This window comes from Gopherus evgoodei, chromosome 10 (genome assembly GCF_007399415.2).
Source record: "Gopherus evgoodei ecotype Sinaloan lineage chromosome 10, rGopEvg1_v1.p, whole genome shotgun sequence".
Lineage (NCBI taxonomy): Eukaryota > Metazoa > Chordata > Testudines > Testudinidae > Gopherus > Gopherus evgoodei.
The window spans coordinates 39,325,843-39,465,856 of NC_044331.1; the positions used below are offsets into that span (position 1 = coordinate 39,325,843).

Below are 140,014 nucleotides of genomic sequence, written 5' to 3' on the forward strand. Positions count from 1 at the left end.
TTGTTGTAGAGCTCTCCCACTAGGAATGCCCGCAGCAGACAGAGGACCCCAATAGCCGTCAGTTCCACCACCTCTCTGAACCTGCTCCCAGTGGCTATTGATTCTGGCAGAAGGAGGCCCAAGCCCATCCAAGCTGAGCACTTAGACATTCTCTGGCACTGTGCAAGCTATTTGGCTTATGCTTATTCCTTGCCCTCTTAGACATGACACTTCATTTTGCCATGTGGCTTGGAGAGGCAGTGCCACTAATGCACAGTTGAGCCTCCATAAGCCTAGCCCTGCTTAAGTCTTTCCCAAACAGGGATTCTCAGCCATGCCAAATTATTTTGAAGTGTTTGGAGGAGAGGGCAGCATGGGCTATGATTAAACAGGGCCTAGATCAACCAGAATCTCAGATTTAAAAAAATATCAAGCCCTTCCTATACATCTTGCTCTACTTTCTCCAACCTCCATAGAGACTCTTCTGCCCATTTCCCCACTGGTTTTGGATAGGCTCTTGGGGCTTAATTCTGCCCTCAGGTACATGGGCACAAATACTGAAATCAATGGGACTTGTGTCCAAATATCTGATAGCAGCATTGGGCCTTTGTTTTCTCACTCTCCCTGCAGTGTCAAGACCTCTCAGATTGCCAAACCCAGATTCCAAAGATCTGCCTAGCCATCTGTCCTGCGTTCACCACCACAGATGCTGAATGCCTACGTTAAGGATCTTGTCTTATATCTGGTAAGCTCCTGGCAAGCAGGAGAACAAGAAAGAAAACATCCTCAAAGTCATTTCTCCTCAATACTTGCTTAATGTTTTAATTGATTTTTAATTAATTTTATATGCAGGCAGTTTCCAACACTGGAACCTGGGGATTTCAAATATTTCACTATATTGGCTCCGTACCAAGGACTCCCTGCATTAGGAAATTGTTTGTTTGTTTTTAGATACTATAACCAAAAATAAAAAGCAATTAAAAATAGCCTGCAGCCATCTGGCTGCACAGTAGGGTGACTAGATGTCCTGATTTTACAGGGACAGTGCCGATATTCGGGGCTTTATCTTATGCACTTTTTATCCACCCTCCCATCCCCGTCCGTATTTTTCATACTTGTTATCTGGTCACCCTATTGCACGAGGTCATGTATTATGGTCACCTTAACACTTGAAGCTACTGCTAATAATAACAGTTAGCACCTTGCTGCTGCAAACTGCTCTATGCTAGGCAGACCCCCTGTGTTTATGCAGAGCAGCGTATAGCGGCAGTTCCTTATGTAGTGTTTTCTTGGCTAGATCCTGGCCCATATAGTCCCTCTGCACCAACCTTACAGCTGTCCAAGGGAGCTAGATCTACATCAGCTCCTTTACATTGTCCCCAGTACAGGAGGCTTGTTAGCTGCAGGAAGGGGCGGGGTCAGAGCATGTTGTGCTCTGACAGTTTTAAACCAACATAACAGCTCTTGGGGCTTCATTACAGGCTGGTGTAACTTAGAGTAGCCTTGGGGCTGCAGTAAATTTCACCCAGAGTCAGACTGGCTCTCAGTCAGTCCCAGGAACCCTGGGGGGACAGAAAGGTGGCATAAAGCTCTCTCTTCCCTTACCCCACGCTCAGGTGTACTAAGTGTTGCTCCAGTGCACCTGTGTATTGAGCCCTCTATTTCCAAAGCACATAAACACCAGTCACTTGAGGTAGGCATTATCATCAATTTACCGTAGATGGGGAAACTGACACCCAGAGGCTGACCCAAAGCTCCAGTGACTCAGTAGCATGGTTAGGATGAGAACTCAAGAATTTAAATCACTTTGTCTCCTAAGGTTACACGGCCTCTCCATATTCAAAACCCATTGAATTCAGTATGAGCCTTTGCAGCCACTCCAGCTTTGGATCTGGCCCATAGTCACTACCACACCAATGTCATAAACCCATTTATTCTGATAAGTTATTTAAAAAAATGTTCATCTCAAAGTGTGTATTTACAAGTGATTTATTTGGGTGGGGTTTGAGAGGCTCAGGAGCTTTGTAATGAGATGCAGGGCCTGATTCAACTCCCAAAACTTAGGGCCCAGACCTTCAGGTAGCGTAAATCAGCACACAGTAGAAGCTCAGAGTTCTGAACACCTTGGGAATGGAGGTTGTTCGTAACTCTGAAATGTTCATAACTCTTGAACAAAACATTTTGGTTGTTCTTTCCAAAGTTTACAGCGGAACATTGACTTAATGCAGCTTTGAAATTTACTACACAGAAGAAAAATGCTGCTTTTAACCATCTTCATTTAAATTAAACAAGCACAGAAGCAGTTTCTTTAGCATGTCAAACCTTTTTTTTTAAACATTCTCCCCTTTTTTAGTAGTTTACATTTAACATAGTGCTGTGCTGTATTAGCTTCTTTTTGTCTCTGCTGCTGTCTGATTGTGTACTTCCGGTTCCAAATGAGGTGTGTGGTTGAGTGGTCAGTTTGGAACTCCTGTTTGTAACTCTGAGGTTGTAGTGTAGTTCTGTTGAGTTTAATGGAGCTACTCTGAGCCTTATACTCACACTATCCAAAGATCTTTTTTTTAACAAGCCCAACTTTATCCTTGCAAAGATAAGAATCAGAGCAGTGATTCCACCTACTCCAATATCCTGTCTCCCATAGTGGCCAATATCAGATGGGTGGTTTCTTTCTTTTTCCATACGTTTTGAGAGTCTGGGCTGAAACTGATAGGTTTGGAAATTGAAATCCTCTATCTAAAGAACAGTGGCAGAGCAACCTTTCCCCACCAACGTGCTTTAACTCAGCCCTAGAAGGGCCATACTGGGGGAGAGGATAGCTCATTTTCAATCACTGCTGAACCCTTGAGTTCTGCAGAGACTGCTGACAGAGGCCAATTATTATTCATAACAATTTTTTCTTGTGGCTTGAACACCTGCCTGCTAGGAAGTGAAGTAAAGCTGTCAAGTGGTTTCCCTGAAAGATATAAATCAAGTGGTAACTGTTTTCTGTCACAACATGCAAGGTGGCTTCAAAATGGTGACCTAGAGGTGAAAAGCTCCATCTTCGTTTAGCAATTCCATCGGCCATCCTGTCTCCCAGTGTATGTTAGCACTTTTGCTGTACTTGAGGTTACAATTCTACTTCCATTTTAACCCTATTTTCAAACCCAATCTATTTTCAAAAGAAACAGTTTCAAAATTAATACTGTTCATACAAACATGTGGGAACCAAATCCTCTTTATTACTCCAGCAAGTATGTAGTACATCACCTCTGCAAGGGAATCAGACACCAGGATGATGAGTGCAGTATGCAAACCTGAATAGTTTGGTATTACCAAAAAAACATCATACAAAAATCATGAAATTAGCATGATGTGCACTTAACGTCTCTATTCAATCTAATTGCTTGTTCCCATTTTGCTTTCTGCAGGATGTCTGTTTAGGCCCCAATCCTGCAAAGACTTACACATACACAAAGCACATGAGCAGTGCCACCAAGATCTCACAATCTTAAAGTTACGCATATGCATAAATCTTTACAGTATCGGAGACTTCAATTATCAGTGGTTTGAGGTGTAGGCCTTGGCATAATTAAGATATATTTTATGCAAGATGGCTGATGTCAGATAGTATTGGAAATGTTATAATTTACTGAATATGATTATCCAATCTGTATACATGTATCATTTCTGTATCTAAAGTTAGGAATATTGACTATGTAACAATTACAACTGTGTGTGTATTTGGGAGACACCTACCAGACAACAGGTCATCAGCTTTGATGGGCCATTAGGAAGAAACGATAACACTTCCAAGATACTAATCTCTCCCCTTCCTGAGAGGTGTCCTGGGACTTAAGAGTGACACTACTAGGTCAGGTGGTCCTGTCACCTGGTACTAAACACTATCCTGGACGTCTAGTCATTTTCCACTAAAAGGAAGGGGAGGTCAAGACTAGGGAACAAAAGATCCCCACCTTCTGTACATCTTATTTAAGGCTAGGGAGGAAGGCAAACAGGACTCTTCTCCATTGTCTTCCTGCCCAAGAAGAACTGCTGACAGTACCTGAAGGGACAAAGGAACTGAACTGTGGGAGAAGCAAGGGCTGAGTCCAGACTAAGGGTATGTCTTCACTAGCAACGTTAAAGTGCTGTGGTTGTGTAGTCGCGGCACGAGCATGCTGTAAAAAACGCACCCCCATGAGGGGAGTAGCTCCCAGTGCTGATGTGCAGTGTCTACGCTGCCACTTTACAGCTCTGAAACTTGCAGTGCTCAGGGGTGTGTTTTTCACAGTAAGAAAGTTGTAGCGCTGTAAAGTGGCAGTGTAGACAAGGCAGGAGTCTAGTCTGTAAAAAGAAATACCTAGAACTCTAAGATGCAGAAACTTTTACAACTTGCCTAAAACAACATTTAGGGTGATAAATTATTTCTTGAAACCAGTCTCTTTAAGATCTTAAGTTTAGTATGTGTGTTTTGTTTTATTTGCTTGGTAATCTGCTTTGTTCTGGGTGCTATCCTTATAATCACTTAAAATCTACCATTTATAGTTAATAAACTTGTTTTTATTATTAAACCGTTTGTGCAATTTATAACGGGGGGGGGGGAAAAGAAGGTGTGCACATCTCTCTCCACATTGAGGGAGAAGGTGAATTTTTATGAGCTTGCACTGGGCAGAACGTTCTATACAGCACAAGATGATGTTCTTGAGTGCTGGGCGATTTCCTAGCTGAGTCTTCTCATAGAGAGCTGTTTGCAGACTTCCTGTGATTCTACAGCTGGTGTGACCCTACCTGTCTGTGCTGCCAAAGGCCAGAGAGCCTAATTCAGCAAAACATGGAGAGCGAGCCCAGGCTATCAGAGCAAGGCAGGTTCCCTTTAATCCCAATACATCATGTGCACCCCAGAAGTGGGGTTTGACCCATCACACCTACCTCCCACAACTCAATGGGAGTTAGGCGCCTAATTGCCTTTGTAGCCTTAGTTACCACCTACTAGTCCCCACGTGGCAGGGACAGACCTTCTTTCTGGGGTGGACGCACCCCAAAGGAGAAGCCCAGTTCCCCCCTTTCCTTGGGTTGGGGGGGCAGCGCCTCCTGCCTAGCCTAGGGGAGCAACTTCAAGTCCCGCTCCCGTTCCGATCTGCCCCCATTTGAGGCCGGAGGCGGCGGGCAGCCTGTCCTACTCACCCCCCATCCCCTCCTCTCTGCTATCAGCAGCGACCGCTCCCGGCCGGCCTCCTTTCAAAATGGCCGCCCGCGCCCCTCCTCCCCTCCGCTCCGCAAGGCCCCGCCCCCTTGCGGCTCCCCCCGTCACGTGGCGCGGGCGATTTGTCCACCCGGCGACGCCGTAGCCGCTGTCCCGCCCTCGGTCCAGGCGCGTGGTGGTGGCCTCTGAGCGCGGCCGGCGAGAGGAAGCCTCGCGCCCCGGTTGTCCCGTCCCGCTCTGCTATGTTGGGAGCCGCCCTGCTCCTTCGTCGCTGCACTGCGGCCGGTCTCCGTGGGCTGGCCCGGCGGGCCCGACAGCCGCCCGCCACCGGTGAGTGAATGGGCGAGCGGCGCCTTGTTCCCGCTTCTCGGCTCTGGCCCCGGGCTGCTGGAGCCCGCCGCGCTGGCGCCCCCTCCCCGGTCCTACCCCGGTCCCGGGCGGGACTGCGGCGGGAGCGCGGGAGCGACCAGCGGCGGGGCCCCGGGGGGCTGCGCCGGCCCGGCAGCGCCGTGTCCTTGTGGTGACCTGCGGTGTCACTCGAGGACTGGCTGCACCTGCGGCCTGGTGCGCGCCGCCCTGCCGCGGCTGTGGCAGCCTCGTCTCCCCCCGCGGTTTGGCTGAAGCCCTCGCTCCGCCCCGTGGCATGAGGGGGGCGCGGGGCCCGGGCTAGGACACCGCCCTGCCCCGTCAAGGTTATCGCCTTCAGGTCGAGCTTCCGGTGCCTGCGCCGGGGTCGCCCGCGTGCTGAAGCGGGAGCCGCGCCCGCCAAGGAGCGCTGGGGATGGCTGCAGCCGTGGCCGCCACGGGAAGGTGACATTGAGCTGGCTGAAGGGGAGAGGGAGGTGAAGCCTGTACGGGCACCTGTGCTGGTCTCCCTGCAAGGGAGAGGCGGTAGTGTCGGCCCTGGTTCCGGCCCCCGCCCCCGTGATGGGGAGCAGGTCTCTCCTTAGGGAAGGGCAGCAAAGGGGGCCAGGTTAGCCGCGGCTAGCCCAGCCGGCCTATTTCGCAATGCCGCTACCTCTATCTCTGCCCGTTTCGCTTCCTCTTTCGTGCTTGTCTGTTCCCACTCGCCGTCTAGCATTTCTGCAGTGACTCTGGTTTGAAGATAGTTGGCACCACTTGCAGCCACGATATGGGCCTTTCTATAACAAAGCTAACCTGTCTGTGACATGCAAATCTTGATTTGTGTAAACCAGCCTAGTAGGCTCTCCTTGTTCTCCCAGCCTTATGAAAAATATATGTTCTGGTTAATCTCACATGTCTTACAACCAAAGAGAAAACACATCTTGAGTACAGGAACAAGTGTTGAGGTTTACTAATGCTCAGATTAGTAGAACAGTGATGGAACGTTTGTACACCAGTGGTTTTCAACGAGGGGTTCACAGAGGTCTTGCAGGGGGCACATCAACTCATCTAGATATTTGCCTATTTTACAACAGGCTATGTAGAATGCACTAGCAAAGTCAGTACAAATTAAAATTTCATACAATGACTTGTTTATATGGCTCAATATACTATACACTGAAATGTAAGTATAATTATATTGCAGTTGATTTATAATATGGTAAAAATGAAAAAGTAAGCAAATTTTCAGTAATAGTGTGCTGTGGCACTTTTGTATTTCTGTCTGATTTTGTAAGTAAATTGCTTTTTAAGTGAGGTGAAACTTGGGGGTACACAGGACAAATCAGATTCCTGAAAGGGGTACAGTAATCTGTAAAGGTTGAGAGCCACTGCTGTACAGGTACAGTGAGATCTGTTAAAGAGCATATCATACTCTTGTGTGAAATTTTACTAGGCCTCTAAGGCTATTGGTTTCAAAAATGTACCACTTGCAAACTCAAATCTGTCTCTACAGTAAACTTAAATCAGGAGTCATTCCTGGGATATATTGTATCTTTGCTTTTTCAAAAGGAAAATGAAGGTAGACTGAAGAAGTTGATATTGCTACATCCTTGTTTATATTCTGAAGTGTTCAAATGGCTTCCTGCAAGCAGCCAGGCTACCATTAAAGCATAAGTTTGAAAATAATGCTTATGTAAAATGTATTGCTGTATCATCCTCCTTTTCTTTCTGGTCTTCAATTCTGTGTCTTGATGTGCACTCTATTGAATTGCTCATCAAGGTTAAGCTTTCTCTGCTTTCAGGTGCCTATGTTTAAATCTCTGACCTAGGCCTGGTTTACACTAGAAAATTAGGCTGGCATAACTATGTAGGTCAGGGGTGTGAAAAATCCAAACCCCTCCAAGTGGTGTAGTTAAAACAACGTAAGTCCCTATGTAGAAAGCGTTAGGTCAATGACAGAATTCTTCCGTCTGTCTAGCTGCTGCCTCTTGAGGTGAATTACCTATGCAGACAGGAGAATTCCTCGCATTGGGATAGGTAGTGTCTATGCAAGTGCGGCTGAGACACAGCTGTGCCTCTGTAGTATCTTAAGTACAAACAAGCGCCTAGTCTCCCTTCTCATACATCTCTTCTGGTTCTTTCTTTTGTATTCTGTCAATGCTAACCTTCTTACACCCTTTCACAAAAGTCTGTGTGCTGCCTTCTCTGCTACCCTATGTGCTTGGAATGTCCTTTCATGTTTCCAAGGGTATGGCTACATTTGGAATTTGAAGTGTGAGTGTAGTCAGAGCGGCAGCGCTGGGAGAGAGCTCTCCCAGCGCTGCATGTAAACCACATCCCTTACGGGTGTAGCGTGCAGCGCTGGGAGCCGCGCTCCCAGCGCTGCTGCCCTGATTACACTGACGCTTTACAGCGCTGTATCTTGCAGCGCTCGGGGGGGTGTTTTTTCACACCCCAGTTGCAGCGCTGTAAAGTGTGAGTGTAGCCAAGCCCCAAGTCTCCATCCTTACCTCATTCAAATCGCTCCTAAGACCCACTTTTGCAGCATCACCTCAACAAAAATGTTTCATGCTTCTTAAAAAAATTATGCCCCCAAGATGCATTTGTCTAAACTGAGTAACAGTATAAGACAGGGATTCTTAAACTGGGGGTCGGGACCCCTCGGGGTCACAAGATTATTACGTGAGGGGGTCACATGCTGTCAGCTCCCACCCCAAACCCTGCTTTGCCTCCAGCATTTATAATGGTGTTAAATTAAAAACACTTTTTAATATATTTATAAGGGGAAGTCACACGCAGAGGCTTGCTGTTTGAAAAGAGTCACCAGTACAAAAGTTTGAGAACTAGTGGTATATGAGTATCTGTAAACTTGTATTTCCCTTCTCCCACTTTCTGATGTGTGCTTCATTCCTGTATAACTTTGTCAAGTGCATCACTAGATTGTAAGTTCTCTGGCCCAGAGACCTGTCTCTCTCTCTTGTGTGAAATGCCTAGCACACTTGAGCGTGGTAAACAATGGCTTGTCTTCTGTCACTGGGCGTGTCTTCACTCAAACTTATCTTTTTAAATTAATCTCCTTAAATGGTCCTTTTTTATATAGCTACACACCTCTACTTCCTCTCCCCCTCCCCCAGCACTCTTCTGACCTTGTCTTTCTTCTACCAGTCTGTTTTACTTTTGCTTTTGTTGTGTCCCCATCTTCCTCTGGAGGCAGCTGAGTGCAAGTCTGGTTTGACCATCAAATAGAGATGAGTATGTTGGATAGTGAGAAGTAACAGTGAATTTGAGGCTGTCCCCTTCTAAATGTGGGTATGTTGACAGCTCTTCATCACAGTATTATTTTAGTATTTATATCACATTCCAGCTGGATCTAAATATTTTATAAATGTCAATTTTGCAGCTGGTAAGTATAGTCCACTTTTACCTATGAGTAGACAAGGTTTGGAAGCTGTAACTTGCCCAAGGCCATGAAGCAAGTCAGTGGTAAAGTTAGGAATATATCCTGGAAGCTTTGAGTTCTAGCTCCTGGCTCTTAATATTCAAGTGCACAAGTATCTATTTCTAAAAAGGTTATTAATTTAGTTGGCCCGTAACATATAATTTGGTAAACATGCAGTTTTAAAAACTAAAACCAGTGGACATATTTTCATGACACTTCTTTAAAAACTTAGTTTAATCTTCAGTAATTGCAACTCAAAACACAGACAGTAAGAATCTGAAAGTGAAAATGACTTAATTGACTTTTATGTAGGTTGTAATACCATGCTCATCACTATAATACTTGAGCAACTTCTAATAATGCATTAAGCTATATGGCTATCTGTTGTATTTGTACTGTCATATTTTCCCTTGGAGAAGTGTGTTTAGTAGACTATCATATGTTGGAATTTTTTATAATACATATGTTGCTATGTATGTCAGAAAAAGCGAAGTCAAAAAAATGTGCCTTTTGTTTATAGTGGAAGGTGGTGAAGGTTATGATGGTGTCCCTAGCCTCTCTTTGCCAGAAGCTGGGAATGGACAACAGGGCATAGATCACTTGATGATTTCATGTTCTGTTCATTCCCCCTGGGGCACCTGGCATTGGCCACTGTCGGAAGATACTGGGCTAAATGGACCTTTAGTCTGACCCAATATGGCCACTCTTGTGATGGTCCTTAGTTCCTCTGAGAGCTCATTCTACAGTCTTGTGTTGATGCCTGAGAAAACTCTCTAATACTTCCATTTTCCAACTTGAGATTTTGGGGGAGAGAAAGCAAATTGGTTTTTTAAAATTTACACTTTAAATCTTAAATTTAGTACACCCACACACAAGGAACATTGTGTGAAATATGATTAAGTTGACAGCATCCTTTTAACTTAAGTAGCTATCATTATAGAAGTGTACTACATTTAAAGCATTAAAAATCAAGAATATGTCAAGTGAAGGTCTGATTATTGCGAAGTAGTTCAGAATACTCTTAATTTCTCTTTTCTCCCAGATCCCTGGAATACTTGGATACCTGGAAGGTGAAGGGTTGTCAGTCATTCCAGTCAAATTTAATGAGTTTCAATTGACTTCCAGTTAGCTACAATTGAGTGGGATACCTAAAGGATGGACAATGAACACCCTTTAGGAAGGCATTGTAATACTGTGGAGAGCTGAATGTTTTTAAGAGAACTCTTTTTTTGATTTCTAAATCAGTAATTCGTAATCTCCATTTTGAATGATGCAATAATCTGTTACATTTTGGGGAACATTGAATACATTGTGAAAGCTTTGTTCAAATGATGTACTGAATCAATGTCTGGCAAGAAACTGCACTCAGGTCATTCTGTTAAACATAACTTTAGTCTGACTCAGTGTATATATGTATTGGAGAGAGTGATGTTTAGGAGAACATGCCTTTGTATTTTGCAATCTTTTTGTAATTAGGATCCATTGTCTTAAGTCACATTGTGGTTTTTTTTAGGAAAATTATATTTGCTTCATGCTTAATGGTAAATTAAATTTCCTAGTGTCACTTCAAGCTAGAAAAAAAAGGCTAGTCAGCATGAACACACCGAAGTATAGCACAGTAGTCATAATACACATTAAACATTTATATAGTGCTGTAGATGCAGATAGCACTTCACAAAACATAGAATAAGACATGCCCCACCCCAGAGATCTTAATAAAACTTTGATCAATATGAAGAAAATAATTGTTGCATCTAAGTTAGAAAGGAACGAGGCTTAACTTCTTTCCCCTTTCTCCTAGACTTTAGCCTACCCTAAAGACAAAGTTGGCAATTAATGCCATGCTCCTGAGTGCAATTACTCTTTCAACAGTACCAATCATAAGAGTGAAATTGAGGGGTCCTAGTCATCTTTATCTTCTGTGGGTGGAGCAGTTGGGGAAGCACTTACTCTTGAGAGTATGAATGTAACTGCCTGTTTGTGCAGCAGCTAGTCCCGTTGCTGCTAGCAAAGGCTACCTGTTCATCTCTTGTTTAGTATTCAGAAAGCCCCTTGTGAAAAAGAACAGTATTAGGAGAGGAAACTAGATTACAACCATGTTAATTGAATGCATCTTAAAATCCAGCCCACTTTTATTTTATTAAATGTAAATGAATGTTTTAAAGAAACTGTCAGATACTCAAGTTTCAATGGAAACTTAGTGCTGAATGACAACCCCGAAGACTGAAGTTCTGTGCGGACTCATTGAGTAGCTCTAGTAGTAGTAATGTAAGTCTCCTCCCCCCCCCCCCCCCAGGCTTCACTATTCTATTCTGGAGGTAAGAGCAGTTCTGCCTCCAGGATGCCCCTGGAGACAGCAAAGGTATCTTTTGGGGACTGGACTTTTGTGCAGAAAGGCACTATACAAATGCCACCAAGTCACTTTACACAGGCCACTGAACAGCGGTTAATTGAAAGTTTGCTTTCATCCACTATTGAACCTGGTTACCCAGACTTGTGTGTATCCTGCTACTTCTCACTCTGAGTCATCCAACTGTCCTACCCTCTCGGTGTTTCTTACCGTTAGAAATGGGATTTAGAAACTAGAAAACATTTCTTCCCTTAGATTACAAAACCAACTATTTAGCAACTGTAGGGCTTACATGGGGAAATCATTCTAGAATAAAGTAGGGTGTAAACGTTAAACACAATAGCTATTCTGCAGCTACTCCCTGGGTGGATGCTCTTATTCTGAAGTAAGTGTCTATATAAGGAGTTATTGTGGAATAGCTATTCTGGTCAATTTCCACATGTAGACAAGCAGCAGGAACAGTGGAGTTCTCTTTCTACTTTCCCACCATTTAATTTGGAGCAAAAATTTACATGTTAGCTGGCAGATATCCTTGTGAAGTCATAAATGATGACAGTGTTGCCAACAAGATACTGGAAGTCAGCATTAAGGAAGCTCTATATATGTTTTTGGCTGGTTTGCCCTGCAGCAAAGGAGTAAGTACTGCAGTGGTCTTTTTCTATCTGGGAACCTGGAAGCCTCTTTCTTTTTTTTTTTTAAATTGTTCAACAGAGTCTAACAATTTCAAGGTGATCACTTTTATTAAGCATAAACTAGTCCTCTTCTGAGAGCTGGTTAACTACATTTTTTGACTCCAGTTTGTAAACATTCTGTAGATGTGCTCTTTCAAAGGGGGAGCAAACACTTGCTTGAAAGGCCTTTACTTGGACCATCTTACCACAGAGCACATCCCGGGGACTTTAAATGTACTGAATTAGTGATTCAGAACTATTACGTACTTGCTGCATCCTGATTAAAGTTATGTCTACACAGCAAAGAAAAACCCATGGCTGACCCATGCCAGTTGACTCAGTCTGCGGGGCTATTCCGTTATTGTGTAGACTGGAGCCTGAGCTCTGAGATCCTCCCCCCACCCTGCAGAGTCTTAGAGCCCAAGCCCAGAAGTCTACACAGCCCTGTGAGCTCAAGTCAGCTTGCATGGGCTAACTGTGAGTATCTAGTTGCTGTGTAGACATTATCACATCATAGCTGCAGTCTCTTGGCCTAAGTTTATGAACTAAATTTCCTCTGTTTTCACTTCAACCCTTTCCTATTCCTTCCTCACACAGCTGTGTTGCCTGCTCGTTGCTACTCTCATGGGACAGAAGAGTCAGATGAAGAATTTGATGCTCGCTGGGTGACATACTTCAACAAACCAGATATCGATGCCTGGGAGCTAAGGAAAGGTGTGTTTAAAAGGGAAGGAAGGAATGTCTGATATTGAAATACTCATGGCTATGGTAACATGGGGAAACCTAAACTGCTTTGAAATATGACCACTGAACGTTACAGCTATGTCAAAGTAAAAACTTATGCTATAGCGGGGCAGATATGCTGTGCTATAGGCAGGGAGCTCAAAAATTCTCTTAAAATTTGCTTCCATAATACTGAACTGTATGGTCTGTGTACGTTTTCTAAAGTACCTTGAATGACATAAACAACTACACTTACTCTGTAATGTTAGACATTTGTGAAGGAGTTAAAAGAACCCAGGAACCTCCAGTGTAGTCTTCTTCCTAACTTACTCAGGGCTAACCAAGGGCATAGGGTGATGGGGTCTTGCCTTTTCTAGAAGGTAGACACCTGAGATTAGAAAGTGGGGTTCCTTGTGTAGTCCAAGTGCAATCCGTGTGACTTGCCGCTGCTTTGTGATTGCTTTGTATCAGCACTGTTAAGATGGTCAGTGATGTAGTACAGTGGCTTTCAAACTTTTTTCCCCCTAGGGACTTAGTTGAAGAAAACTGTTGATGCCCATGACCCAGTGGAGCTGGAGATGAAGGGTTTGGGGGGTGGGAGGGGCTCAGGGTTGGGGAGAGGGCTGTGGAGTGGAGCTGGGAATGAGGGGTTCAGGGTATGGGAGGGGGTCAGGGGTCTGGGCTGGGGGTGCAGCTTCTGGGATGGGGCTGGGGATGAGAGGATTGGGGTGCAGGAAGGGGTTGGGGCACAGACTTACCTCTGGCAGCTCTCAATCAGCGGCACAGCTGGGGGGCAGAGACAGGCTTCCTGCCTGTCCTGGCATCGCATATCATGCTGCACCCGAAAGTGGCCAGCAGCAGGTCAGGCTCCTAGGCAGAGGCATGCAAGCAACTCCATGCAGCTCTCGCCCGCAGGCACCGCCCTGCAGTTCCCGGCCAGTGAGAGTGCAGAGCTGGTGCATGAGGCAGGGGCAGCGCATGGAGCCCTGTGGCCCCACTGCCTAAAAGCTGGACCCGCTGCTGGCTGCTTCTGGGGCGCAGTGTTGTGTCGGAATAGGTAGGCACTAGCCCGCCTTAGCTGGGCAGCCCTGCCGCCGGGACTTTTAACATCCCACTCGGCAGTGTTCACCAGAGCCGCTAGGGTCCCTGGGTGCTGAGCAAGGCGACTTAGTGCCTTATGTGCCGCAACCTGACACTGGGTCACGACCCAAATTTGAAAAACACTGATGTAGTAGACCTGGAGTTCACTTCTTATAGCTGAGGCTACGTTTTAGTCACAGATATTTTTAGTAAAAGTCACGGGCCTGTGACTTGTCCATAACTTTTACTAAAAATACCTGCCCTGACTAAAACTTGGGCGGGGACTGTGGGTGCTGGGAGGGGAAGTGGGGGTGGGGGATTGTGGCTGGCAGGGCCTTCCTACTGTCTCTGCGTCCCTGCAGCTCCTAGGCGGCAGAGGCAGGGGTCAAGGCAGGGGCTCCACTGCTCCTGCAACAAGCACTGGCTGCCGCAGCTCCCATTGGCTGGGAACCACGGGGATTTCCCACCCCTCTACTGCCTAGGAGCTGCAGGGAGGCCATGCCAGTAGGAGCAGGGGATCCCACTACCCTAAGGTAAGCACCTCTGCTCTCCCCAGCACTCTCCCCAACTCCTGCTTCTGCTGGCCCAGGGGCTGCCCAGTCTTTTGTTAAAGCTTTTGTAGATAATGAGATGACATGACTAGCATTGTACTGCAATGTCAAGAGAAGAGTGAAAGGAACAGATGGGGGAAATAGTTCTGGAATATGGGAGAGATAAGACTGATATTGATTTTGATGGTACTTGTTATCACCTTGATAATCATGTTAGAAATATCATGGAGATGGAAGGAAAGTGGATGATGAGAAAGACCCCTAGGCTGAACTTTGAAAAACTCTCAACAGGTTCTAACCCTCCTTTTACTTATTAAATAATGGGGATTTCTCAGGCTGTCATTATCTTCTTCTGACAGGCATGAACACATTGGTGGGCTACGATCTGGTGCCAGAACCAAAAATCATTGATGCTGCTTTGAGAGCATGCAGACGGTTAAATGACTTTGCTACTGCGGTCCGCATCCTAGAAGCTGTAAAGGTCCGTATAGTCGTGACTTGGGGTATGTTGGAAATGCTGCTGCTTGTGCTTTCGTGCTGCTGAAAGGGTTTTAAATTGGAGATGAGTCTCCTAGCTTCTCATGTTGTTGTATTTTCACCCACCTAAGCAGGGGAAACTCAGTTTCCTGATGGTACTGGAACTAGTAGTTTGACTAAATTGCATGGTCAAAATCAGTATTAATTTGTTGCTGTTTAAGTACCAACAGAAAATCCCTCCTGTACAGGATCACAGGTGTCAATGCATTGGATACAGCTGTACTTCTTCCTTCCTCTCTATTGATCCTCCTCTTTAGAGGAGAACAGAATAAAGAGGTGAGCTTCTGCTGCCCACACTGTAGAATATTGTTCACCAGGCAAACTTATAGGAGAATCATGTGCTAACGGGGCCTGACTTTCAGAAGTGTCTATACTGGACATATCTTGTAAGGGAGACCAAACTGAGACCTTGGCTATCACCAAATCATCTGAAACATACATATGACTATAAATAGCATGGCTGTGAAAGTCAAACAGCTTTGTACAACTGTAGCATTTTTTCAGGGAATTTAACAAAGATGACCACATGCTAAACTTATAGTGTCTTTTCTCTGCACCTGGTCTATTTTGCTCTCCTCATCTTCCCTCTATGCCAGAATGACTGGCCACTGTGGCGATTCTTGAAACATTTCCCCCACAGGAAATATTAAGGGATCAGACTGGTTTATAACCCACCTCCCAAACTTTTCTTCTCCCTTAAAACCGTTTGAAAGGCTTTTATGGGGATGACTTCTTCTTAACTCCGGAAAGAGACATGAAACTAAAGTTTTTGTTTTATAAACTGATCTTTTCTTTGGACTTGTTTAGATATTAGTGTATCTCTTGCTCTTTGGCCAAAACAATCAACAGGCAGCCCTCAAACAGGTCTGCAGAGCATCTGGAGAGCCAGCTGTTCACCTAGTGCTGTTTTCCTTGTTTTCAGTTTGTATGTTTCATTGCAGATAGACTGGGAGGGGGGTTTCTGAAACACTCAGGTTTGGCCTAACTCTGCTTGCATTGAAGCTAGTGGGAGTTCTGTGCTGCACAAAATCTCACCCCACCCATTTATTTTCCATGTAAGCAACTGCTGTGGTTTGTTAATAGGCAATGAGGTGGTCTGCATGATAGTGAATGGGGGAGGGTAGTCCACATAACTGTGGTTAGGTTGGAAGAAGTCCACATTATGAACACTTGAAAAACACTGCAGTAAATGAATGAATTTAGCTACTACCTGTTTTTGTACTTGATTCAAGCCAAATAAATACAGGCTGTGATTAGCAGACTTCAGTGTAGATATTCTATGGAAGGTTCATCTGATTTACTGTTCTTAAGCAGTGCTACAATGTTACCTTTCCATCTTATTGGGGATAAAGTATTTTATCACTAGCAATAAGTGGATCAAGCTGTAGATCCTGTTGTGAGTACATGATTCGCAGACATAGTCTGGCATACAGTGCAGTGTTGATTTTTCTTGCCCATCTCTTTGCTATTGAATTAATTTTTTCCTCTTCTTCTGATTAGGACAAAGCAGGTCCTCACAAGGAAGTCTACCCTTATGTTATCCAGGAACTTAGACCAACTTTGAATGAATTGGGAATCTCCACTCCAGAGGAACTGGGCCTGGACAAAGCATAAACATAATTGGTAAGGGGGACTGTATCTTTCTAGAATCCTGAGATGGGACTACGCAGCCTAAAACTCCTTTTAAGAGTATATAGTAGTATTCCTTGGCTATAAGGAACCCCTAAAGAGAAGCGGGGTGGAATGCATGTTTCATGAGTAAGACTTTTGGGACTTTCACTACGTGGCAATGGAAAACAATTCAGTAGTGTCTACAGAAAGGTTATGCTTACTGAAGAGTTGAGAGTTCTTTCATTAGTTATATATACAGAATGAGCGTGTCTAAAGTCCAATTCCTAATTGTAATGTCTTATGTGAAAAGAAACCAAAGGGGCTGTGGGTGAGAGACTCGTGTGGCAGACTAATCTGAGCATGGTTAAGTAGGTGGGGAGAGGCTTTTGTAACAGAAATCATTTCAGTAACTGAATGTTACAATATTTGCCCGAGTCTCTAATGCATCCTAAAAATGAAAGGAGGTTAACATTGAGACAGATGTTGTGTTGTGTTGTTTTAAATCCAAGGATCCTAGACTCCATTCCTAAATGGAAAACTTTAGATGGTGCTTTTATTAAGAGGGTCTATCAAATGCATTTGTCCAAATACAGCAAGAAGACAGAAGATATGTGGAGAGAAACATTTTCGTGTTGATCATTTTGATCACCTAGCTGTAGTACTACTAAAATCTAACAATGTGTTTCTGCTGCTTGTGGGGCAGGCAGTGAGGGGAAGAGGCAATATTCAGTGTTCTAGATGTTTGCTTGATTGACACAATTACTGGTCTTTTAAATAATCCTCATTTCTTTTCTGTGTTGCCTTGACAATAAGCTGTTACCGTACTTGCAAAGAAGTATATAAGACTTTTTTGCTTCCCAACAGTCTTTGCAAGAAGCTCTTTCCCTCCCTATGGAAGGATCATCCCATATAAAACTATGTTAATCTTTACTTTAACATCTCAGTCTATCTAACCCTTTTAAACAGAAGATAGAACAGGACACTAGTGCTTCCCTATGTTGGGAAGTGGTCCCATTGCTGGCAACAACTGTCCGTCATATTGAAGCTGCTAATGTAGAAGGGATAAATCTTCTGCACCATTCACAAAGTGTGATCTGGCTCCACCCAGTGCTGAAAATAGCACTGTCCCCTTCAGCTGTTTAAAAAGCACAGCACTGGCACAGGGGACCCTTTGCTTACAACATAGTGGACAGGTCAATTTCATAGTGTATCTAGGGCTTAAGTGCTCTGAGGAAAAACTCCTGTTGGCTTCAATAGTTTCAAGTGCAGTGCTTGCAGGATCAGGTCCTACTTATTAAGGCTTGAAATTCTTGGTGGGGTGGCGGGGCAGGTATTTTCAGTGCTTAAAGGTGATGGATCTGTTTTTAGGGTTAAGCTTGAAAGCTGGTATCTGTCCTCAAATAAAACTTGAATGGTCTCTAAATTCTGTTTTTAAAGTAATAAGTTTACCCTTGTCTAACATTAGCTAATGCTTATGTTGCTGCATCACTGGCTGACAGCTTGGTGTCAAAAGGCTGTCAGGTGGCCAGTGAGTATCTATCACATTAGCAAATAAGCACCAGCCACTGAATGTAAATGTTGATTATTATGTAGGCCAGAGTGAAACACAACACAACTTTGTGATGATGCAACTGATGCATATCAGTTAGAAATGGGCTTCACTCTCAGAAAATAGTGGGTTATACAGAAGATGGCTGAGTTTTTAAGATTAAAAATATATAACCTACAAGCATCTCAAACTTTGCATTTTCACCCATTTTAACAACAAATTGGCCTGTTTAAAGGGGTAAAAACTGAGTTTCTAACATTCTTTCCCCTCCCCGGGTGGTAATGCTGGGTCACTGGTGCTGGTACTGCTCTTCTGGGCCTGAAGAATTAGACTGTTTGTTATACCTGGCAATGTGTTGATTTGAGTGATGGGAAGAACACCATATGATCTGAAACTCCCCGAGACTGCCTAAAATGGTGTGGAACTATCGGCCTGCTTAAAGTAATTTTTTTTTTTAAACTAATCCCTTATCTGTTCTCTTCCAGATGGGCTGCACTTGCATTTTATTAATGCTCCCTGATTGTACACAGTCGCCTGGAGACACAGATGTTAAGATATTACCTTTATTTGAAATAACTTCTTTCTTTATTGAGCCCCAATGTATGTAATATGAAGTTGGAACTAATAAAGGAGAAATGGGTTTGAACTGAGCTTCGTCCTTGTTGCCTCTGTGATGATATTGGAGAGGAAAACCAAAAAATGAAATTTCCCAAGAGCAAAGTGAGTAGTGAAAATACACTTTGGATAGAGCCAGCTTGCTATTAACTGTATAACCCACTCTGAATCCATCCAGCAACAGTGCTGGTTTCCAAGGCCAGCTGCAGAGCTCCTAGATGGGACGTTATATTCACAACATGTGAAATTTACTAGAATTCTAAAGATAAAAGTATTGTCAATTGGCCTCTCTGCACTACCTAGCAATGTAGATTAAGGCATTGAGTCATGGGAGGCTTTTGCTTGGTTTTGTTGTACCCCAGAATGGGATATAATTTAAGCAATCAGTTGTGTGCTGTCTTGACCACTGGCTGACTCAAGTCTGTTTTGTGTGACTTATGCTTACACACTAATGCTTGAACTTCAGTAAATCAGGGCCTCCTTTCTCCCATAGAGGACATACATGGCATTAAGTATTTTTAGGGACATCAATTTTTACTTGCTGAGTTTTATTTTTAACATAAAATGCTAATTGTAGCTCTTCAGGGCAGGAATCCCATCTTTCCGTTTGCTAAGTGTTCTACAAAGTAGAGGTCCCGATCCTGACCAGGACTTTGAGGTGATATGGCAATACAGATAGTGCCACTTACTTGTTTTTCCTCTCTCTTTAGAATCTTTATTTCCCTTTCCCTCTCCATCTCCCAAAAACCAATAAATACAAAACTGTTCCCTGATGACTTCACCTGCTGCTCTGCCAAGCATGGAATCTTTCAGAGGGTCTGAAGCAATGACTTGTGCATCTTGAATCTGACTTGGAATACAGTCCAAACAGCAAAAGATGTCTAATGAAAAAGGAGTGTGCATACATTCTAGAACTGTTCACTGGGGAGTTGGGATATCTTCCTCTGTATAATACAATCACTTCCTCAATCATACTCTCTCTGCCCCTGCACAGGGGTGCTAGCCCCTTCCACATGAAGGAATGAGTAACTGTAGCCAACAGGCTGCTTACAGGCAATCCTAGCCTGATGAGAGTTGGGTAGCAAAAATAGACTGATACGGGAAACTAAACAGCAAGAATATTTAATACCACAACTTATATTTATTGCTGGTCTCTTGGAATGAGCCACGCCAGTTCTAACTGTTTTTTTTTTTTTTTCTTTTCAAACAGTGCTGAGATAACACTGACTTCAGGAGTATAGGCGAGAAGAACAGTTGTTACAGCTGAGAAGGTATTTCCTCTGTATTTTGGAGGTCCACAAATCTATAGCAAAGAGCTGAAAAAGTAACCTGAAGATATTAATAGAATTTATCCTTTCATGAATCAACTACCTGAAAGGGGGTTCTGAAGAGGATGGATCTACAAAGTTCAGTGGTGGCAGATGACAGAACAAGGAGTAATGGTCTCAAGTTGCAGTGGGGGAGGTTTAGGTTGGATATTAGGAAAAACCTTTTCACTAGGAGGGTGGTGAAGCACTGGAATGGGTTACCTAGGGAGGTGGTGGAATCTCCTTCCTTAAGAGGTTTTTGAGGTCAGGCTTGACAAAGCCTTGGCTGGGTGATTTAGTTGGGAATTGGTCCTGCTTTGAGCAGAGGGTTGGACTAGATGACCTCCTGAGGTCCCTTCCAACCCTGATATTCTATGATCTTTGAGCCCCAGGCTTTTACAGCTTAAAAAAAAACAACAAATGAACAAGACTAGGCTAACCAACGTGTAGGCTTGTTCAAAGCATTTCACGCATGCTTGGGAACTACTTGACCAAATCAGTGTAGTCTTTGCCAGATGACTTGTGTCCAGAGGGAAATCTTCATGAGGGAATGAACCAAATGTTAAAATACTACAGATTTAATCAGATGAGTTTATTTTGGACTTTCTGTTGACCCTCTCACTAGAAAAATGGTCTAGTAGTCACTGTCTTGGTCACCATTTAAAAATAAGACTCAGAAGGTCACTGTTCACTCTTCACCTGGAAGTCCATCCTCTGCTGAATTGCTGTCTGGCAAGAGGGCAGCAGAAGCTTCCTGAAGAGAGCCAACAGCAATAGTAGTGGTCTAAAGATGTATAGCAGTAGGTGAGGTGCACCCAGGTGTTTCACAACCTGCCCCCATGCTCAGATACTATTGGATGTGTAGATGGAGAAATAGCCCTTCTTCCAAACTCAAACACAAAGGGAGAACGCTGCACCACTCTAGCGCTTCAGTGACAATAAGCCCCTAGACCTTTGCAAAGAAGTTTAGTTTAGTTTATCAAACCAAACCCATGCCAGCCACTAATGGAGTGCTAATTAATCAATGTTAGTGCCATAATCTGCTCAGATTTTTCTAACAAAACACCTAGATTTTTCAGGTTGGGTGCCTTGCTTTTCATTATATCCAAGTCTTTGTACACTGTTTGGAGTGTAAGGCCTTCAGGTAAGGGACCTTTGGGGTAATTTTCACAGGCACAACTGACAAGTGCTTAACTGTTTGTGCCTTTGAAAGTCTGCCCCCTTGTTTCCAAAGGCTTGTATCGGGGTGGGCAAACATTTTGGGCCGAGGGCCACATCTGGGTGGAGAAATTGTATGCAAGGCAGGGGGTTGGGGTGTGGGAGGGAGGTGCAGTGTGCAGGAAGGGGCTCAGGGTAAGGGATTGGGGCAGAGGAGGGGTGTGGGATGTATGAGGGGGCTTAGGGAAGGGGGTTGGGGTGCAGGAGGGGCTTAGGGCAGGCGTGTGGTGGGGGCTTGGGTGTACGGGAGGGCTTAGGGCAGGGAGTTGAGGTGCAGGAGGGGTGTGAGGTGCAGGCAGGAGGCTTAGGGCAGGGAATTGGGAGTGCAGGGGGTGGGTGGGGTTTGGGCTCTGGCCTGGTGCCGCTTACCTTAAGCGGCTCCCTGCATGCCTGCCCTGGCCCCATGCTGTGCTGCTTCAGGAAGTGCTGTGGCTCCTGGGGGAGAGGGCAGAGGGCTCTGCATCCAGAGCCCTTGCCATGCCTCCAGGTACCTCCCCTGAAGCTCCTATTGTCCACGGTTCCCTGTTCCTGGCCAATGGAAGCTGTGGGGGGTGGTGCCTGGAGGCAAGGGCAATGCATGGCGTCCTCTTCCCCTGCCCCCCCCGGGGCTGCAGGGAAGTGCTGCCAGCCACTTCTGAGGGCAGAAAGGGGCCTGTGGTGCCATGAGGGGCAATCCCACAGACCATAGTTTGCGCACTCCTGCTCTGTAAGCATAAGCTTTGCCCAATGAATTCAGTGCTCAGTGAATTTGGGAGAATAGGGGTGGCTGCTTTCTGGGAATGGCAAACCTAACCCCCCATTAAGGCTCTTAACTGTAAAAGGGAATGGGACTCAAAGGAAGACAGTGAAAATTAATCCTCCCTTTGACATTCCTGGGGTCTCAAGTTTCTTACTAGTACCTATTTCTAGTCTCACTATTAACCTCCAACTCCACCTTTTTGGAAATATTAGTATGGGGGGCAGGGGAGGGGAAATAGATTAATACACAAGTTTCCACTGTTAGAAGCAGTTCAGGTGATGTCATGATGAAAAATCATTTTTTATAATTTCAGAGAGCTCTCTAATGAAAGTTAGTTCACAATAAAACTTACCACTATTAGCTGTAGCCTCATTTAGGAAGAGCCTAAAACTGTCATCCTGTCTGTGGCTAGATGATACTACATCTCAGTTCTTATGAGCATTAAATTCAGGTGTCTCTTTCTTAAAGCACTGAACTACACTTCTGTTCTGTGAGTTCTGAAGAATGAATAAGCAGAGATGTGTGTGGCCAGCTTTATTGCTAACAGCTTGAATGGTTATAAGCTAGTTTTACTGAGACTGAATTCCTGGATTGGCAGAGTTCATGTGGCTGGCCACTTGACGTCCCCTTGGAGGGCCAGTTCTATCTGAGTCAATCACATCAAAAGCACTTCAAGACAAACAATCTTTCAGAGTGGGGATACTACCTTATTAATGACAAGACAATCTCATTGGGTTAAGAAAAAGCTAGGACTACATCCATCCCCTGTCTTAGCTCTCTCAAATTGCACTGTCCAAGCAAATGATCTCCACTGTCTTCTATGCCAGTAACCAATCATGATTACTTATCTATACCTTTTACTACATCTATAGAGTCCTAAAGAGAGGTCACATTATGTATGTTCCTGCAACTGACTGGGAGGAAAACCAGAGATTTTTCTTCTCTCTGTAAAAAATAGTATGAACTGTAGAAGGCTTGTAATGGGACTAGCTTGAAGTAACATACCTGAAATGCAAGTCAGAGTTCAATCATTTCTGGTTTTGAGAAAATAATGAAAAGCTCTGTATTGTTGGGAAATGTGAACATACCAGTAACCAACCAGCCAGAGTACCCATCATAGAAATGATCATGATACTCCAGGAAATATTCCATCAGACTTCACCTGTGACCCTTTCAGCTCTGGCTCAGGGTGGTCTATTTTCCAGTGAGACATCAAATGGGAAGGTTTCAGCACCACATTAAGTCATTGCAGAACTGGTGTGGTCAGATCCTACAAGTGCATGGAAAGGGGTACCCTTTTAGTCCTCTCCCCAAAAGAGCCACTGATCATGGATACCTCAGGGACAAGTTGGGGAGCTTATTTGGGCCACCTGCAAATTCAAGGAAGTTGTTCCCTTGATGACATGGGGTTACACATGAACATTCTAGAGCTCAGAGCCATCTGACTGTCTTGTATGATGATCCTGCTTGTTCTCCAGAGCTGAGTAGTGCAAATCTTCACAGACAACATGACAGCTATACTTTGCCTGAACAAATGGGGGTGAAGGAGAGGAGTGCCCACTTCTTGCCCTTCTGCCTGGAGATCATTACATTCTAGACTTGGCCCCATCAGAATGGGGCAACTCTGATGACCTTTCATCTCCTGAGAGTCAGCAACAGCTTAGCAGACTTCCTGAGTAGGTGATCTCTGACCAATCACAAATGATCCTTGCATAGATTCATCACAGGACTGATATTCCATTGTTGCTGGTTCCCTGTAATAGACTTCTTTGCACAAAGACGCTGCCGAGTGTCACAACTTTCGCTCCAGAGGAGGTCTTGGTTGAGGGTTGCTACTAGATGCCTTCCCCCTGCAGTGGAACAGAAACCTGTTTATGCCTTTCCATTGGTTTCCAAGGTACTCTCCAAGATCAAGAGGGAAAGCCACAATCATTCTTATAGGTCCATACTGGCTGAAACAGTTTTGGCTGACAGATGTGCAATATATGTCCATTCAACCTCTAATGCAGCTCCCAGACCACCGAGACCTGATCTCTCAGAACCATGGCTACATGCTATATCCAGACCAAAGTTACAGCACCTCATGGCATGGCTGCAGGATGGTTAAGTACTATGGACAGGAACTGCTCCCTACAGATTGAGGAAATCCTGACACAGAGCAGGAAAATGTCTACTAGCAGAATGTATTCATCTAAATAGAAGAGCTTCTTGATATTGGCAGCCCAGTGTGGTTTGGACCCAGCCCAGGTCTTGATACTAAAGATCTTCAACTACATACTACACTTAAAACAGGCCAGCCTTTCATTCAGCACTATTAATGTCCACTCCGCAGCAGTCTTAGCTTGCCATCTGCCTGTACAGTTGTTCGGTCATCCCTTACCCCATAGTATTGAGGTTTTTCAGAGGGCTATTACACATGCACCTGGGACCTCCTGAGGCTCATGGATCTTCTGTTTAAACTTCTGTCAGAATGTCCCTTACCCCATTTCACTCTACAATCTGTTTTGGCAGCTGTCACTTCAGCCAGGAGGGTGAGTAAGCTGCAGGCTCTTCTGGCTAAACCCCAATGTGACATTCCATAGGGACAAGATGCTGCAAAGATATTACCCAAAGTTCATTCCTAAATTGGTCTCAGATTTTCATATACACCAGTCAACCTAATGTTTTCTTCCCAAAGCCACGCACAGTCCTGGGTGAAAAGAAATTACACATGCTAGATATAGTCAGGCTTTTGCTTTATTATATTGTCAGCACCAAGCCGTTCAGGCTATGGTCCTGTCCCTAACCACAGCTGGGTGTTCTAAAGGTCAAGCGCTCTTTTCACAAGGAAAGTCACAATGGATAACACCGTTGTGATGGGTTGGACCGCTCTGGAAGTCACCTACTGTGCTGAGATACCACTGACTCTACCTATTCTGCCAGCATGGGCCCCCTTTAACCTGTCTTGCTGAGCCAGGCTTTTAAACCTCCTCTAACACGCACACACGCACAGGCAGGGCCATACTCCCAGCTGCAGATCAGCTCTGGGAAGACTCAGCTTAAGGGACTTTCTCCCTCAGACGTCCACCTCCCTTGGAGTACAGACCCAAAGATATATTATATTTCACCTCTTCCCTCAATGTGGAAGAGGGTATGCACAATTTCTGCTCTCCAACTCCCAGTTAGAAATCAAATAAACTAGGCTATATTATAAACTAGAAATAAATTTATTAACTATACCAGATGTATTTTAAGTAGTTAAGGAGGTAGCAGACAGAACAAGGTAGATTACTAAGAAAATAAAGCAGAGCATGCAAACTAAGCTTAATACACCAAAGAAACTGGTTACATGTGCATTCTCACCCTAAATGTGGTTCTGATAATCATCTTCACAGGCGAGATGCCCTTCCAGTCAGGGTCCAGTTCTTTTCAGAAATTGTGGTGCCTGAGAGGAATGGGATACCCAGTAATAGGACTAAAAATAAGATATAATTTATGTTCCTGGAAAGCATTTGTTGCAGAGGATGTTAAAAAAATACAAAGTAATAATATACAAACAGATCCTACCCTAGCCTGTCTCAGGATCTCTCAGGTGTACAATGGTTTGTATGTTGCCCCTATTGACTTCCCTTCAATTTAGCTGCCCTCTTTCAAATCGCCTAATCCCCAGCCTTCCTCAAAGGATTAAAATCGTCTGCACTGTGGATTGTCCATCTTGGTAGGTTAATTTAAAATGTATCACAGCTGGGACAGAGGTTATAGGAGCATGTAACTTCTGTTAGCATTCACTTTGGAAATTGCACCATGGGTAAATCTGCTTGCTGCTACAAAGTTTAACCATCTGAAGCCCCTGGCTAATCCAAACATTCAGCATGACTTTTTGTGAAATAGAGCCATGCACTAGTTAAATAAAAATCCACCCTTTTACCAGCCAGATACAAATGCATTTCAGTTTGTTTATGGCAGTTTTCATAGGAAAGAAAATAGGAAAATGCTTATATTACCGTTTCCTTCCATTACTGCAGAAATCTAATGAACTACCAACATGACATGAAGGATGGGGGGAAGACCCCCTCTGGTCAAAATCAGCATTGTCAGCTAACAACTTCTCACAATCCTGTTTAACCAGAAGGTTTCCTAGAGAAGACAAATGAGGTCACATGATCCCTTGACATCTTTATCCAGCCTGTTTAGCCTATCATGTCTCTTTCTTCAAATACCGCTCAAACTTTTTATGATACATTCATGGGTTGAAGCATCTGTTGCTTCCTTAGGTAGCTGGACCTTAATTGCCCTCTGTGTAAATATTTTTTGCAGTATTGCTATCCAGTGGGGCAATAACAATCCTTTTGGGCATGATGGTTTGTTTTCTATGCCACCTGAGATTTCAGTAGGCTTTCTGCAGCTCTGCTCTTTTCTAGTCAACCAACCATCCTGTCTCCTTCCCCCATCTTTCTGGAAACTTGGGCAGCTAGCGGGAATCATAATATATTTCTATATTCCTTAAAGAAGCCCATTTCTGCAGGACAGCAGGCTGTCTAGTTCAGAATTTGTACTACGCTGAGAGCAAGGCAGAATAGATACAGTGCCTTCTACTCTATGTAAGTGTTGAGGGGTTCTGAGACAAGGCTAGAAGGGAGCGAAAAAAGGAGGATGAATTGTATCTATACCCCAGGAGAGCGTTGTCTCAGTAGAGATGGATGGAGCAGTGTAATGGGGCTCTGAAACCATGAAAAGACCCTCCCTTCTTTTTTTGGTGCTACTTTATCATCTATAGAGAAGAACCTTTTCTGCATGTTGTTTACATTAGAAATTCAAGTCCCAGCCTGCCCTCACTGGCAGCTGGATACGGAGTGAAGAGCAGCACAGGGCAGGAAAAGCTGAGAGGCGAGGAGCCTGGCAGTTCACCGGCTGCTGGTCCTTCTCTGCGGTGCCTCCACCACTTGAACCCTGACGCCCTGTTAACCCGCCCTACACAGTAAGGGGCCAGGCAGCTCCTCGCGCTGAATGACCCCCCCCCCCCCCCAACAGTCCCTGGCTGCGTTAGATGCTTCTCAAGCACCAGCCAGGAGCCAACCTACAGCGCCCCCGTTTGCGAACTACCTGGCCCCTCCTCACCTCCCCCACGTGCAGCCCCGAGGCGGGGGGAGCCAGCCACAGCCAGGGCCTACAGCGCCACCTGCTGCCTCGTAGGAGGAACGCACATGTCGCAGCCTGGGAAAGGCATGGGAGACGCACCAGGAACATAGGCTGGAAGTCTTCCCTCCCCGCTCCCGCCTTTCCAGAAGGGGTGATGAGGACGTTGCCTCTTCCGTGCGAAAGGGGTTGATCATCTGGGATTGGCTCGTTTGTCTCACAGCAGCCAATAGACATTGGTTTGAGGGGGGGGGGCGGGACTCCGCCATGCAACTCAATGGGTCGCCTCGCTTTCGGTTCCGTACGTCAAGGACGATCAGGTGGGACGGCGGCTGGTTAATTATTCATGACCGCGAGTATGCAAATAAGGGGTGGGGCTCTGCTAGCGACCGCCATGGCGACAGGGGCTGGCGGTGGTGGCGCGAGCCGGCCTCCCGGAGCCAGCGCCGGGATGGTGAGGAGCCGCGGCCCTGGGCGGGGGGGATCTGAGGGAAGTGTCCGCCCGGGGGGCTTCCCTGCCACCGCCCTTACCGACCCCACGGGGCCGCCCCTCCCCAGTGGCCGCGGCGCGGGGGCTCCGCTTTCCTCCCCCCGCTGACCAGAGGCGCCGCGGCTGCGAGCAGAGCCGGGCCCGCGCACAGGCAGCCGCGTGGGTCCCTTGTGGGCGTCACGGATTCGTGTCTCCCCTTGGGAGCGGGGTCCGTCCGGCTCGGCCAGCGCGTCTGATCCCGCTGAGTCCCCGCATCGGGGTGTCTGCCCGCCCCGGGATATTCGGCTTCTCCCGATCGAAGGTGGCTGCTAGGGCGCTAATGCAGAGACTGGCCCTTTGCAGGGCCTTATTTGTGCTGTCGCTCGTGCCATCAACTCAGCGGGCTCTGTCTCTGCGTAGGCCTAGAGAGATTAGACGTTTGTCCGTAAACGTGAAATTCCCTTACAAATACTTCACTCGACAATAGCGAAACTTACACATAGGCAAAGTAGGGAAAACACTGCTGGAGAACAGGAGCTTGGGTTAAGAATATTTACGTTGTATGTTTTTTGTTAAAAAAAATTAAAGCTTTATATCTCATTCTCTACTGTCATTAAAAGATAATTGTGTGACCTCCCCCCAGTAATTTCCAACAATGGTAAAAATTGGGGGAGGGGAATGCTTTAAAATAACTGTTAGCCATCAAAATTTATTTTAAAAAATCAGTTTATCCCAAGCCTGTTCACATGCATAAAGATATTCACGTGTGTGTTTGCAGAGCTAGCATCAAAAACCACTGTTATATCAAGAATTAGTGTTATCTCCCTGCCAAAACTCATGGTTACTGTATGTTTTTATTCATTAATTCAGCAGTTCTTAACCTTGGGTCTGTGGCTGCCTGGGGATCAGTGAGCCCTTTCGAGGGGCTGTGGGGCCCCAGGCTGAAACCCCGATTCCTGCTGCCCCTTGCAGAGCTGAAGCTGGGAGGCGCGGGGCTGAAGCCCTGATCCTGGTGCCCCCTGTGGGTCCAAACCTGGGAGGCGTGGGGCTGAAGCCCTGATTCCCAACACCCACCATGGGACTGAAGCCAGGAGGTTTGGTGCTGAATCCCCGAGCCCTGGTACTCCCTGTGGGGCAAAAGCCCTGAGCCCATGGGCAGAATTGGGGACATGGAGGGCATTTCTCCTTAAAAAGAATTGCAGTGCAAGAGCATGGCAGTCCCGCAAGCAGCTCCACACCTCCGCACCATCTTCTCTCTTGGTCAAGTCAGAGGTGGGAAGCCAGAGCCAGGCAGTGGGGAGCAGCTGCTGCTCTGGCTGATGCCATGGAGCAGGCAGTGGCAGCCTTCCCTGCTCTCCTGCTGGTTCCCTGGGTTGAAGCTGCTCTTCAGCTCCCAGCCCCCTTTGCTCCCACAGAGGCAACCAGTAAGAGTTCACTGGATGGGAAGACCCGACTCTGTGGCTGGCAGACCCCTCCGGGAACAGGGACTGCCGGGGAGTCCTCCCACTATATAGCCCCTAATACCCCTCTCTGTACACCCTGAACTACCCTCCTGCCCGCACACAGCCCCTAGCCACCCGCCTCCCTGCACCCTGAGCTACCCTCCTGCCCGCACACAGCCCCTAGCCACCTGCCTCCCTGCACCTTGAGCTACCCTGCTGCCCCCCCCCCAACCCCTAGCCACCTGCCTCCCTGCACCCACAGCCACCCTCTGTGTTCACATAGCCCCAGCTACCCCTTGTTTGTACACAGTCCCTATCTGTGGGGTAGCTTAGTGGTTTGAGCATTGGCCTGCTAAACCCACCATTGTGAGTTCAATCCTTGAGGGGGCCATGTAGGAATCTGGAGCGAAAATCTGTCTGGGGATTGGTCCTCCCTGCACCTTAAGCTATTTTCAAACTTTCTGAGCTAAGCCCTCCACTTTTGAGTTGTAATTTTTGGGTTGTATGCTCCTCCCCACCTCCCAAACCTAGACATGCTGGGTAGCCTGCTGAGGTGAGTCACGGGGTGGAGGTGGTGTTACCTCCCTGGACCCCACCATGTGGAGGTGGCTTGATCCCTTCTGGCCCCTGCTCACCCAAAACAGAAGTCAAACTACACCTATGCCCAAGGCCTCTGCCCTGAGGCCCCTTTGCCCGCACGGGGCCCTGGAGTTTCTGTCGAGGGGGGCCTCAAAGAGAAAAAGGTTGAGAACCCCTGCATTAGTCAGTTCATAAGAATGGCTCTACTGGGTACTTTAATATGCTACGATATGCATCATCTGGATTGTCTGATTTATAAGTGTCACATTTTCCAAGTATTTCTCTAGTTGCTTTTTATTAAGTTATTTTTGCAAAGTGTTCTTTTTGTTGCGAACTCTTATGATTTTTGTCACAAATCTCACAATATTTGGTGTTTTTTGTTAAGGCCCTGGTCTTGGAGTTATATGATTACATGAGAATCTCACTTTTGCTTTTTATATGATCTACGAGCTTAGCTTTCTTATCAAGGTGAGGATAACCTTGAAAAGACTAAAAAACCCCAAACCCCAAATTGGCTTTAAAAATCGAGTTTTGAATGGTTGGGTTGTCTACAGTACAATTGTGAAATCCCTTTTTCTATATTTTTTGTTGAAGACAGATTTACAAGGAAGCTTATTATCACAGCCATATGAGTTGTCTTTAATTTAACATCTCCAGTCCCCTCCCAAAAAACTCATGTATTGATGGACCATTTTTCTTTCTGTTCCCATACTTCTCAGATCTTTCCAGTTTCACAGCAGGCACAGGGCCTGAAAGAGAGTAAGGTTTCCCTCTTTCAGCTCTCTTGAATTGCTGTGGCAAGAGGTTGCTGTTGTCGTTGAGTATGTTATTATAGCGATGGGTTCCCTAGAAATACTGAAAGTAACTGCAGACACCTTGAACAGCATCTGTCTGTCCTTGTATCTTAGTAATGCTGGCTGACCTGCTCTGCCCTTGCGTGTTTTCTCTCCAGCAGGCCCAGATGGAGAACAAGAGGACCAACAGAGAGAGTGATGCAATGGAAAAAAGGGGCCCATACATCATGACCAAAGCTTCCTCCATTCATGCCAAACTGCGTAAGTAATGGCCTGGGCTGCCATAGAGTCCCCATCTCCCTAGCAAGTTCCCATCTGAGGGTCAGAGGAGGGTAATGAACCATTAACCTGGAGGTGAAATGCTTCAACTCAGCCCAGGTCAGTAGTGACTGTAAATTGTACCGTCTGTGTGAAATGAGTTGAATTGAAAATTAATCCAGGTTTAGTAAACATTTTGTGGTTTTCTATCACTGCAGTTGCTACGGTTATTAACAGTTTCAGCAGAGAGGCCAGGGACTGAATGGGTCATGAAGCCTGCCTCCCTTGGAAATGGTTGTGCTAGGGATAGGTGGCAGTCCATTGGTGGACTGCATGGCAGAAGCTAGCACTGCCTGTTCCATGCCTGTTTTGTGAATAAAGCCTTCTGTCTCCAGGCTTTTCAGTCTGGTTCTTTCCCAGTCCCAAACTCAAAATATGGCTCGCAAGAGAAGCAAATGAGTAGCCCACTGCAAAGACTGATGGGTCCCTCACATTGTAAACCTTGCACTGAGGGAGTTCAAGTTATGCATTGCACTGCTTGGTAATAATTTTTTCCATCTAAGGAATGTTCTCCTTAAATCAGAAGTTAAAGCCTAGATCTTGTCCTTTAATTAGAATAACTGGTCAGCTAGATCTTCTGTTTAGTGCCAGAAGTTTTGGTCAAATTAAACCATTTGTATTAAAACAAAGAGAACTTCTGTCTTTTATCATGATCAACTTGGATTGCTCTAGGCAGGTAGTATTGCATAATTTTGTTGTGACTGCCTATAGAATATTGCCATTGGATTACTAAGGAAGGGATCATAATTTGAATGGGACAGAATAACTCAAGACTTCCACATAAGCTAAAATCAAAGCTGACTGCCCTTAATATAGGGGAAGCATTTTGAAACTCTTATGGTGATTGCCTAGGCCCTATTACTGATAGTTTCACCCACCATTTGTCCATAAGGTTTTTAGATCTTGGGGCTTTGAACCCAATTGTTATCTAAAAATTCAGAAACATCTGTGGCCAAAAGTGCCTTTCATGTCCATCTGGCTAAGTGACTGCCACCATTTCTCTTATGTGGATCTTGCTAGGGTTGTCCTTTGTATCTTCCAAGCTCGGTAACTGCCATGTGCACCGAGGAGTTATAGATGGTGAAGAATGTAAATGCCTGATTGCTGGGCAGCTTGAGTTGCAGGGAGCTCATTGCACTAATTCTCTAGACTCTTCTCCTTGCTTGCTTTTTTGGCTGCAGTTCAAGGTATTGTCTTTGATTGCCAAAACCTTACACAGGTTGGGTCCTGACTAGCTGAGCCTGTCTACTGCCCAGGCAATAGAAGTCAGCTGAGATGCTTTTGCTGACATCCCTAGATTTGAACATGTGGGGACTGGAGATAGGGAATGCTTGGTGGAGGGCTCTTGACCCTGGAACTTGCTTCATCGCCACTCACCCACCCCGGTCTGATGTTTTCTCAGGCCTTCTATTAAGCCCTGAAGGCAAATCTGTTTCCACAGGCTTTTGTAGAGGTGGGGGATCTTTTTGAGGGCAACATGTAGATTAACGGCAGTTGATGCATCTAATGTTGGCATTAATCAGCAAGTCATGTGTTTAATATTGTTCGGCACCAAAGCATGTGTGACTGGCAGGGGAAACGGGGCTTTTAGACAAATGGAAGACACCACAGTGTGCAGCTGACCACATGGATAACAAAATAACTGCTTCTTTCAATCAAAGTGATAGGAATTGACATGTTGAAACTGAGGCTCTGTACCATATACTGCATGTGAAAGGCATTGTAAAGCAGCTGCACTCTTGTTAGCGATGACTTATGACAACTTGCCCCAGGAGTATGGGTCAGTTGGGTTCAGGGTTGTAAGTATCCTTGTTTGGGTTTCAGAGAAGCATCGAGAAATGGCGAAGGCAGTGCTCCGGAGGAAAGGCATCCTGGGGGCAACTGTTCAACAGCAATCAAAGCCAGCAGCAAAGAGGTTTGAGCCCATTTCTTTTCACTGTTGACAAGCTATATTTTCAAATATGTATATGAGAGACTGCGTAGCTCAGAGGATTAGGAGCAGGATATGGGGCCTTTGACCTCTAAGTCACTTATTCTAATTTAGCTCAGGCGTGTAGTGACTGATAGGTGAGAAGTATATGTGAAATGAGTTAGTGTCTTCGGTCAGTTCCCAGTGTGTGTGTTCACATCACAAACCAGTTATCGCCGTTCACACTAATGGTGTGCTGCCCCATCCCTTCCTCTTCCCACCCCCTTGTTGACAGCCTCAGCTAAGAGGCAAATGACTGCCTGAACTGCCTTCTTGCTCCTAGAGGTGGTCCCTTCTGGTCAGGCATGAGGCTCATTGGCAAGGGGCAGCATAAGGAAGCTTGTGATGCTGCTGCCTATGGTGTAACTGTTCTGTGGCTAAACAGAGGACATCACTCTCTAGAACAACTCAACTGGTGGGTTGCAACCCCCATGTGATCACGAAAATCAATCAATTGAAAACTTGATTACAATCTTAGGCAAAGAAAATGTCACTACCCCCACACCCTGCACACTCTTATTCTTCCTGTTAGTCTCTTAAAAAACAACACACAAATTATATAGGCTTATAATTGTTAGCATTGATACATGTATTGTAAAAGGAAGAGTGAAAAAGCAGGCCATGAAAATTATTGACTTGAATGAGGAATTGCCAACAGTTGGGAAAAGTTGCCATAGAGCTGTCAATCCAGCACATTCACAAACATAAATCCTTTTAACAAGATACGTATTTCTCCTCTCAGTCCAGGCAATAGTCTGGCTTTGAGAAATTAATCAGCTAAATTTATTGCAGCACGTGGAGTTGGAGAGGGAGTTAATTTCTAGCTGCTATGGTCCATAGTGGCTGTGAGAGTCTGTCTTCTTGAGATTAGCAATACTTAGGCCAGGGTTAGTCAATTATTTTTTGTCAAGGTCCAAATTTCTTGGTCAAGGTCCAGACTCCAGAGAAAATAATAATGATAATAAGTAAATAAAAATATTTCGGGGTCTGTTCAAAAGCATCTGGTGGTCCAGATTTGGCCTGTGATCCAACTACTGACTACCCCTGACCTAGGCAGTAAAGTGAGAGAGGACATCTCTAGTGTCCACTCTAGTGTATCTCCTGTCCTGTGTTCTTAGCCTGGCAGACAGTCAGATCTGTGATCACACTTCCCCATCTAGATGTCTGTTGCAGGCTCATTTGTGCACCTCTCTCCAGGTCAGTGAAGTTTAACAAGGGCTATGCTGCTCTCAGCCAGACAGCGGATGAGAACCTGGTGTCCCTTGATTCAGACAGGTGAGAGCTTTGTGTGTGTCAGTGGCTTGGTGCTTTGAGGTAGGTGTACTCTGGTACTGAGTGATGTCTGCTTGGTGGATCTGAGCCCCCGCATAGCAACACTTTGTTCAAGACACAAGTTACTAACTGACTAAGCTATGCCAGCTTCTATTTATATGGAGATTCCTTTTTGAAGGGAGAGATGTCCACTTACGTTAAGGGAGCTGACTTGGGGCTGTAAAGTAAAGGCAAGTGGCTGACTTCCCACCTTTGTGACTGATCTGCTTGCCCCCAGCAGTACAATCCTGAGGGAGCTGGACATGTTAACAACCTGAGTTGCAAATTATATTCCTATCTTTGTGGGACTGATGCCTTGCTGACCCCGTAGTCAAGGCTCATGTGGGCACCTGTTGGAGAGAGTGATGCAGGACCCTCTTTACGTTTGCACTGCTAATGCGTGTTTCAGCAGGACTATGCTGACACTGAGGTCCCTGCTGAAACACTCACTAGCCGTGCAAATGTAAAGAGCCATTCTCCACTTCTTCACTTCAAAGATACCCTTATCTGCTTGCTGGGCAGGGGAGGAGGTCCTATGCTCTACCAGACTCCGTGCACACCCCACTGACTGAGAGCTGATGCAGCAGTGGATGCGCTTCACACATTCTCTTGATTACCTGACGGTTGCATTCTTCTCTTAGTGATGGGGAGCTGGAGTCAAGATGTTCCTCCGGTTACTCCTCTGCAGAGGCAAGTCCAGAGTGTTTTGTTTTATTGTATCTCACACCCCCGTATGATTCACATGGATCCATTCTCATTCTGCCCCACCCCTAATGATCCCCTTTGTCCAGTTGCCATGTACTTGATGGCAAAGAGTTCAGTATGTGGAGTGTAATTTACTTTACTCCTTAAAGCTGTTTGTGGACTTCACTGAGCTTGGACAGTTAACTAGACTGGCTAGTTTCAAATTTCCCGTTCTCCTGCCATAGCATAATGCTGTTCTGGTGTCCAACGCTGCAAGGGGATGCTTAATTCTCCTTCCTCAACCCCAAAACAAATCAACCACAGTTTTATTTGATACTGCTAAAAATTCCTATCCCTTTCCTATTCGTGTATGTAAACCCTGTCTCTTTCCAGACCCTGAAGCAGTTTGTCCCAGGTTTAACATTGTAAAGGACTTTGAGTGGCAACTCTAACACTGATCTGTGTGGTGTTCATCAGTGTCTGCAGTCCAAGAATTAAAGCTCTTTCCTCCAGTGTGCACCTTCTCTGCTCAGCTGGTGTTGCTTCCTCTGTGGAAAGCTGCTGGCTGGGAGCTGGGGATCAGGGGCAATGCAGGACACTTGGGACTCTTTGAGTTTAAATCAGTATTTTATTTTATTTTTTGCTAAGACTTGATCTTAGTTTTAAAAGTTCCTTTCAGTTTAGATCAACCCTCTCAGCCCTCTAACCAGACCACCTTGATTGCTTGGCTCCTGAGGGGGTGTGCGTGTAATACAAATGCAAGTGAAATTAACTTGCACACTACAACCCCAACCAGGAGAGGGTATGATAGACATCACATAGTACAGGGAACATCTTTTCATTGGAGGTGCAACAGTGGAGGGCTTTAATGTTCCCAACTGACTGACATGCTTCAGGAGTTCTTATCTCTTCTGTCGCCCACTCAGCAGGTGAACCAGGATCTAAGCCGTCAGCTTCTGCAGGACGGGTACCACCTAGATGAGATCCCAGACGATGAGGACCTAGATCTCATTCCCCCAAAACCTGTTGCCTCGTCACCTTGTCCCTGTTGCTTCGGGGAATCTTTCTCCTGCACAATCCAGTAGACACTGCTCAACTGGGGCTGCACACTACAAGTCAAAGGCCAGCACTTTCTACTGTGTTTCTTAGTACATTAGTATGCCTGATAGAGGCAACTACATTCAGCATTGAACACTGGCAGAAACTGAAATGGGCTCAGTGACTGAAGAACTGGACGCTGCCACTGCTGCAGTTATTGGCACCTGCTCAAGTTGAGCAGCAACAGTTGATTATCCCAAAGCTACTTTTTGTTACATATAGTGATATAATATATAGCTATTATGTGTAGCTGTTCAGGTTGCCTGAATGTGGAAAGATGCTTCATGCTGGCTGTGGGAGGAGGGAGAAGAGAGAACATGTGCGTACTCTCACTCTTAAAGGAAACTCCAAAGCTGTTTGTAAAGAGGAACAGCAAAAGTCTCAAGTCAGTAACCTAACAAGCTGGAGAAATGCAAATGAAGGCACTTGAGTCTGCAAACAGTCATTCCTTTTCCTCATGTGCCAAGGCTGGGGTTCGGGATCTGGTGCTGCCTTGGGTGGTTGCCATGTCCTTACAGACTCTGAACTCAGGATGTAGCAGGTAAGCAGAGAAGAAAGGAACTTCTATTCCCCCAATGTTGAAACAAGCTACTTGAAAGGTTCTTCAATACTCTGATCCAGTCTGCTCACACGTTTTGTTAATCCTGTGGGATTTCAAATGATTTGCTTTCATTCTTTGGGGTTCATCTCATTAACTGGTTGTTTTTATTCAATGACTAAAGCATTGACTGTCCTTTATTTTTTAAAAAACCCACCACCACCACCACAACAAAACCTTTGTCATGGAGCTTTCAAGGTGGTTAGAGATCCTGGATGTTACCATTACTGCCGCAGCACTACAGTTTGAGTGTATCTCATAGGCAACTTCAGGCCCTGGCCTTTAATCCCCACTTCTGTAGAGGTGACCTAACAAACTATCTGCATTTATTTATTTATTTTCTTTGGTGTATTCACCAGTCCTGGCTTGAAGTCTGCAGGGCCCCTCTGGGACAGAGAGTTGAGGTAGGCCAGCTGAGATGGAATTCCTCTGGGAAACAGCAGAGGTTAATGAAGGAGGAGGGCTGCCTGATAAGTGTCTAGTTAGATTAATGGATGTAATGGCATCTATAATTGCTCTGGGTTTGCTTTGAACTAAATCTATACATAGTGATCAAAACCAAAGCTTGCTGCTCCTTTTGAGTACCAGGGCAGGCACCGTGAAGTGACTGGGTGTGATGATGAGGGTCAAGGCAGGTGTGGGCAGGGTCTTGAGCTGCTTTATTTGAGAGGCTGTCTGCTAAAGATTGCCATGTTGCCTACTGAGAGCACTCTACATTCCATGCATCTGATGTGATTAATCAGGTGACTGGCTTCTAGTTGTCTGACTGGACCAGTGGCACACATCTTATATAGAAACCCCGCTAACATCTCTTGTAGGATATGTCAATTTCTGTTTATTAGTGGGTTTTAGGGGCTTCTGACTAGGTCATAGTAGTTTTACTCTCGATTTACTCTGCCATGGAAGGTCTGAACTTAGGAGTGAGAAGTTTTAGTGTGAATTTGGCTGATAACTTTTAAGTTACAAAAATACAAAATCAGGACAGAGTCTTGTGCTGCTCTCACTCATGCTGTCGACTATGAATCTTTGCATCATGGCATACAGTCAGGATTGCTTCCTGTCATGTTTTGTGGGTTTTTTTGTTTTTTGTTGAGCCAATCCCAAATATGGTGGGCTGTGGAAACAGTCCTGAAATATATCCATTGTGCTGATGTGATCTCCTAAAGCATTATGATACAATGAACTAACTTCCTCTAAAAGGACAAAATTCATAAAGATGGATTTGGTCTTTACCCTAAAAATGAAGGAAGTTTCTTTTAAAAAAAAAAAAACAACCTGCATCAAAGTAGCTTGAGGATTCTGAGCCTCCTCCCACAATGCTCAGCGTTAGTTTAAATTCCATTGTTAATTCTTTGCCCTCCAGAACAGGAATAGCAACCAAAACTGTGACTTCCCTGCCATTGACTTACTGTGCACACGGAACAGTAATTCTTAGTAGTAGATTGTTTTATGTAGAGATGATGATGCTATGGAAGCACTTGAAGGGCTGTTTGGTTAATATTTAGATGTTACTTATTTTTTTCTGCTAGTCAGATGTTCACTGAGTGGCAGTGAGGCTTTGAGCTCTGGAGTGTAGTCTCTGTACCACGGCTGTCCTAGCCCTGTCCTTTACACTGTCTTCATTAGTATTCAGCTGTGTGCAGTGATTGGGCATTCTTGTCCAGAATGTGGTGTCATGGCCAGAGGAGGGAGCAATTTCCAAGTTACTGTTGCCTTTTGGTCATTATGTATATCTTGGGGACTAAGCATAGTCTGACACTAATGCTGCAGCCTAGAGGAATGCTGGCTTGGGTGCCACAATGACTCCTGGATGTAACAGGGGTCTCAAGGACAGGAGGTCTTGATGCTAAAATCTGGGATGGCACATCACCAACTGTTGTTGAGGCTCCTCTCTCTGCTGACTGAAGCTGATTAAATTTATATATGAAGTGTGTTGAGTTCCCTCCCCTTGTGACCTTTTTTCAGCTGGATGGTCCCAGACCAGTGCACTTGAGGCCATTCTGTTGACATCTCCTTGAAGAGAGGGTTGTTCTGTAAGTACCTGTACGGGCTGGGCCTAGAAGTTGGCTGACTCTGGCTGCTTTCAGTGGCACTTTCCTGATCCCAACAGCTGAATAAATGAGCTTGGATTTCACGGCACCTCTAAAGCTGTGGGCCACACCAAGCGTGCTGCCTTACTTAGGGCTATATGTTGCATCCAAGTCCATGTCTGGTGGACAGAAGTGAAAAGGTTATGGAGGGATTACTTCCCCACCAGCCCAGGTGCACTCACATTAGTAGTGGCCTGAAAGGTTTGGCTGCTTGGTTCTGTGCTTAACTTCCTACTTGCCTTTTACTTGTTAAAACAGGGAGTTGGAATATGATGCTGTACCTTTCCTGCTAAATCTCAGGACCTTTGTTTCAGATCCTGTTGCTGTGGAAAATACTCCCCCAGTCAATTGCAGGGAGCTGTTTAGCTAAAAGTTAATCTCTGTTCTAGTCTAATGTTCTTTAATGGTGCTTGTTCAACTACCAAGACAATACAAGAGTGTTGTGGCTATGTAGGTTTTAGTCCAGAACCTCTAGGTTAAGCAGTGAGCAGATCATTGTGTGTGGGGGTTTGGGCCAAGGACAGAAGACGGGGGGGGGTTTCCTCTGACATGAAGTTAAAAAGCTGCCTTAAATCAGTCACGCTGTGATATGCAGAGGACAACCAGCTTCTAAAGAAATCTAACGTCTTAAGTATTGCTACAGGGAACTATGACAAAGTTTTATATATTCCTGGTCAAGGAAAGTTTTGTTTGTAATAAACTTGATCGTGTGTTACACAAGCGGTGTGTTTTGCTGTAGTTGGGAGCAATCACACACACTTCTTGGTGCAACTGAAAGAGTTGCTGGTTGACTTTTAGTAGAGAACTGGCAGAATTCAGCCAGGCTTAGGTCTCCTGGAAGCTATTTGTGACTGGCCTGAAGTACTACAAGCAAGGAGTGGGTGGGGGACTGCTCAGAGCTTTGATCCTGGGTGAGGGAATACCCTTCCCCTCCTCCCCCCCCCAGGGTCACAGGCACATTTTGGTTATCTTCCTAATACCCATTTTGAAATAAAGTGCAGACAGTGCCCAGGACTGTCTTCTGCAGTGACTCTTTATTTATTCCTCTTTGTTACAACATTCCAGTCCATGAATATACCTTAACTGTTGACATACCAAGCTGCAAGGTTCTTTGTCACTGCTGCCCCAGCCGTACCACCCTGCTAAATGAATTTATAGCTCTTGGTAGAGCAGCATCTGGTGCACCAGTCAAACCAGCACAGCCAAGTGTGTGGGAAGAAAAGTCTCACTCATCACTGGTTCATAAACACAGGTTATATGCCTAAGGCTGGCTCCTCCTTAGGTTCAGTTCTTGCTGCAGCTTTCCTTCCCCACCCCTGCAGAGCCTATTTAACCCTTCCAGTTCCAGAATGAATCCAGTTAATTAAGAGCTCAGGTTCATTGTACAACAAACACTGTGCTCCCCTCTCAACACAGGAATTTCCTAAAATATTACATCAAATTAGGAGTTTTTCTTTAAAGCCAAACAAAGGGGATTATTCCACTGGAGTGGAGTTTTATGCTGTGTAATTCTGACTAAGTCCTGAGGAAGTACGTATCAGATTAATCTAGGTTCAGTGACAGATGAACCCCCCACTCCTCCCAGAACAAGGAACTGAAGAGGAACAGAGCCCTGGCTGAGTATCCATGATTAAAAGATTGAAATGAGCAACAGGCACGTGAAAGAACAAGGATTAATTCTACCTGTGGAAGTGTTACCCTACGAGCCTGGCTGCTGCAGCCTATGTGTTCCCAGCAGATCATTCTGGGGTTGGAAAACTAAAGTGAATTCTTTAATACTGATGTTACTGTGCTGCTGCCTGACCTAATCACCACACCGGGGGCAAAGACAGTTCAAGGGCTACACATTAGGACTGCCATTAAGATGTGAACAAATCAAGCCTCAACTACCCTTAACATTAGCACCATGAGTAGGTGCACATCTCTTCTCTTGTGGAATGTTGCAACCAGGTTGCTTCCCACCAAAAATGCCAGCAACTGTCATCTGCAAGCTTAAGCCAACTGCCCCTGTAGGGATGACCTCTCCTGTTAGACTATAACACAAAGTCAATATCTATAGCTGTAGGCACACTGAAATAGCGCCAGGCTTTGGTAGTGTCACAGTCTTGCTGGGACAAAGTAGTGGGCTGTAGAAAGCCTGGCCCTATATAACTGATAGCACTAGCCTGTGACTATGGGAGTCATGGGTAACCAACCGAATGAAATCTAACGAGCAACCTGTTGGGTTCAGCAAACTGAACTAACCACCCTTCAAGCTTTCCCCTTCAGAAACAGGTCCAGCAATCTAAACACAGTTCTAGTGCAGCAGAGCTAGTGGGGATTAGTCTGGCTGAGAGGAAGGGGGACAGCTAAGGATAATACTTTACTCATATAGCACATTCCAGCCAAGGATCTCCAAGCACTTCAAACATTCATCCATGCAGCCTCAACACCCCTGTGAGGTAGATCACTTAGTCTCATTTTGCAGGGTATGGGATGGAGGTACAGAAGTTAAGTGACTTGCTGACAATCCCACAGCGAGGCAGAAGCAGGAATAAAACTCAGGAGCTCTGATGCTGACCATTGCTCTTAATTCCTAGCCCCCCCAGCCTCTGCATCCAACTAGTCTGAGATGCCTGCTTCAGAGCAGGATAGACCCTTACCAGTGTACACAGTTCACCCCCTTCTGCTGTCTTGCTTTAAGGAATTTGCCTTGCTAGGGCAGAATGTGGAGGGGAGGAGTCTCCCAGCGCCCCCTCCTTTTGTTGTTATGAAGATAGGAAGTTTAAGCCCAAGGCAATTCTGTGGTCAGTGGCGGAGGAAGGCACGAATGAAGAGTCTGGCTGATCCAACACAGCTCAGGATTGCACACACACCCCTTTCTCTAATTGCCAAAAACACATTTGGTCACTGCCGGCCCTCTACCTGCCTTACTCCACCCGACTCTCCTCCACACTCTACCCATAGAAGTGTCTAACTGGCACATACACACAATGGAATAACTATCATCCTCTTTGGAAGAGCAGCTGCAGAGTGTCTAATACCTATCTCCAGACTAGGGCTTTAGGCCAAAGATCAGGGGGCTCAGTAAAGTGGGCATATGGGAGAGAGGGTTTGCTGGCTGAGGGGTTTACAGATGCACTTGCTGTTCATGAAAATGAGTCAATAATGCTAGCACATGGCAGGCACAGAGGAGACTTGGACAAGCCAGAGATTCAATCCCAACTGTCAGCCTAGCTGCTGCAGGAAATGCTTTGGACAGATTGCGGTGAGAGCCACATGAGTTCTCCATTACACCTAGCACCTATTTCAAATACGTGTCCATAAGAGACGGCAAGATGATCAAGGCCACTTGAGATGGACCCTTTCAACAGAGTTCATTGGAGCATCTCTTCCCTGCACAGCACAGGGATCTGCTTATGGCTGGGGAATATCCTACTCCCATCTAATAGAGTAAGATGGCCCTCTGAGTCATGCTAAGTCTGCCTCCACTGCTAACCCTTCACAGGGCTTGAAACTGCATCACTAGGGATAGAAATTGACAAGCTAGGAGAAAAAACACTGAGTTTCCTGCAACAACTGAACAATCTTATTCTATAGCTTCCCCCCGACAGCTAGGCACAGCATCCCTCGAGCAGGAACTCACCAGCGTTCCCTTGCAGTGCTGTGCTTTCCAGTTGTAGTAGGAGTCCCTTTCGGAGCTATCTTACCATCATACAAATCCCAGCCATGTTCCCCCACCCCCTTCCAGCTACAACACCATGGGCCACTTGAGACCAAAAGGACCAGATGTCACAGTGCAGGTAATGCTCTGCTGGCACTACAGGATGCACTATGTTACAGAAACTCCTCACCTGCTACTCTCTGTATCCACTTGGAGCAGACATGAGAGCAGCTGCCTCTACAGTGTTACATAATGGGAGGGGGAAAGGTAATGGACTCTTCCTCCCAGCACTTCATTTAATGCTGGGAGCTGAAGAAAGGCAAGGCAGGGGATGGGAGTTGGAGTCGCTGCTTCTACAGATTGGGACCCTGCTGCTTTAGGTTTGGACACAGTGGTGTGTGGGCAAGTTTCAGGCTAACCCATCGTGTGCAAGTCTAGTTTGCACAGGCCAGTTTCTATCTATTCTAAGTGGAGTCACAGCAGGGTAGGTGCCAAGTGTCCCAGGCTAGAGGAGGCAGCAGGCTCGGAAGAGCAGCATTCCATCTAGGGAGGACAGGTGCAGGGAGACGCTCTCGTTGGCAGAGATGAAGAGCACTGAGCCCCGGCGCAGGGTCATTTCAGAAATGGCAGCGGTGGAGGTGCCCACGGCCGTGCCTTGGAGCACCAGCAGTATACTTGCAGAGTCGATGGCTGAGATGAGGTACAGCTTAATAGAGGAGGGAATCTGCAAAGGAAACATTTGCCATGGAAACAAAGTCTGGCTCAAATTCCTATACAAGTTTCTGCCTCCTCAAGGACGCAGGAGGCACTTGCACTCGTATCTCAGACGACCCATGGCACAGTGATTTATCTCTGGAGCCTGCCTCTGCTCACAGCAGCCCAAGCCCCATGAAACCTGGGAGATCACAGCATGACTCAGAGCGGCCAAGCTCCAGGTGTTGGAGTCAGTGTCTAGCTCCTTCACCACCACCCTGTTGAAAAGTGAGCAGCCAACGATGGTGCAACAATGCCTGTGCAGCTGAGACAGCACCAGGAGAGGGAGGGAGACAAGTGAATGGTAGAACACAGCAGGAAGAGGGAAAACCCAGTAGCAGTACTGCCTTACATCTCCTCCCTCAACTGAGAACATGAGGCCTGGCTAAACACCCCCAGGTCTCAGCTCTGTGTGGCATTCTAGCTCTGACACCGTGCCGAGCACTGAGCAAAGAGAGATGCTTGCTTTGTTTAGCACATCCTAGCGCTGCTCAGACTGGGGCTTGGCTTCCCCCTCTGGCTGCAGCTTTCAGGCCTGGGCAGAAGAGCTGATAACATGTGACCCAGGGAAGAGGTGGGCATCTCTCTCCCAGCTCTGCATTCAAAGTGAAACGAAACGTGCCAACACCAGTCGCAGCAGCAGGACGGGGGAGGGTGAAACGGAGCAGGACCCAGAGGCACAGAAAGCAAAGCTCACTGGAGGACATGGGACATTCTGGTTTCAGGGGGCAGGCTGGGCAGACACACTCCATCACCTGTCCCAGAGCCAGCTAGCTGAGGCCAGTGATACTCAGGAGCTGCAAGTGGCTCTTTCAGATGTCTCCTGGGGCTCTTTGCAGGGCTTGATATTAAAACACTGATTTAATTATTAGCCAGTCTAAATTAACAACCAATCAGGATGCTTTTCCTATGATAGTAACCAATTAAGTTATCAACTTGCATTAAATTATTAACTTATTTGCTGTGAGAATAATCTCTCTCTCTGAAAAAAAACCAAAAACCCCAAATATTTCCCATCATACTGTTTAAATAGGACTATGGAGTATTATAGCCAGCTACTACTATGGCTCTTTTGGGTAATGTTGGTCGCTAATGGGCCTGAATCACTGAGGTCTGAGTATCATTGCTCCCCTAATCCCATTACCTTATGAGCTCAGAGTCACAGTGTGGCTTGTCCCAGTTCAGCTGACCCCGTGATGCTACCTCTAGTACAGGTGGTGGGAGGGAAGGGGGATGCAGTGATCTCATTCCAGGTCACAGCATTGGGGGGAAGGGAATAAGCGTCGGATATTATTGGGCAGCCCAACTGACATATGTGCTTTTTTCCCCTCCTTGACTGGGAAGTCTCTTCCCTCCCACCTCATGTCACGGTGACATGGCCTTTGGCAAGGGAGGCTTAGGTTTAGCTCTAGTTCTTTGCAAAACCACTTACTGCTGCTCGTTGACAGGAATGGAGAAGTTGCTAGAGAGAGCCAAAGGCAAGGATGCTGTCTCTGCTTGCTCCCATTGGAGGAAATGTCTGATGCTGCTACTAGGCTCCCCTTCCCCGTCCCCGTTAATCTGCTGATCCAGGGTCCCTACTCACCTCTATTTTCATGACAGTGAAGTCTGGCACAGGTGGGTCGTAGAGGTAGACACAGGGATCCAAGCGGCTCTGCGTGGGGGCAAAGACCTTGGAGCTGCTCGGTGCTGGGGTGTAGTTCAGCATTTCACACAGAGTGAGCACGTCAATGAATTTGGGCGTCAGGCCTGCTCGCACGGTGTTGTCGGAGCATGCCATGCATTCAATGCAGTCTGGGGAGCAAAGAGCTCATGTCAGTGCAAGAAGGTAGGACCCTCCCGATCAGAGAGCATCTCTGGGGAAGCCAGGTATCTGACCTCAGCTCCAGCAGGCTCCACACAGGAGGAAAAGCCTCCATCCCTTAACTAAGGGAAAGACTAGGGATGCTTGGCTCAGGGAAACGTGCCATCCCATCATGTCAGAGACACTGAGTAAGAGAAAAAACAACGAGGAGTCCTTGTGGCACCTTAGAGAGAGTAACATTTATTTGAGCATAAGCTTTTGTGGGCTAGAACTCACTTCATCAGATGCATGAAGTGAAAAATATATGAGCAGGTATAAATGCATGAAAGGATGGGGGTTACTTTACTAAGTGTGAGGTCAGTCTAATAAAATAAATCAATTAACAGCAGGATACCAAGGGAGAAAAAATAAAATAACTTTTGAAGTGGTAAGAGTAGCCCATTACATACAGTTGACAAGAAGGTGTGAGTAACAGTAGGGGGAAATCAGTATTGGGGAAATTAAGTTTAGGTTTTGTAATGACCCAACCACTCCCAGTCTTTATTCAGGCCTAATCTCATGGTATCCAGTTTGCAAATTAATTCCAGTTCTGCAGCTTCACAATGGAATCTGTTTTTGAAGTATTTTTTTTGTTGAAGAATTGCCACTTTTAGATCTGTTGTTGAGTGACCAGAGAGATTGAAGTGTTCTCCTACTGGGTTTTGAATGTTATGATACCAGATGTCAGATTTGTGTCCATTTATTCTTTTGCGTAGAGACTGTCCAGTTTGGTGAATGTACATAGCAGAGGGGCATTGCTGGCACATATCACATTGGTAGATGTGCAGGTGAACAAGCCCGATGGTGTGGCTGATGTGGTAGGTCCTATGATGGTGTCCCTTGAATAGATATGTGGACAGAGTTGGCACTGGGGTTTGTAGCAGGGTTTGGTTACTGAGTTGGTGTTTTTGTCATGTGGTGAGTGGTTGCTGATGAGGTTGGGGGGCTGTCTGTAGGTGAGGACTGGCCAGCAACTACACACCACACAACAAAAACACCAACCCAGGAACCAAACCTTGCTACAAACCCCGGTGCCAACTCTGTCCACATATCTATTCACACAAATCTGACATCAGGAATCATAACATTCAAAACCCAGTAGGAGAACACTTCAGTCTCTCTGGTCACTCAGTAACAGACCTAAAAGTGGCAGTTCTTCAACAAAAAAACTTCAAAAACAGACTCCAATGTGAAGCTAAAGAACTGGAATTAATTTGCAAACTGGGTAACATCAAATTAGGCCTGAATAAAGACTGGGAGTGGTTGGGTTATTACAAAACCTAAACTTAATTTCCCCAATACTAATTTCCCCCTACTGTTACTCACACCTTCTTGTCAACTGTATGTAATGGGCCACTCTCTAACCACTTCAAAAGTTATTTTTCCTCCCTTGGTATCCTACTGTTAACTGATTTATCTCATTAGACTGACCTCACACTTGGTAAAGCAACCCCATCCTTTCCTGTATTTATACCTGCTCCTGTACTTTCCACTTCATGCACCTGATGCAGTGGGTTCTAGCCCACGAAAGCTTATGCCCAAATAAATGTGTTAGTCTTTTAGATGTCACAAGAACTCCTCGTTTTTGCTGATACAGACTAACACGGCTAACACTTTCCCCACAAACAGCTGCTGTCAACACCAGGCTGGGCACCTACAGGGTAAAGGAGCAGTGGCAATCTTAAGCCTGAAACACTTCCCTCCACAGTGCATCAATACGAGCGGCGGCCTTTCATTCCATCCTCCATGGAGACACTTAGTGGCGACCACGCTCAGGAAAGCCAACAAGCCACCTAGTTTGGTATCCTGCAATGGCCAAGGCAGGGTGCTTTAGATAAGGTGTAACTTAGAGATCAACCTAAGTCATGGATCATGATGATTGGCAGTGGCAGTTTTACCGTAGCCAGGGTTACAAAGTGCCCAACCCATTATAGGAGTCAATATCCACTAATTAGGGGAACCACAAATGCTATTATTCAGAACCGTCTCAATGGTATTGGCTTAGCAGAGGAACACAGCCACCGCCCCATCTGCCCAGCCGCCACTCAATCTCACCTCCATAGAGGTAGGCATGAGGCTCGTTGGCTCCCAAGAACATAGACTCCCCTGGCTGCAGCATCACCAGGTTCAGGAAGTAAATGGCAAAGCAGCCAATGTCTCCCGGGAACTGTGAGTGCAGCTGCAGCAGCAGCTTCCCGCTGCTCCCCGAGGTGTCCTTTCCCGCAGCAACTGTGGGGTACAAGAGCAAAGGCAGGTTAGCAGCAGCCCCACAACTTAGTCCCTTCGGTGAGAGCCACTGCTTTGCTTACAGCCCTCCAGTGGGGTCAGCCCACTGTTGCCAGCCCAGGGGTCAGGTGCCAGTGGCTTTGGGGTTCCCCCAAACCCTCCTCATCAGGAGGCCAGAGCAGGCCTAGGCAGTTCTAGCTGCGCATCCAAGTCCCTCTAGATCCCCAGAGATGGGACGAGCGACGACAGGTGGCCAATGAGGGATCCAACCTGCCTGGGTGTGGTTACGAGTCTGACCTCACTAGCCACATGAGCCTCACCCAGATCTATCCACTTCCAGAGACGCAGGGTCTAATGTTCCCAGGCTCTGCTCTAGGGGAGGGATGGATGGGCTGGCGGGTTTTTTCCATGCCACTGCCTGGGGACAGCAGGATCATACAGTCGGAGTATAAGGCCAGAAGGAACTGATCACCTAGCCTGACCTCCGGTAGATCACAGGCCACCCACCCCACCCTGTCTCACTAAACCCAACAATCGATGGCAGTGGGGAGAGACTGCCAGTGGCCTGTTCTCTCCCACAGGGGCATTTCCTGGATAGAAGAAATGCTTACTCCCCACTTCCCCAGACACAAACCCTGCCAGCTACGATACATCACCCACCTGGACCCATCTCTTCACTCCACTTCCAAAACCCTCCGCCCACATGCCCATTCCACACACACGCCACCCTCACCTCTCTCCCTGCCTTACGCCCAGCTCTCCCCCGGCACTCTCCTCAGCATCCAGTGGGTCCATCCTTTACTTCCCATGTCCCAGTCCTCCCAGGGAAGGAGAGGAGGAAGGTGGGCTTCCAGGGACAGATACTCATCTCCATGTCCCACCCCCCATTTTCCACTTCAGCCCCTCCCTCCTCTTCCAGTGGGGAGTAGGTCAGGACACGCATTCTCCCCCACCCAAGAATGGCTGTTTGAGGGGTGTGTGGCGGGGTATCCTTTTGGAGCTGATCCTCCTCCTTCCCCCTTCCTGCTGGAGCAGAGGCTGGAGTAGCCTCACTTGACCTGAAACGCCTTCATTAGAAAGGAGGCCTCTTTGGCTTCGCTCATGCTTCCCTTCCGTTGGAATAAAAGGGCTCCTTTGTATTTCCGCTCTGGGAGCCTCCCCGAAAGAGCCCCAGCAACCCGGAGGAAAGAGACTGATGAAGATCTGGCATAAGCTTGGGGGCCAACTCATGCCAAGGCCCAGGCCTCATTGCACACTGACAAATGCAGAGCTGGAAACGAGTCTGACTCCCCTGTGGGTTACGACAGTTAAAACAGATACTAGAGTTCTAAGAATGAGGTTGGTGTTTAGATTGTATGAAATGCTTGTAGGCTGCTGCCTGCATTAATCCTACTTGTAGTATCTGTACCCCCAGTATAAAGTAATGGGCAAGTGTAAAAAAATCCAGTCAGGAGAGATGCATCACCAAGTGTGAAGTGCTAGTTTACCACAAGAAGTGTCATCTCTCCCCAGCCTGGCCTCTAGACACCAGACAAGCCACTGTGCAACATCAGTCAACAAAAGATTTTGTTGATTGCTCTCCCTACGCCAGTGAAGAGGGGACGTGCCCAAGCCCTCATCCCATCACAGCTTCAAACCTGGGGGAAGAGCACAAAAATCCCTGCCAAGGAGGAATCATCACTATGCTGCCTGGAATTCAGAGAGGGCAATATTTCTTAGCATAAGCAAGCTATGCTTGGCTTGGGTTAGCCCTAGAGGATATATAGAGCTTGCATATGACCGCACACATGTTACCATTTGAAACCTAAAACTGTAACGTATGTGTACCTGCGTGTGTGTGTACCTGCTTTAACCTTGTAAATAACTCATTTATTTTCCCTAGTTAATAAATCTTTGGTTAGTTTATCACAGGATGGCTACAAGCATTGCCTCTGGTAAGAGATTTAAGGCACAATTGACCTGGGACAAGTGACTGGTCCTTTAGGACGGGGAGTAACCTGGATACTATTGGGAATTTTGGCATAAGGCAAGCTTGCAAGATAAACCAGAGTGCCACAGGAGACTGTCTGAGACTCCATGTTAAGGCTGTTCTAGGGCTTTATGAGTTCACACTTGTGAGGTGGTTCGTGAAATCTAGGTATAGAACTCACAGCTAATTCGGGATTTGTGCCCTGCTTCTTGACAGTCTGCCTTCACTCCCGGTCGTGGGCCATGCCAGACAGACTGACGCTCCTCTCCTACCGCTTGTCGGGCGAACATTCACTGGGTTGGTTCAAGGAGCAGATCAGCCTTGACGGGAAAGACCACGCTGGGATATAACAAGCTCCAGCCAAGAGTGCTCAGCGCTTTGCCCTGCTCGTGCAGGGAGGGCAGGAGGCAAAATCGTCTCCATGCTTGTTACTCTTTGGTATAAATACACATGTGCCCTCCAGGCCCACATGGCTGCTCCACTCAGTTTATTTTTACTGGATAAACTATACCCAGGGCGGGATCTGAAGCCCCTGGCTTTGTCCCCAGGCCATAACGTTAATCGTGTTCAGTGCTGAACTCACAGATGCCTTTCCAGGTGGTATCGCTCCAGGGAAGCTTACACGGTGTCTGTTCAAATACAGAGGGAGGGGCTGAACTGCAGCCACTTCAGGCGTGCAAACACCAGCAAAGCTTTCCAGGGCAGGGAGCGAAGAGGTGTCCGTCAGACCCAGCTTAAAAATCACAGGGCGGAGCGTAGTTACCCAAGACCGATAGCAACCAGGACGGCAGGGCTACACATGCTTCTCACAAGTGACTTAGGATCTTTAGCGCCCCCAAGCAATCAGGGACCACACCCTGCACGGTGCGCTCAGCTGATCCGCCCCCTCAGGGGTTGTATGGTGGGGAAAATGGTCAGGCTCGGGGGCTCTGTCTCATAGAACTCCTGTTCCAAGTGGCCTGTCCCTTTAAAGGCCAGGCGCTGGCCAGCCCTGTTCAGGCCACAGTTAGCTGCCTCCCAGCCTTGAGGGCAGGACACTGGAGGTCAGGTGGCAGCCTGGTAAGCACCCGGGCCTCCCAAAGGGGCAGAGAATTGAGTTTAGTGAAGGAAGGACACCAGGAAAGTGGCCCAGGAGTCAGCACTTTGGGTCTCTGTACTCGGGGATAAAGGGAGCCCAGAAGGCGGGCTGAGGAGGAGCTCAAGTGAGATGAAAGAACTTTGTTTGGACCTTTGTTACCTCCAGAAGGGGACTGAACTCAGAGTGACCCAACCAGAGGGGCTCTCCACGTCGCAGACAGATGCAGAACAAACCTTCCTGGGAAATCCTCTTCACCAGCATATTCAGCTGGTCCACAAAGACCTTCTTTTCGCTCTTCATCATCCTGGTGAAGCAGACCCGCAGCGCAGCAGACACGCCTCGGGGGTCATTGCACACACTGCGCTCCAGCTGCTCTGCTGCCACGTTGCCAATCAGCGCCCGGAACTCAGGGACCTCTGCAAAGAGCAGACGCCTGTCAGGAGCCTGGGCTGGGGTACGATAGCAGGGGCAAACCCACCCACTCAGCTACCCCACAGGGATGGGCTGCTAACACCACGCCCCCTTCTACAAAGCATTTGGCTTATGGTCACGGAGCATGGCAGCGACAGAGCAGGCCATAGAAGCCAGGAGCCCCTGCCCCATCACTGCACTCCCTGGGCCCAGCTTTGCACTCTGGTGCACACTTAGGCATTTCAGTCTCTGTTTTAGGCACCTGCAGAATGGATCAAGTAACTGCCAACACGAAGGTGCTAGCCCCAGGTCCTGTCCGGCTTAGTGTCTCCAAGCTCTCCGCTGAGCCTTTCCCAAGTGATATTCTGCATTACGAAGCTAGGGCAGCAAATGAGCTGCTCATTACATCTGGCAGAGGGCAGCTTCCCCTGGGGGTGAGGGGTTCAGCAATGGAGCAGCCCCCATATTCATGACTGGTCAGAGTGATCAGGCCCCTGCAGGCAGCCCCAGCGAGAGGGGAGTGCAAGCCTAGGGCTCCTCACAGCCTGGAGCTCGGCTTCTGGGACCACTGCACCAGGCCTTATGTGTTGGCATTTCTCCTTCCTGCAGGGCTCTGCTTGGAGCGACACCGCCAGGGGCTGGAGGATGATATATATGCCCAGCCCAGCTGCAGGGATACATTGAAGGGGATCTTATTAACCCTTACAAGTGACCAGCCTCCAGCTGCCCCGGCCCCACACCATCAGACCCTTCCTCTTTCCTCCTACTTGGATGTTGTCACTCAAGCCGGCAGCCCCACACTTGGGATCTCTTTAGCCCCCCAGTCCTGCCCTGCCCAGCCCAGCACATCCCCAGCCAGCAGCGCCACCTGGTGCTTACCCTGGAGAAAAGCCACAATTTCCTCCACGGGCCGGAAGCCGCACATGCCCTGGAAGGGGGTCAGTGCAATGGCCATCTCTGGCTTGTGATTGGCATCTGGATAGTGCTCGGGAAACTGGGCATGAAGCTTCCCCGCCAGCTCCTAGAGAGGGGAGACGAGGACAAAAAGTCAGAGTCCGAGTGATCCCTCCTCAACAGCCAGGTCCCTCGACGCCAGCTCACGTGCTGGCAGGCTACATCCCGGGAAAGAGATCCCACCCAGCAGTGGGTATGCCAGCAAATGGATTCAATGAGGAGAGTCAGTCCTGCCCAAGGGGTCAGAGTGACTCACCCCTGTTGGAATTCTCACTCCCTGGGCTCCCTCACTGCACCATCCTCCTGGCTTCCCAGAGAGGGGCTACGGCTAGCTACGGGCTAGGCTTTCAGCCCGAATGCCCAACTAGTTAAACATCTCCCCCCATCTACCTCCCTTCTCTGCCCACTGCTGCGGCCCCCACGAGGGCACTTCAGCACAGCGACTGCACATTTAAAAACACAGGACACTGAGGAAATGCAAGCGCAGCCAGCAGACACGGCAACACTGCAGCACCAGGGAGATCTGGGATACAAGCACATGGTAGCAAGGGCTGGGCTTATGTCCCCTGGGTTTATTCCACTGTGCACGTCCTACCAGGCTGAACAGAGGGGTCTCAGCAGTAGGCAGCGGCACTTGCTGCTGAGCTGAGGGCTTCCTGTCAAATGATTCTTTCTGCATTTCTAATTTAAAGCTGCTTTTTGGTATCAGATGGGAATCAGTTGCTGAGATCAGAGCATTTAACACCCCTCAGTGAGAGCTCCAGCCCCATGCTCTATCCAAGACGAGCACAGTAGTTCTCCTGTGCTTCATTCAGTTATTTCCTCCCCAAGAAATGGGTGTAGAACAAACATCTGAGGGCTGAGCCTTATAATGCAAAAAGGAACGTTTCATTGCCCTAATGCCCTCTTCTTGTTATGGAGCAATAAAACAGCTCCTCAACCAAGCAATCAGACCTGGCCACAACACCCAGTGGCTGATTCAAGCCCAACATTTAGGTTTTGTACAAAGAGCTTTTAACAAAAGTTTATGACCAACAGAACTGTTGCCATAGGTTTAAAGCCCCTCGCACACAACATGCATTGGCTGATTTGCATTAAGCTATTACAATTCATAGTCGTACAAAGCAGCAGTGTACATAGGGTCGCTGCCAGAGCCAGATCACGCTTACTGCGCTACATGCCAGACCGACACTAACTGCTCAGGTGGCCTGACTGGGCTGGTTGTAACAGGCAAAAGCTCAAAGAAGACTGATGCTGAAGTAGACACCTAGGCCTTACATTATACCTGAATGGGCGCTATTTCAACTGCAGCCTGTTGTGTAGACTCTAGACAGGGCAGAGGACAATAATGTTCCCATTATTTTTATTTCTGTGTACAGCGCCGTGCATGTCCCCATACTGAGGGAGGCAACTGGGGAGAAGCAGTGAAAGTGTTTTACTGAATGACCTGTTCTAACATAGAGCTACTCTGCCATGTGCTCCATGCTCGGTCACAGCCATTGAGATCACTGGGGTCAAAATACAATATGATCTGATGGCAACATGGCAGGGCCCCTTCTCAAGACCTAGAGGCCGTGCCGTGTTCTTCCCCTCCGGCCACCCAAGCATGTTTGTGGCACTCATCTGGGTGAGACACAAGGTGCGTCTCATCTCAGGGGGGTAGGATGAGTGCAAATTAAATGAGGTTTTGTTTTTGTATCTGCACTGGCTTTGGAGCAAGGTCTGTCTTTAGCTATGCTCTGGCAGGTACTTAGCAGCCTCTGGGCATGCAGTGCAACAGCCAGGTGCTGGCAGCATCTGCAACCATTCCAGAACTCAATGCGTAGGGACCATGGCAACCATTCCAGAACTCAGTGGGTAGGGGACCATGAACACGGTGCACTCCTGAGTGTCATGCCACACGAGTAGGCCTGACTCAGCAGCACAACTTACATCAGTGACATCTGCAGAGAAGCTGCCTACAAGGATCCAGCAATGCACTCAGAGGGGGTTCAGAACAGCTTCTTACCTTGTTGGGATGGGCCTGGATGGACAGGGCTGTGTTAACTGACAGCACTTTGAATAGGAAAGGCAACTGGCCCTGGAAGGTCTCCTTGACCTTGGATCCCAGGCATCCAGGATTATCTGCTATCCATTGTCCTAAGGTCTTCTGGGGAATTCGATTATCCAGAATAACAGCGTCGCCTCTAGGGTGGGTTCCCATCCAGAGCTGGAACAGACATTTGTGGGGCAGAAAAAAGGGGACAGGACAAAGCCATTAGCATCTCCAGCATGGCTCTCAACAGGCTTAAAAGACAGGCCAAATAGGCAGGTTCAAGGAGAGGGGGAAAGGAGGTAGGGTTGTCTGTATTTGAGTTCTCGGCTCTCGTTTCCTGCTACAGTTCAGATTAAATATCAGCATCCCCCTTAGCTTCTAAGCATGTCTCTCCCATCCACCCACCTATAATTATTTCCTAATCTCCCAGCTAGGTCAAAGTATACAGAGGTCTGATCTGCCAGGCTTGATCTTGATCTTCTCCTCAGTACCTTTTGAAACACAAGAATTGCCATAGTGGTGCAGACCACTGCTCAATCCAGATATGCAATGCTTCAAACGAAGCCCAAGTCCCCCATCCCCACCCATCCCTTCGCAGATTCTGTCAGCCATTGCACTGCAGTGAAGTGAAAGGAAAAAAGATTCAAATTCCTGCCTGACCCCAGCTGGTGATCTGCTTATGCCCTGAAGCATGAGCATCAAGAGCATACTTGCCATTGCCACTGTAGATGCTATTCATGCGCGTAATAGCTTCAGTGTTCCAAAGGAAGACGCCAACTTTTGGCCTCAGTCATGAGGGTGGAGATAGGAGAGGGAAAGTGCCTGACTCTAGGTTTGCCCACAGCAAAACCTGTGCCACAGAAGACTGGCAGACGGAGGGAGGTGGGGGCTTACCTCAGCATATGGCTTGTCTGGATCAATCTGTGCCAGTGGATCACTGCTAGCCAGGAGCTTGGCCACTTCGCTGTCCAGGCCGATCTTCCCCCAGGCATATTTCTGCACAACGCAGGAGAGGGGAAACACTAAGCGAACACACAAAAACAAAAGGTTATCCAAGGACATAACAGGCAAAAATCACCAGCTCACAAAATGGCCTGACAATGCCAACTCCCGGCCACTCGGTTCCCCCTGCTAAAATTCCTGCCCATACTTTGACACCTCCCCCCCCCCACCCCGCACTTGCCTCCACTGCTGCAACCTTCTTTCCTCTGGGAACCTACCCCCTCCAAAATGTTGCTGCTAAGATAAATGCACCATCCCATTCCCATTCCTCTTTCAGCACCTCCATCAAATTCAAGCTCATCATCTCTAGGTCTGTGCATAACTTATCCTGACCCCTAACTGCCCTCTGTATCCTTCTCCCATGCTCATCCTTGTGCTTCCTCCTATGCTCTTCCTCACACTCAGAACAGTCTTCCTCTTCCATACACCCAACCACGTGCCCCTCCTGAAAACTCACTTCTTCCATTAAGACTTTTAAACAACATCCACCAGAGAAAATGATGGATTATCAGAATTAGTTGTATTACAGTAGCCCCTAGGCGCATTGTCATATGTCTGAATGGTCCTGCGTCTCTAATTTAGAGCACACGATTTTTGGAGCAGTGATGATGCGTTTTGCACATCATCGAGCACATGCTAATGGCATGGTTCTACAGCTCCTCCAAGTCAGATCATAAGACCACAAGAACATCCGTACTGATCCATCTAGCCCAGTATCCTGTCTCCAAAAGCGGCCAGTAGCAGATGCTTTAGAGAGAATGAACGAACAGAACAGTTATACAGGGCAATCACCCACTGTCACTCAGTACCAGCTTCTGGCAGTCAGAGGTTTAGGGATGCCAGAACATGGGGTTGCATCCCTGCCCATCTTGGCTAATAACTATTGGTGGACCAATCCTCCACAAACTTATCTAATTCTTTTTTTAACCCAGTTATACTTTTGGCCTTCATAACATCCCTTGGCAACGAGTTCTACAAGGTGACTGTGTGTTGTGTGAAGGAGTTTCCCTCTGTTTGTTTTAAACCTGCTGCCTATTAATTTTACTGGATGACCTCTGGTTCGTGGTAAATAACTCTTCCCTATTCATTTTCTCCACACCATTCATGATTTTAGAGCCTTAGTTACCTCACTACCCTCCAGTCCAAACCTACATGCTCTGGTCTTGCACCACACAGTCCAGTTCCACACATGTTCACTACCTAAAGTCCAGTATGTTTCACTACAAGACAATTTCAGTTTAGAACAAATGATAGTGAAAAATCTGTGCCCCAGCGTAAGACATTCAACTACTCCAAGAGCCTCCAGCTCCAAAACTGGCCAAACTTCTTCCCCAATGTGGTTTAAAGTTTGACTGGCTAAATACTGCATCCTCACACCCCAGATCTGCCCCCTGCTCATCTTTGAATCATGCCTGCTGAGCCAGACAAAAATGTGTGTTTACTGTCATTGGCACAGCCCATACAGCTATAGGAAAGTGAGCTGGCTTCCACTCCACCTCATGCACCATATGTTGCTGATGGCAGAATCTTTAATCTTCAGGGTCCTAAGCAGACTTTGCAGGCTTGGCTGAACCTGCATTCTTGGACTTATCAAGTGCTCACGCAGGACATGGCATCCCAGTTAGGCCTTGGAAACTCTACTTGCCAGTGCTAAGCAGGAAATTTTCCCTAACAAGTGGAAAGGGACAAGGAAGAGGAGGGTGGAGTAAGCAAAGCCATTGATTCCTGGAGAACTTAAGCTTTCATCAAATAAACAAACAAACACACACTTCTTTAACCCTCATATGCTACAATGATGGGGAACACATGAGAGCCTGGATAGACAAAGAGGGTGAGAGCGACAAAGGGACTTAGACACACTGATTGTCATGGCACCTAGAAAATCGCAGGAACGGCCCTATGATCCACAAAGCTGTTGGGCCACTAGGCTCCTATACAATCAGTGGAGGTAGGTGCCTTAGAATGCGATCCACAAAAGCCGGCATGCTAGGCGAGGCGCCGTCTACATCAATGGGAGATGCTGGCAAGAAATGATGTGAACAGGCATCTCCCACCCGGAGCTATGAGCACTGAGATATGGGATATTCTGATATATCCCATATATATATTTTGTGGGGCTCCCTCAGTCTTGCCTGTTCAAGCTGTTCCACTGTAAATAAATAATTAAAGAGTGATTGGAGCAGGGGGCCTGAACCCAGGACCTCCCACCTTCCAGTGGGGTGCCTGAACCAGCAAGCTACAGTTTGTCTCTTGCTTGGCAGTTTTGCGGCTGGCACAGGTGTGGGCAAGGACCATTATACCCATTTTCCACACACAAACGGAAGTATTGAGATGCTGGGCCAACACCACATGTGGAAATCAGCAGCACTCAGGAACAGAACCCAAGAGCATCTCAGGAATAGAATCCAAGAGACCCCTAGCCCCTGCCCACAAACCAACAGACCCCACTCCCTTTCCAGAGACAGGCATGTAACCCAGGAGTCCCTCTACCTTCCCTTCCCACTCACCAAGAGAATCCAGGAGTCCTGCCTCTCAGCCCATCAATAAACCTTCCATGCGAGACCCAGGAATAGAACCCAGGCGTCCTGCCCCGGCCCCGCCCCCACAGAACCCAGGGCGGTCCTGCCCCAGCCCCAGGGACGCCTGGCTGTGCCGCGAGGAGCAGGCTGTGCTAGCGGATTCCCTGCCGGAGCAGGAGGTGCCATGTGCCTCGCTCTGCGGGGAGCCGGCCGCTGCCCCCAGACACTGCCGCGAGGAAGGCGCATCCCCGGGACGGGAGCCGGTTCTAGCCCAGCTCCCCCTGCAGCCCCTTCCGCATCGCCATGGGACCCCCCTCCGGGCATCCCCGCCGGAGCCGGCTCAGCCCTGGCCGCCGCTCACCTCTCAGCTCCGCCATGGCTCCGCCTGGTGCCCGCTTCCCCAGCCTGCACCGCCCGGCCGGCCGAGCGAGGGGGGATCCGGGATGGAGCGGCGGGCACGCCCCCTCCCAGCCCGGGCACGCTGGGAGAGGTAGTTCCCGGCCTGAAGCCCGGCAGCGCCGGGTGGAGGATGGGGTGGAGCCCGGTGTCGTCGGCTCACGCGGCCCCCCAGTCAGGGTTCGAGTTGGGGGCGTGGCGCCAGGACTATTGTTCACTCAGCGAGGGCAGGGTCCGCATGAGTATGTGGGGGGAACACCCTGCCCTGTGCATGCAGGTTCCTACGGGGGGGGGGCAGCCCTTCCCCCAGATACATCCTGCCCTAGCATGGGGCAACCCCCTGTACGCGCAGCCCCTCTCTCCACGTATGCAACCTCCTTCCTTACTATACCCCTCCCCCATGTGCAACCCCCTGTATGCGCAGCCCCTCTCTCCACGTATGCAACCTCCTTCCTTACAATACCCAACCCCCTGTATGCGCAGCCTCTCTCTCCCTGTATACAATCCCCTTCCTTACTATACCCCTCCCCCGTATGCAACCCCCTGTATGCGCAGCCCCTCTCTCCACGTATGCAATCCCCTTCCTTACTATACTCCTCCACCGTGTGCAACCGCTTCTGTGCTCAGTCCCTCTCCTCACATATGTAATCCCCTTCCTCACTATATACACCCCCATGTGTGAAACCCCCTGTGTGCACAGCCTCCTCCCCATTATATACACCTCTATTTGACCAAACAGTATGCACAGACCCCTTCCCCACTATATCTACAAGCATGGGGCAACCCGCTCTGTGCACATCCCCTCTCCCCACATATGCAATCCCTCACTATACACAACCCCATGTATGCAATCCCGTGTGAACAGCCCCCCATATAGACCAGGATGTGTGCAAACCCGTGTGCACAGACCCCGCCCCACACGTGCAATCCCCTCGTGTGCAGTCCCCTTCTCCACTACATATACACCAGGACGTGTATACCCCCCAATACGTGTGCAGCCCTTTCCCCACTCTCCGGAAGCTGTGTGCAAACCCCACTGTGCACAGCCCCTTTTTGAACGGTCGCACCATATCAACTCACCCCATGTGTGCAATCCCCGACCCTCTCCCCACTATTGGTAACCTATTGTGTGCGCAGCCCCACGTGTGCAACCTCCTTCCCCAGCTATGCACAACCACGTAGGCGTGTCACCCCCTCCCCATAGCGCCCTACCGCACCCGCCTCTCATTTAACGCCAGACTCCGCCCCTAGCCGTCCGTGTGCCTCCCTCAGGCACTGCACGCGCACACTCCGGCGCGGCGTCAGACAGACCTTACAACTGGCCCCGCCCGCGAGCGCGAACCTAGTCGCGTCTGTTCCTCCTCGCGGCGCATGCGCCTGGATTCAGCCAGCCCGTTACGTCACAAACTCTGTTTGTTTGTCACCTGGCAGAAACTAGTCGACGCCCGTCCCGGACTGTGAGCTGGACGCACGCGCAGTCTCGCTCCCGGAAGTGTCCCGTTCCCAGGGAGCAGGAAGCGAGCAAGCGGGGAGGGCGGCGCAGGCACGGAGTTGCCCCCTGCCATGTCGGCCTACGACACCAATCCGTTCGCCGACCCGGTGGACGTGAACCCCTTCCAGGTAGGAGAGCGCCTCCAAGCCGCGCGGCTCCCCGTCCCCTGCCCCAGAGCCGGGACGTGGCGCTGAGTGAGGGGCCGCCTGCCAATGGTGGGGTCGCTTTGACCCGCGCCGCCCAATCAGGGGCGAGAGGGCGGGACTGATGGGTGCTCGATCCTGTGGGGCTGTGCCAGCCCTTTGGGAGCCCCAGGTCTGCGACGCATATCGGGGGAGGCGGGACCCAGCAGCAAGTCCGGGAGGGGGCACAAAGCTGCTCTGCTTTCCCCCCCCCCCGTGCCCCGGGTCTGCCCCATCTGCCCTCCATTCCTCCCACTCCTCCCTCGGGAGCCCCTTAACCCGTGCTGCACCCTCCCCTAGCGCCACAATCTGCCTGCTCAGTGCGCTCCTCTCTCCGGTCTGTACAGTCCGCGGGGCCTAGTTCACCCACCCAGCAGTGCCATGCACCTCACCTGCCGTGCAACTCAGAGCCCCCCTTCCTGCAGCTCCAAGTCGCAGTCCTGGGGTGGGGCATCCCCGGTGGGTTGGGAGAAGTAGGCACTGCCTGGGACACTGTCAGGCTCCTTGTTTTGCCAGTGGTTCCAAGTGCAGCTCCCTTTGGCTTTTCTGGGTGTTGCAACCATAGTAGGATTAGGCCTTAGTCGTTATACACAAGTACAGCTGGACAAAACGTTTGAGAACCACTGGTCTAAATTAATCTGAGAACCATTATTTGTATTACAGTCCCTGCTGAGAGGAAAGCCTCCACTGTGCTTTCTGGTATTACATACACATAAGAGATGTTCTCTGTTCCAAAGAGCTTACAATCTAAATAAAGCAGACAGACAAAGTGTGGGAGAAAAGTTGTACTATCACTCCTGTTTTACAGAGAGTTAAGCAGCTTGCCCAGGGTTATGCAGGAAGTCTGTGGGACGAACTGAACTCGGGTCCTATATGCTAACCACAAGATTGCCCTTCCTCTTTTACCTTCTTGAAGCTTATCTTGGGAAATGTCTGTTCTTAATAAAGACTACTATATTACAAGTGCAGCTGTGTCCTGTGGCCCCTTTTAGGAAAGATTGCTGTCCCATTGTATATCAAGGGCTAGCGGTTCTCAATCTTTTTGAGCAGCTATTTCCACTTCTTAGGTTAATATGTTGGCTATATCAGCCAGTGCCTGCTGTCTCCCATTCAGTTATGCTGGCAGTCACCCACCATATGGTGAAAATAAGGTTTGTAACTGGCCAAGCTCTGTCATAGATACCTTGTGCCATGTTATTCACTTACTGTAACCAGCTCTACGTTGGAGCATACACAGCAGTGTGAGTGAGAGGAGAATCAGGCCCATTGAATGAGTGTGCAAGTGAATGGGAATCGGTCATGGGACAATATTAAGGCAGAGTATCGAGGCTAATAACGTACCAGCATTGCCTGGTCTATGTGCATATTCTTGTGGTAAATGTGCGTACCATGCTCTTGGTTCAAAGAGCGCATGCTTTCTTTCTGTAGAATTTATTCTAACAAGCGAATGAGACATTAAAATCTCTCTGGATGTACATGACATGGTGTGAGTTACTGTGATACAGTGGTACAGGAAGCTCTAGCAACACTGGATTGCAAGTGTCAGGACAGAGTTGTAGATGTGTTAAATCAGTCAGATAGTTGCATTGCTGTACCGTGGCATAACAACTGGTGGTTTTTCACATTCTGTGTTGGCTTGTGCAAGGTTATGTCCATATGCTCTAGGGGTCCTTCTCCTCTGGCAATACTGCTCAGCATACAGAGTTAAATGCATACTCTAACAGAGGTTTAGCCTTGGCAGCCTAAGAGAAAGGCCTTCTTTCTGAGGTGCTTTGGGGCCCTGTACACACGCTGGATGTTGCCTGGAATGTTTCTGTGCTGAGTTGATGTCTGTGTGTGCTGTTTTGCAACCTGCATTTATTTACCTAGGGAGTTGGTGGAGGGCTCCAAAAACAGTCTGACCCTGAGTAACATGGCTGTAGGTGTGAAGATGAATGTTAACACTTCACATTTCAGAAATCTATAAAAAGTTATTTACCTTTATTACATGACAGAAAAGTGTCAGGGCATAACAGGAAGCTGTATCTTGGTGCATATCCTCTTATTTCGTGAACAGCTTTTGTGGTATTGAAATCTGGTGAGCCTGCAGTAATTAAAATCTTAATAACAAAAGATTTTGATTTTATTATAAAGCCAAGGGGAGTAGAAAGCAGAAATAATCTTGTGTATACTCAAGTGAAAACAGAAATATTTGCTGGGGTGTGTTTGAGAACTAGAAATGGCTCGTGTTTTTTTTTTTATCACCTTTATTGGGCAAATGTAGTGGCTTGGAAATATGGATATTGTCCATTTGCCTACCGGGGGTGTGTAAATACTCTGGTTTGGTTTGTGATCATCATGCTGCCACAGAATCATTGACCAAACCGAGCTGTGCTTGAGATTAGCCCATTGTTCAAACAATAAGATAGATGTAATCTAGAGCCAGGTGACTCTAGAATGGCAGTCTTCTACTTTTTTTTTTTTTAATAATCCATGTAAAGAAGGTGAGAGAGGAACTCGGAGGTATGTATGTGTCTGCCAGAGGAATGCTTTCCATTTCTGCTGAATAACTTCAGTTTCTTACATTCTTTCTCTCTCTCTCTGCAGTCAAAATGAGCTTCAATTGTCTGTTTTTCCAATGGGGTTCTTACTCATTCACTGGGAGGCTTCTTTGGGGGCAGGGGGGTTTTCTGTCTCATATGACTAGTATAATATAAACTTTTCTGGACATGCTGTGTCTAATGTAGTGAGCAAGCTGGGGGAAAAGATTCTAATCACTTGTCCATGGGTGGCTGGCTGAGGCATCACATTTGGTTGTCTGACAAGAAAATGTGCTCATCCTAATTTTAAGTCTGGTGTTATGAAGTAAACTAAAACAAAATATTGTAGTGTGACTGTAGCAAAGAATTGTCACTTTTTTCTAACACTGAACAAAGAGCTTTATTGAAATTAGAAAAATAGCATTATCACTTAAGCTTGTCTGTAGCTTCTGCCTACAACTTTCCCCAGCCCGCATCCACTCTGATTTCCTGTTACAGATTTAAAGCAAGGGTACAGATATCTTCACAGTCATTGCTGCAGTTGTCTAAAGACATTTCTTTGCATTCTGCATGTTCTGTTTTGGACTGTTGGGTCAGGGTTTCTCATTCATGTTCTCTGTTTTCTAAAGTGAGTGTTTCTCACTTGGGTTTATGTTCAGTTTTGTATTGCTTTAATATAGATGAAAATGCCAGCCACCAGCAGTCTGATGGACTCACGAGAGCCCATGTAATTTGTTTCAATTTCAAGTAAAAACTCTAATGGCTAAATAACTCTATAGACATTAGAGAGACAAGGTGGGTGAGATAATATTTTGTATTGCATCAACTTCTGTTGGTGAAAGAGACAAGCTTTGGAGCTACCCAGAGTTCTTACAGAGCGTGCAGACCTAAAGAGAGTTCTGTGTAACCCGAAAGCTTGTCTCTTTCACCAATAGAAGTTGATCCCGTGGAAGTTATTACCTCACCCACTATATTTGTCTAATGTCCTGGGGCCAACACTGCTACCACAACTCTGCAAATAGCTATAGACATTGTCCATCTGATTTGAAATCTAGATCATGGTTATGCAGAATAGCATTAGTCCATTTTGGCATTTTGACAATTAACATATTGCGTTAATGGGGCAATTCTTTATCATACTTTTAATCTCTTAGCCAGTATGTCGATTCAAATAATTGAAACCAGGTATACGATGGTGGTGGATGCTCAATAGCCGCTTTGAACATGTAGTCCAGAATTTTCTGCAGCTTTGCCCCAGAAGCATATTTACCCTTTGGGTCAGTGTCTGGCTATTAAAGAGAGAACCTTTAGTGAAGCCCAGCTTGGCTTTCTATACGTCCATGCCGAAGGATATATTTTTGGGCCTCAGGAGTCAGGTTCAGGACTGTCTATTGCTCTGGTTCCCGCACAGCACTTCCGAGCTCTTGCAAACCCTCAAACAACAAGGTATCTTTCCCTTGATAAGTAGGAGATTTAATTCATGGTACTGAGAGGGTCAGTAATGAAATGCACTGTACACTCACAGATGTGCCTGTTTTGATCTCCTGAAATCTGGTTCTGTTTCTGTGGTATAGTCCACTTAAATGACAGCCAAATGACTTTTGCTAATTGCTCCAGCAACCCAGTATACATGGCAGATAGCTCCAGAGTAGCGCATGTTTGCCTCAAAGGTGTAGATAAGAGCTTTAAGTCTCCAGCATCCTTCAGGATATAAAAACTAACATCTTAAATTATAGTCAAAATAAATTGAAATTTCTTAAGAGGGTGGGATAATCTTCTGAGATACAAAATAGCAAGTGCAAGATTGTGACTGATGCTGTGGTCAATAACAGCATGAGGATTTTGCCTTTACTTGAACTTACGCACTGTCTGCGTGAACACCTCTACATTCAAGCCAGCCTGTTGAGATGTGAGCTCTTCCACCTTGATCTCCACAACTCCTAAAGCTGTCAGAATCACAAAGGTAATAAATCAGCTGACCGAGATTCCAGGTCTTACCAGAAGAGAGTACAAGTTTCACATCCTGCACAAACCTGATGTACTCCAATTCTTGCTCAGCCACAGAAGTTTTTGGATCCATCAGTTAGCACAGTAATAAAACTAGCTTTTTGTATCTATTTGTGAGGCTTGCCTGTAAAACAAATACACAGTCTTCGCAGCTTAGTCTCTAAAAGCTTTTTAGTCTGTTTTAGAAGAGTTTGGTTCAAGATCAAGGCCATTTGGGGCTTGCAAACTGCAGCGGAATGTAAAGAACTAAAATCCCTTTTTATTGGCTGTATGTAGAAAGCTAAACAAGTAAATCTGTGAGTCTCCTCAGTGTATCTCACAGAGCAATCTACTAATATGCTTCTTGGGAACAAAGTGAGACTATTTGCTCCCGTGCGTTTCCCATGAGCAGCATGTGGGAAATGAAAAGATCTTGCTCTCGCTTCAACGGACTGACATTATCAAATTCTTCTTGTACTTTCTGGGAACTACCAAGCATTCCATCTTTCGGATGTGAAACCTAGGGATAGCTTGCAATGACTTCTAGAAAGTGTTTGCTAAATCAGCAGCTCCCAAACTTTATTGGTTCACATACCGCCTTAAAAAATTGCCAGGTGAATTGATGGAACATCAAACTCAGATACCACAGTTTGGGAACCCCTGGTGTAAATATCTCAGACTTTTAACAGGTTGTAACAATGCTCCACTCTCCATGTGCTTTAGGCTTATAGGAGCCAGAGCCCTCAGTGGTATCCTCTGCCTGATAGCTCTTTTCCCCTTAAAACTCGAACACACTGCAGTTTCTTTTAAATCAGTCAAGTCTTCACATCTATAGTTGTTAAACAACTCTGATCTGCAAATTAAACTACCTGGCCCTGGGAACCACAACTAAGTATTCACTTTTTAAAGGCTATAAAATAATATTAAAGGTCATCTCTCTCTCAAAATCGAATCAAACTGTTTTGCAGCAGCAAGTGATCAGAATTGTAGCTTTTTACTGCAACTCTGAATCTATCTTGAGGCAGCTCAGTTCTCTTTGCGGCACTACAGCCCTTCCAGCCTTGGGTGGGTGACAGGAAACTCAACACTTTTTACTGCCCAAATAGGGATTCTGAGGTATAGGAAGTTTTTTCCAGCTGGATAGCTCGGGTTCTTTGAACAGTCTTACCTTCCTGTGCTCCTAAAAACTTTGTTCCTGATGTGGTAGCCATCTGTTGGACCTTATAGTTAGTTTGTGTTAGCTGTTAGCACATGGTAGCTGCCATGTTCTAACTAACACATTTTAAAAGTCTAGTGTAGACAAGGCATACTGCCTTCAAGGTGTGTAAAACTGGTCAAGTTAAAGTAAATCTGGCTCTCGGTGTTTCATGTTGTGCATCCAGAAAGTTGAGGAACACACAATTAATGGGCAACTGTGAAAAGCTTGTTAGCTTCGCTTTGCTACTTGGGAAAGCCATAAACAGATGCAGAGAGGGTAGGACTACCTGTCCATGCACTCAGGAAGACAGCACTGTCAGAGTTCACGTGTGGAAGGTTTTCATGGGATTACAAACGAAGAGGAATTGAAACTTGATTTAAAAAAAGCTAAATGCAGCAGACATTGATGGTTTAGGCTCCTTCCTTTGCCCAACATCTCCAGCTCACAGGGCATTTGTGGTTAAATCTAGAGGTAGATTGTAAGTATACTTGATTAAAGTGGTGCTTTTCTTCCCCATGTGCTTCACCCTGTGGATCATGACTAGAACGTGCATCCTTTGTTCTAGGCAGGGGCAGTTCCAGGCACCAGCACGCCAAGCACATGCTTGGGGTGGCAAGCCACGGGGGGCACTCTGCCAGTTGCTGCGAGGGCGGCAGGCAGGTTTGCCTTGGCGGCATGCCTGCAGAGAGTCCGCTAGTCCCGCAGATTCAGCAGACCTCCCGCAGGCGTGCCGCTGAATCTGTGGGACCGGGGACCTCCAGCACCCAAGCCACCGAAGGCAGCCTGCCTGCCGTGCTTGGGGCGGCAAAATACTTAGAACCTCCCCTGGTTCTGGAAATCCCCTGCCTGCAGAATTGCTGACATATATAGGTTCCCTAGAATGTTTCTGCAACCCTGTTCTGCCTGGTGAATACAATTCAGCATCTAAGAACCTGTACCTGTTTCTGAGACTTCATCCTGGAGTGATTCATAAACTTGTGTAACCAGATAGGCAGGGAGTGTCTAATTTCTGGGGATGTCTAAAGTTACTCATTAAACGGAGATTTTTATACACATTTGATCAGAAAGCTGTACTGGAAGCAAGAGACCTATCTACAGTATGTTTGAGACAAGTCAGCTGGCTTTCCCAGGGTTTACAGCTCCTATGTTACGGAGCTTACCCAACAGGAAACTTGACCAACCTTTACACATGTGAATTCACTCTTCCTCCTCCCCTGCCCAGCCTAGCAATTACTTTTTACCCTATTAACAACAAAAATAAAATGTCTTGTGCTGATAGGCTGGTTTCTAGAGAGGAGCAAGCACATTGCTTAAGCAGAACTTCAGAGATAAAATTACATGGCTGTTCCATTTGTGAGCAAGGCTTCTGCAGAGAAGCAACTGTACCTCATTCTACCTTTGGGAGAAAGAACGCTTCAGGGTCAGCAGCAGTCAGTGTCTGGCTATTAAAGAGAGAACCTTTAGTGAAGCCCAGCTTGGCTTTCTATACGTCCTTTCATACAAACTGCAACACACGAGACTTGGGTTAAATAACGTGCAACAGAGGAGGAAGAAAGTTGTCTTCAAGTTTTGCATAGCAGTAAGATTATGGGAAGGGACCAAAAGGAGACTGGCACAAGTGGAGGAAGGAGAAACTGACACTTCAACTGAAATCTGGGTTTAAACTTACAAGCATGATAGTGTGTTCAGTTAACCTGAAACCGTAGCCTTATTCTTCATAGCTCTTTTGCCTTGTCAGAATGGCTGCTTTGGGAGATAGTTCGGTAGTCCAAAAGAGGGCTGCATGAAAGCAGTTTGTGGTAGCTGATGTCTGTCACCTAGCTTACCTTTCTACCTGAAAACCTGTTCAGCTGCACTTGACTGAGACTCTGTCATCCTGAGGACACTGGAGCGCTACCTGAAGGCAGACTGTAGCGTCATCTCAACATGGACTACCAGTTTCTTCAGCTTTACAAAAGCCTTCAGGGTAGCTCTTGTCTAGTGCAGTGGTCTCCAAAGTGGCGTGCGCGAACGAGGATCCTTCGGGGTGTGCCGCAGGAGGAGCACCCGCCAGAGCAGTGCCACTCCCTCCCCCTCCATCCCCCAGCAGTTCGTCCAGGAGTCTGAGTGGCTTTTTTTTTTTACCTCTCCCTCTGCAGTTCAGCTGGGAGTGGGAGGGGTCATGCTCAAAATTTTTTTACTGTTGGGGTGCGCGATCAAAAATTTGGAGACCACTGGTCTAGTGAGTAAAGTTCAGAGATGAGAGGAAATCTGGGTCCTCGTTGCAACTGTGCTGAAGACTGATCTTGGACAAATTAATCTCTCTCTGCCTCTATTTCGCTATTTGTAAACTAGGTAAAAAGCACTAAGTGTTCGCGACATGGTATTGTTTTCGGAAGCTCTGATCAGTCACTGGTTTTGTTTAGCTTGACAAATGTAAGGAACATGTGAAACTGGTTATCTAGAGGCTGTGCCTTTTTTTCCCCTTTAACTCCTACCTTTGTCTTAAGCCCCTTTCTCTTTCAGGATCCCTCAGTGACACAGCTGACACATGCTAACCAAGGCGGCTTGGATGAATTCAATCCCTTCTCTGAGAACTCCCGGCTGGTATGTGTCTCATGTGATTGCATCAAATACCTACATACCCGTTGTATCAGGCAGCTGGGTCCCTTGTTAGAGGGGACTATAAGATGAATGAGGCATTCATAGATCTGTCCCTACTGGACAGTGACTGTAATACACTTCTCATGAGACCCCAAGAGCAGAGCACCGGTGATCTGCCTACAGGAATTCTCACGGCCAAAGGAATCCAAAAGTGTGAAACAGAACAAGTCTCATGCCAAGGGATATAATTAGCACCATACCAAATTCGCGGTCCATTTTGGTCAATTTCATGATCATAGGATTTTTTTTAATTGTAAATTTCACGGTTTCAGATATTTAAGTCTGAAACTTCATGGTGTTGTACCGGTGGGGATCCTGACCCAAAAGAGGACCAAGGAAGGTGCTGCAAGACTATTGTAGAGGGGTTGTGCTATTGCCACCCTTACTTCTGCACTGCTGCTGGCGGCGGCTCTGCCTTCAGAGCTGGGCTCCTAGCCAGCAGCTGCAGAACCCGCAGTCCTGCCCCTCCTCTACACTAGCCAGATTTCACAGTCCATGATGCATTTTTTCACAGCCATGAATTTGGTAGGTCCCTAGACATAAGAGTCAAGATCAGTTTCTCTGTTGGGAGAGGGATTACTGCTGTGATATCCATGCCAGCTGGGTGCTTCGGAGCAGCAGTGACCAGCTGCAGTACTGTTGTGGGTACGGGGGTATGGAGTGGCAAGCAGGGAAACTGGAGAAAACCAATAATCACTATTTAAACAGTAGGTCAAAGCACCATTGGTCTCTTCTCTGGCATGCGATGTTACTCATTATAACTGGGAGGCATCAGTCTCCATACAGTAAAACCTCAGTTATGAACACCAAAGTTACAAACTGACCAGGGAACCACACGCCTCATTTGGAACCAGAAGTGCACAATCAGGCAGCAGCAGACACTAAAAAGCAAATACAGTACAGTGCTGTGGCAAAAGTAAACTAAGGGGGGAAAGCAACGTTTTTCTTCTGCATAGTAAAGTTTCAAAGTTGCATTAAGTCAATGTTCAGTTGTAAATTTTTGAAAGAGGTCCTGACAGATGGTTCAGAAACATAAAACAAAGATTCTTATGCAGGATGGTGCCTGGTGTTCCTGGGACTCCAGGCCTGCCTTCCAATTTGGCGCACACCTACTTGAAGGCACTTGGTATTCAGCAGTTCCCAGAGCTAATTGAAGAAATGTGTGTAATGCTTGTTTGCTGTGTCACTCATTATCTAGACAAATGGAGCTCAGACCGTTCCAGCGACGCAGCCTGCTGGCCCTTCGCAACCCGCTGTCCTACAGCCATCTGTGGAACCCACTCCACAGGTAGTATACCCAGCCACCACCTTTCTGCCGAATGTCTGGAGAGCTCACACTGTGACTTCCGCTAAGCAAAACTGTTGGAATACAAATGAGCCTCTATGCGCCTTACAGGCCTTCAACAAGACTTTTCTATAGGGATTGGATTCATTTGGGTAGGATATGGGAGGCTGCAGCTGACCAACTCTGCCCTCGTTTGTGTTTATTACATTGATTGGCATTGCAGTGGGGACTATTTAATAGCCTTGAAAATAATTCCGAGAAGTAGACAATGTAAAGCTCCTGTGTCTTTCCCTTTGCTACTGAAATCGACTCTGTTTTTTGTCTCGTTCTGCTTGGCCTTCTCGCACAGTGCCGCCTATAACTTGTTAACAGTGTTAGCTTAGTTTCAGGGACTGAACAGCCACACTCTGCTCTGTGAGTGTGGACACAGTGCAGTTATGTGTTGCAGCTGCTGCTTAGACAGGCCAGCAAGTACCAGCTGTCCAGGTTCATCTCAGCGAGCAAGGATTCAGAGAGACAGAGGCTGCTAGGAGAAGATTTCAGTTCTCAGAATAGCAACAAGATGAAAGAGATCCAGGGGAAGGTAGGCAAAGTACAGAGAAGAGAGGGGGCTTCACTGCCTTTTTTTTCTGGGACCTCCAAAATCTTCTGTCCCATGTTGGGAGGTTCCCTCTCTTTAGACTCTGAGTGGTTATCACCATACTCCGTAAACCCTAGGAGCCCACTGTCTATTTCCCTTCATTGTCAGGACCTCTTAACTTTGCCTTTACCCCTCACCGCCTGAGCAGACTGGGGCTCCTGACTCTTGAAACAAATTGGTACTAATTTGGAAAGGATCCAAAATGAGTAATGAGAGAGACTCTTGGGGAGAGGGAGTTTTTATCTTGTTTGGTTTTGCTTAAATTATCTTAGTGCTGGTGAAAAGTCCCAGATTAGCAGCTCTGAAGCCCTCTAGTTATCCATAGCTGGGGATGGGGGAGGGGGCAGCAGTGCAAGCTTTCCCCACCAATATGCCGTTTTAAGGAGGAGACTGTCTTCATAGTTCATTCAGCCTTTGCCCTCTCTGCTGAGTGTCAGCTGGGGAAGGGGGTCACTGTGTGGGTGCTTGTCTTCCTTAAGTCCCTCATTGACAGGCAACACATTTCATAGACCACCGAATGGATTTCAGGGGAAAGTGACTCAGTCATAGCTGGCCTGGGCTGAATTTAAACCCAAAACCTAGAGATGAAAGTCTCTAGGAGACCCAGGAAGAAAGCATAACAGCTTAACTAGAGCAGCAAAATTATACTGGCCCAGAAGCTCCTGCCAAGGTATTAACACACACATTGGTGGCGAGTTCTATGGGCCAATGGTGCCTGGGCACTAGGAATATTCCTGACCCGGGGCCTGGCTCCAGCCATGTTTGAGGCTGGGTCTCTCCCTCGGCCCCGCCTTCCGCCCCTGGGTGCTCCCTTCCGTGTGTGCGCCTTTCCCACACACCTCCTCCTGCCCCCAAACTCCATCCCAGAGCCTGCACCTCCACCCTAGCCCAGAGGCTGCACCCCAGACCGCCCCCCCCCAAACACCCTCCCAGGGCCTTAGGCAGGTGGGGGCTGAGTTTGGGGGGATCGGGCTCTGGGCATTCTGGGCACCACCAAAATTTCTACAAATCTGCTGCCCCTGAACACACAAGCCTCTGGGCATGCTGGGATTTTCGGTAGTTAATGTGAGGACAGCAAAAAGTAATGGCCTCAAATGAAGAGGAAAAGTAGAATAACTTGCCAGAGAAGTTGTGGAGTCTCAGAGCCACAGGATCTGTTCTGTGCTCAGCTTTTAAACTGTCTCTTGGAGGAGCCCCTTTAGTGTGGCAGAACCCCAAGTGATCTCACTCCTTCCTTGAGGCTTGATCAGGCAGCCTCACCATCTCCTAGACTGAGTGTCTGGGCTACAGCCCTCCTGTTTCACACCATGAGCTCTGCCCAACGAGTCCAACTAAAGTAGACCACGTATAGACTTGTCCACTCTTCAGGGACTAAGGCACCCAAGCCTGTATTTGTAGTGACTCCCAAGCAGCATTTTCAGAACAGAGTAGGATTTTTCAGTCAGCTGGAACACGGCACTGGAAATCCCTAGGTTAGCACAGAGAAATGAAGGTTAAAGCTGAAATCATTCTGGCCAAGCCAGCACGATTCACAGCCAAGCTATAATGAACTCCATTTCAGGCTCTCTCTCTCTCTCTCTCTCTCCCTGACCTCCATAGTCAGTCCCTGGAGAGCAGCCAGAACCGGAAGCCCATGCTGTATTCCTAGCTGGTCACCTCCCAGTCTTTGTTCTTCAGGCAGGGCCATGCATGAGTCATTGGAGCTTGAACTGTCTCTCTGGACCTTGTTAATCTAAGTCGGTTTCAAACAGTTCCTTACTGACTCTATTCCTCCCAGTGAAGTGAGTTGGCACATACACCTGTCTCCTCTATGCAGTTCCAGCAGCATTGTTAACCCTTTTGCCCCCATTGGGTAGTCATGCAAAGTAGAGAGGGAAACTGAGGCACACACAGGCTTCATAAAAATATTCCAGAAGATTCCCTCTTTGTCAGAGTCACCCTCACGGAAGAGTTGGGCAATGAGAAAGGAGCTGCTGGTGGATCCTGTAGAAATCTATTACTGACATCCTACCGCGATGCAGGCAGAAAGCTGAAGGAGATCTCAGACCAACCATCAATGTTCTGCTTCTGAGATGTCCTCAACCTTCTGAATGTTGCTAGAATGCTCATTAGTGTGTGTGCATCCCCTCTTCCCTTAGGAAGGCACCCTCTCCCCACTGAATGACTCTTTGGTTCTGATTGCTTTTCGGTGACTCTCCATGCAGGCTGTAGCCTCAGCAGCCCAGGCTGGACTCCTTCAGCAGCAGGAGGAGCTGGAGAGGAAAGCAGCGGAGCTGGAGAGGAAGGAGCGAGAGTTGCAGAATAATGCAGCAGCCTTTAACCGTGAGTAGTGTTTCTTTCTCTGTCTAAAAATCCATTCTGTGCATCACACCTGTCTAAGCCCGAGTATACAAGAGTTCCCCTGTCTGGTGCATTCTGCAGGGTGTCAGACCCCGTTATATTGTGCTGGGGCATGAGAAATGTCTAAGTGTCACAGCAATGGAAACTTGCACACACCGTTTTAATGTAATTCTGAGGCATCCCACAAGGGGGAGAGTAATAAAAGCTAAAAGCTGGAATTCAGGAGACTAGCTGTGTGTAACCTCCAGCCTGTTGGACCTTGCTTCATTTTTCCTGTAATGATGGTGGTGAGGGACACTGCTGCTTATCTCCGTTAGACCACGTGACACCTCTTACCCATTTGTCTCATACACATGCTGATGTTCTCAGGCACTCACCTGTAGGTGGCTGTTTTATTATAGATGGAATTTGTGGTACTATCCATAGTTAAGGTTGCCCAACACTTTGCGTTATAAGATCCTGTTTTCAGTTGCTTATAACTTTGCCAAACTTTTACTGTTCAGGCTAAAATTGTTCATGCTGGGTGTGTGCCTCAGGCTAAAAATTTTTGGAAAGTTTTAGCTAAAATGATTCAGTGATTTCAGAGAATGAGGTTCAGGAAAAATTCCTTGTTTTACCCATGTTAAAATATTATTGCAGCTGTCTTGTTATGAAGCTCTGTTGCTCCATGCTTTCGCAGGATCGTTAAAATTCACTGAAATTTGGCCAATTTTCAGCCTCTGAAAAAACTGTTGGCACGTGTTCAATAGACCCTTGTTAGTTTGGCAGCAAAATCCTCAGAAGAGTCTGTCTGTACATAGCATACTGCAGCCCAGAGAGAGAGAGACAGGGCGTAAGAGGAGAGCAGCCAGAGGGCACAAGGAAAGAAGGGTCTATAACCACTAGACTTCACATCCAGGAGCCCTGAGTTTCTTCTGTTCCTCTGCTGTCAACAAAGAACTGCAGAACTCACTAGCAAAGTGTCTGTCTCATTCCCTTCTGGTAGCTGGTCCACACAGAGGATAACAGCCTACTACTACTTCCAGTTACACTGTTAGCTCAAGTGGTAGAGGTCCCTTCTGCAGATGTAAAAGTTTGAAGCCAGCTGATGACTCAAGCTGGTGGTCAGTATGGTTCCGCATAATGGGATTTTTTTCATTTTTTTTTTTAAATTAGGAGATTGTAGCCTTAATCTTCTAACAATTTTTTTAAAATGCAGAGTCAAGCACTCAGGTTAGGAAATGCCAGAATTAAGGTTGCCTGTGTAACCATTTTTCAGCCCCCTTGTGCACACACACTGATAGTCTTTAGTTATATAATCACATACTAGTGTTTCCATGGGACCTCTGCCCCTTTCACTGTATAGGATGGATGGTGCCCTGGGAATGCAGCAGGGTTGTGTGTAATGAAGGAGACCGTTGTTTGTGGGACACCTGCCTTATTTGTTGCAGAAATTGGAACATGTGTAGTAAATGATAGAGGCAAGGTGGGTGAGGCAATATCTTTTATTGGATCAATTTCTGTTGGTGAGATAGACAAGCTTTTGAGCTACAGAGCTCACTCTCACCAACAGAAGTTGGTCCAGTAAAACATATTACTTCACCCCCCTCGTGTGTCTCATATCCTGGGACCAACACGAGTACAACTACATCGTGTACATATAGTGAATGAGGCAGAGGATTGCAGGAGAGGAGAGGTGGTTCTATTGATAAGGAAATAGAAGACCACTGTGGAGAAATGGCTTGTATCCCTGCCTCTGTCACAGATTTCCTGTGTGATGCTTGTCAAGTCACTTAAACCGCTTTTCACAGTTGGCCACTAATTGTGTGTTCCTCAACTTTCTGGATGCACAACATGACACCTAGAGCCAGATTTACAGAAGTGCTGAGCACTCACAACTGCAACTGCAACCAGCTGGAATTGTGCTTTGGACACACTATAGAGCTGGGTGAAATTTTTGTGGTGAGCAGTCAATTCCTTGAAAAATGCATTTTTCGGGGCACCAAAACTATTTGCAAATTCGGTGAATAGTTTTGGCCAAAAAAACCCAACAAAACCCTGAAGAAGAAACCTAGAACAGAATACAAAATGTACAGTGCTTACTTTATATTATTTTTATTACAAATATCTGCACTATAAAAATGATAAAAGAAATAATGCTTTTCAATTCACCTCATACAAGTACTATAGTGCAATCTCTTTATTGTGAAAGTGTAACTTTCAAATGTAGATTTTTTTTTGTTACGTTGTTTTGTTTTTGAGTGCAGTTATGTAAAACTTTAGAGCCTACAAGTCCACTCAGTCCTACTTCTTGTTCAGCTAATTGCACAGACAAACAAGTTTGTTTACATTTATGGGAGATACTGCTGACTGCTTCTTATTTACATTGTCACCTGAAAGTGAGAATAAGTGTTCGCATGGCACTTTTGTAACCGGCGTTGCAAAGTATTTACGTGCCAGATATAATGTTTATTAGTGAATATTTGAAAATAAACTACTAAACATTTGTATGCCCCTTCATGCTTTGGCCACCGTTCCAGAGGACATGCTTCCCTGCTGATGATGCTTGTTTAAAAAATAATACGTTAATTAAATCTGTGACTGAACACCTTGGGGGAGAATTGTATGTCTCCTGTTCTATTTTACCTGCATTCTGCCATATATTTCATGTTATATCAATCTCAGATGATGACCCAGCACATGTTCATTTTAAGAACGCTTTCACAGCAGATTTGACAAAACACAAAGAAGGTACCAATGTGAGATTTCTAAGGGTAGATACAGCACTCGACCCAAGGTTTAAGGATCTGAAGTGCCTTCCAAAATCTGAGAGGGACAAGGTGTGGAGAATGCTTTCAGATATCTCAAAAGCTCAACACTCCGATGTGGAAACTACAGAACCCGAACCACAAAAAAGGAATCAGCCTGCTGATGGCATCTGACTCAGATGATGAAAATGAACATGCATCGGTCCTCTCTACTTTGGATTGTTATCGAGTAGAACCCGTCATCAGCATGGACGTATATATTTTGGAAAGATGGTTGAAGCATGAAGGGACATATTAATCTTTAGCGCATCTGTCACATAAATATCTTGTGATGCCAGCTACAAAAGTGCCATGTGAATGCCTGTTCTCATTTTCAGGTGACGTGAACAAGACATGAGCAGCATTATCTCCTGCAAATAAACCAAGCTTCTTTGTCTGAGCAATTGGCTGAAGTAGGACTGAGTGGACTTGTTCTAAAATTTTACATTGTTTTATTTTTGAATGTAGTTATTTTTTGTATAATTCTACATTTATAATTCTACATTTTGTATAATTCTACATTTGTAAGCTCAGCTTTCATGATCAAGAGATTGCACTACAGTACTTAGATTAGGTGAATTGAAAAATACCTTTTTACAGTGCAAATATTTGTAATTCAATATAAAATGAGCACTGTACACTTTGTATTCTGTGGTGTAATTGAAATCAATGTATTTGAAAATGTAGAAAACATCATTTATTTAAATATTTTTGGCTATTCTATTGTTGTTTAACAGTGTGATGAATCTTTTTTAATTACATGACACCCCTAATGCTAAGTACTCTGGGAAATCAGGCCCTAGGTATCTCACATTAGGCGTCTTAAATTATTGGACGCTTTTGACAACTTTGGCCTTAATCTCTCTGCCTCATTTTCCAAACTGTAAAATGGAAATAATGCCACCACCTTTTCTCACAGGGGTGTTGTGCAGATAAATTAATGTGACAGCCACACATTGAATGAGGACAATACAAAGTAATATTAAATACCCATTCATTGAACAAGGCAGGGGGAAAATAGTATGTGATCATGTAATTAAAGACTATTGTAATGCATACACACAAGAATGCCAAATTAAGGTTGCACAAGTAACCTTAATTCTGACAATTCCTAACTTGGATGTTTGACTTTGCAGTCTTAATGTTCTTTTATTGGAGTTTTTTAGTGTAATTTGGTATAGTCTCACCTGAGTACCTTCCAGTAGCACTCTAAGCAAAGTGGGTGACATCTGTCACGTGTGGCTAAGGACGAGAATTGTGTGTGTAGTGTATCGTAGTGTTTAGATTCTAGTAGGGAGGTTTTGTGCGTACGTCCTGCTATATATGTTGAAGAAAGCAGTTCTAAGAAGTGTGCTCCGCCCTTGGAGTGGAAGATGGTGAGGTTTGTGATGGTCCTTTGTCCCTGCGGGAGTTTGTCCCACAGTCTCTGCCCAAGCCCCATTGCATCAGAGGCCTCTAAAACAACACCTGACCCATTTCACTGGTTCCTAGCAGTGCTTATACATCCATGAGTGAAGCCCCTGATGCAGTCCACTTCCAAGGCTTAAATTTCTTTCCATGGTCTGGTTGCTACATCATCTTCCAAGGGTCAAGTCTTAATAGCTACTGACTATTAGTCTGCTTGCTTGTGGATTAGCGTGCTTTAGTGAGTCTGTCGAACAAGGGAACTCGCTTGAGGGATCTCTCCTTGTTTCCTTTTATAGCGAGACAGAACAATTGGCCACGCTTTCCCAAGAAGTGTCCCATCAAGCCGTGTTTCTATCAGGACTTCTCTGCAGACATCCCAGCTGATTACCAGCGAATATGCAAGATGCTGTATTACTTATGGATGTGTGAGTAAGCACCTATAACTGGCACAGTTGGGGAAATAGTGTTGGGCTGGAAGGAAAATTTGGAATGGTTCTTTCTTAGAAGGCTTTCTATCAAATGCTGACTTTTCCATAGTAGCTATTGATGCTGAAGTCATCTATAGGTATCCTTTGTGGCTGTAAACTCCTTGTCCTCTGTTTTTTAAAGACAGATCTAAAAAAGTCTCTAGTTCAACCCCACGTTACTGGACTTAATGCAGGTATTTCTAGATGAAATTCTATGGCCTGTGGTATGTAGGACTATATAATCATAATGGTCCCTTTTGAAAGGATGGTGGATGTGTTTCACTTTAATGCATCAGGGAACCCAAGCTGTGCTCCCCACTTGGTGTTTATCAGCCTGTCCACCTAAAGTCATAGTCATGTGCAATGTTGTAATCACATCCCCAGCAGCCAGTTAAGAAGAATTAAGACTTTTAGGCTAGAGCAGCAGTAGGCAGCCTATGGCACGGGTGCCGAAGGCGGCACGCAAGCTGATTTTAAGTGGCACTCACACTGCCAAGGTCCTGGCCACGGTTCCAGGGGGCTCTGCATTTTAATTTAGTTTTTAAATGAAGCTTCTTAAACATTTTAAAAGCCTTATTTACTTTACATACAACAATAGTTTAGTTATATATTATAGACATATAGAAAGAGACCTTCTAACAATGTTAAAATGTATTACTGGCACATGACACCTTAAATCAGAGCGAATAAATGAAGACTCGGCACAGCACTTCTGAAAGGTAGCCGACCCCTGGGCTAGAGCGATAAGGAGCAGTATCAGATGGATCCTTACAGTAAGATCCACCTTTCCATGCAGATGGCCCTCGACGGGGAAGGGAAATGCTGAAACTATGGCTCACGGGCTACCTAGTTTCTATCGACAATGTTGTGCACTGTGGTCTGTGAGAGGGCAGTGATGCTTTGGCACTTTGTGAGTTTTCCTGGAGATTGCTAATCTGTTCCCTTTCTTTCTCCCATCCTGAACAGTTCACTCAGTTACCCTGCTTCTAAACCTGCTTGCTTGCCTGGCATGGTTCACCGACAACCCACAAAGAGGAGTAGACTTTGGTCTCTCAATTCTGTGGTTTATTTTGTTCACCCCTTGTGCTTTCCTCTGTTGGTATCGACCCATCTACAAGGCTTTCAGGCAAGTACCGTTTTTCAGTTTAATAGGGATGCAGCCATTACTGGGAGGAAGTGCTGTTTAATCTGATCATAATGTGTTTGCTTGGGGGATTTTCCAAGTCTTCAGTACATTAGATAGACCAAAGCCTCCCTTACAGATTGGAAGTTGGGGGTATGTGCTGGTCGTGTGGAAGAGAGTTTGATCTTCTTGTGCTCACTCTGAGCTTAGGCTGGACAATTTTAATGGTCCCTTCTCACCTTAAAATCTACAATCTATCGAGATGGATGTAGTAAAAGATCATCTGACTGCGGCTAAATGTGCCATATTAGATACAGTAGAAACCTAATGTAACTAGGAAATGCCTGTCAATGAGACATTAACATCTATCCAGTGTCCAAACCCCAGCTGATTATTTGGTCCTAGTTATGTTCATGTTCAGAAAATTCTTGACAGTAGTAGCCCAGTAAAGCAGCCTGCTTATATAACAAGTATTGAGGAAGGCGGCTTTACCATCATACATACCATACGGAATGAGTGAGTGCATATTGCAGCCACTGTGTTTGATAATTCTCTTGCTGCATGGCTTCCTCTTGGTTCTGCAATCCCTACCCCTCCATGCAATCTTCAGCCTGAGAAGGGTTCATTGCAATTGTTGCCCATTTATTTACAAAATGCTTTTGTGATTTGTATCGTGCGTCTGTCCTGAGGATTCCTGGATTTCACTCACCCTGTCTCTCACCTTGCAGGTCTGACAGCTCCTTCAGCTTCTTTGTGTTCTTCTTAGTCTTTTTCTGCCAAATTGCAATCTACATCATCCAGGCAGTCGGCATTCCTGGCAGCGGGGACAGGTAAGCATGACTTACTGCATGTGCAATGCAGCCCTGAACTGGCACCTTCTCAACAGGACTGCAGTTGTTTGAAGAGTTTCTGTTTTGTGCTTTTTGTTCTTAAAGCTGTTTGTCCTCTTCCATTTCTCTCCTGGTACACGGCTTCTGCAGAGTTCAGCTGAGTGCCTTTCTCCGCCACACTCCCTATTCTAGTCATGTCGAAGGCATGTATCTCCTCTGCTGATATATCCTGACAGTTCCCAACCACTCCTTACTGTGCTGTCTCCTGTTCTCTTTATTTCTAAATGTCTTTCTGTGCCTATTTGGTGCCACATCTTCAATGAAGATCTTGTCTGGCTACTCTCTCTAAACAGCCACGTAGCCTTCTCTGGTGGAGGCAATGTTCTACAGATCAGTATGTGCTAATAATCTAAAGACTGGGTACCAGAATCCATCTGTTTGCAGTTTTGATCCCCTGTAAAATGAGAGAAGGGCTAATGTAGTGCCCATCTTTAAAAAAGGGAAGGAGGAGGATCCAGGGAACTACAGGGCCAGTCCTGGGGCCAGTTTTGTTCAGTATCTTCATTATTGATCTGAAGGATGGTGTGGATTGCACCCTCAGCAAATTTGCAGACGACACTAAACTGAGAGGAGTGGTAGGTACGCTGGAGGGTAGCGATAGGATACAGAGGGACCTAGAGAAATTAGAAGATTGGGTCAAAAGAAATCTGAGGAGGTTCAACAAAGACAAGTGCAGAGTCCTGCACTTCGGATGGAAGAATCCCATGCACTGCTACAGACTAGGGACCTAATGGCTAGGCAGCGTTCTGCAGAAAAGGGCCTAGAGGTTACAATGAATGATAAGCTGGATATGAGTTGACAATGTGCCCTTGTTGCCAAGAAGGCTAACGGCATTTTGGGCTGTGTAAGTAGGGGCACTGCTAGCTGATGGAGGGACATGATCATTCCCCTCTATTGAACATTGGTGAGGCCACATCTGAAGTACTGTGTCCAGTTTTGGGCCCCACGCTACAAGAAGGATGTGGAAAAATTGGAAAGAGTCCAGTGGAGAGCAGCAAAAATGATTAGAGGGACTGGAGCACATGATTTATGAGGAGAGGCTGAGGGAACTGGGATTGCTTAGTCTGCAGAAGAGAAGAATGAGGGGGGATTTTATAGCTGCTTTCAACTACCTGAAAGGGGGTTCCAAAGAGCATGGATCTAGACTGTTCTCAGTGGTAGCAGAGGACAGAACAAGGAGTAATGGTCTCAAGTTGCAGTGGGGGAGGTTTAGATTGGATATTAGGAAAATCTTTCACTAGGAGAGTGGTGAAACACTGGAATGGGTTACCTAGGGAGGTGGTGGAATCTCCTTCCTTAGAGGTTTTTAAGGTCAGGCTTGACAAAGCCCTGGCTGGGATGATCTAGTTGGGGACTGATCCTGCTTTGACCAGGAGGTTGGACTAGATGGCCTCCTGAGGTCCCTTCCAACCCTGATATTCTATGATTCTTAGTGTGTTGGCTGCAAATTCAACTGAGACAGAAGTGGGTTTTTTTATTCCAGCTTCCCCCATCACACACACACACACACACTAGTCTTCACATTATGCAAGTGAAGAAGTCTGAGTTGGGAGTTTAGTTGTGGGGGCACCTTCAGGTAACAACTGCAGTTAAACACAGTCTGTTTTTGCCCACAGCCTGGAGAATGGCTCCTGGGGAAAGTCATCCTTCTCTCTCCTGGTTCTTTGACCCTGTCACAGCCTTTTGAGTCACAGTCAGAGCTCCATTTTCAGTCTGACTTGGATGAGCGCTCTGGTTCCCAAGAACACGTTTATCTGTAGAGAAGGCTGCTCCCAAGCACACAGTATTTTAATCAGTAGCTAAATAGTGTGATTTGTGTTTTGTGCTAGTTAAACACAGTGGAAAATATACCGCTAATGAAACACGTCAGATATTTCCTTCTCGCCAATCGCTTCTCAGCCTCCTTTGGCAAAAGATGATCCAGTTTATTTAGCAGTTGAAATTAAATGCCCCTTTTCTAATGCTGAGAGGAGGACCTTTGTCCAAATAAATAATTCTGGATTCTAGCTAGGTGTCTTGATAGTCCTAGCCCTTTGCACTTTATCAGGGATATGGCCGTAAGGAACTCTAGGGGTTAATCTCAGGAACTGGCATCTTTTTATCCAGCTCTTGCTCTTTGATTCTTCATCCTGTTTTCTTTGTTTCTTCCACTCCTCACAAATATTTCCCCAGCCTTGCAAGACTCATGAAAATACTGGCCCAGGCTAGAAATCTACTTGCTTGTTCTTTCCCATGATGATAAGCTGACTAGTAGAAGTTAACAAGAATGTTTTATCCATAAAGGTGTTTCAGGTTTTTCTGAAGGTCCCAAGTGCTTTGATTCATGCATGACAGCAGAGCCAGACTAGCATGGGGGCTCTAACCATATGCGGAGCATATCTGAGGCAGGCTGGGTTAGCATAATGCTCTGTGCTGGTGTCAGAGAGGCTGCTTCTGAAAATGAGTGAATCAGAATTGCTAGAAACGAGTGCACCAGCTGCATTCTGGGCCTCAAGTCCCATAATGTTAACTCTCTGGAGTTGGATTTTGTACCTTTCTGTGACCGTGGCCCTGTGATTCTGCTCCTTTCCCAAGTCCATGGTGGTTTTGCCCATTCTTCTCCAGCTAGCAACCATTTGTGTGTGTCCCACATTGCGTTTACTTTTAGAGTATGTCTACACAGCAGTGTAAACCCGGGCTCAAGCCTAACCACCCTTGCATCCACACACAGCAATTGTGCTAATTTAGGGCTTGGACCTAGGGTCCCAGGACCCTGCAGGGCTAGAGGGTCTGAGCCCAAGTTAAGCTAGGACCTTGGGTCTCAGCCCTAGTGCTTTCCTGTGCGTACGCACCCTCATCTTGACTTGGGTTCCAGAAGTCCTCCAGACATATCCCAGAGTTCCCGACAGCAGAGGAGTGGCAGTGCAGGCAGCCAGCACAGCGGCCAGAAGCGCCATTACTGCCTGGCTGAGTGTGCTCCTTGATTCTGCTATGGCTCCTCGCTGGTGCACAGAGATTGCCAGGAGCAGGGAGCAAAGCTGACAAGTGGGTGGCAGCTCCCAGCTGCCAGGATATTGGGGGTCATCCCCCACAGCCATGCTGAGCCAGGAGCGCTGCCGTTCCCCTCTGTGCAGGCAGCTGCTTGGTTCCACTGCACTCTCTGTCCCTTGCTCCCAGGCCTCCCCGCCCTCCCTGGGGCTATGTGCAGGGGCTGCATGCACTGTGAATGCTCCCGCCAGCCCCTAAACTTCCCCCTAGGGATCCCTATCCCTGTCTCCTGGGCACAGCAGGGACAGCGATAAGGGATCCCCAGGGCTGCTGGAGCACATTGCATTCCAAGCCCTAGGGATGCACTTCACTGTTTTATAGCCAGCAGCCGCTAGGCAGGGTGGGGGAGGCATGTTTTTCCTCTGCAATCTACATTTTATTTCAAACTTCAAAACAAACAAAAAAACAACCAACCAGCAACACCTTTATTGAGCAGCTCACTTCAAAAGTTAAAAATTGCAAAGTTTCAGTTTAATAGTTTGACATGCCTGGAGCCTGATGTCCTAATTATTCTCAGAACAGGGGCACCTGGGGATTTTCCTGCCGCTGTGACTCAGCCTAGAGCCCACTTCTCAGATTCAATGGTAGTTCAGTATAAACCCTTCTCACACTGCAGTCATTCTACTGAGAGGAGCTGATTATGAGCTGATGTACTTGTGCTCCTTCTGGGCAACTGAGACCCATCAATAGCAACACCACAATTAGGAAACAGGGTGGGCAGTAGAGTTTTTCCACAATACACCACCTTCCTAGGGCTAGAATGTCAACATAGGAGGTGGGGGCTAGGCACCCTGAGATAGAGTTATTGTGACTCGGGTCCGTGTATTGCAGTGTAGATGCCAGAGCCCTAGGTTTGAGCACTGGTCTGAAAATCCTTAACCTAGGGTGAAAATGCAGTGTAGACACTGAAGCCCAGGGTTCCCTGACACGGGTCAGCTGACTCGAGTCCTACTAACCCGAGGCTTACATTGCTGTATAGATATACCCATACTGCACTGTGAGGAGGGAACTGTGCAAGGGAATGGGAAGGCACCTCAGTGATCCTTTTCAAATCTAGCCTAGCATCTAGAATGGGTAACTTCCTGCATGAGACTAAATCCAGTAAGGAACTTTTCCTGTGGTCTGATATTCCTGCAGCAACTCCACTTGGCTGCATGTCCTCTGTAGTCCCTCAATCCTATTGTCATCAAATAACCTGAGTAACCTACGGCTCTCCCAGAGTCTTGTCTATTTTCTTGTCCCTGTGTATACCTGGTACTCTTCAAGTGATGAGCCCTCTTTCTTACAGTGGTTGGATTGCAGCTCTGCAAGAGACACGAGGAAAGTGGGCTGTGTCCATAATCATGATGGTGGTGGCCACATTCTTCACAGTGTGTGCTGTCCTCTCACTCTTCCTCCTAAAGCGGGTAAGTTACTGAAAGACAAAAGCAGCTCCAACTTAAATCCTGCATCCTAGGACAGTTCATCACCAGTAGCAAAGGATTTCCAGGTGTTGAATCATAGTCTTTTCTAGAGTTTTGTGGTTAGTAACCAGCTTAGTGTCGAAGGAAGGATGAAAGTAGCAAGTTTGTCAAGAGCTTTTGGAAAGCATGTTTTCCTGTTCCTCCTCCTGGATTTGTACAAAAGTCCCTTACAAGAAGCTGTGATGGAAACATAAGTAATCACGTGGATGAGAAACTAGATAAGAGACTGAAAACAGAATAGGTGGTCTGTTTTCTATACGGCAAAAGGTTACCAGAGAGGGGAGGCCCCCACAAGACCAGCATTTAATATCTAGAAAAGCAGGGGAAAGTAGTAAGGTGACAAAATTTGCAGATGCTAATTATTAGGTTAATTGAGACTAGAACAGGTTGTCAAAAGTTCAAAGGGAGCCAGACACAGTAGGAGACTGAGCAGCATGAGGGCAGATAAAATTCAGCATTGACAAATGCAGGGAAGTGAAACTGCCAGGAATCACATGAATTGGTCTTAGACATTGTTGGGTTCTAGATTAATTGTAACCACTTGGGAAAGCTTGGTCGTCTTTGGGGATGGGTCACTGAAGGCCTGAACTCAATCAAAAAAGCAAATGATGCCCTGATGCATGAAGCATAGGACACAAAAGAACATTGGCAGGATCCTGCCACTCTGTGAATGAGGTAGATGGTCCAGCCTGGCCTGCAGGTACTGTGCCTGGCTCTGTACAGCGAGGTGGGAGGGGGTGGAAAAGATTACAGCTATGCAAGAGACTTCCATACCAAGAGTCAGTGAAAAGATAGGGACTGGTTAGTCTAAAGAGGGGATGTGTGGTAGAGGTAAACAAATCAATGAATGGGCTAGAGAACAGAAATCTCATCTCTCTGATCACGCTTTTATCCAGTGCATAATTGACCTGTTCACTGTCCCAAGAGCTAAGTAGAATTTCAGAAAAGATCAAACACTTACATGGATTGTGAGAGAGCCACAGTTACACTAAAATATATGAGCTGTGAATCTTCCCACTTCGGGAAATGCGCCACTTGTTAGCTTCTTCCTAGCCCATCAGTTATGGGCACGTTATTCCATAGTTATCCATCAAGAAGCTTCTTGGACCTTCCCCTGAAGCATCTGGTCCTGGCCAGTTTTGGAGACGGGACACTGGGCTGACCTGGGAAAATAAATCTTACATTCTTTTGCCAAATACTTCAAAACCATCACCACCACATGGTGCCCATTTAAACTATACCATGGTCTGCCCCCTGCAGCCACGAACCAGTTCCCTCCCTCTACAGCCTGCTGTCTGGGAAACACATCTACCTCCTGCTGTCCCAACTTTGCTCCAAACATGCCCCACCTGCCTTCCTCCTGCAGTATATGGATGAATGTTTGCCAGATATTGAAGGCAACTGGGGAATCTTGGAGGTGGGGTGTGAAAGGGGCGAGTGAATTCCGTAGTCGCCTCCTCCTTGAGTCCTAAATGACTCCTGGGATGATGTCCGCCTCTGTGACACCAAGTACCATCATACCCAGGTCTCTTGTGTGGTAGTGTTCAGGGGGTCAGGCTTACACGCCATCCTTCAGTTGCATGGTGGTCCCTGGTTATTCATCCTCTGCTGAGTTGAGGGCTATAACTTGTAACATGTGAGGAGCTTCTCCTCTTCAATCTTCCACAGCTCATGCTGGATTGATTTAGCTGCCAGCCCCTGTTTTTGCTGGTGGCATGCCTTTGTGCCTGCGAGGCTAGCTAGCTATGGAACTAGCCGGAGAGGGATATGCTAGCTGTCTGTGTGCTGTCCTGAGTTTCTGTCAGCTGCCGGAGGTCCTGGAGAATCCCATAGAGAGGTGGTGTCGGGGTGAAAGGGAGAGTCTTTTGGCTGACAGATTCTCTCTCTCCTTTCTCAGGTGCACTCTCTGTATCGCCGGACGGGAGCCAGTTTCCAAAGGGCCCAGGAAGAGTTCTCCCAAGGCATCCTCACCAACAGGAACTTCCAGACCGCAGCAGCAGGGGCCGCTTCTTCAGCTGCACAGGGTGCTTTCCGGGGAAACTAGCCCTTCCCATGGGTGCCACCACCGTGCCCCCTTCCTCTTCCTTTTTCATCACAACCTGATCTTAAGAAGCACTTTCCACAGTCACCGTGCTAACTCCATGACGCCGGCTGCGGAGATGAGAAGAGGTCTCTGTAGCTTCAGCTTGTCTGCCTCTCTGGCGACTAGTTCTTCTTTCCTTGCTTTGGGGTGGGGGGCTACGGAAATATTCTCTTAAATCAAATATAGCTCTCCTTATCCAGGACAGGTTTGACGTTTTTCACTACTTCTCCTGCTTGCTCGTGCTCCTGTGATAGAGAGAGGAATCTCATCACTTTTTAGCAACTCTTCCATTGGGCTTTGCTCTGAAGGATTTATTTTGTAACTTACATGAGGTGGGTGTTAATAAGGGCGGAAGCTGCCCTTTGTTTGAAACATCTGTGCTAATTAGTTCTTGACCTCTTACTACCTGCTCCCATGGGGTCTGCTTAACATTTGGCATAAAGGGTGCTGTTGGGAAACTGCTCTTTGCCATCCCATCATGGTGCAAATCTCCCGCCCGCTTTTGTTATTTCTCACCTTGGGGTGAGGGTCCTACCCAAGATTGTATTATGGAATCTTATTCCTGTAGGAGATGCATGGAGGGTTAATTAATGGAGTGCAGCCTTCACCATAGCCTTAAATCTTGCGGGGGGGGGGAATCTCTGTACCTCACCAGCCACTGTAACAGCCTTTGAGAGACCATGGGGGACTCCGCAGGACTGGGTATGTGTCCCATGGGGTTTAGGATGTGGCGGGGGTGGGGTGTAATTGAGCCAGCAAACCAGTTTTGAGAGGAAGCGCTCTAGATTTTATACAGCTTGCTCAGCCTCTGGTGCGTGGGGTGCCGGCTTCAGAACACTACATATACCTGCAGCTGGCCCTTCCTCTTCCCTGCCAGCTTGCTCTCCACATTTGAGAGGATCGTCCCACAGAGCTTTGGGATTCCAGGGGGCGCTTGGACTTTCTCCAGGGGAAATTCATAGGTTTCTCCAGAGAGAGGAGTCTTGGTTGCAGCATGTTCCTTTTTGAAACCCGTGTCTGCGCAAAACCCTCTCGGTGGCACAGCGTCCAGCAACACCCCCTTATCTGGATTGCATGCTCCTGCTCAGAAGATAACCACCCTCCTACTCTGCCTCCCTTAAGATCACACATCTCTTTTGCTGAAGATTGTGTGTTGCTGGTTTTTGAGTCCATTTGTCTGGTTTTTGGTGACAAGAGTTTCCTGTGTTTGACCTTGAGCAACTGGTTAGTTCCTGAGGTGCACTCCTGAGAGCCCTTGAGACGGGGCGGTGGGGGGGAGGGCCACGGAGAATCTGCGCTTTCTTTAGATTTGTGACTTTTGCAGTGAAAAAAGTACCCACTCTTCACCAGCTGCTTGCTCTCCTCCCCATCTTTTTGGGTGTTGAATCTTTAGTATCCTGGTCTCACAAGCCCCTTTTCTAACAGGAAAAAGTGTGGGGAGGGTCACTTCTCCACCAGCAGGTTGAAAAGGGATTAGGAGGGAGAAAGCAGGAGCGCTCCTGTTCACTGAAGAAATCCAGGATCTCTGGGAAAGGGGGTAAATGCCCTGAAAATATTGGTGTGATCGTGTACAAATTGCTTATAACGGATCGCAGCATCGGTGTGGCTATGCAGTGCGGAAACTCCTCCCCAGACTCAACCTTGATGCTGCTCTCTTCAGAGGCTACAGAAACTCTTCAGGGCTTGCTCAGTGCATCTGGCAGCTCCTAGTCTGAAGTGTGTTTGAAATCATTATTTAGTCGGTCTAGAAAGGAGAAAAACGCCAGCCTCCAGCACCCTGAGATGTTTGCTCCCTTCTGTCGCTGTCATTGGTGCCCATGACACCCGGTCTGTTGAGAATTTTGCCCTTTCTGCAGAGGGTTTGAGTGGAGTTGGGGCAGAAGGGGGAAGTCTACTGTGGAATTCGGACCCTTGGGGGTTTGCTTATATCCATATTTGATCTGGTTAACCAATCAAAACATAGTTAATCTCTGTTAGATTAGGGCCAAGTCCATTTGGTTTGTGGGCTCTGAGGAAGATGAAGGGCAGGGAAAAAATTGAGAGGAGCAAAGTGCTTGATACCTTCATGTGAACAAAGGAGGGGTTAGTTTCAATGGTGTGTGTGATATGGAAATAGTGACTGGGTTATCGTTAACCACCCCCCTTCCAGTATAATGGCAGACCAGGTCTGTTTGAGCTGATCCAGTGCACCTAGTGAGGTTTCCTCTAGCCTCTCACTCTTTTGAATGTACATGATGATGGAAAAATTAGACTTTAAAATCCCCCCTTTCTGATGTATTTCCCTCTCTAATCTTTTTGTGTAAAAATGTATGTCAAGTCACACTTTTGTGCTTAAATAAAAAACAAAATAAACCTAACCCCCCAACCTTTCTGGGAATCTCTGCTGGTTTGGAATGGCTCCCGTATGAGGAGAGATTAATAAGACTGGGACTTTTTAACTTGGAAAAGAGACAGCTAAGAGGGATATGATTGAGGTCTATAGAATCATGACTGGTGTGAAGACGGTAAATAAGGAAATGTTATTTACTCATAACACAAGAACTAGCAGTCATCAAATGAACTTAATAGGCAGCAGATTTAAAACAAACAAAAGGAAGTATTTCTTCACACAGTGCACAGACAACCTGTGGAACTCTTTGCCAGAGGATGCTGTGAAGGCCAAGATTAATGGTTCAAAAAAGCATAGGGAAGTTCATGGAGGATAGATCCATCAATGGCTATTAGCCAGGATGGACAGGGATGGTGTCCCTAGCCTCTGTTTGCCAGAAGCTGGGAATGGGGGATGCGATGAATCACTTGATACCTGTTCTGCTCATTCTCTCTGGGGTCCCTGGCATTGTCCACTGTCGGCAGACAGGATATGGGGTTAGATGGACCTTTGGTCTGAGCCAATATGTCTGTTCTTTTGTTTCAACTAGTAGCGATTACACACGTCCATTTCATACGTTAGCCACAGAAGTCCAAGGCTAGCTCAGAGGAGAGCCATAAGCTTCATCTGAAGCATGTTGCTGTCAGTGCTGTACATTTTGGGTGCACACCTCTTTGGTGCACTGGTCAGGTGTTGAGAATTTAAGTGGGAATGTTACTGAGCCAGCTTCCAGAGAGCACAGTGGTGTCAGGGATCCATTGCAAATGAAGCCCTCCTCCCACTCTGTCCACGTGTGCAGAACACTACAGCCTGAGACTGCATCTGCTTCAGGGTTGACCACGTTTATGGAAGCCAAGTCCACTGTCAGGACAATAAAACCAAGGGCTTGTGTACACTTGGAAAATTATCAGAATAACTGCTCCAGAATGAATGTTTTGTATGTACAGCCCCTAGCACAAGGGTTTTCTGGTCTGTGAGTAGGGCTGCTGGGTACTACGTTAATATAAATGATCTGGAGTAGTTATTTGTAGCATAAACCCTCTAGTTTTGGTATTCATAGATTACAACCAGAAAGGGACCATTGTCATCTAGCCTGACCTGTGTTACACAAGCCCCAGGATTTCCCTGAGTTAATTCCTGTTTTAACAAGTCTCAGGAAAAACTTGTCAGTGTTCACACGGGGGCTTATACCAAAATAATTCCAGGATAGCTATTTCAGTAAACTGTCATGTGTAGACACGTCCAGATTGTGCCCCCTTCACTTCAGCTTCACCACATGGCGGCTCCTGAGCCTCTCTGATCTGACGCCCCATGTTTCAAGCAATTCTGGCCTAATTAATGATGGCCAAAACGTGGCTCCGATGATGTGACTTGGGTTCACTGCGTAACATTTCTGCCACATTAACCACCTCAGTTGCACAAGGCCACCCTCTTGATGTAGGAGCAAAAGGTATAAGTGGGTAGGATGGTGGCTGGAATGATGTTTTCCATCCGACAAAACATGTTGAGGCAATTTTTCTCATCCCAATACGGAATGAAAAGCCAACATTTATGAAATGCGTCATGAAGTGAAAATGCAAAATTCTCATTTTGGGTCAATTCAATTTTTTTGTTTGATCTTTTTAATTAAAAATTGTTTTTGACTCAATCAACTTTTTGTTCTGAAACACCAGCATGGGACATTTTGACAATTTTGAAACTTTTGTTTTTTTTCTGAACAAAATATTGTCAATTGGTACAGATTTGTGAAAAATTTCAGTTTAATCAAAATAGCATGGACAAAAATGGTTCCGATGAAAACAGATCTAGCGGCTCTACTCCTGAAGAAATGTGCTGCTGCACTGAGTAGATGTGCCGTTTCTGCCATAATGGCCAAAGCTCTCCAGAGCAGGGCTTCGCCAACTGTGGTATGTGAGCTCCATGTTCCCAGGGCCGGCTCCAGGCACCAGCGCAGCAATCAGGTGCTTGGGGCGGCTAATGGAGAGGGGCAGCATGTCCAGCTCTTTGGCGGCAATTTGGGGGCGGGTCCCTCAGTCCCTCTTGGAGGGAAGGACCTACCGCTGAATTGCCACCAAAGAATGAAGTGCTCTATGGTGTGCGTGTGAGACTGGAAGGTGCTACCCACCCAACAGGACTGAGTGGAGAAGACGGCACCTTTTTGAAGGAAAGGCGGAGCGCACAGATGCACAGGTGGGGTGCTGAGAGAAAGGAGCAAATACCATGGCTCGATGCATTGTGTGCCATCCTTGCCAAGGGTACCAATGTAACCAGCTCTCATTGCTTTCATGCCCCTCCTGTTTAATTGCAGCCAGGGGTGACTCCAGGCAGCAGCGCAGATATGCCAAAGCCACGGGACCGGCAGATCACCCGCAGAAATACCGCTGCATCCGCATGACCGTGGACCGCCCGCAGGCATGCCACTGAAGGCTGCCTGACTGCCATGCTTGGGGCGGCAAAAAACATAGAGCCACCCCTGATTGCAGCACTATGTCTTGGGTCCAGCACTAATCCCACTTTAAGGAGGTGACACTTCCTGGCTTTTAAATGAGTTGGTTATGACTAACCTTACCACTTTCTAATCAGGTCGCTATAAGTGGTGCTTTGCAGATGAGAGGTGAGCAAGCTGTCAAGCAACAGTGGGGAAAACATTGGTTACCTAATGTTTCCAAAATATTTCAGCAGAATCCCTCCTTGTCCTCTAACAACCCTTCTCTGCCTGCTCCCAATGCACTCTCAGAGACACAATTTCCTCTCAGTCTAGTCTAAGGACACTTGTCTGTTTTAGGTCCAGGGTTTGGGTGGGAGGACTTAAATAAGAGAGTGCTGAGGTGATGTTTACAGGACGCTATATACATAGAAATGGGGCATGATTTTAAAAAAATGGATTTTTCAAAGTTTAACAGTGTATGTAGGTAGGTTGCCAGGTTGGCATCTAACATTAGGGTGACCAGACAGCAAATGTGAAAAATTGGGACATTGGGTGGGGGGTAATAGGAGCCCATATAAGAAAAAGACCCCAAAATTGGGACTGTCCCTATAAAATCAGGACATCTGGTCGCCCTATCTAACATATTTAAATATGTGAAGCTCAGGTCTTTTAATATGTCAGTCCATTTAACTGCCAAGGCTAAATGAGAATGTTTTACTTGCTGCTGTTACAAATAACACCTAAATTCACTGCAACTGCAAGAGATTATATGGAGATTTCCCTCTTTTCCAGTTTACCTTGTGCATGTGCCAGCCCTTTGTCTGGTCAGTTTCACTCCTGCCCCTTGTCAGTTATTCCCTAACCCTGCAAACGATGCAGATTACATAAATTGTCCCATTGACTTCAACGCATGAGTTAAAGGGGCCCATGGGCAAAACCGGGCCCTCTGATTCTGATCCTGCAAGCTGTCCCATGCCAGATTCAGGGTTTGTGATTGCTTCGGGGGTGGCCAGTCATCACTGCCAGCTGTGAAATTTCAGGCCTTTCCAGAGAATGCTGCAGGACCGTATTGCTAAAGGCTCTCCTGTCCCCTTGCAGTCGCTGCAGCTGCCGCTGGGAGCAGGGCAGAGGGCTCCCTGGGAGCCTGTCTCTGATCTGTGCTGCCAGGTCCCTTTAAGAGAACCAGGAAGTGAGCTGCTTGCTTCTGCATGTCCCTCCTTGGGAGGGGATCAGCTCCCGCTCAGTGTGCAGGGGCTCTGTGCTCCAGGAGGGGCTGGGGCCCTGCCTCCGGGGGCTGTGCATGGGGCAAGCGGGATGGCAGGGGCTGGCTGGGCACCGCCACGCCTGGATGAGTTCATCCTGACCGAGAGGCTAGGCAGTGGCACCTATGCTACTGTTTACAAAGCCTACAGGAAGGTAATGGGGCTGCTGGGCGCAGCCAGAGGGGGATGGGCTGGGAGATGGGCACAGCCAGAGGGGGTTCTTGGGGGGTGGAGAGAGGAAGGGCACGAGTGGAAGCATGCTTTAAATAGCCCCCGCTAAGAGGCCGTGTCTTCCAAGGGAGCCTCTCTGGCTCTGCCATGGGGGCCTGACCAGAACTCTCTCCCCAGCCCGACAGCTGGTCTGCCAGTACAAACCCATTCCCTGGCACGGAGCTGAAGCACTTTCACCCAGGCAGGGAGCTAGCTAGAGCAGGGCTGTCCTTCAGTCCCCGACTCTTCGGGGTGACTTTGGGCAAAGCCTCGCCCTGTGCCTCAGTTTCCCCATTTGTGAAAAGCAGATGATGATACTCTCCAAGGGAGGCTGTGTGTATCGTTATTGTCTGCGATGCCCTGTGAGAGCTGCGTGGGGAAGGGGCTCTAGAGGGACAGAACATTATGGATAATGATTCCCCTTAGAGGAATGCCTGCCTGGCATGACTCTCACACCCTACGGGGAGGTGTTTCCATTTTGCTGCCCCCTACTGTCATTTCCGTGGGGACAGGGGCTCTCCTTCCCCATGAGGTTTCGGGTCAAGAGCCCAGTCGTGCCCCATTCTTGGAGGCTGTATTTCTAGACCAGGCAGTGCTTTGAATCCTACCCCTTCTCCATCACCCCCACCCCCAGCACTGCACTGTTGCTGAGGGGTGGCTGAGCCGAGGCTCCTCTGGGTTGTGCAGGTGCCATGTGATATGATTGACTCAGGAGGTGTGGATGACTGATGTGGGATTGAATCGCTTAGGTCCTGCATGACCCCATTCCCACAGTACCTGTGCACCTTACACTCGCTAGTGTATTTATTCTCACACACCCCTGTGGGGTCGGGCAGTGCTATTATCCCTATTGTTCAGACGGGGACATTGAGGCCCAGAGATGCTAAGGTTATGTCAACTGCACGCCAAGCCAGACTCTGCCTCAGTCTGAGTCCAAGCCCCACTTCCATCCACGCACAAATTAGTCTGACTCAAGTCAGCAAGCACTCAGGATCCGGGTCCAACCCTCTGCTGGGGGCGTGGATCAGAGCCCAAATCCCACTGTGATTTGGGTCCACGCCCTGTCATTTTGCAGTGTGGGTGCAGCTCAAGCCGCACATCTGAGTCAGATGGTCTGCGTAGTGCAGTATGGCGGATGTATTAGCATGGCTGTGAGACCCAGGTCCAGCAATTGTAAACGCAATTTACAATGCAGTGTGGACACTCAAGTGTGGGCTTGAAAACAATGAGTCCACAAGCCCGTGTCCTACAGACCCAGGTTTACAATGTGGTGTAGACAGCTCCTCAGTGACCTGCCCAAGGTCATGCAGGAAGCCTGCATGGTTTCCATTCCCTTTCCAGAAGAATGCCCGGGAAGTGGTGGCCATCAAGTGTGTGAACAAGAAGAGCCTGAACCGGGCGTCGGTGGAGAACTTGCTGACAGAGATCGAGATCCTGAAGACTGTCCGCCACCCACACATCGTGGAGCTGAAGGACTTCCAGGTGAAGAGCAACAGTGCCAGGGCTGACTAGGGCTTCGTAGGAGATGCGGGGGTTGCAGAGGGCTGGCTAGCAGGTCTCTCCAGGCTTGAGGACTTGGAGGGCAAGCTTGGGGGCTTAATGGGGGTGTGTGTGACTGAAGCATAGGTGCCAGCTCTGCGGGTGCTCTGGGGCTGGAGCACCCATGGAAAAAAAATAGTGAATGCTCAGCACCCACCAGCAGCCCCATGGATCAGCTTTTTCCCCTCTCTCCCAGTGCCTCCTGCCTGCTGCGATCAGCTGTTCAGGAAGTACGGGGGGAGAGGAGGAGCAAGGGCAGGAAGAGGAAAGGGGAGGGAGCAGAACAGGGTGGGGCAGGAAGGGACAGAGTGGGGGCAGGAAGAAGCAGGTTGAGAGCTTGGGGGTGGGGAGGGAGTGGGGGCTGAGCACCCCTGGAAACTGAGGAAGTTGGCACCTCGGGACTGAAGTGTTGGAGCAAGGGGCCTCCTGAGCCAACTGCCCTGCCGCTTCCATGGACTGGAAGTGGCAAGGCAGTTGGCACCTGGGCAATGCTTGTGGTTGGGCCACATACACAAGCCCAGTGCAGCCCCACTGGCTTCCCTGGGGTGTGTGTGTGTATGAAGCTAGGCCTCTGCCTGCAGCCCTGGAGAAGCAGGAGTCAGGCTAATGCCTGGTACCCCCACCTAGGAGTTACAGGTTGGTTTTCCCCGCTCCCCATCCCTGTTGTGTCACGTTTGGATACGAGATAACCCAGCACCCATCAGCATGACAGATTCTGCGTGTGTCTTGCAGTGGGACAGTGACAACATTTACCTCATCATGGAGTTCTGCGCGGGGGGGGATCTGTCCCATTTCATCCGGACGCGGAAGATACTCCCGGAGAAGGTGGCACGGCTCTTTCTGCAGCAAATGGGTGAGGGGACCCCTGACCCCACCTCTCCCACCAGTCAATGGCTGCAGAACCCTCGTCCTTGGGGGCGGGTAATTGCGTGATCCTTCCACTGCTTCCCAGGTGCAGCAGCTTTTTGAAGCTGACTAGAGTTGCCTGGAGCTGGAATTTGGGCAGGACACTGGAGTGAACGCCTCTACTCTTGTGACAAATGCCCTGGGGTCCCTAACGCAGCGGGGAAGCAGGGAGCATTTGGATCAGGGTCGGGAGGGAAAGCGGGGTAAGAAGGAACAGAAGTGACTGGTCCCATGGAGCCACTGAAGGAAGTGGAGTCTTGGAGGTGGGGGAGGGCCACAGATTGGGGTGGAAATGATGCTCTGATGTTCCTCCCATGTCACACTGGGTCTGTTTGTCCTGCCAGCATGTGCCCTGAAGTTCCTTCATGACAGGAATATCTCCCACTTGGACCTGAAGCCTCAGAACATTCTCCTCAGCTCTGTGGAGAATCCTCATCTCAAGCTGGCAGGTCGGCACCCTCTTAGCTCATGGCTGTAATGGGGAGCCTGGAGGGTGGAGGTGGGTGGATTTAAGGGGAAGGGAGGTCTCTGGATCTCCACGGGGAATGGGCCAAAGCCCTCGGCTTCCCCCTCCAGTAAAGGGAAAACCCCTTAGCGGGTTCTGCCGTGTCCACTCTTCACCGAGCATGGGTGGCAGCGTGCTGGCTTCCTCACATGCAGTCCCCCGCCCACGTGCTGAGGGGAGTTCAGTCTCTGGCTTTCATTTGGCCCTTAGATTCTTTGCCAGCAAGGCGCCCCGTGGTTACTGTCCTGTGTAGCTGGACTGAGACCTGCCAACTCATTCCACTCTGGCCATTGGGTGGTAATAACTTTGAGCGACTCTGGACCTGGGCTGGATTTGAACTGGGTGAAAGGCTCCATATCCCATTACCAGTCTCCTGAGCCATCCATCCTGCTCCTAGTGAGCTTGTTCTAATGTGTCTCTTGTTGCATCTCCTTGGCCGTCTCCCTTCCCGCTCTTTCTGCTCTCCGCAGATTTTGGCTTTGCGCAGTACATGTCTCCGTGGGACGAGAAGCATGTGCTCAGGGGATCCCCACTCTACATGGCCCCCGAGATGGTGTGCCACGGGCAGTATGACGCCCGTGTGGACCTGTGGTCCGTGGGGGTCATTCTTTATGGTAGGTCCCCCTGCCTCTGGGCTGGTGGGTGAAGGGGTCAGTCTCTGTTTGCATAGGTGAGATTCTTCAGCCTTTGCCTTCTAGCTGCCTGTCTGTTACAGCAGGACCTGCTGGAGCCATGGATCAACTAGTATTGCTGTTACATATCTGGTGTCCAGGGCTAGGCAAATCCCAGGAGATTATTCTGACTGAAACTTCCAATCTCCCCAAAGTCTGGATCTCTTGAGTCAGAGTTGAAAATCTCACTGAAACAGACATCTAATACTTGATCTGGGGTCTTCCCATTCTGTGTGTAGCTGTCTGTATGGTGTGCGTTTGTCGCACAAACGCTGATGAATTTTCCCCTTAGGAGATAGAGAAGTGCTGTTACTTCTGTACTACAGATGGGGAACTGAGACACAAAGAGACGAAGGCTCAGATCCTCAAAGGTTTTCACTGATTTCAATGGAAGTTAGTAGAGCCCTGCAAATCTGCAGATCTCCGCTGTATATCCGTGGGCCATGTTTGTAGAGGGCGGATTGGATGTGGATCCAAATTTTGTATCAATGCAGAGCTCTAGAAGTTAAGAACCTAAATACCTTTGAGGATCTAGGCCTAAATAACTTGCCCAAGTCACACAGAAGGGAGACTGTGGTAGAACCAGGAAATAAACCAGGTCTCCTGAGACCCAGTCCAGTGCCTGAGCCATAAAACAGCCCTTAATCCCAAGGTCGTTCTGAGATCGCCTTCAACTTTTACCATCAGAAACAGCCTTTGGGAAACTTCAGTGATTCCCCTCTCCCCATCTCCCTTCATCAGATGACCCCAAGTCTGAGCGGTATGTTTGCTCTGTCTCTCTGAATGAGGCAGCAGCCGCGCTCCTCATTCTGTACCGAAAGGACTGACCCACGGTGTTTCTTTCCACCTCCCCAGAGGCGCTGTTCGGGAGGCCGCCTTTTTTCTCCAAATCATTTGCCGAGCTGGAGGAGAAAATCCGCAGCAGCCAGGTGATCGAGGTAACACTGGGCCAGCCGGGATGTCTCGAGGGTGGGTGATGTCTGAGCTTGTGTAGGTAAAACTGGCAAACAGGAAGCACTCTGCAGCAGTGACTATTCTAATGTGTCTGACTCAGTCAGATATTAAACTGATAAGACCAGATATAACTTAATAGATAATGTTTGTACGTCACAGTCCAGGAGACACAGACAAGGCTTTCATCTTGGAGCCAAAAAACCAAACACATCAGGACACTTGATCATAGCCTTTAACAGGCCGAGAGACTACTTATGCTTGATCTAAGCTCTAAGGAGCCGAGAAGCAATCACTCAGGGCAGGCAAAAGCAACTCTGTTTTCACCGAGGAGCCTGCGCGGGCAGCAGGAGAGTGTGTGTCCGCCTGGGGGCTAGACAATCCTTGCTGATTTGGATTTTCTCGGTAGCTTGCTGCTCCATGGAGCGCTGTGGCTCTGGAGGCCTTGGCCTGCATTCCAGTCCTGAGACAGAGAGAGAGGACTCTAGGGTGGAAGAAGGGGGCAGGTGAAGGAGGAGGGCAAACAAGTCACATAAGTCCAGTGTCTACTGTTTCCCCCTTTAGACACTGGATGGAGAGGGAGATGAGGAAAGTCCCAGACACACTGGAAAACCACAGAAATAATTGATCCAGGGAGGGCAGTGGCTAGAAAGAGACAGTGTTGGGTCAAATTTGGTCCAAAGTGTAAGATTTTGTGTTTAAACCTCCCCCACTCCCACCCCAAAAACTTTCTACCAAACCTAAGAGCAGTAAAAATATTTCTATTAAGTTAAAAAAAAAATCATTGCAGGGGAAAGAGGGGTTTAAAAACCAGCAGTCAGAGTCTGCAAGGTCAGCTGCATGGTGCCTGAGAGTGAAACTGACTAGGAACAAAAATGAAGCTGACTCCAAACAAAAGTGGAAGCAGTTTATCTCCTTGCATTGGCTGAGCAGAAGGAAATCAGTTGAAGGCAGCACTAATGCAAGTGGGAAGTGTCAAAATCCTCTGAATAATCTTAGGTGTAACTCAGATAAGGCAATTGGAACAAACTGCAAATTTTTGGCTCATTACGTCCAGTTTTACCAGCCCGCAGGGTTCAGGAATCACTGGTCAAGACCCTGAGAAATTGTGAGATTGGCTTGAAAAACAAGAGATTTTTTCACAATAATAAATGTTTCTCCCCTGGCTTTGGTGACTTGAAGGGGTTTTCAAGCTTTTTTTTTCCCACCATCAAAGGGCTGGAATTTTTTATTTTATTTTTTTTAAATAAAATGAAAGCTGAGATTCTCACATGATTGTCCGGCTCCAGGTGCCGAGGCTTTATGAAAACACCAGATGTTGTGAGAGTTGGCAAATCTGAGTGTCCCTTTCAGACAGAGATCTCTCTGTTGTCTCAGTCAGACCACCCCGTGTTCACCTCTGTCTTGGAGTTTGAGCAAGCTGCATGCCCCAGCCATGCCTACCCTTTCACTGCTGCTCAAAGTGATCACCTGTATAAACCACAGACTAACTCCCATCTGTGACCCTGATGGGTAAAAAGACATGACTGGCTCTGCTGGAGGGCAACCCAAGGGCTTTATCAGAGACAGCAAATCTGTTACAAGCAGAGCAGAGTCCCATGGGGAAGGTAAATGAATCCCACAAGCACTGGACGTGGTTGTGGTCATGGTAACCAGCCACGTCAGCAAGAAGACGATATCGTCTCACCTTCGTCCGAAGGGATCATGAAGCGCCTGGCTGGCTGCCTAGGCAGGAATCGCATCGCTGCCGTGCGGACTCCGGGTGTGTTCCACCCCAGAGCTGTATTAACGGCATGTGGCAGCCCTACCTGAGAGGTTCTCTTTAATAAGGGGGTGATGATGATTTCAGATACGTCCACCCAGCCCTTTTGCTGCTAGACCACCTACCCCACCTGTTCTGCCTCTGCCGTCCACTGTCAGAAAGGCAAGAACATGCCTGAGACAGGAGGGGTGGGTGAGCGAGGCCTGGCAGGGGGTGTCATGGCATAAATCCCCACTCTGAACCTTAGCGTCCAAAAGATGGGGTACCAGCATGAATCCCCCTAAACTTAATTACCAGCTTAGATCTTGTAGTGCTGCCACCAACCAGGACTTGCAGTGCCTGGTATACTCTGGTCCCCCCCAAAACCTTCTCAGAGGACCCCAAGACCCAGACCCCCTGGATCTTACACAAGGAAAGTAAACTCTTTCCCCCCACCGTTGCTTCTCCCAGGCTTTCCCTCCCTGCATTACCCTGGAAGATCACTGTGATTCAAACTCCTTGAATCTAAAAACAGAGGAATGCACCTTTCCCCCTCCTCTTTCCCCCTCCCCAAGAGGTAATACAGATTCAAGCTCCGTGAATCTAAAACAAAGGGATTCCACCTTTCCCTGCTCCCTTCTGTCTCCCACCAATTCCCTGGTGAGTACAGACTCAATTCCCTTGAGCCTCAACAAGGGGAAAAAATCAATCAGGTCTTAAAAAGAAAAAACTTTTAATAAAAGAAAGAAAAAAAGTAAAAGTTGTCTCTGTAATTTAGGTGGTAAATGTTACAGGGTCTTTCAGCTTATAGACACTAGAGAGGAGCCTTCCCCCCAGCACAAATACACATTAAAATCATTCCAGCAAAATACACATTTGCAAATAAAGAAAACAATCAAAAAGACTAAACCGCCTTCTACTGTTACTTACTATTTGAATAGAAAATTAGAAAGCCTGTAGGTACGTCTGGTTACTCTCAGAATCCAGAGAGAACAACAGACAAAGAAAACACACAAACAAAGACTTCCCTCCACCGAGATTTGAAAGTATCTTGTCTTCTGATTGGTCCTCTGGTCAGGTGGTCCAGGTTCACTGCTTGTAACCCTTTACAGATAAAAGAGACATTAACCCTTAACTATCTGTTTATGACAGGGGGCAGCACAGCCTGCTGAGCCCTGGAGTTGCGGGGAAGGAGTGCACTTTGTTGATGGCTCCAGGGGCCCTGCCCAGAGCAAGGGGAGGGCCATCCGCAGGCCGGGGCTTTGGGGGCCTAGTGTCTGCGTCAGGCACCACTGCAAGGTTGTCATGCCCCAATCTGTTCCCTGCCTCTGATGATGGAGACACTGGTAACCTTGGAGAACCGTGTCCAGGTGTGAGAAGTGATCGGTGGAGGGGGCAGGGGAGGACTGGCTGGGAGATCTCCTAGGGGGCCTCCTGTCCCCATTGGGCCCCCGTACAAGGGCAGTAGTATCTGCAGGTGTGACCCTGGCTCTTTCAAGCTGTCCAGGCCTCAGCCATTCAAAGTCACCGTGTGCAGCTGCTGCCTGTTGTATCCCTCTGTCCCCCAGCTGCCCAGCCGACCCCGGCTTTCCCAGGAGTGCCGGGATCTCTTGCAGCGGCTCCTGGAGAGGGACCCGCTGCAGCGCATCTCTTTCGAGGAGTTCTTCGCCCACCCCTTCGTGGACATGGAGCACATGCCAAGCGCAGAGAGCCTGCGCAAAGCGGTGAGTCTGACTGACTGAGAGATCACTCAGGGCATTGCTCTGAGGGGAGCCCCCTGTGGATCTGCCAGGCACTGACCAGGGACATGGCTGTGAGAGGAGGTCGCAGTGCAGTAGACCTGGTGAAAAGCAGATCTGAGCCTGATCTCTCGGCTGGTGCAGTACAGATCCTAGCCTTGTCCACCTCTCTAACCACCTCCCCTGCCCTCTTCTCTGTGCCAGACCACCCTGGTAGTGGAAGCTGTAAAGAAGGATCAGCAGGGAGACCCCTCGGCCGCCCTCTCTCTCTACTGCAAGTCTCTGGAGTATTTTGTCCCTGCCCTGCACTGTGAGTGACTAAACCTGTTTCTCCCCCATCTGCCTCTTGTTCCTCGTGGCTGGTGGGAACGGTACCAGGCGACAAGGGCTCACCTGTTGCATGATGTTACCAGTGCAAGTATCTTCACTGTAAAGTGATCCCCCACCTGAATCCCTTCTCCTCTGGGCACTGCATTCTGGTTGGGACTGGCCTGCTGGTCTGGGAACGGTCTCTCAGGGGAAGAGTGGGGATTTGAGAATTGCTAAAACTCTTATTCGGGGGCTGGAAGGGAGCTGGAAGCAGATGGAGTTGATTAGTGTGTGGGGATCCCCCCCCCCCACACACACACACTCACCCCAGGCCTGGAAACTACCTTAAGTAAAGAAGCTCTGTGTGGGCCAGAAAAGGCCAAGGTGTTGGTTGGGCTTCTGACCCCCAAGTGTTCTGCATGGGTTGGGGTCATGTTCTGAGAGTCATTAGATCTAGGGGAGAGACTGACTCCTTGGGCTGGGGTTGGAGCTGTCAGTGTGAACTCCTCCCCTATCTTATCTTCTGCAGATGAAACTGATGCTCGCAGGAAGGAAGCGATCAGGTCAAAGGTCAGTGACAGACCACACTAAAGCAAGGTTGGTCCATCCAGTGGTTAGGGTGCTAACAGGAAACTCGGGAGACCAGGATTCAATGCCCTGTTCAGCTAGACTCTGCATGACCTTGGGCAAATCACTTAGCCTCTCTTTGCCTCAGTTTCCCCCACTGCACAGTCGGGATAACAGCGCTGCCCTACCTCCCAGGTGGGTGTGAGGATAAATACACCAAAGACTGTGAAATGCTTAGATACTGCAGTGATGAGGGCTGTATCATTTCCTTAGCTACATAGATCTTTCCAGGTTGGATGGGTGAGGCTGGCAGGGGGTGTAGGTCAGATGGGAGCTCAGGCTGGAGAAGGTTGGGAACTGGCATGAAGGTGAGAGGGAGCATCCAGGGATGGATGGGGAGGGTGGGCTGGGCTGGGAGTTATGTGCGGATGAGAAGGGAGGGTTGGCCAACAGAACAGTGGGCCCAGCACTATCTGCGGGTACATCTGGCGCCTCATGTGAGATCCTGTGTATGGGGGTCTCCTGCTGCCTCCATTCTCCTCCACACACCCCTCCTGTGAGAGCCAGCTGTCGGAGCTGTGCCCTTGGAGCCACCCTGGAGAGGATAACACCTCTAAGGCCTGCCGCTGCTTCTGCTTTCCTCAGGTGGGACAGTACATCTCGCGAGCGGAGGAACTGAAGACCCTGGTGACATCCAACAACAAGACCCTCCTGCAGCAGGGCAACCCTGTCAGGGACATCCTCAAAGGTAAAGCCCTGGATGGGCAAAACCTCCCTTCCCCCAAGGAATGGGCCCAAGACGTCTTGACTGAGGGGATTCCCATCTAGGCTGTACCATGTGATCAGAGTGCACGGGGTGGGGCTTAAAAGGGGGAGAGAATGCTGCCTCCACCTGTAGAGCAGGGCTTGCAGAGATGCTGGTAGCACATAGGAGAGAGGGCAGCTCAGTTCCCCCTCGCCTTGCAGTAGTGAATCCTAGTTTCCCTCCCCTAGCAGGGTATTCCCTCTACCCGTGTTGCTCTGAGGCCTCACCTTTTCTTGGAACATCTCATTACAGAGATGTCCAGGGACAAACCCCGCCTGTATGCCGCGCTGGAGCTGGCATCTGCAGCCATCACTAAGGTGAGTCCCAGAGTTAAGGGACAGAGGTTGTTGCTCTGGATAGCAGCACAGTGCCAGGATCATCCTCCTTAGTCACCTGATACACTGGCAGTGGAGGAGGCTAGAGACAGAGTTAAGACCTCTACACGGATAGGGGCAAAGCTAGGAACGAGCTTGGGCAAGAAGATCACTGCTTGGAAGGAATTAGTGGGAACTGGGATCCCTAATGAGTGAGGGCCATAGGTGGGTTCTTTAAGCAGTTGAGAAATAATAATGCATGCAGCACTTTACAAAGCAGCCATATCACTATCCCCATTTTACAGATGGAGAAACTAAGGCACAGGATGGTGAAAGAAATTGTCCAAAGTAACCTAGTGAATAAATGGCAGAGTCAGGAAAAGAACCCAGGAGTTCTAAGGCTCAGTTCTCCAGCCAATAGAGAAAATTCCCTTCCTGTGACATCACCCACTACATCACTTCCTCTTGTAGGGTTCACAACAATGTCCAGCCAAAAGGTGACCTCCCTCCCATGTATTCCATGCCTTGGGAAAACCGATCAGCTTTGAGAGCCATAAACTGCCATCTTGCCTGCAGACCCTCTCTCAGCCCATTGTCTTGCTGCAGCTGTAGTTTCATATCAAACATTGTATAAGCTACACTTTAAAAGGCATCCATTGGTCCCTCCCCCCGTATTGCTGGTTGCTTATATGGCAGGTAGGAGAATCCGTTGCCACTCAACAGACCTTAGGCTCCACCCTTAATGCAGCAACACTTCTGTGGTTGACCCCAGAGAGCCCTTTGCAAAGACCCCAGCTAAATTTGGGAGGGGGCAGAAACAGAAGTGCAGCTCCCATGATTGGTGCACGCCACGTGACAGCCACCTGAGCCTGTCTGAACTTAATCTTGCAGCGCAGACTGATTGGTATCTGATTTTTTTCTGAACTGGAGAGAGAGTTAGTTATTCTACCCCAGAGGCTCCCATTGGATGGGAGACGTAGTTATAATACACTAGAACAGTGTGTGTGAAAGCAATGTCTCCCTCTAGTGGCTTCCCAAGCATCTGTGGCAGCCTGGTCCTTGCTCGCAGTTAGAGAAGCTTTCCTTTAGCTTGAGCAGCAGAGAGGTGGGTGTTTGATGCTGAAGATACCAGGTCTGAACCCTGCTGAGACCTGCGGACACCTGGCCACTGTGTTACATAGTGTCATGGTTCAGGGCTAGCTGCACCTTTGATCCCTCTCATTCTGGCTGAGTGCACCCCGCTCTGGCGTCAGGCCTCTTGCCTGTACCAGGGCTTGGGTGGAATCCCTGGAGTCTCCCACTCAGCCCAGATCTCAGCTGAAGCCCCCTGTGTACCAGCTGGGATTGCTCAGCAAGCCCAACTGGGCTTGGCAACTTGCAGGACTTCCCTTTGGGAGGTGTGGTGAAAACAGAGCCTCAGAGCAGCTTTTTCAAAACTCAAGATTGTTTTATCTCAACAGCTGGAACAAAGGGTACCGAGAGAAAGGACAGCAAACTGTTTATGTGCATATCTGTCTTAGCTAAGGCTTAGGTAGGCCTAGTTTCTCCAGACCCCCGCATTTCTCAGTCTGGGGTTCAATCTGCTTTCTCATAGCCCGGTGTCTCCCCTCTATGCCCCAGGGGCTCAGTTTTCATCCACTCCACATTTCTTTGTTTCCATTTCCCATCTGGATTTCCACCTCCCCTTTACCATCCAGGGACTGTTGAACTCTGCCTGGTCAGAGGCAAACTTCAAAGAGACTGATAACTGCATTGTCCCTTTAAGTGTCTGGGAATGGAGGGCGATCAGACATGTCTATCTGCTTTCCTGCCTTGGGGGCAAACTAACGCCTGAATTAACCTTTTGTAATCATAAAACAAACACACAAACAGATATAATAGCCATGAAATATTACAGGCATCATCCTTTACACATGCTCACAGAAGTGAATTGCCTGTGCTCATATCTCTGTCCATTTGAGGATTTCTCTCTCCAGGACTCAGGAGATATGCTGGGTGAACTTGGGCAAGCTGTGCCTCAGTTTCCCCATCTGTGAAATGGGAATAATGATCCAGCCCTCCCTTTGTAAAGTGCTTTGAGGTCTACTGCTGAACAGTGCTAGGTAAGAGCTTGGTACCCTCACTATATGTGCTTTCTCTCCTGCCTCTCCTCACTAATGTTATGCAGTGTCCGGGAGCTTGTCTGTAAACTTCTGGGGTCTCTGTTCCAGGAGGAGGAGGGCAAGGATGACCCTGACACACTTGATCTCTACCAGCAGAGTCTGGGGGAGCTGCTGCTTATGTTAGCTGGTGAGTTACAGCCTGCAGTGGGGTTCCAGCTGGCGCTGCTGGAATCTTGCTTAGCGACAGAGACCGTACATGCTGCTATTCTGTGCGGTGCTGGAGGCTAACGCTGCCTGCTCTCTTTCCAGCAGAGCCTGTGGGCAGGAGACGGGAGCTGCTTCACTCTGAGGTATGGAATGGGATCGTTTCCTTTACCTGCTCTCCCAGAGTAGCAATCCAATGGGGATTTCAGTTACAGGTTCCCTTGGTTTTAGCATTTGCTTCCATTCCTTCCTGCTAGGGATGACCCACAGCTGGATACTGAGAGCCCTTTGCCAGTGGCAAGCTCTCTGCCCAGGGGAGTGGCAGAAGTTTCATTACTCCAGATCAAGTTCTCGGTCAGGGACAATCCTGCTCTGACCTCCCCGGGAACAGGCTAGATTGGGTTTTCAGCTGGTGAGGTGTAAGACAGTGGTGACTTTGCAGGGGGAGCTCAGTGGATTATAGGACTGCATCCTATTCTGGGCCCCACACTTCAGGAAAGATGTGAACAAATTGGAGAAAGTCCAGAGAAGAGCAACAAAAATGATTAATGGTCTAGAAAACATGAGCTCTGAGGATAAATAGGTGAAAGCAGCAATATCCCTGACTCAGGAAGATTTAGCAGGAACCTGGGCGGAAGGAGGAACTCACTTGGGGCTGCTGCCTCTCCTACTTGCTACTCAGTTCTAGAACAGCCGCATAGGCCCCATCTCGTCTCCGCCTCTTGGAGTGGTGAAGAGAAGGAGGAACAGCACAGCAACAGCCCTCTGTCACCTTCCCTGGTTTCCTCCTGGGTCCCAAAGCCCACAAACCTTGGCAGCTGCAAAGGACTGTGGGATATGGTGGGTTGTGGGATGATTTTTTGTTGTTGTCTTCAGATAAAAAGCAATGTTCTGGGCTGGATTATAATAGTACTTAGCACCTGTTCTAGAGCACGTTCCATCCCATTTTATGAATAGGGAAACTGAGGTGGGAGGAAATCACGTAGGTAGCCTGCAGCTGAGCTGGGAACAGAACCCAGGCCCCCACGTGTCAGGCTGGTCTCTAACCACTAGACAGCGCTACCTCCCTTGGACTAAACAAGCTTGATTAGTCCAAATCAGCCTCCTTAATGCTGACTCTTCACCTCCCAGCTGCACTCCCATGGTGGTCCTCGAAGCCACTGGTAGAGTCTCCTAGATCCCAGCTGTCCTTCTCCCACTCCCCAATTCCTCCCCAGGTGACCCTCCTGGCTGAGGAAGGTTGGACCCAGCTCTCTCCTGAGGCTAACCATGTTGCCTTCTCCCAGGGAACCAAATCAGGTTCCCTGCCGCTAAGCTGCCAGGCCAGCCTTTCTCGACTTCCTGAGCCGGCATCATTTAGCTGCCGGCTCATGCTGAGCTGTGACTCCTGGTCGCAGAGTGGGACAAGTGATTGTTTGTTTCTTGCTGGCAGATTCAGACTCTGATGGGCCGGGCTGAGTTCCTGAAAGAGCAGATCAAGGTACAGCAGGGCTGGGGGATGAATAGGGAAGGATTCATGCGTGGGGTGGGGGCTGGGGTGTAAATGGATACTTGGGAATGTAAGAGAATGGCCTGGGTGGGATTGAGGGAGGGGGGCCGTTGAGCCATTTGCCAGGTGTGGGAAGATGGGGGCGGTAAGTTGGGTGTCTGGGGATTAGACAGCGATTGGCCCCTGGCCGCAGTGTGATGAGAACTCTCCTCTGTGTTCCAGATGAGGGACGCGCAATCCATGGGCAAGGAGATGCTGTCGGAGTCTGTCCGGAGCTGTGAGTGTGATTGTGCCTTACACAGCACTAGCCTCTCCCCCTCGCTGTTCCCTACTGGCAGCTCCCCCCATCGCGCCTCCCATTAACACTGTTCCCTTTCCTCCCAACCCCACCCATGCAACGCTTCCAGTCCCTCCTCAGCACCGCGCCATGCCAGCTGCCCTCCCTTCTCCACCTGGCTGTGACTCCTTCAGCTCCACTGGCTTCTCTCTGCTCTGTCTGCCCTGCTAACCCCTCCCGTAGGGTCTCACCTCTGTTCCGTTCTGCCTCCCACCCCATGGAGCCTCTGTGGAGAATGTGCCTCTGCACATGTGACTGTCCTCCACCATCTCCCTGCCTGAGCTCCTCTTCATTTCCCAGGCTCCTGACCCCTCTGCTCAGTGTTTTATTTTGGCTCCTCTCACCCCATTGCCACCTCCTGGATGTCTCGCCTTGGCTGCACTTGCTCCTACTACTGACCCCCACTCGCCCGCCATCTTCACCTCTCTCCCCTCTCCCCTCTACTTCTGAACGGTTCCTTAAGTCCTCCGACAGCTCCTCCTGCCTCTCCAGCTCCTACCCGCTCTCCTCCTCCTCGTCCCCTTCTCAAACCTGCTGCCCGCTCCTGCCCCCCTCCCAGCTCTCTCCTGCATCCTCTGCAGTCCGGCTTCCATCCCAGCTGGCCCAGCTCTCACTGAGACATCCAGTGACCTGGTTCTGTGGGCCTGTCCAGATGCTCCTTCAGTGTCTCTCTCTGTGGCCCCATGACCTGCTGTCCATCTGTGTCCTGTCAGGCCCCATCCTCAGTCCCCTCCTGCTCCCGCCATGCTCCGTTCCTGGTCGACCCCATCCACTCTCACGCCACCAACTGCCATCTCCTTGCTAACAACTTCCAAATATGCCTCTGCTCCCCTGCTGAGCCCTGCATCCGCCACTCCCATAGTTTCTGCTCTGGGCCCTATCCCGTGTGTGTTCATCCTGCTCACTGCCTGTCTGATCCTGCAGCCCCTTACTCCCACCTGCTGCCTGGCCAGCTCCTCGGCTTGCTGTCCCTGAGATCTGCTGCGCCCCCTAGTGGCTCCACACATCCTCATGCACCACCCACTAGGCCAGGAATAGCCTGGAACCGGCTAGGGCTCTCTGCGGCCTCCAGACACAGCTTCAGTGCTGCCCACCCCTCTCAGCGCCCAACTCACTGTCCCAGTTCATACATCACGGACAAAAATCCAAATGTCTTAATGCTGCTTAAGCCATTCCTCCCTTTATCCATCTCACCTGGCACACAAGATGCACATGTAGCAATCAGCACGACCCCTGACCATTCCCGTGCCCCTTCTGACATCTCCTCCGGGGCAGTTACATCTAACCTAGACTGTACGCTCTGTGGGAAAGAGACGAGTTGTCTGCACCTGGCTCTAAAATGCCACACCTCTCTCGGGCTGCTGTACAACCAGCCCAGGCGGCGAAGAGTGGCTGGATTTTTCAGTAGCCCACATAGTGAGTTAAGAGCTGGTGCCCAGCCAACCCCGCCCCTCCAGGCTCCTGACTCACCGTGTCACTTTTCAAAATCCCACCCTGGGATCGTTAGGTTGGAATCAGGAGAAGCGGCAGTACCCAGAGCCAGGAATGGAGAAGAGGCTAAAACCTAGGTGTCTCCCCGCTCCTGGCTGCCTGGGATCAGAGGTGGGGAAGGGGCTGTGGCTCTCCCCTCTGTTCAGTGGGGGAGGGCGGGCATTCCTATGCGTGGGGATGGGGCATAGGGAAAGTCTCAGTGCTTGCCCCCCTCTGAATTTGGAACAGTTTGATGGGGAAGGGGGAGCGATCGTCCCCTCCCCATTTGAGTGGGGTAGAAGCAGGTCTTTGTGCTGGCTCTCTGCAGCCTGAGAGAATCCACAGGTTGCTGCTAGTCCCCATCCCCTTTGTGCTTGTCTGCTTGACTGGAATACACTGTCGTACGGGACCAGTTCTCTGCCCCAGAGGCTGGTAGCTTCTCATGGGGACAGGAGGCTGCTGTGGGGATCTTTTTATTTCTTCTTGAACAGATGTAGAGCCCTGAGGAGGGGCAGACGTCTGTCTGTCCTGCATCCCTCTTCTACGCTTGACAGATCACAGGGGGATGCCCTCTCCCTTTGTCCTGTCAGGCACGGGGGATGGGTGGAGGGGGACAGGCAGGTGTTCAGAGGGGCCCCCAGAGGCAGCCCTTTGAACTGAAATAGACATGAGGTGCTTGGCTCTTTGTCTCCATGGGAGATGCCCATTGGAAAGGCCAACGCTCCAGAGAATGTGCTATAAGGAAGGGACCCTACCTGCACTGGCCAGTGGGCATGGACCAGATGCAACAGGGCTGGGGCAGAAGCTAAGGGACATGGATGGCTCAGGGTCTCTCTCTGCCCAGGTGATGTGTTGGGACTGGGATGGGGGAGGGGAGCAGGGTGCTATCCCTACAAGAACCTCTGCACTGGCTGGTCTAACCCATTGTCCAGATTTTTCAGCTCTTGGAGTCCAGCAAATCTGTGTGATCTGCTGACCTGGAAAATCAGAACTGTATTGTCTCTGCCACGATGCAGTGTGGAGAGCCAGGAGGAGACTCGCTCTCCCCCCATTTACCCCAGAGCCCCTTCCCACGGATTCTCCTCCCTGCTCCGCGCAGTCATGGGGCCAGCAAACCTGGCTCCTCTCCCCCCCCGAGCTCTTTTCTCCCCTGCTGTACCCTAGGCTGCAGGGAAGAGGGAGGCCGTGGGCATGTGAGATGCGTGACACCCTGGCACAGCAGAGGGAGAGCTCTGTTCCAGCCCAGGAGTATCTGGGAAGCCTGGCTGGGTGTCAAGAAGATTTAACCCTTTAATGTTTAGTTAGCTCTCACCTCATGCTCCCAGGGTGGCATGTTGGGAGCCAGGCTCTGTGCAGATACTTGTCCGCACTCTTTTTAAATTATTTATATTTTTGATAGAGGTGAACTGAAATCTTTTAAATCGCCCACCCTGGTCTAAGATCCCAGCTGGGTGCCGGGATCCAGGCTCAGACAGGTCAGTTTTCTCCCAAGGCCAGAGCTCATAGGCTGCTTCCCCCTGCTCCAGTCTGTGGCTCTGCTAACTCTTACATTGAAACAGGGATCCACGTTCCCTGGACTCCCATTGCTAGGCCAGCTCTCAGTGGCTTAATGAGCTGAAAAATAGTCTCTACTCCTTATGGGTGTAAACCTTCACCATGTGAGCTGTGTGTAAACGGGTGTAGCGATGTATGCCTGAATCTTCAGGCAGCCTGAAAGAATAGCTCTGAGAAGTGTGAATTGCTCCCATTCAATTCTGTGGGGATGTTGACTCTGAAACTTAACGTGGGCTTGTGTTCATGTTGTTAACTATTACACCGCTGATCAAAGCAGCTGAGAGAGAGGGAAGACCTGCACAATCTGCTGCGAGTGGCATCTTCTTTCAGTGACCAGCGGGCAGAGCTTGGGAGGATGCCACCATTTATTTTCCCAGCCTGACCCCTGTAGGAGGAAGCCCTAGTGTGCTTTGACTTCAGTAGTGTCACACACTCATGCTACTTTGCTTTTTGTCCATTTTCCAAGCCCTGTCTGTGCCTGCCAGCCTGACTCTCTGTATAGTTTCATGACACAGGATGAATTCTTGGCCTCCTGTTTACAACAAATGACATTGTCTTGCCAAAATGGTAGGGCTGTCCAGAGGATTCAGGGGGCCTGGGGCAAAGCAATTTCGGGGGCCCCTTCCATAAAAAAAAGCTGCAATACTAGAGAATACTATATTCTCTTGGGGGCCTCTGCAGGGCCTGGGGCAAATTGCCCCACTTGCCCCCGCCCCCCCCCGGCGGCCCTGCAAAATGTCCCCTCCCAGCCACTGTGCAATGTGCTAGTGCTAGTTGGTTGCTACTGTCCATCCTAGAGGTGGCTGTATATGGTAAATTGTGCATGTATGGTCTGTGAAGTGCTTTGGGTTCCTTGGCCAAGGAAAGGCGCTATATAAATAACAGGACCCCGCTGTTGTCCTTGCAGTATGTGCAGTGAGGAACGTGGCATCTTGCCCACCCAAACAGGGGCTTGACTCTCAATGGAGGTCTCTTAGATGCCTGTTACCTGACCTGAAGACACAAGTGAAGGCCAGGATTTTCAGAGGGACTAGTGACATTTTGGTGGGTGTCAGACTTGAGACCCTTTTAAAGGGATTTTCTGGAAGTGCTACGCATCTCCTCTGAAAATCTGAGCCCTTTCAAATGCATCGAATCTGGCTCCCAAAACCACTAGTGACTCTGGAGATGCTCACCTGATGGTGTTTGTGGCTCCCATGTGTTTGCACCCACAATTATTTGCACCTGCAAAATGGGAGGCTGGGCTTCCAAATGGGTCTGTAGCCTTTCTGTGCACGCCACCCCTGACCTCCGTCTCTCAATCCCTGTGTGACCAGGCCGTTGATCAGCACGTAGAAGTGGGGGCGTGTGGATTTAACACTGAATGGAGGGAGGGAAGTGGATTTTCCCCTTTCCCTCTACTTCTGTCCCTTTCTCCTTCCATCTCTCCTCACTGACATGCTGACGGAGGAAGGAGGTCAGGGGCTAATGGAGCTTGCGAGCAAAGTAGTTTTTCGGCTGCAGGCCCTGTACCAGCAGCTCACATGGGAGCAGATGGGGAATGGGGATTTGATTTGTACATTATAAGGTTAGGATGGGGAGGAAATGAAGGGCTCAGCTCATCAGATTTGACATAAAAATCCTGCCTGGAGGATGCATTTTATTATGATGATGATTTTAATCCTACATCTTCCTTGCAGTAAGCTCTTGAGTGGAGTCGAATGGGGTAGCCATGGGATTCCAGCATTACTGCTCTGCAGTGGGCATGGTGCCATAAACCAGGCTCCTCTTGCAGCAGCTGTGGGAATAGTCATGTGTGTCAGTGTCAGGGTTCCTTCCCCACTCTAAACTCTGGGGCACAGATGTGGGGATCTGCATGAAAGCCCCCTAAGCTTATTTCTACCAGCTTAGGTTAAAACCTGGTACGCTGCCACCACCAAGTGATTTAACGAGAAGCAGGGAAAGGACCACTTGGAGTTCCTCTTTCCTCAAAATATCCCCCCAAGCCCTTACACCCCCTTTCTTGGGGAGGCTTGAGAATAATATCCTAATCAACTGGTTACAAAGTGATCAAAGACCCAAACCTGTGGGTCTTTGGAAAATGGAAAAATCAGTCAGGTTCTTAAAAGAAGGATTTTATTAAAAAGAAAATGTAAAAATCATCTCTGTAAAATCAGGATGAGAAATAAGTTTACAGGGTAATCAGATTCAGAGAACCCAGAGAAACCACCTCTAGCCTTAGTTTCAAAGTTACAACAAAACAGGGATAAAGCTCCCTCTAGCAAAGATAAAATTCACAAGTTGAGAAAACAAAGATAAACTAACACGCCTTGCCTGGCTGTTACTTACAAGTTTGAAATATGAGAGACTTGTTCAGAAAGATTTGGAGAACATGGATTGATGTTCGGTCCCTCTTAGTTCCAAGAGCGAACAACCCCCAAAACAAAGAGCACAAACAAAAGCTTTTCCCCCCACTCCCCAAGATTTGAAAGTGTCTTGTCCCCTTATTGGCCCTTTGGGTCAGGTGTCAGCCAGGTTACCTGAGATTCTTAACCCTTTACAGGTAAAAGGATTTTGGTGCCTCTGGCCAGGAGGGATTTTATAGTATTGTATACAGGAGGGTTGTTACCCTTCCCTTTATAGTTATGACAGTCAGGCAGACTGACTCCAAGTGACGTCCACCTTTCTGTCTGGGGCAATCCGTGCACAAGAGCCCTCTGCCCCCTGGGTGCATCTGCTTAGCAAACTCGGGATGGTGCCGCTCGGCAGCTGGTAAAACAATGCTGTATTATAGGAGTATCTTCTACTGCCTAGTCTCATCAGCGTGGATGGATCTGCATGTCTTACATGCTGTGTGAAGAGTTAAAACAGAGAACCAGGGACCCCCAGGGTTGGTAAGACGTTATGGAGTCTTTCCCTGCCTTCTTGATCACTAAAGCTCAAGATCACTTGATCTTCAGCCCAGTGATGAAGTGACCAAAAGCATTTTCCGCCTGATGGGTAGCTGGTTATATATCCTGAAGTAAGTTGGTTCCAGTCCTGTTCTTAACAGATAGGTCTCCATGTGACAGGAGGCTGCCTTCCTGGCAGCCTTAATAAGAACGAATGGTTTAAGAGACCCGAATGATCTAGTCACGCTTTGGAAGCTTGCACTGCATGTGATGTACTTGCTCTGTAGATAAACAGAGGACTTCAGGGCTGGTGTTCTGTTTCCTTTCACCAGGAGCACTGTCAGCTTGAAATCTTGTCTTTTTTTAAAGTGATTCAGTGGTTTCAGGTCCTGCCCCTAGTTCCCACAGCCAGATTTTGTGATTGGTTAATAATCATACAGCCCAATTTAAGTTGTTTTTTCCCTCCCTTTGCTGTGTGAGACCCACATAAACAGAAGAATCTGTCTGACCAAACAGGTTAAAGAGTGAAATTGGCTATTCACAATATGCAAAGCGAAGACAAACAGAGAATATTTCTCTCTAATCTCTCTTATAAGTAGTAGTCTTGGAAGGGTTAGATTTTATTGGTAAATGTTGAAATACGTCGATTTGACCATACACACACAAACAAAAAAATATTTCCATCCGTAATAATCAAAATGTATAGATAGGCAAAGTAAATAAAAAATGCTGCTTGAGAAATGGTTAGTTTGACTCCAGGATATTAACTTTGTATATTTGAATGTCATGTTGACAATTTGTTTTCACAGTTCTAAATTGTGAACTTTTTGAATCTCAGCATCTCGCGTCCTTCAGTAATTACTTGCTGACACCCCCCCCCCATCATTTCCCCAAACTTGGACAATTTAAATTGATAAAATTTTCAGGTTTTCAGCTTTTTTTTTAAATTTTGCTCAAGTGAGAACATTTTAAAATAGATTAAAAAAATCTTTAAAAATCCGTTAAAATAAACATCTGTCAAAGTGATCAAAAACTAAAATTGAATTCCGCCAAGCCTTGTTAGAATGTAGCTGTCACTCCAAAATATTACTTACAATTTCCAACCCAAGTGATGTTTTTGAAAGTTGATGTCCTTTTTAAAAAAGGAACTTGGCGCTGTTGATCTGCTCTAAAGCCCAGTGAGGTCAGTGGAAAAGCCCCATATGATTTTAGATTTAACCCAGCTCTTGGGGGTCAATCTTCCAGAGTTTCCTGGGATTGTTCCCATTGAAGGCATGGGGCAATCCAAGCCCAGCTCACTGCATTTACATTCTGCCCCATTTCTAGATTCTAAGGGCCTGATCCAGTGGCCATTGAAGCAAATGAGTCTTTGCTCTGGCTTCAGCAGGTGTTGTTGGATCAGACCCCAGATTTCCTAGGGCAGGAGGGAGGGAAAATGGCAGAAGCTGTGCTGTCAGAAAGCAGCAAGCCAGCTATCTCTGCAAAGCTCTGCTTGCTGTGGGGCTGCAGCTTCCTTTGCTCACAAATCCCCCTGGTGCCCAGAAAGGAGTTGCAGGCATACAGCAGGCTATTGGCCAGGCTGTGAGCATGCCATTGAGGGCAGCTGCAACCCTGGCCATGCTCTCCCTTCTGCCCTAGAAGATCAGGGGTCTGATCCAACACCCGCTGAAGCCAGAGCGCAGATGCTCATTGGACCAGGCCCTCTGAAATTAGGTGAGTGGGGCCAGGATAGAAATTAGCTGCGTCTTTATGGAAAGCGGTGAATTGCGTTGCAAGCAGTAACCTTTGCACTCCTGACGGTCTTGCAGAGGAGTCGCTCTTCATGTCACTTTGGCAGCCTGCACCGTTCAATGCTGGATGAAGAAACATCAAAGTTAGTTCATTCCAAAGGCCCTTAATCAGTGGGCCCTTTCAGCTCAGACTCAGCACCACGTGGCTTGCACTTGGGTTTACTTTAATTTGGATGCTGCTAAACCTTGTGGTGGAGATGGCTTTCCCTGGTCCTTATCTCCCACTGCCTTCCTGACTGTGAACCCCTATCCCTACACAATGGAAAGCAGGAGAAGGATACAGCATGTCACTCTGTCCAGTTTCCCCCATCCCAGGTCCTGCTTCCTTCCCCACATTAGCAGGGAGCACAGCTAGGCTTAAGAGTAGCTCTGAGAATTGTTCTTCATGAAGTAGTTGGGTTGGAGGTTAAGTTTTAAAGGCAACAGCTTCTGATTGCAGATAGATCTTTCCATGATCAGCAAGGCTGGGAAATAATATAGAAAGGCCCTGATGTATGGTTATATTGGTTTTAAAACCTCCTTGCTTGCCTGTGTTTTCTGGTGCCTTGCTAAAAATCCAGATCCATACAACCTGTAGAAAGTTTTGAGTTCTGTAAATCAGAGAAGCCCTATCTGTACAATGGGACCCCAATCTTGGTTGGTCTGTAGGCAATACCATGATAAACGTGATTAATAATTGTCATGCAGTTCAGCAGGCCAGGAGTGAACAAATATTCAGTCTGATGTCTCAGCCATGTTATTTATTATTTTGTTGTTCCATGGTAGCAATCATGGCCCCAGTGTGACACCCCAGTACCTGTACTGAAGCATTCACAAGCTAAGCAAATAATTTTCCGTTCTCCCCCCCCCCTTTGTTTCCTGTGTCACAGCCTGTATTCTGCAGTAACACCCAGGTGAGCATGGACCCCTGTGGGATCAGTACAGCACCCAAGGCAACAGATACTGACAGACCTCCTCAGTGCCAGCCTCCTCATCTGACTTCCCATCCAGGAATCATGTGCAGTCATTGTGGTTTGCGTACGTGTATTATCAGATACATGGGTGGTTTATATACATACTGTCACGTTAGTTACAGAACACGAGTTTATCTAGAGGGTTTCACTTATATGCACTGATGATTTTACATATGTATATACCCAGTATATATGTACAAAGCATTGTAAAAAATGGGCGTGGGCTGTCATCATATGTTAAGCGAAGAGAGAATTTAAAAAGAGCTTTTAGTATTGAATGTCAAGGAATACCCCTAGCACCATTACTGAGCCCTGCCTGGGGAGCTAGGGGATAATGGCAAGATTTAGAGCTTAAAGAGCTGATCATACAAACAGGGCATTTGGATGTGTTGCTGTAGACTACTGGTCTTTAGGGAGCTGGTGAGGGACGTGATAACAGAAGGCAGGGGCTTTAGCGCTACCTTCCTTAAGGATTTGCTCCCTGCGGCTGCTCCTTCCACACTCACTGCCTCTCCACAAGAGTCGTGGATAGAGGGGCTGGGAAGGGGCTGAGGGGGATCTGAGGAAAGGGTCTGAGTCCCATCCCCCTGGTTGCAGGATGGTATGAATGTATTTCTGCCTAATCCCCAGTAGCACACTTCAGTCCCTCCAGTCAGGGGCTCCGTGACTGCGGCAGACGGCCTATTCCACCCTCGAATCTCCTTCACTAGTGGGATAAATACTGTTTTCTTCATTTTAACTCCTGCAGAGTCCTCCCCCGTCCCCCTCCGTAAAAACTCCATCATCCCCTGCAGACCATGTGCTCATCTTTCCTTTGGGCCATATATGTTCCTTTCTCCTCACAAATCCTCATCTAGGACACCTTTTTTAAAAAATCCTGGCTCCTGATTGGCTGGTGATGTGCAGCCAGTGCTTGGCTCTCTGTCCACACCCTGAGGGAAGAGAAAGGAAGGGGGAATGTACAAATATAGCTCGCCTCCCTGGGGCCCCAAGGGGCTGAGCACCTCTTGTGAGAGTCTTGGTATCTCCTGAAGTCAGCGAGAGCTGCGAACACTCAGCACCTTGCAGGATCAGGGCCCTGGGGATCTATGGAAGAAAAGCACTTAGATGGGCCTGATCCAAATCAATGGACCAGGACCATAGTCTAAATATTATCTACTATGCGCCTTTAATCTTGGTAAAAGCCACACCAGATAATCTCTCAATAACTGGAATCTATTTGGTTGAGCTTTTACCAATTGTGTTTTAATTATTCAGGGCTCTGTTTTTTTTTAATTGCATCCTAAGCTGACTGTTAAACAGACACATCAGTATTGGCTTGTTTTTTGACTGACTGGATTGGAAATCCAGCCAGCTGCTTAGAAAATGCTCAGCGGCGTGGGAAAGCCGAACAGCAGCTAACACTGCAGTCGGGTAGGTGACGGCTGGGGTCAGATCCATGAGCTGGATGCTTATGTGAGCAATGGAGCTCTGAGTGGAGGCTGACGTGCCATGCCGTATGGAGCACTGATGTGTGCAGCACTCCAGGTCGGGCGTGACTAGAGCTGGGCAAAGAAACTTATATTTTTTCCATTAAAAATGCAGCTTCGGCAACGCTGAATTGTTTCACAAATTCATGGTGATTCTGCTAAATTGTTTTGGTCCTTTAAAAAACGTGAGGGGGATGGGTTTGAAGCTGCTTTTAGTTCCAAACTGTCTCTTAATTTTATTAGAACGTGGTCAAAATCCAAATATAATGGTTTGATTTTGTCAAAACAAAATCTCATTTGCCCCAAAACAATTTGTTTTGTTGACCTTCCAGACTTGCCAGTGAACCAAAAAACTCTATTTGCCCAGCCCTAGTGCTGACTTGAGAACTGCAGGTGTGCCTTCATCAGTGGCTCAGTCAGCTCCCTGCTCCTACATCAGATCTCTCAATCAGTCCAGTCTCTCCGTTTTGGAGCAGAACTTCCCCGTGTGCATCGTGTGTCCTCCCCAATCTCTGGAATACTGTGTCCCTAACCAGCGGTTTCTCAGGCTGTAGCAACACTGTCCTGAAATGGCTGGGGCGAGATTAAGCAAGCTAGGGGGACAGAAGGGTTTACATCAACCCTAAGAGCATTGGGCTACATCTGTGCACTTTATTGTCTGAAGCCAAATACGCCAGCTTGAATTTATCCTGACTGATTTTCATGCCCTTTGTCTACTTCTGTAGATCCTGGACTATCCCAGACAAGGGGAGTCATTTGCTATGGGGCAAAGGGGGCAGTTACCCCTCCCAGACCTTGATTTGCCCTTCTGCCACAACTTTTCGTAGGTCTCTGTTCCATTTCTCTCCCCCCCATCACCCCCGACTTTACAGGATACAATCTAATCACATAAAATGTTCTATATGCTGACAACTTTCCCCCCCTCCTGCACTCCCCTGAAATGGTGCAGGCCCCTGTGCCAAATTCATCCCACTGGAGGTCATGACAAAATTCTGGTTGGGATCAGGCTTTGGCCTTATTCCTATGCCCATATACCTGGGTGCTGAATTGCTAACCACCAATTTCTCCCTAGCACTGGGTTTATTGGGTCTTTCTGTTTGGAGCTGCTTTGAGCCACAATCCTTACTGATCCTTTCCTCCCTGTGACAATCTTTACTTAGAGACATCACTTAACCCTGAAACCCCCAATGTTATTGTGGACTGAACTGACCCCAACCTCAGTTCTTATTTTTGATGATGATTTTTCTTTCTGTTCTGCTTGTAGAAGGCTGGGTTGATGACTGAGCTCCTCAGAGGCGCGGGCAGCTCCTCTGGCTCTGTGCACTGGTCGTTTTAAATGTAGGGGAGGAAAACGTAAATTGCAGCAGTTGCTTGGCAGGAGGCAGTGCTGTGTGAATGGGCCCAGCACTGCTCGGAGCTTTTCTCAACGTCTGCTGCATTTAAAGAAAATGTTATTGTTGGCTTTATTAAATAATTTCCCAAATACTCCAGTCCCCAGTTCCCTTCTTCAGTGCCCGGCTCGGATACAGAACCATCATTTATTCAGCTGGACACAGACCAGATATTACAGTTTGTAGGTGACAAGCATCTCTGTTCACACAGGGTCTGATGAAGAACTTTGCAGCCCCTGTTCCCAGTACTGACCCAGCCCCTGCTCTGTGGGCTGGGGAGGGAACAGTGAACCCACCAGCCCACGTTTGCTGTCAGCCCCCAAGAATAACTTCGCTGGGGGAACCCCTGACAAAAAAGCCAGGCTTGGGCACCTGCAATTATTCTACGTCCACTCCCCACAACCCCAGAAGAATTCTAAGGAGATTCAAGATACTCAAACCAATATTGTAACTTTGTTGAAAACTTTTATCGAAATGGTACCAAAAATACATGTTCTAAGGTTGAATTAGAAAAAAGTAAAGATTTTACAGTGACAGGGTTATGCTTATTTTACAACTTAACCTCAGGTTGGCCCCCTACTTTCTGTACAAAATATGTGTGCAGGAAAAGACATTCCAAGTAATATACATATTCACAATGGTTAGCCAAGTCTGGTTGCAGTTGATCTGTGGCTTTGCATGCATTAAAAGTGATGGAGCACCAAGAAGAGAAGGCAGATGTTTTAAAGTGGCTCCAAAACATGAGTAACCAGAGAGTGACCCTTGGACCAGCTCAACCCTATGGCTTGCTCTAGAGTCTATGGATATGTCTACACTGCAATAAAAGACCCACCAGATGGCTGAGGCTGGCCTGGGTCAGCTGACTTTGGTTCCCAGGGCTTGGGCGGTGGAACTGAAGATTCCAGTGTAGACATTTGGGCTCTACAAGCCTGTGAGTGCAGGTAGGTCTCAGATCATGGGCTCCACCCCAAGCCCAAAGGTCTACATTGCTATTTTTAGCCCCACAGCGAGCCCTGTGAGCCTCAATCAACTGACCCAGGCTCTGAGACTCAGTGCATTTGGTTTTTAGTTAAAACAAATTGTGAGCTTCTATAGATGTTAGGTGTAACCCTAAGACTTCCCAGCACACTTGGGGGAGTGGTCGGCATGGCTGGATGTCCCTGTTCTGGCACATCAGGATGTGAGTCACAGAAGAGTATCACTTGTACACCCAGGGTCCAATCTGAAGTCACTGGAAAGCTCAGGCCTACAAGGAAGAAGCATGCTACAGAGAAACAGCTCTTTGCAGTAGAATCCCAGTGGGTGTGCATGGGGGTGTACGGTACCAGAGACTAGGTTTACTATGTAGACCTGCAGGCCTTGGCATGATCACTGTACAGTTATTGTCAGGCTATGGACTCAGGGGAGCAAGAGGAAATAAGAAGTGAAGTGCTCAGCTTGGATGGCAAAAGGACGCTCACATTCACCCTGGGCTATTGGATTCCTCTTTCCCCTATTTCCCTAGGTCTGTGATGGCGAAACAGGGGTCGGGGCTGCTCACCATCAGCTCCCTTCATGCCCTGCCCTGTGGGTCCCAGCAACTAGAAGGCTGCAAGAGCAGGTTTGCCACAGGCTGCTAGTGGGGATCAACCAGGTAATTAGAATCATAGAACATCAGGGTTGGAAGAGACCTCAGGAGATCATCTAGTCCAACCTCCTGTTCAAAGCAGGACCAATCCCAACTAAATCATCCCAGCCAGGGCTTTGTCAATTATTTAGGCTGCCAATACCTCTGTGAGCTAGGAATTATTAAACCCATTTCACAGATGGGGTAAACTAAGGCAGAGAGAGGGCCAGGCCTTATGGACACTGCTAACCTGTGTCTGGAAAATGTGTCTCTGCTAACTCTGTTTTGCTGCCATGTGCTTTGAAAGCCACTCTCAATCTTGGTGTGCGATTTATGTAACTTTGCTTAAATTCACCCAGTGAAACGCTAGAAATAGAATCCAAGCATCCAGATTCCTTATCTTCTGCTCTAAACATTAGACAAGACACTCTCTTCTCAACCCAGTATTGCCAACTCATTGCAAAACTATTGCAAGTCTTGTGCTGTACTTAAATCTGTCATCACTTAAGACTCCAAACTTTCATTTCTTTAATGAAGGAAATGTCTAGCCCTTGTGGCTGGGTGTAAAAATACGACCCTTGAAAGGCTTAAAACCCAAAGGCAAAGAAAAATAACTCCTCATTTTTTAAATCTCACAACTTTTTCTAGCCAGTCTCAACTTATTGGAGCCTGACTCATGAGCCCTGAACAGCTGGGGCAGTGTGGGGCCATCCTCAATTCAGTGCTTTGTAACCAGATGTTTGAAGATTTCCTGGCTTCTGTTAGCCTTAGTATTTGGAATGGAGAGCTCCCCTCTGGGTGAAGACCTGTGTCCCCAGGTATGAACCACACACAAGAGCAAAAATGGGGATTACAGCATTTTCTGATCCCTTTAGTGCCCCTCACACTAACTCCGCCCCTGGAGCTGAGAATTTAGGTGATCAGTACTGAGAACAGACCAGTCCCTAGCTGGGCTCCCCTGGTACTAGTGACCTGCCGCATCTCTTCGCCGGTGAAAGGGCAAATGATGTTGCCGGGGTCCAAGGAAAAGGTCGCATCTCGGCCCCTCCAACCCCTATGGGAACCTCAGCCCAAGGAGAAACGCTGGACAAGCAGCCGGAGTCCCAGCGCCGGGAAAGGCGCCTCTGAACGGGGCCCTCCGGGTGGCTGGCAACCTTGAGTGTCAGCCAGGACCCCTGCTCCAGCTCACGGCAGCCACCTCCGACGCTAGGGGGTCCCTCCGCTCCGATCCCCAGGCCAGGCTACGAGCGGCCCGGCCTAGGGCCAGGAGAGGAGCCGGAGTCCCAGCGGCAGGACTCCCAGGGCCAGGGCGCACCAGGCCGGCGCGTCCCGGGAGCTGCCCCCGGAGCGCACCCAGGCACCGCCCGCGCCCGGCCCCTCGTCCTCTTCCCGCAGGAGCCGCTCCTCGTCCCGGTAGTCCTCGTCCGGGCCCGGCTCGGCGGGCGGCGCGGAGCACAGGCGGCCCATGTTGGCCTTGAGCACCTGGCAGAAGGGGCGCTCGGGCCCGTCGCACACGCAGCGCTCCAGCGCTGGGCCCCCCGGCGCGGCCAGCAGCTGCCCCATGGCTGCCCGGCAGGCGGCCGAGCAGCGCCGCCCGTTGAAGAGCTGCCCGCAGCGGGCCAAGTAGGCGTCCAGCGGCTCCCGGCAGGCGGGCTCCTGCTGGCAGCGGAAGCGGGCGGCCGTGCAGCCCAGGCCGCTGCGCGAGGGCCGGGGCAGGCAGGGCTCGATGGCCGCCTTCAGCCGGCGGCAGCGCGCGTCCTGCCCGCACTCGCAGCGCTCCAGGGCCGGGCCGCTCCGGCTGCGGTTCAGCCGCACCAGCGCCCCGATGCAGTGGCTGGGGCAGCCGCCGGGGGGCTCCCCGCTTCCTGCCTCGGCCCGGCTCAGTACCGGCTCGCAGGCCGCCTGCGACTGGCTGTAGGCGGCGCCGCAGTCCGGCTCGTCCTGGCAGCGGAGCAGCGCTTCCCAGCAGGGCTCCTCCGGGCCGCCGCCGCCAGCGCAGCCCCAGCACAGCAGCAGCGGCAGGAACAGCCACATGGAGCGAACGGCGCCCCGGGCTCCATGCGCTCCAGCGCCTGGCTCCGCCTCCAGCCTGCGCTCCTACCCCGGGGCCAGGCAACAGCTGCCGCCTGCTCCGCAGGGCCGTCCCCAGGTGACTCGAAGGGCCCAGCGCTGGTTCCGGTGGCGGGCTCCCCAGTCCTAGAGCACGTTGGGCTGGCGCAGTCCGGCCCCCGGTTGCGCGCCCCGCTGTCCCGTGCACGGTGCAGTCGGGTGCCCGGTTGCGCGCCCCACTATCCGGTGCACGGTGCAGTCAGGTGCCCGATTGCGCGCCCCGCTATCCAGTGCACGGTGCAGTCAGGTGCCCGGTTGCGCGCCCCGCTGTCCGGTGCACGATGCAGTCAGGTGCCCGGTTGCGCGCCCCGCTGTCCGGTGCACGATGCAGTCAGGTGCCCAGTTGCGCGCCCCGCTGTCCGGTGCACGATGCAGTCGGGTGCCCGGTTGCGCGCCCCGCTGTCCGGTGCCGTAGTGCCCGGTTGCGCGCCCCGCTGTCCGGTGCACGGTGTAGTCAGGTGCCCGGTTGCGCGCCCCGCTGTCCGGTGCAGTCAGGTGCCCGGTTGCGCGCCCTGCTGACCGGCGCAATCGGGTGCGAGGTTGCACGCCCCCACTTTTCAGTGCAGTCAGGCCCCCGGGTGCATGTTCCCCCCGGTTCCGGTGCACTCCGCGTTCAGATCCCCGGTACAAAGTGCAGACGCTGCGCTGCGCTTCTACCATCCCTCTGAGTGAGGGGCGGGAGGAACCCCACACACCAGTGACGGGATCTTTTCCATTCATCTTCCAGGCAGCTGCAGACCCATTGTTCCCTTTCCCCTCCTGTTGCAGCCCCTTCCCAGAGTCCCCTCCATCTCTCCGCCCCCTTCCTCTCTGCTATCCCGGTCTTCCAGTTCCTACAGCTGCCAGTGTGGTCTCCAGGCTTTCCCAAAATGGGGGAGGAAGAGATTCCTGCTAGTCTCTGCAGAAAGGGCTCACTCACACCTTCCTTCCCCCCTGCCCCCATCCTAGTAATCACACAGCCATTCTTGTCATGCCTCAGATGGATCTCTTCTGCTCAGGGGACATTCTTGTCTGGCTAATCTTTCTGCAGCCAACATCAGCTCATGCCCCTTTGCACGGTGCCGGTGGCAGAGGTTGGTGTGGGTTAGGCAGAGGAAGATTTGCTGTGAGGCTCCAGAGGCCAGGAGAAGAGCAAAGGTGGAGCCTCTGGAGTGGAGAGGCCAGCTTGGATGGTTGCTGCCTGTCTTGGTGTGGAGGAGCCAGAGAAGTGGACTGGGAGGGCCCAGTTCCTCCCTTGCTCTGTGCCTTGCGCAGCCACTTAGGCCTGTGCAAAATGCTGCCCAAGCAGAATTCCAGGCGGAGGCAGCCTTTTGCACTAGGGTAAGTGCCCGCGACAGGGCAGTGGTGAGCCAGGCTCAGAGTATCTTTGACTGGGGCAGTGCTGGTGGTGAGTGTAAATTGAGCACTGACTAGCAGGGGGGGGGGCACTAGTTGGCTTTAGGTGGGTTCCGCTGCTCTGCACAAGTTGTTTTACTTTCAGGCCAATTGATTTTTCTGCCCGGTTTGGGGAAATGGCCCTGGCCAGCCTTGCCATGGACCTGAATGGGGAGGGCGGTAGGGCTGGGCTTGGGGGGAGGGATAGAGACGCAGAGGTGTGAAAGTGACTCTGGGCATGGAGAGGGCCATGGTGGTCTGGGGGATTGCTGTGGATGTGGGAACAGAGTGTGAGCATGTCTGTTGTTCGGACAGTTTGCAGGGCTGGGTGTGTAAGAGGTGGCAGTGGCCAGGAGTTTAGCGGAGGGGGAGAGGGGAGACAGGGATACAGGTTTTAATCACTGCAAGTAAAAGGGGTGAATAGCATTTTCTGGGCTGGTTCATTCCCTTTGTCTCCCATGGGCCATGCAGTGAGCTGGTGCCTTTATGGCAGAGAAGATTGTTCACGCCTTGCAGCCTGTCAATAGGGGCCTTTTTCAGATGGCCTCTGTTTTACTGCCATCGCCTTGACAAAGCATACTTGAGAGCCTGCAAAGAAGTGCAGTTCACTCCATTCCACCCAGCCATTGAAATGGAAACGAACCTGATTTCCCCACCCTCTGGGCTTTCAGGAGGCAGGGGGCGGGGGCAGCAGCAGCCCCCAGGATTCTTGCCAGCTGCAGAATAACACAAAGAAGCCTTCCTGATTTCCCTTGGGGAGTGTCCCAGGGAGGAGAGAGGAATGAAGATGGATTCCAGAAACAACCTCCATCCGCCCCCACCCCCCATACATTAAACTAAAGAATCTGGAAGGACAAAAGGTCTGTTCCTGGGAGGTGCTGAGCGCTCTCAGCTTGGGTCCCAAGGGCTCTGTCCGAGATACTGCCACGCCACTAAAGTACAAACTGGGTTGCATTTCCTTTGCTGCATGTATTGCACCCTGAGAGCTTGTCTGCACTGAAAAATTACATTGTGTTAGAACACGGCCTCATGGAGTCATGGTAACACATTCAACACATATTAGCACATGGTGTAGACCCAGACTGTTGTGCTTAACATTGTGGCAACAGGTTGTGGTTAACCTTTAACAAGCAAAGAAGATGTTAACTATGACTGTTCTTGTCTACACTGAGGCCATGTCATGCTAAGGTGTGATTCTAACCTGTTACCTAATGGGTTGCAACCCTGGTGTAGACAAGGCCAAGTTTACATCAACCTAGGGTTTACCTCAATCAGCTAACACGTGTTAAAACTACACTAGGATTTTAGCTGGTGTTAATGTGATTTTTACCTAGTGTTGACATACGGAGAGTTCTAAGCCACGTTTAACATTGTGTTCATTACCATGATTCCTCAAGGTTGTGTTCTAACATGTAGCTGCCCAGTGCATGCAAACTTTCAGGTGTGCTAGGAAGCTTTTGTCAGCATTGATTTGGGATGATCGCTTTACTCATGAATGGTGGAACAATCTCAGGGTATGTCCACACTACAAAATTAGGTCGAATTTATAGAAGTCAATTTTTTAGAAATTGATTTTATACAGTCGATTGTGTGTGTCTCCACTTAAGACCATTAACTCAGCGGAGTGCATCCACAGTACCGAGACTAGCGTCGACTTTCGGAGTATTGCACTGTGGGTAGTTCCTGCAGTCTCCACCGCCAGTTGGAATTCTGGGTTGAGCTCCCAGTGCCTGATGGGACAAAACCTTTGTTGTGGGTGGTTCTGGGTACTTGTCATCAGCCCCCCCTCTGTGAAAGCAATGGCAGACAATCGTTATGTGCCTTTTTTCCAGAGTCCCATCTGCCAGACCCGCTGCCTGCCTGGATGATTGGAACTCAAGCAGGCAGTGGGCTGGTGGATGGAGCCCCAGACTTGTCAGCAGGGGGAGTGAGTCAGCCTGCTGCTGGTCTGGGGCTCTGTCTGCCAGCTCGGGTCCCACTCAGCTGGCAGACCTTGGTGCCTGGATCAAGGCTGCCAGGACAGACATGGCTGTCTTCCTCTCAGAGCACCGAATGGGAGTGACTCCTGGTCATTCTCTTCTTTGAGGCCATGGCTACACTGGCGCTTTACAGCGCTGCAACTTTCGTGCTCAGGGGTGTGAAAAAAACACCCCCCTGAGCGCTGCAAGATACAGCACTGTAAAGCCTCAGGGTAAACAGTGCTGCAGCGCAGCTCCCAGCTACACACATAGAGGATGTGGAGTATGTGCAGCGCTGGGAGAGCTCTCTCCCAGCGCTGGCGCTGCGACCACACTCGGCTTTGAAGTGCAAGTGTAGCCATACACTCAGTTTCATCTCATGGAGATTCAATCCTGCTTGGAATATCATGCAAGCTGGAGGCTTCTGCCTCAGGCTGCTTTCCCAGCCAGCATTACCACATGGTCACACTTATCCCAGCTCCCATGAAGCCTGGACAGTAGTAAGGAGCAGTTCAACTTGTGGAATGACAAATCCAGACCGAAGGTTTGCACTCGGTGGGCCATGTTAAGATTATTTCAGAGTCCTGGATAGTACAGAAGAATATCAGGGTTGAAAGGGACCTCAGGAGATCATCTAATCCAACCCCTTGCTCAAAACAGGGCAAATCCCCCAGACAGTTGTTTGTTTTTGTTTTTTTACTCCAGTTCCCTAAACGGAACCCTCAAGGACTGAACTCTCAACCCCAGGTTTAGGAGGCCAGTGCTCAAACCACTGAGCTATCCCTCCTCCCATAGCATTAGTCTCTATGAAAGGCTTCATGAAAATTTCCCCTCGCCCCTAACAAAAAGGTTAATTTATCAGAGCAGCTGAAAGGGTAAGGAACCCGGGACCATAACTGAGAGAGCTTCCGTATTATTTAACTCATAATTGTTATAATTCAAAGTAAAATTTCACAGCGTGGTCTGTTCTAGGACTAAAAATGCAGGAGGAGAGTCAGAAAAAGGAACAGCGACCTGTTTCCATCCAGTTTTGAATGAGGGACGTTTTGTGTGTTCGGTGAATGTGATAACCACTACACGGCTTCTCTTTTTTTGCCGCAGGCTTTGCCAAATGCACAGGAATGTTTTTTCTAGCTACAAAAGCTACCTAATGCAATGTCTATATCTATGGCCTTCCTGCTCACAAAGCAGTCATGCCCCACCCAAGGCTGACAAAGCAGCCTGGCTCAGGCAGGATTGCTAGTGAGGCATGATACTTTTGCCGTTAAGCAAACCAATTCTTTCCTGGTCTCTGCCACTGAACGCTTCCATGCATTATGCTGTGCCCGTGACTGATGAGCTCGGAAAACATCATCGCAAGTGTGTTTTTTTCGCCTTCTAATCTGCGATAACCTCAGGGACGGAGATGATAGGGGGAATGTAGAAACATTCTGGGGGGACTGCATGGTCATCTGTGCTGCTGAGTTCACCATGCTGGCCAAACAGGAAATGAAATTCAAAAGTTCCCGGGGCTTTTCCTATGTACCTGGCTAGTGCATCTGGGTTCAAAGTGCTGTCCAGAGTGGTCACAATGGAGCACTCTGGGAAAGCTCCCGGAGGCTAATACCATCGAATTGCATCCACGTTACCCCAAATTTGACCCAGCTATGTCAATTTCAGTGCTAATCCCTTCATCGGGGAGGAGTACAGAAATTGATTTTAAGAGCCCTTCTAAGTAAAAAAAACAAAACAGCTTCATTGTGTGGACAGGTGCAGGGTTAAATTGATGTAATGCTGCTAAATTCAACCTAAACTAGTAGGGTAGACCAGGGCTCAGATTCATGACTTCTACAGCTCCAACTCATCATACATTCTGGATGGATTTTACAGGAAAACTATTATAGAAATATCATGAAGAATTATTTGCAATGCTACTAGTCCTGTTCTTTCTATCCTTCCTTCTATAAAATTACTTCAGGACAGTGAGTCCAACCTTTCAGGCCTCGACTTGGGGGTTGTGGTGGAAATTCAGCTGAACATGAGCTCCCAGTGTGATGCTGGGATGCATAAACAGGGGAATTTCAGTTAGGAGCAGAGAGGTTATTTTACTTTTATATTTGGCACTGGTGCAACTGCGGCTGGAATACTGAGTCTGGTTCTGGTGCCTGCAGTTCAAAATGGATGTTGAAAAATTGGAGAGGGTTCAGAGAAGAGCCACGAGAAAGATTGAAGAACCTGCCTTATAGTGTTAGACTCAAAGAGTTCAATCTATTTAAAAAAGGTTAAGGGGTGACTTACAGTGTGTGTGTGTGTCTATCTGGAGAATAAATATTTGATAATTGGCTCTTCAGTCTAGCAGAGAAAGGTCTGACATGATCCAGTGCTTAGAAGTTGAAGCTCGACAAATTGAGAATGGGAATAAAGCATTTTTTAACAGTGAGACTCATTAACCACAGGAACAAATTAGCAAGGGTCAGGGTGGATTCTCCATCACTAGCAATTTTTAACTCAAGACTGGATTTTGTTTCTCAGAGCTCTGCTCTAGGAATTATTTTGGGGAAGGTCTGTGGCCTGGGTTATACAGGAGGTCAGACTAGATATTCACAATGGTCCCTTCTGGTCTTAGAACCTAGGACTCAATTCTAAGTAACACCTTTTACGTGAAATCGCTTTTCCATGTATGATGTTGGCAGGATGTTAAGGTCTGATATTTTATGATCTATGGCACCAAAGTTAAAAGTCCCTGAAAGCAGAAGGAAGGATGGACCAGCCTAGGAGTTGGGAAACCTGGGTTCACCCCAGTTCTACCATGGTCACTTAGACACTCTGTGCCTTAATTTCCCATCTGTAAAATGGGGCAACAGCACTGTCATACTTCACAGGGGTGTTCAAGGATAAATACATTAGAGATTGTGAGGCATTAGATACTACAGTAATGGAGGGCCGTATAAGTACCACGGTAGACAGACCTTTCTGATTGTATAAAGAGCTTGGATAAGTGATGAGATATTGGATCTGGAATCTGTCACTGAACATTACATGTCCTGGGTCTCAGGTGAGTGTAATTTTGGATGATGATAAGGGGAATCTCAAATCCCTGTGAAAAAAGGAACATTTAGCTGGCAGCTGGTATCTGTTTTCAAATGGCAGCAGCTGGGATACACCAGGGGCTTGCAGTAGTGGAGCTATGCTGATGGCTGACATCAGGGCAAATCTCCCATCTAGACAAGGCCTGAAATAAATGGAAATGTGCTGTATTTAATATCTGGTCTCAGCTGAGTCTTTGTTACACACACCCATGCATTTTTGGCAGGGTTAGTACAGAATCTTTACACTTCAAGGAGCCAGTTTTGCAAACCAGCCCCAAACAGTACTTTGCATGGAGTCAGTATGGGTGTGGCTGACCTGAGCCCTGGTCTACACTATGGGGTTAGGTTGAATTTAGCCACGTTAGGTTGATTTTATGACCTAACCAACCCCCCAGTTCACAGTTACACAACCAACCCAGTTCAGTCGACCTAAAGGGCTCTTAAAATTGACTTCTGTACTAATCCCTGGCGAGGGGAGTAGCACTAAAATTTGGGGTAGTGCAGACACAATTCAATGTTATTGGCCTCCAGGAGCTATCCCAGAGTGCTCCAATGTTAGTGCTCTGGACAGCACTTTCAACTCTGATGCACTTGCCAGGTACACAGGAAAAGCCCGGGAACTTTTGAATTTCATTTCCTGTTTGGTCAGCATGGTGAGCTCAGCAGCACAGGTGACCATGCAGTCCCCCCAGAATCACAAACAAGCTCCAGCATGGACCAAACGGGAGACACTGGAGTTGATTGCTGTATGGGGAGAAGAATCTGTGCAGGCAGAAAAGAAGAAATGCTAATATATATGCCAAAATCGCACAGGGCATGGTGCACAGAAGCTACAATGGACACACAGCAGTGCTACGTGGAAGATAAGGAGCTCAGGCAAGCCTACCAAAAGACAAAGGAGGCAAACGGTTGCTCTGGGTCAGAGCTCCAGACATGCTGCTTCTATGATCAGCTGCATGGCATTCTAGGGGGGAACGTACCAATACCCCACCACTGTCTGTGGACACCTGCAAGGGGGGAGTCTCATGCAGCAGGGAGGAGGATTTTGTGCAGGAGGAGAATGCGCAGCAGGCAAGCGGTGAATCCGTTCTCCCCAGCAGCCAGGACCTTTTCATCACCCTGTAGTCAAGGCGGGATCCCTGACCCTGAAGGCAGAGAAAGCACCTCTGGTGAGCACACATTTGTAACTACAGTACAGGATTTAAAAGCAATAGTGTTTAATGTTTGATTTGCCCTGAAGACTTGGGATGCATTCGTGGTCAGTACAACTACTGGAAAAGTCTGTTGTGTCTGGGGAGTGAGTAGGAATCCTCCAGGGACATCTCCATGAAGCTCTTCTGGAGGTACACTGAAACGCTTTGCAGAAGGTTTCTGTGAAGGGCAGCCTTATTCCGTCCTCCATGGTAGGACACTTTACCATGCCAAGCCAGTAGCAAGTAGTATGGAATCATTGTAGCACAAAGCATGACAGTGAATGGTCCTGGATTTTGGTCATATTCAAGCAACATTCAGTCTATATCTGTGTTAACCTCAGGAGAGTGATATCATTCATGGTCCCCTGGTTGAAATAGGTGAATTTTTGTAAGGAAACAGTAAAAGGAGCCTGTTCATGCTGGGCTGTTTTCACCTGGCTAAAAGGGATCGTCCCTCAGAATAGCCATACAGTGAGGGGCAGGGTGAAGGGATCATCTCAGAGAATAGCCATGTGATGGGGTGGGGGGAGGTGTATGCTGCACATCCACCCGAAAACCTCAGCCCCTCCTTTTAAATGGCAAACCCAAATGGCATTGCTTGCTATGGGAAAGGAGGGCACTGCAGTTTGAAACCATTCCCACATGTTATGAAGGTGTTAGAAGCTAACCCCATGTACCCTTTGGCTTACCATGGCTGCCTGGAAACCAAATTCTGTTTCCCAACCATGTGTGATGTGTCACCATACCGGCAGGCGCTCAATATAAAAGGCAAAATATGACCTTGTACGTAAAGCACATGTGCTGTCTGCTGTGAATTGCTTGATTCACTGTGAAAAGGTCTCCCTTTTGTTCTCAGAAATGTATCATCTTAAATTTTACTTTCCCTTTTTATCCCTTTGCAGGTGCAAATGTTTCTACGCACTCCCCCTATCATCTCCATCCCTGAGGTTATTGCAGATTAGAAGGCAAAAAAACTGCACTCACGATGACATGTTTTCCAAGCTCATGCAGTCCTCCCGCACTGATAGGGCACAGCTGAATGCATGGAGGCATTCAGTGGCAGAGTCCAGGAAAGCATTAAGTGAGCATGATGAGAAGAGGCAACATGCGATGCTGAAGCTAATGGGGGAGCAAATGGACATGCTCAGGTTTCTGGTGGAGCTACAGGAAAGCCACCAATAGCACAGACCACCACTGCGTCCACTGTATAACTGCCTGCCCTTCTCCCCAAGTTCCATATCCTCCTCACCCAGATGCCCAAGAACGCCGGCGGGGGAAGGCTCCAGGCACCCAGCCACTCCACTCTAGAGGCTGGCCCAAGCAACAGAAGGCTGTCATTCAAACAGTTTTGATTTGTTGTGTGGCTACAATAAGCAATGTGGCCTTGTCCTTCCCTCCATCCCTCCTCTCCCACCCCACCCCACTAAGGCTGCTTTGTCAGTTATCTCACTTTTTAAAAAATTAATAAAGAATGCGTGGTTTCAAAACAATAGTGACTTTATTTCCTTTGCCAGCTGTGATCAAAGGGGGGAGGGTGGTTGGTTTACAGGGAATCAAAATCAACAAAGGGAGTGGGTTTACATCAAGGAGAAACACACACAACTCTCACACGGTAGCCTGACCAGTCATGAAACTGGTTTTCAAAGCCTCTCTGATGCGCAACGCTTCTTGGTGTGCTCTTCTAATCGCCCTGGTCAAAGGCGGCAGGTTATATATGTTTGTGGTGCTCGGACACCAGGAATATTCTGAGGGCCCTGCTCCAGCAATATTTGGAGCTGGGTCTCTCCCCCAGCCCTGCCTGGATCAGGCCCCGGCCCCCGCAGGCCTCCCCTTCCCTCCCCCCTGCGTCCCTGCCTGAAAGAAAGCAGCGCGACGCCTCTCCCGTGCCTGCTTGTGCTGTCGGAGTAGCACATTCCTAGGCGGAGCGGCTCCCGGCAGTAACTGCTGTCTGCTGCCCCAGGGACCTAGCGCCCCCCATTCCCTAATGGCAGGGCAGGCTGCCTTCACCCTGCCCTTCCGCCCTAGCCCTGAGCTTCTCCAACGCCCCAAATCCCTCAGCCCCAGCCAGAGCCCTCATCCCCCTGCACCCTAATCCTCTGCCCCAGCCCTGAGCCCCCCCACATCATGAACCCCTCATCCTCAACCCCAACCCTCATCCCCCTGCACCCTAATCTTCAGACCCAACCCTGAGCCCCCCTGCATCATGAACCCCTCATCCTCAGCCCCACAGCCCTCACCCCACACCCCAACCCTCTGCCCTAGCCCTGAGCCCCCTCTTGCATCATGAACCACTCAGCACCAGCCAGATCCCTCACCCCCCTGCACCCTAATCCTCTGCCCCTTGTGATCCACCAGTGCTTGCAGACTATTGAGAAGTACCCCTTGCGGTTTACGTACTGGTTAGTAAGGTGGTCCAGTGCCAAGACAGGGATATGAATTCTGTCTATTGCCCCACAACAGTTAACAACAGTTAGGGAACCCCATTGCAGCAAAGCCATCCACTAAGACCTGCACATTTTCCAGAGTCAATACCCTTGATAGCAGAACACCAGTGATTGCATTGGCTACTTGAATCACAGCAGTCCCCACAGTAGATTTGCCCACTCCAAATTGATGTGCGACTGACTGGTAGCAGTCAGGAGTTGCAAGCTTCCACAGGGCTATCACCACTCGTGCTTCTCAATTGTCAGGGCAGCGCTCACCTTGGTATTCCTGTTCTTCAGGGTGGGGGAAAGCAACTCACAGAGTTCCAGGAGAGTGGCCTTACACATACAAAAGATTCACAGCCAGTGGGAATCATCCCATATCTGCAACACTATGTGGTCCCACCTGTCTGTGCTTGTTTGGCGGGCCCAGAATCAGCATTCCACTGTATCAACCAGCTCCATTGCCACTATGATGTCCCAATTGCCACATCCCGTGCTTTCAGGAACATCTGTGTTCATGTCCTCCTCACAATCGTCCTCGTGCTGGTGTCTCTTGGGCCGGTTTTGCACATACTGCAGTATAATGCACCTGGTGTTTACAATGCTCACAACAGCAGTGGTGAGCTGAGCAGGCTCCATGCTTGCCATGCTATGGTGTCTGCATGGGTAACCCAGGAAAAAAGGCACGAAATTATTGTCTGCAGTTGCTTTCACTGAGAGAAGGAGGGGAAACTGACAACATGTGCCCAAAACCTATAAACTAGATACCATTAACTTGGGTTTGAACAGAGACTGGGAGTGGCTGGGTCATTAAACGTATGGAATCTACTTCCCCATGTTAAGTATCCTCACACCTTCTTGTCAGCTGTCTAAAATGGGTTATCTTGATTATCACTATAAAAGTTTTTTTTCCTCCTGCTGATAATACCTTTTTATAAACATACAGCTAAGGGTAGCATAAAATCCCTCTTTACCCTGTAAGGGGTTAATTCCTCTTTTACCTGTAAAGGGTTAAGAAGCTCAGGGACCCTAGCTGACACCTGACCAAAAGGACCATTGAGGGGACAAGATACTTTCAAATGCGGGGGGGGGGGGGGGGGAGGGGAGGGAACAGGCTTTGTCTGGCTGTTTTGTGTGTTTTTTGACACAGATCAAGGAAGCAAGCAATCCAGCTCCTATAAAGTTAGTAAGTATTTAGAAAGGAAATGCTTTAGTTTACTTTTATTTTGGCTTGTGTTTTCCTTTGTGTAAGAGAGAGGTGTATGCCTGGTTTTGTAACTTTAAGGTTTTGCCTAGGGGGAAGATCCTCTGTGTTCTTGAGTCTTTTGTTATTCTGTAAAGTACTTACCTTCCCGATTTTACAGAGGTGATTTTTTAACCTTTTCTTTAATTAAAATTCTTCTTTTAAGAACCTGATTGATTTTTCATTGTTTTAAGTTCCAAGGATTTGGATCTGTGTTCATCTGTACCAACTGGTGAGGATATTATTCTCAAGCCTCCCCAGGAAATGGGGTGTAGGAGCTTGGGGGGATATTTGGGGAAGGTAGGGCTCCAAGTGGCCCTCCCTAAGGGTATGGCTACACTTACAGTTTTGCAGCACTGGTAGTTACAGCTGTGTTCGTACAGCTGTGTAGGCCAGCGCTGCAGAGTGGCCACACTGACAGCTACCAGCGCTGCAGTGTGGCCACATTTACAGCACTTGCAGCGCTGTTGGGGGCGGTGCATTGTGGGCAGCTATCCCACAGAGCACCTCGTCCCATTTTGGCGCTGTGGCTTGTGGGAAGGGGAAGGAAGTGCGCGGGTCTTTCCGCTTCCTGTTCCAACGCCCCGTGGTGCTTTGCTGCACATTCCGAGCAGTTTGGCGGCATTGTGAGTCTGCAGTGCGATTTCTGAGATTTCTGTTACAAATGGAGCCTGAGCTGCTGAGGACCTTGCTGATGAATGTTGCCAGCACATCACGCATGGCAGTGGAGCTATTCCTTCAGCTGCAAAGTGACAGTGAGGAGTCAGACGATGACATTGAAACGCCTGACGCTCAAGACACTCAATTGCTTGTGGCAGTAACAGACGTGCTCAGCACCGTGGAACGGCGCCTTTGGGCTCGGGAAACCAGCACTCAGTGGTGGGATCACATCGTCCTGCAAGCCTGGGATGATGAGCAGTGGCTGCAGAACTTTCGGATGAGAAAAGCCACTTTCATGGCACTGTGTGCTGAGCTCGCCCCTACCCTGCAGCGCAGGGACATGAGATTGAGAGCTGCCCTGCCAGTGGAGAAGCGGGTGGCTATTGCAATCTGGAAGCTGGCAACTCCAGACAGCTGTCGATCGGTGGCAAACCAGTTTGGAGTGGGAAAGTCCACCGTTGGAATGGTGCTGATGCAAGTTTGCACAGCCATTAATCGCACCCTGTTAAGAAGAACTGTGACTCTGGGGAACGTGCAGGACATTGTGGATGGCTTTGCACAAATGGGTTTCCCTAACTGTGGAGGGGCAATAGATGGGACGCATATTCCTATTCTGTCACCACCGCACCTGGCATCCGAGTACGTTAATCACAAGGGGTATTTCTCCGTGGTTCTGCAAGCACTTGTGGATCACCGTGGGCGTTTCACTGACATTTACTCAGGATGGCCTGGAAAGGTGCACGATGCACGCATCTTTCGGAACAGTTCCCTGTTCAGGAGGCTGAGGGCCGGGACTTTTTTCCCAGACCGGAAGATCACAGTAGGTGACGTCGAAATGCCCACTGTGATCCTTGGAGACCCCACTTACCCCTTAATGCCATGGCTCATGAAACCGTATACAGGGAAGCTTGACAGGAGCAAGGACCGGTTCAACTACAGGCTGAGCCGGTGCAGAATGACTGTGGAGTTTGCTTTTGGCCGTTTGAAAGCCCGCTGGAGGTGTCTTTATGGGAAGCTAGATTTGGGGGAAAGCAGCATCTCCACTGTTATATCCGCGTGCTGTACCCTCCATAATATTTGTGAAGGGAAGGGTGAAAGATTCAGTGAGGAATGGACCTCCGAGGTTCGACGCCTAGAGGATGAATTTGCACAGCCAGAGAGCAGGGCTACTAGGGAGGCCCAGGAAAGGGCTTCAAGGATTAGGGATGCTTTAAGGGAGCAATTTGATGCTGAGAGCCAACAGTAATGTTTGGTGCCTTTGCTGTGCTTTGTTCTACCTTGGGGTACAATATTTACCACTTCCTGCAATAATAAAACGTATTGTAAAAGCCATAAAATCCTTTATTCAAAGTACAGTACATAAAAGGCCAGGGGGATTAGGGTGGTGGACTGTACATTCAGAGGTTTGAATATGTCCTGTTTTGATTACTGTTCAATGTCTGCTGCACTTCAGGATTACTATGCTGCAGGGTAATGGGGGTGGAGTGCACAGGGTAAGAATTATAGTTATCAGGGCTGGTAGGTGATCGTACAGGTGTTGGGGGCAGCTGGGGGTAATAAGAAACTGGCTGCTGGAGAAAGGTGTTTTGTGCAAATACTGGGGAACAAGAAAGAGAGCTTTGGGAGGGGTGTGGGTTACCACGGTACAGATCTGCCTGCATGGCTACGAGAGACTCGAAAGACTCAGTTTGGCGAGCCAGGAGGCTTATCATCGGCTTTGAGGTTTTTTTGATAGCCAATTCCTTTCTCCTGCTTTCTGTTTGCCTCCAGTCATACATTTTCTCTCTCCATTCATACATTTTCTCTCTCCATTCCTGCGTCTTCCTACTTTCTCTGTTGTAGTGAATCATAACTGCTTTGATCAATTCTTCTTTTGATTTTCTGGGATTTTTTCTCAAGTTCTGCAACCGACATGAGGCCGGTAATCCGGCTGCATTAGTCAAGGTCACTAAAAAAACCATAGATAGAAACATGTAATACACAGAGGCTACATTGTTTATTATCACACAGTGAAGGAGTTTTTAGACTTTTTGTAGCATCCTTCCCACGTACCTCACATAACACAGAGAGGCCAGGGAAGCTAAGGCATGGCGAACAATGGGATGAGTGTTTCTGCCCTGAGTGCACCTGGGAGGGGGAATTGACCGATGGGTCACTGGGGTTTATCTGCACTGGGTACAGGAGGTAGCTGGTGTCCTTCACAGGGGACAGTAGTGAACAGGAAGGTGGCGAGCTGCTGGCGGGGGGTGGGGCGGTTCACGTAACTGCCGGCCTGCTGGTGAGGGGGGGGGGGGGAAACGTACAGCTGTGCTGGTTGCCTGCTGGGAAGGGTGGGGAAAAAACGGAGGGCACCGCGGGGCTGGCTGCCTGCTGGGAAGGGTGGGGGAAGACCGGAGTGCACCGCGGGGCTGGATGCCTTCTGGGGCGGGGGGGAGACCGGAGTGCACCGCGGGGCCGGCTGCCTGCTGGGAGGGGGGGGGGAGACCGGAGCGCACCGCGGGGCTGGATGCCTGCTGGGGGTGGGGGGAAAGACCGGAGCGCACCGCGGGGCTGGATGCCTGCTGGGGGGGGAAGACCGGAGCGCACCACGGGGCTAGCTACGTGCTGGGAAGGGGGGGGAAGACTGGAGCACACCGCGGAGCTGGCTGCCTGCTGGGAGGGGGGGTTAAGACCGGAGCGCACCGCGGGGCTGGGGGGGGAACGTGAACCTGGTGCCCTGCACTCAAGTATCCCTAAATTCTCAACAGGGTTTCCTACTGCCAGATATATCACTGCTGCGTGTTACCTGGGAAGAGAGGGAGGGTCTTCTACAGCAATGTGGATTCCGCCCTGGCCCCTATGCAGCTTGCCTGTGTGCAGCCATGGTCCCCCCACCCCTCGCTGCACAGTGGATCGGACGAGTTAGCCTGACCGGGACAAGGACCACGGTGGCTCTCCCGATAAACTTGAGAAAGCACATTGCCCACGCTCTGGCTGCAACTTTTCAAGAGATTACCGAGGCAGATTACAGAGACGTGATAGGGCAAATCAATGGGCTATTCCACGTTTAGGCATGCATGCAGGCAGCCATAACCCAAACCCTCCTCTCCCAAAACATAAAAATCTGCTTACCCCGAGCACATTCCTCAGCTTCTTCCTCACCAGCAACTTCCAGCTGCTGCAACTGGCTAGTCTCCTCCTGGCTTGAGAAGAGCTCCTGGCTGCATGCCTCCTGGGACTCCGAGGTGTCTCCCTGCACGCCAGTAGCCTCACTGTCGGCTTCCTCTGCACCCTCCCCCACTTCTCCCTACTCTGAACTCTCCATTGTGCTATTCGGATTGGCAGTGGGGTCACACCCAAGTATGGCATCCAGCTCCTTGTAAAAACGGCAGGTTGTGGGGGCAGCTCCTGAGCGGCGATTTCCCTCACGGGCTTTGCAGTAAGCACTCCTCAGCTCTTTTATTTTGACCCTGCACTGCAACGCGTCCCGTTCATGGCCCCTTCTCAGCAAGGACTGCGATATCTGCCCATAGGTATCATAATTTCTCCTTCTGGAGCGCAGCTGTGCTTGCACAGCTTCCTCACCCCAAACACTGATGAGGTCCTGCAGCTCGGAATTGTTCCATGCTGGGGCTCGTTTGGGGCGTGGAGGCATGGTTGCTGATTGATTGAATGATTGATTGCACTCCACACCTGGCTGAGCAAACAGGAAGGGGATTTTTAAAATTCCCGGGGCATTTAAAGGAGGGGTCAGCTGAGCCCAGGGCAGTGGAGTGTGCATGATTACCAGAGAGGCTTCTAAGGTATGCTGGGATACCTCCTTATACCCCAGAGGTCAATAAAAGCGCTGGTGGGCGTCCACACTTGCTGACTAGCGCTGGATAACCAGCGCTGGAATCCCTACACCCGAGGCTCGACCGGGTGTACAGCCAGCGCTGCAACCAGGGAGTTGCAGTGCTGGCCGTGCTTTGCAAGTGTGGCCACATCCTAAGTTGCAGCGCTGTAACCCCCTCACCAGCGCTGCAACTCTCTAGTGTAGCCAAGCCCTAAGTGTTTGTTTAAACCACTTGGATGTGGCAGCATTACTTAATCCAAGGTAAAAGAGAGAAATTGTGCCTTGGGGAGTTTTTAACCTAAGCTGGTAGAAATAAGCTGAGGGGGTCTTTCATGTGTGTTCCCACATCTGTATCGTAGAGTTCAGAGTGGGCAAGGAACCTTGACATACCTTATCTTAATTAATTAGCCTCTTACAGTTGGTATGGCTGCTTCCACCTTTTCATGTTCTCTGTAGGTATATATATTTCTTACTATATGTTCCATTCTATGCAACTGATGAAGTGGGCTGTAGCCCACAAAAGCTTATGCTCAAATACATTTATTAGTCTCTAAGGTGCGACAAGTACTCCTGTTCTTTTTGTATATAATTGACCTAATTTCATAGTGTAGACATAACCTTAGATGCACTCAAAAAATGAGAGGGGCATTCAGGTGAAAGGAGGACTTGCAAGCACACATCTGTCCTGAGATAATTTGCCTCCCACCAATAAAGTTGTTAGCAGCTGTTCTCTTAAATTTAAAACAGCTGCTCTCCAGCAGTCTAATAATACTCTTGCATGAGTGCAGTGGCTTGTCACAATGGAGGAAGAAACAAATTGCTTTAGCAATACTGTGCACAGAAAGGTTATTATAGCTGAGATGGTGGAATCTAAATCCACCAATACTGGAAGACTGATTCTTAACTGGTGTAAATGGGTGGATCTGGATTAAAGGCAGTGGAAGTACACTGGCCTAAATTGGCTTTGATGGTGCAACACCAATTTATATCCCTGGATAATAAGTTTTGGTCTGAGTGCATGGGAGAGGTAGTGGGAACAGCTCTTTTGTTATCAGTGGAGCTACTTCGATTCTCACCAGCTGTGGATCTGGCCGGTGCCTTTTCAGGATCTGCTGCACTGACTGAATGCTAACAGAGCAACATTTCAGGAGACACCGGAGAAATGTTTGGAAATAAAATATAATTGACGCAAAGAAGAAATATAAATTTGTTCCTATACATGTAGAGGAATGCTGCGCACAAAGGATTGGAAAGTTTCTTCATCTCTATGTGCACAGCACCCAGCACATTAGGGATGCAGATTGCGGCTTTTGGGTACTACTATTATATAAATAGTTGCTAGTTAATTATCCATTTATTTCTTTTCCTCGTTTCAGTCCACAGTCAAGGAGTTATCTGGATCTGTGTAACTTTTTTTCTGTTATGCAGCAGCATAAGTTATATCTCACACCGGTATGACGCATCTGCATTGGTTGCGCGGGTTGAACTTGTTTTTCTGGTGCAAAAAGTCCCAGTATAGATGGGTCTAACTAGACTAAACAAAAGTGGATCCAATCTCATGCATCAGGGCCCTCAGCTTACCACTACAGGGGTCAGGAAGGAGTTTCCTTCTCTGATGTATAATTGGCTAGAAGTGTTATCAGCAGGGATAAATTAACCACTAAGAACAATAGATTCATGCCCTGAACTAAGGTCATGTGATGATGTTAAAGTAAGGCCACCCCAAAACCCCAGATGATAATGTGTTTAGGGCCCTGTTTGCCTTAATCCAGCCCTAATGCTGCAGGCATTTTGCTTTCCTCTGAAACATCATGTGGTGGTCACTTTTGTGGTACCCACTCATACTGTACGCAGTTCTGAATGCCAATGAGCTCTCTAAATGCTAAAATGGTGGTTAGCACAGCATAGTGTTGTACTCAGTGTGATGCCAGTGCTGGTGTTTGGAACCAACCATTCCCACTCATTGTTCTGTGCCTGAGGTGTATAATGGCTGAGAGGGAACTCTACACACCAGATGGCTGGGTACAGATACACAAGTCTGTGCCATGAGTCCTGGAGAGCATTTGAAAGACTTAGCGAAGCCAAAGTTACCGAGCAAAGGAGACCGCTAGATTCCTAGCTGCATTTTGAACCCACTTATTAGCTACAGGCTATGAGGCAAAGATACACTTCAAAACAGCTTCTGCAGATCCCCACACCTGGGACGTGTGTGCGTCATCAGCACCATGCACATGGAACCTTATGAGAAGGTTCCATGTGGTCACTGGAATGTCAGTGTAAGTTCTCGGCAGCCGTCATACATTCAGTGCAAGTGTAACGGGGTACGATTCCCTGTGGCTGAGCTCCTGTTTCACCACTGTAGGGTTCTGCACCATTGTCTCATCTTCCTTGCACTCCTTCCACTTGCTCGGCATAGTTGTTAAGTGGTGCCTGCCCCATGTGGTCGTGTGACTTAAGTAGCGATATCCTTGGGCTCGTTGGCCAGCCTGGAATTTGGGTCACTTCTTCTGTCGATCTGGTTTGGGTGGCCAATTTTCAGTTGGCACGGCCTCCCTTTATGTTGGGACAAGTTGGTGGGTTCCAAACACAAGGTGAGCTGTAAGCAGCATGCTTCTTGTGGGGGTGAGACATTCCTGTCAGATCAGGATGCTCACTGTATGCTGGCCTTAGGAGAAGGGCATAGGCTGACAGGGCTGATTAACTCTCCTGTGGGCCCGGGGCTATTAGATTTTGGGTTTGGAGTGGGGGAGTAGGCTCAGGGCTGGGGCAGGGGATTGGGGTGCAGGAGAAGTTGCAGCTCCAGATAGAGGGGTGGGCTCTGGGTTGGGGCCAGAGATGGGGCAGGGGGTTGGGATGCAGCAGGAGGTTCAGGGTTCATGCTCTGGGTGGGAGTTTGGGGGCTCTGGGCTCAGGTAGGGGGATGGGGTGCAGAAGAGGATGTGGGGTGCAGGCTCTAGCCAGGAGGCACTTATCTTGGGCAGCTCCTGGTCAGTGGTGCAGCAGGGCTAAGGCAGGATCCCTGCCTGCCCTAGCGTCATGCTGCTGTGCTCCCAGAGGTGGCCAGCATGTCCGGCCCCTAGGCAGTGGGGCCAGGCCACTTTGCGTGGTAGACACTGCTTGTGCCCACAGACGCCACCCCTGCAGCTCCCATTGGCCACGATACCCAGCCAATGGGAGCTGTAGAGCCAGGCGTGGGGGCAGCACACAGATTCCCTGAACACCCCTCGGCTGCAGGGACACATTGGTGAGCCGGCACTCATGGCTCCAGCCCTGGGGGAACAGCGCTGAGGCTCATTGACCCAGTGTCCAGCCTGCAGCGCCGAGACTTGCCTTGCGCCAAATTAAAAGAACCAGCGGGCCGCATGCAGCCTGCTGGGCACCCCTTAGCCCAAGGCCCTGGGCTGCAGCCCCTAAAGCCCCTGCATTAATCCGGACCTGCTGGCTGAGGGGATGCACTTTTTGTGCTGGGTTCGCTCTGTAAGCCTGCAGGAATAGTCATATCACCTGATATCCCCTCTTATGGAGGAAGCGCGTAAACCTCCTACTGCTCACTCTGCTGGATTGGGCCTGTACAGTGAGTCTGGTTGTTACAGAACGAGTCAAATGTATTAAATCTCGTATGCAGATATGGTATATGTTAGCTACTGTCCCTATCGCTGAAGGTCCAGAGTCAATTAGGTCAAGGCAGCATATATGACAGGTTGCGTCTCTTGCAGAGATTTGCAAGGCCCTGCTGGAAACGCCATTCAAAGCATTAGGCAACACTGCTCTCCAAATTTGGCATCTCATTCTGATGTCCAGTTTGGTGGAGCAGTGTTGAAATCTTTGTTGAATTAAAGCCAGTCCTCTCCTGGGGCTGCTTGCTGACCTCCCAAGAGGCACCAGCCCCAAAG

At 48.4% G+C, this 140,014-nt stretch overlaps 6 protein-coding genes and 1 long non-coding RNA gene across 16 annotated transcripts; 4 read left to right on the forward strand and 3 right to left on the reverse strand.

The window, feature by feature from the left end:
* The first annotated feature begins 5,304 nt into the window (after window positions 1–5,304).
* On the forward strand, window positions 5,305–18,666 carry LOC115658262 (cytochrome c oxidase subunit 5A, mitochondrial). The gene is made up of 5 exons (XM_030576846.1): window positions 5,305–5,494; window positions 12,567–12,683; window positions 14,683–14,804; window positions 16,361–16,483; window positions 18,506–18,666. The coding sequence occupies exons 1-4, from the start codon at window positions 5,407–5,409 to the stop codon at window positions 16,472–16,474; spliced, it is 441 nt and encodes a 146-aa protein (XP_030432706.1). The 5' UTR covers window positions 5,305–5,406; the 3' UTR covers window positions 16,475–16,483; window positions 18,506–18,666.
* Window positions 18,667–18,713: 47 nt separating this feature from the next.
* On the forward strand, window positions 18,714–41,172 carry FAM219B (family with sequence similarity 219 member B). Of its 5 annotated transcripts, none has more exons than XM_030576845.1 (7): window positions 18,714–18,740; window positions 19,846–19,906; window positions 30,457–30,559; window positions 32,441–32,531; window positions 33,783–33,860; window positions 34,538–34,586; window positions 35,507–37,549. In XM_030576845.1, exons 3-7 carry the CDS (start codon window positions 30,466–30,468, stop codon window positions 35,663–35,665), a joined length of 471 nt encoding a protein of 156 aa, XP_030432705.1. In that variant the 5' UTR covers window positions 18,714–18,740; window positions 19,846–19,906; window positions 30,457–30,465; the 3' UTR covers window positions 35,666–37,549. The 5 variants fall into 5 exon arrangements, 4 of the variants coding, with proteins under 4 accessions (XP_030432705.1, XP_030432702.1, XP_030432703.1 ...); XR_004002222.1 differs by lacking the exons at window positions 18,714–18,740; window positions 19,846–19,906 and adding exons at window positions 27,390–27,468; window positions 38,242–41,172 and having other exon boundaries at window positions 35,507–36,219; XM_030576842.1 differs by lacking the exons at window positions 18,714–18,740; window positions 19,846–19,906 and adding an exon at window positions 27,390–27,468.
* On the reverse strand, window positions 21,719–27,182 carry LOC115658263. Its single transcript, XR_004002223.1, has 3 exons — window positions 26,997–27,182; window positions 25,242–25,323; window positions 21,719–23,749 (listed from the first exon to the last, which is right to left on the reverse strand). It is a non-coding gene; the product is annotated as an uncharacterized LOC115658263 (long non-coding RNA).
* Window positions 36,249–57,242, reverse strand: MPI (mannose phosphate isomerase). 2 transcript variants are annotated; one of them, XM_030576841.1, is made up of 8 exons: window positions 57,161–57,242; window positions 54,173–54,300; window positions 53,252–53,452; window positions 51,169–51,310; window positions 50,112–50,294; window positions 46,661–46,834; window positions 44,348–44,556; window positions 36,249–36,322 (listed from the first exon to the last, which is right to left on the reverse strand). In XM_030576841.1, the coding sequence occupies exons 1-8, from the start codon at window positions 57,174–57,176 to the stop codon at window positions 36,317–36,319; spliced, it is 1,059 nt and encodes a 352-aa protein (XP_030432701.1). In that variant the 5' UTR covers window positions 57,177–57,242; the 3' UTR covers window positions 36,249–36,316. The 2 variants fall into 2 exon arrangements, with proteins under 2 accessions (XP_030432701.1, XP_030432699.1); XM_030576839.1 differs by lacking the exon at window positions 36,249–36,322 and adding an exon at window positions 36,417–42,733.
* Window positions 57,243–58,629: 1,387 nt separating this feature from the next.
* SCAMP2 (secretory carrier membrane protein 2) lies at window positions 58,630–87,096 on the forward strand. 2 transcript variants are annotated; one of them, XM_030577597.1, is made up of 10 exons: window positions 58,630–58,815; window positions 67,078–67,158; window positions 68,414–68,503; window positions 68,949–69,092; window positions 71,345–71,462; window positions 75,970–76,098; window positions 77,107–77,266; window positions 77,992–78,093; window positions 82,469–82,586; window positions 84,541–87,096. In XM_030577597.1, exons 1-10 carry the CDS (start codon window positions 58,759–58,761, stop codon window positions 84,685–84,687), a joined length of 1,146 nt encoding a protein of 381 aa, XP_030433457.1. In that variant the 5' UTR covers window positions 58,630–58,758; the 3' UTR covers window positions 84,688–87,096. The 2 variants fall into 2 exon arrangements, with proteins under 2 accessions (XP_030433457.1, XP_030433456.1); XM_030577596.1 differs by lacking the exon at window positions 68,949–69,092 and having other exon boundaries at window positions 58,635–58,815.
* Window positions 87,097–90,715: 3,619 nt separating this feature from the next.
* On the forward strand, window positions 90,716–116,764 carry ULK3 (unc-51 like kinase 3). Of its 4 annotated transcripts, none has more exons than XM_030577771.1 (16): window positions 90,716–90,938; window positions 92,336–92,476; window positions 93,266–93,386; window positions 93,784–93,888; window positions 94,415–94,558; window positions 95,471–95,553; window positions 98,876–99,031; window positions 99,251–99,356; window positions 99,885–99,925; window positions 100,568–100,670; window positions 100,980–101,044; window positions 103,252–103,330; window positions 103,456–103,493; window positions 104,780–104,827; window positions 105,059–105,113; window positions 113,727–116,764. In XM_030577771.1, exons 1-16 carry the CDS (start codon window positions 90,837–90,839, stop codon window positions 113,741–113,743), a joined length of 1,404 nt encoding a protein of 467 aa, XP_030433631.1. In that variant the 5' UTR covers window positions 90,716–90,836; the 3' UTR covers window positions 113,744–116,764. The 4 variants fall into 4 exon arrangements, with proteins under 4 accessions (XP_030433631.1, XP_030433630.1, XP_030433632.1 ...); XM_030577770.1 differs by having other exon boundaries at window positions 92,339–92,476; window positions 103,453–103,493; XM_030577769.1 differs by having other exon boundaries at window positions 90,717–90,938; window positions 103,453–103,493.
* Window positions 116,765–119,533: 2,769 nt separating this feature from the next.
* LOC115658816 (growth arrest-specific protein 1-like) lies at window positions 119,534–120,310 on the reverse strand. The gene has a single exon (XM_030578267.1). The coding sequence runs from the start codon at window positions 120,308–120,310 to the stop codon at window positions 119,534–119,536; it is 777 nt and encodes a 258-aa protein (XP_030434127.1).
* Window positions 120,311–140,014: the final 19,704 nt, after the last annotated feature.

Excerpts from the sequence above, each read along its gene's own strand:
- LOC115658262 (XM_030576846.1), top strand. The coding sequence starts at position 5,407 with ATGTTGGGAGCCGCCCTGCTCCTTCGTCGCTGCACTGCGGCCGGTCTC. Across the intron at positions 12,684-14,682 it reads TGCCTGGGAGCTAAGGAAAG|GCATGAACACATTGGTGGGC; the intron begins GTGTGTTTAAAA and ends TTCTTCTGACAG. Across the intron at positions 14,805-16,360 it reads GCATCCTAGAAGCTGTAAAG|GACAAAGCAGGTCCTCACAA; the intron begins GTCCGTATAGTC and ends TCTTCTGATTAG.
- FAM219B (XM_030576842.1), top strand. The coding sequence starts at position 27,409 with ATGGCGACAGGGGCTGGCGGTGGTGGCGCGAGCCGGCCTCCCGGAGCC. Across the intron at positions 30,560-32,440 it reads CTCCATTCATGCCAAACTGC|AGAAGCATCGAGAAATGGCG; the intron begins GTAAGTAATGGC and ends TTTGGGTTTCAG. Across the intron at positions 34,587-35,506 it reads CCGGTTACTCCTCTGCAGAG|CAGGTGAACCAGGATCTAAG; the intron begins GCAAGTCCAGAG and ends TCGCCCACTCAG.
- MPI (XM_030576839.1), bottom strand. Across the intron at positions 51,311-53,251 it reads TCCAGGCCCATCCCAACAAG|GAGCTGGCGGGGAAGCTTCA; the intron begins GTAAGAAGCTGT and ends TCCCCTCTCTAG. Across the intron at positions 42,734-44,347 it reads TCACTGTCATGAAAATAGAG|ATTCCCTCCTCTATTAAGCT; the intron begins GTGAGTAGGGAC and ends TTTCCTTTGCAG.
- SCAMP2 (XM_030577597.1), top strand. The coding sequence starts at position 58,759 with ATGTCGGCCTACGACACCAATCCGTTCGCCGACCCGGTGGACGTGAAC. Across the intron at positions 69,093-71,344 it reads TCCAGGGGAAGGTAGGCAAA|GCTGTAGCCTCAGCAGCCCA; the intron begins GTACAGAGAAGA and ends CTCTCCATGCAG. Across the intron at positions 78,094-82,468 it reads ATTCCTGGCAGCGGGGACAG|TGGTTGGATTGCAGCTCTGC; the intron begins GTAAGCATGACT and ends TCTTTCTTACAG.
- ULK3 (XM_030577769.1), top strand. The coding sequence starts at position 90,837 with ATGGCAGGGGCTGGCTGGGCACCGCCACGCCTGGATGAGTTCATCCTG. Across the intron at positions 95,554-98,875 it reads GCAGCAGCCAGGTGATCGAG|CTGCCCAGCCGACCCCGGCT; the intron begins GTAACACTGGGC and ends TCTGTCCCCCAG. Across the intron at positions 99,926-100,567 it reads AGGAAGCGATCAGGTCAAAG|GTGGGACAGTACATCTCGCG; the intron begins GTCAGTGACAGA and ends TGCTTTCCTCAG.
- LOC115658816 (XM_030578267.1), bottom strand. The coding sequence starts at position 120,310 with ATGTGGCTGTTCCTGCCGCTGCTGCTGTGCTGGGGCTGCGCTGGCGGC.